Source organism: Haliotis rufescens, unplaced genomic scaffold (genome assembly GCF_023055435.1).
Source record: "Haliotis rufescens isolate VD_foot unplaced genomic scaffold, xgHalRufe1.0.p SCAF_5, whole genome shotgun sequence".
In the NCBI taxonomy this organism is placed as follows: domain Eukaryota; kingdom Metazoa; phylum Mollusca; class Gastropoda; order Lepetellida; family Haliotidae; genus Haliotis; species Haliotis rufescens.
In genome coordinates this window covers 38,469,464-38,572,235 of record NW_025964223.1, presented here as the reverse complement: position 1 = coordinate 38,572,235, position 102,772 = coordinate 38,469,464, and the positions used below count along the sequence as shown (strand labels likewise).

Sequence of the window (102,772 nt, the reverse complement as noted above, 5' to 3'; positions counted from 1 at the left end):
TTCAACATTCTTTCATTCCCTGGTAACATAATATATGTCCGGCCGTTGCCCAAACATCTTCCGTTTCCTCCCTTGCCGAACTAGGCTTGAATTCCGGAGTTACATTTTGGCTCGACTATGGTCTCTGCTATAACAAACGACTGAAAGGAGAACACACTAAAGTTGTTTTTTTGTAAATTATTTTTTTTGTTATTTCAGAGTGTAAGCATTTGTTTTTGGTGCTACGCGGTAGCTACACCGCTGGTTCGCCAACATGGACTTCAACGTGCTGATTTCGGTCGACTGCAGGATTTGCAAAGTATATGTACCGTTAACTGGGCGTCGACAGATATTTTGCAAATCTGTTCATGTTTTTAATGAAGATGCTCAAGTGTTTGGAACTTCGCGAGGTAAGACCAGTTTTATTACAATATAGATCTTGATTATCGATCAGATCGTCTTGACAGGGCGCCGCCATTTTGTTTGAAAATGCAAGTGATACGAGAGTTGGAATCTGATTGGTCAATTGGAGGGATATAGAAGGGACATAACTCATAATAGCCACAGGTGGCCTTACGATCGAACCTGGAAATTCCAGCCTAGTTCGGCAAGGGTGGAAACTGGAGTTTTATAGTCAGTTAACTCACTTGCCTAGGGAAGATGTTCTCCTAGAATCTGTCTCGCTGCCAAGCCTTAAATACATGTATCTTCAAAGGGGAACACTACGCCTGCTTTTTTAATGCAGATGTATGCATGCAGCAAATATCATAAAGTGCGTTAACTGCAAGAATATGTACTTTTATCTACGAGCCCAGTGCGTTTTTAAGTGCGTATAGTGTGTCCCCTACTGTTGTTCTGTCACAGTGGTCATTACTAGTTGTTTTGTTTTTTTGAAAAACCCACACAAATCAAACCAAGTGTTCTGACACGGTTTATTTCACTATTTTGACATTAGATTTATCTTCAAGGATATATTTGACGAAAGGTGGCGCCGGGTAGCCACTTTCCTTGTTGTAGACTGCACACTGTTTAAGGGGACAGGGCGACTCTCTCCAGGCGTAACGTAGTGCAGACACCATCATGTCTTTAGGCTGTAGACATATTTGGCTGTAGTTGAAGGTCACTGACGTGTCGTCATGTGACGCCATTAGAAGAGGGAACCACGTAATGTTTTCCGAGACTTCAACGAGAGCAGACCTTTTGTCCAAGGTAATGCATGATACCTGAATCGCAGAAGAATTAAGGCGAAATCAAAAACAATATAATAATCGATGGGTTTGTTGCATTCTTGCTGAAGACAAACGCATTTTGGAAACGTCCTAGAAATGGCTGTTCAGAAAAGGTAACATTTTCCTTCAAAATATACATACATGTAACTTAAGAGACTGATATTTTCATGAAATAATATGGAAAGCATGTGTTATACTATTCACTTCGGCTGATGTTCACGTCCATAAACTTGGTCTGACCAAAGCTGGAGAGATCCACACGCTTCTCATGCATTGTTATATGCATGCATATGTGAAAATGGACGTTCTTGAGCAGTAGTTTCTAAGACACGTACATGCCATTTGCAACATCGCTCTTAGTCGTTTTATGCAAGGATGGCTTTCCATTTAAAATGCCATTAGGAAGACGCCTTACACCGGAAGAGACCGCTGGTACCTTATGGACAGCCAATGGGCTAGTTATAGGCTTTATCATGTTAGTGCTAAAAAAACGTCTGTGCGGCCACCGCTGTTTAGTGCATCATCCAGCACGTTATCTTCAGTAATGGAGACGATTGAATGCCAAGCAGTTGCAGTTTGTTCACAGATGAGTCGCCTTCTGTTTCGTTTACGATGGTGACGGTCGTGTTTGTCATTACAGTAAGTTATCATTGGCTGTACTGCCATTTGGTAGAACATGATAGATTTAGCCGTGACCATTTATTGTTTGTGGGAGAGGTTTTAACGGATCTACGGGACTGTACATCCCAAGGAAAGGAAATTGCAAGATATGATGAGATATGAACATAGCATAGGAGCATCTTTCTAATGGCCGATTTAAAAGATAACATAGGGCCGGAATATTTGCAGAGTGTTTTGAGAGGGGAACCATACAGCACAATGACGAATGTATTCCCCGGACTGGAATTCGATGGAACATTGTTCTTTGACCGCTGCTCCAGCCACTTTGCCAGCTCTGACTCATCTGACCCGTGAAGAACCGTGTCAGAATTCGTCTTCAGAAACCCATGCTTGTCTTTAGAGGCGCCTAACGGGATCGGGTGGTCAGACTCGCTGACTTGGTTGATGCATGTCATCGTATCCTAGATGTGTAGATTGATGCTCATGATGTCAGTCACAGGCTTGTCTGGTTGGGACTTGATTATTTACAGACCGCCGTCATATAGCCGGAATATTGCTGAGTGTGGCGTTACACAACACATTTTCAGAGGGTGAATGGAGTAAATTCAAGAGACTGGTGTTAAGTTGTCAAAGTCACACCTGACGCTTAGTCGTGATCGATTTTGAAGACACTTTGGTATTGGAATTGTCGACAAGGTTATTGTCATATTACGTGCGAACATTTCCGTTAATAACCACTTCTGTCTAGTCTGATGGTTTCAGAGTCATTTCAAGGCATTTTAACATATTTCAATATCTAAAACATGTTGACTGTGATATTGTGTCAAATCAGGAAAATACCAATGAACTTTAACTCTTTAAAGTCAACTTCCAACAATTGATCGATGTCTTGGGCTCTAAATAAACATTGCTACCATTTGATTGTCTGTAAAAGAATTTGACTTGTGGCTGGTTGAATAGCTTTTAAGCTCAACTGACTGCAATTCAGTTTTCAGGTTTAATATTTTGTTGCATATCTATATTTGTACTTGTTGAAATTATTCATGATTTCTGTAAATGAAAGAGGTCTCGATTTCCTTAAATCCATTGGAATATGCCAGTTTTCTCTCCCACCAAAGGTATCTAGTCTTGAAATAAATGTTCATTGGAAATCACCTCAAATCCTGTTGTTGATCTGATGTCCAGAACAGTTTGTTTGTTATCATAGTCTATCTGTATAGTGCTGTCAGCTACCCAGATTGTGAACAAAGAAGGAATGGGGCCGTTGAATTTAGAGTACTCAATTTGGTTGTAGGCCACAGCAAGTCCAGCTGTGCACAGACGCATAGACACATCCTGCTTGTCCCGGGGGTGGATACTGAAAGTACATTCAACAGTATAAAGTGCACAACATTTTCCAAAGAATAAATCAAATTTCATGTTATCGCTTTAAAGGAACATCGTAGGCATAATGATATACCCTGTGTATGGAGAGGTAAAGTCCGGCAGGTCCATGGCCACCGCCATGAAGGTATTCTTCATCCTGTCGTTAGGGACGTAGCCATAGTCAGCTGTCTGGTGCCACCGAATGTCTGTGAAGCCGGTTGTAATGGTGTCATTGTTTCTGTATGGGGCAAGCTGCATACAAACATATAATAATTATTTCTGTTGGGGAAATGTGTCTCAAAGACGAATATCCCCATAAATAATTCAACGCTAGTTTTTGTTTGTTTGTTGTTGAACGCCGCAATCAGCAATATTCCAGGTAAATGATGGCGGTCTGTAAAAATCGAGTCTGGACCAGACAATCCAGTGTTTGATACCACGAGCATCGATCTACGCATTTGGGACTCGATGACATGCATCAACCAAGTCAGCAAGCCTGCCCACCCGATCCTGTTAGTCGCCTCTGACGACAAACATGGTCGCCTTTTACGTCAAGCATGGGTTGCTGAATACCTAATCTACCCAGGATCTTCACGGGTCTCAAACGCTAATGAAGCAAATAATACGGGAAATAATTTAAGTGTTCCATTATGAAATAGTAGAAACAAACTATGTTTCCCAGAATTTGGTCAAACGCATGTACAATAATGAATGCTTCTAACAGTTTAATCGTCTTTCCATAGAAAAAGATGTATTAACAGATTTGATTATCTTGAAAAGAAAATTGATGAAAATGTTTAAAATAACCAAGAAAACAATATAATATTGAACATTGATTGAATCTGATGACAACTCTGTGGTTGCAGAATAATAATGAGTGAATACCTTTACCTTTCAAACACTCACACCTTGTAAGGAGGGTTTGACCTTTCAACCGGGCAAATACAACACATATAGAAATAATTTCCGACTACAGTTATTATATCTTAGTGAAGGTCCCCTACACTGGCTGTCTTTTAACTAAAAGAGATTTGTAGCGGGAACAGAAGTTGTACAAACTTACGGTAGTGAGTTAGTGAATATGGCTTTACGCCGCTTTTAGCAATATTCCAGCAATATCACGGCGGGGACACCAGAAATGGGCTTCACACATTGTACCCATGTCGGGAATCCAACCCGGGTCTTCGGCATGACGAGTGAACGCCTTAACCACTAGGCTACCCGACCGCACCACATACTTACGGTAACATGAGAAATGATAACATGTTGCGGTGTTGACCCGTGTGTTGTTCCCTATGATGGATTATTGAGACTCTGAGCCTCAATCTTCTATCATAGAAAATCCTACCTGTACAAATCCAAAAGGAAAGACTGGGTCAGTTTGTCCTCCTGATCCTTGATGGAACTTGTCTCTCCAGTCCTCTATCATGGCTGGGAATGTACAGTTGTACTGGTTCATAGTTGGAGATCCGGCATTGGCTTCACCTGGTCACAGAATATTGATGCACCATATAGTGGTTCATTGCTTGGTCTACAAGTGGTTTGTGTGCCACTGAGTCATCCAGAGAAGTTGCACTGATTCATTGTTAGGTCAAATGGTGGTCTGCTCATCCTTTGAGTCATCAACCACAGTGGCTCTGGTTCATTATTTGATTCATAGGTTGTAAGACACTGGCATCAACTCTTCATAATTTGTTAAGCTCGTTTATGAAGTTATTTACACAGAAGCCCCTCTTAAATCACAAAATAGGAGTTGAGGATGCAGACTTTATTTCACGTTTCCCAAGCGTGCTGTCTAAGTAAGGACCGGATGCTCACAATGATGAATTTACTTTGATTCGATCATATATATATCATATCATACACGTGTACACTTTCAGCCTACTGGGAGTCAAACAATCATGTGAGATCAGTTTTCATTATATTTGGGCGCTATTTTCTTCTTTGTAGTTTAAGATGTATTGAGGAGTGATACTCTCGTCTACTGCCCCTACAACAACTCTTCCACACAACAAGAGCACCGGGAGCCAAGATTAATTTGTAGAGAGTTGTAATGTGAGAGGTGTAATCTGGAATTTTCCAGATGCAGACATATCTGTATCATCTTGAACTAATCTCCACATGGTCATGCTTTTAAGATACAACGGAAAGTACCCTTTTCTGTATTTTTACCTATATCCCTTTAGCTATATTAAAAAGTACTTCATTTATAATATTTTGTGAGACATTAATCCACTGAAATAGATGAATATGGCACCAGGTCTAATGTGTAACAGTTTTTACCTTGATACCAGATGGCTCCGTATATGGTCATGTTCAGGAAGGGTCGCATCATGGCATTCCACAGAACAGAAGCAGAGTTCGGGTTCACACCAGACACATCGCTTACACCACATTTCTTGAGAACATTGGGAGCTGACCACGCCTCCACTCGGGTTCCTCCGTATGATGATGCTATGAGGCCGATGGGGTATTTGAGATGTGAAGACAGGTACTTGCCATATAACCAGCAGACTCCCGAAAAGTACGACCAATCCGGACCGCCAATAGTAGCTTAGTATCATGAAGAACACTTTATATCATAAGATATTACATGAAACATATGCATGTATATGACACAATATACCTAAAGACGATGTCAGTATACTTTATGTACTGATTAAATCTGTATCACAATGACCACGTCATTATTACTGTTTAAGGAACCTAAGAACTAAAACACCCATAGCGCACTACATTTTGAATGTAGGGGACACATGCTTATTCTGTTAATGGCAGGAAGATGAAGGATGACCTAGTCCAGTTAGCCAGTGTTATCACACAAGGAGGCATAGATATCTTATGACATCTGTTGAACCAATAGTAGCCTTATGTCTGTTTTGCCATATTATTTAGAAATATGGAGAAAAATACATCTGTAAAAAGATGATGTAGAATGACATTATTCACTGATTGAGAAATCTGTATCACCCTGACTATATCACTATCACTGTACATAAGGGCGTTAAACAACCTTTATGGTCAAATGTCAGTATCAAACTACATTTTGAATGTGGGCACCAACGTGATTATTCTGTTAAAGGTAGGCAGATAAACGACACTGTTTCAATTAACCTTCAGTGAAGGGATCTCGTAACACCTGTTGCATCTGTAAGACGGCAGCAACGTTGAACTATTGAAACAATACTTTTGAAGAAAAATGTTGAAATAAGTTTACAAAGGTGCTGACATATGAAGATACACATGACTTGGCATTACTGAAGCTGCTTGTTCTACCTGCACTTGGAACAGACCAAGGTTGACTGATATTCAGCAGATCATATTCTTCGACCGGAGACCCTCCCAAGGCAACTGTAAACACCCGGATGTTGGGATAGTTGGGGACATCTGTCTCCTCTTCCGTTGCATTAAAAGCCTGCATGCGTTATACCGAATTAGGAGATAAACTACTGTGTTTTCCGTTTACATGTTTCGAACGTAGATTTAACACTTGTACATTTCATTCGAAACCGAATTGATTGTTGTTAAATGGGCTAAATTTTCAAGATGGGGTTTTCATTTCTTTATGACGCGTCTTCCTACACACTGGTGTATATGTATTGGATCGTATTTATGATGAGTGCAAACGGCTTATTTTGGTAACTTTGTCCGTTGGAAATCTAGCCAACAACAGTAAGATATGTATCAAACACATTGTCTTCTACATGGCAGGATAACCAAAAAGAGATTTTCTCATACCAAGTAAAACTGTAAAAATATAGAGACGAATTGGAATCTTTAAATTCTTCACCCAAACAAAATTTAGTAAACAATCATTGAGGACTACCAGTACTTCATGGTAAAACATTTACGAACATCCCTCCACTGATACAAAACTTACCATCGAAAGTGTAAACTGCATGTTGCTCTGACCGGAACATATCCAGACGTCCCCAAATAACACATCAGTTAAGCCAATGCTGCCCTCGCTAGATGTCGCTGTGATGTTGTAAGGCCCACCAGCACCGATGGCAGGAAGTTGAACTGACCACACAGGGGTTACTGCCATAGGTCCATTAAAGGATGTTGTATTCACCTGTCCCTTACCACTAATGCTCAATGTGATTGTCTCCCCTTCTTTTGCAGCATAGCCCCATATAGTTGTCCTTTGGGGTGCCTTTTGAAGAACCATGTGGTTACCATAGTAACTAGCAAAGGAGAAAGGTTTAGCCGCTGAGGTCCCTAAAATAGAATAATCATACAAATGTGAGGTGATAAGGCAGATAAGGCATAAGCTACCTTCACTCAATCCTCAGCATGTCAACCTATACACAGCTGACGTGCTCCCCTAGGAACTATTCCACAAATGACTTCTCATCATTTCCACAGCTTAACATCGACTCACGACACATATTAGAACTAGGATTGTTTTTTATTCGAAAATGTTATGAAGAGAAAACCTTCACGATTGTCTTGTTAGTGAGAATGAAAGCATGAAAAGAATAAAATAAATTAACGCCAGATAATAACGGGTGTCGATTATTCACTGAGATTTCAGATTTCAGTGAGTGTAAAAGGCCAAATGGTGGTGAATCTTATATGAATGGATCACTTAAAAATCCCTAAACTCTGTCAAATATTGTTCAGGCAGTTCAGGGGCAGCCTTCTGGTTTCCACAGTATTTGTATTTAATGCACTATAATGCATGTATTTAAATCGGCACTTTCCAAAAGAGAGCTGTGTTTTTAAAATGTTATTTTTTCATTGAATATGTAAAGGTTCGATATCAGCTTATAATGAGTCTTGCGGCGCTAAAGAATGTTAAAGGGGAAGTGTACAGGCAAAAATCACTTTCTTTCTTATTTTAAACAAAACACAATTTTAGAATTAGTTAGTATCATTGTTTGAAAATATACACTCATTTTTCTCGCAGTGAAAGTAGGGAGTTCACAATAAGTGTGAAAATGTCATGCCGTTATGAGGCCTTCGGTTTCCGAGCTAAACAGGCCTGGGTTATCCCCCTTAGATTATGACGTAATTGGTGCCAATTTAACTAGGTCCCTGTCTTGTCATAACGCAAAAGATATCAAGTACCAGTTTATGGTGAGACAACATGGCATCCGATACATTGCCTGGTCCGAAGAAGTTCCCTTGACACCTTCAAGAAATCGCAAAACCATACGCTTTTGAACCAAAACGAGCAAGCTTCGCGGTATGGAAACGATGAGAATCAAGTGGAAACAAGAGAAGACCCACATCACCTGTTGTATCTTGAACAGCGCGGCACCGTACAAAACAATATGCTGCGCATCTGAGAAGATAGCACCACACACCTCTACATACACCACGTGAAACGAGTCTAATAAAGTCATGACTTTATCAATTGGCACCAATGACGTCATATTGCAAGGGGCATAAGCCATGGTGTATTTATTATGGAAATAGAACTCGTGGGAAATGTAAAACATATGAACCGATTTTATGAATAAAATAAATTAGATACTTGTGATATTTTTATTGTCTGGCCTCTAAAACTACTAGGTAAATACTTTCCATGATGAAAAAATACAACTTGCCCTTTAATATGACCCACTCCCTGAGACGTGTTTTAATGTACGGATGAACCCACCTTCTCCTGCAGTATGTGCTGTTAGTGCTGATACCTTAATGACAACCAGGAGAACAATCCACCCAGTTCGTTCCATTTTTGCCGGTATTGTAGGACTGTTTGAGTATAGACAAAGACTTACACTGTTTATTTATAGAAGGCAATATCTACCTTTATCTTATCTCTAACCTAGTAAACTTTTAACTTGTGAGACTATAACTACCTAAGTGAAGGAACCATCACTATTATTCTTAACTACTAATCTTAAACATGTATCAACAAGTCGTTATTTGTCTAATGAAATATTGTTGGGGCACTACTGGATCATCGGTTTAGTGGTGTATGATGCCAGAAGTGTGTTAAACTGCTACACATGGTGTGGAATCAAAAATTCCCAATGATTCACCAATACCATATATGGGTGTCACCTAACTGTAATGTTGACATATCAAAATATAACTGAAATACTGTTCAATGTTAAACCCAGCATACTCTACCAAGGTAGATACATATGTCTAATCTTTCATTAACTTAGAAACGACAAGAAGAGATTTGCGCAACATTTATTGAAAGCAATGTCCATGTATATATAATGAAATAACGACATAAAGGAAATTAAAGGTCACCTGTCAGAAACCTTAGAATAATGTTTGTGTTTCAAATTTTTGTTCGTGTTTCCACAACATTGACCTGTAATTCAAAGCAGGTATTGTACAGTAAAAGCATCCTTTGCAAAGAATAAACATGTGATGTATTATTCCATCCCACCATACACATGTGTCAAAATGCAGTGTACACATACATTCATGTAACGATATGTAGTATATAAGGAATAAGATGACAGCCTCGTTAACCACATTTGAAGTAGTCGATCAGTGGCATTGGAAGACTCCTATTATTCATAGTCACCACATTTTAGGGCACACTGCTCTTGAATATTACGTATTATAACTAGTAAGCCCATTTAGTAAACACACAATCTTACTCAAACTTTATCAAAGCTTTGGTTCGTTTACAATATTCCATTAATGTGATCAGGAATTATTGTCTATTTGACATGTTTGGCTTTCTTAAATGATAAGGAATTGACGAAGTTCTGAAGAATAAAAAAAATCCACCCATCTTTTAGAATTGTTCACATATGCTGTGGGCATATACGAGGTATGGCTGAAAAGGTCTGAGCCTTACTATGATGGACCCTGTAAATTTGGTTGCTAGTTATTTTTCAGCATGATATCCCCAAGGACCACATACATCTGCCAATGACACTGGAGGGCCGGGACCCCACTGATGTAGAAGCTCCTGGAGCTGCTTTTGCATAATGCTTGACAGACAGTACTTTCTTCAAGTTTGAAGGGATGTAAATGGGACTGTGCTAGATCTGCTGAATGTGGAGGATAAATGATGGAGTTCAAGGCCACAGACATGTATTGCAGCCATGACGACAATAGACATGGCAACGGTGCATTGTCCTGTGGATCAACACACCTTTAGTGAATTTTCCACGTTACTCGTACGTGGTTACCTAAGCAGATTAGCATGGTTTTGGCCATTAATGGTCTGAACTTTCGGGAGGTAGTCCACCAGTAGGATTTCTTTGGAATACCAGGAAATTCCAGCTGATAGAATTGATTTGCCCTTCTTCAAAGAATTAGATGTTTCCATAGTTGTGAGTCTTCTTTGGTCTCTGACTGATAGCGATGAACCCAAATATCATCCATGATATCAAAATCGATCCACAAAACCAGCTGGATCTGCTTCAAAACGACGTATATAACATACGTTGATAGATGATGAACGTTTCTGATCAGAAGCCTTGGAACTCTGTGTGTTGAAACGTTTGTCAGTTGATTCCTTAGAATGTCCTCAACTGTATTGGCTATGTAACGTGTAGTGAGTCGTCGAGCATCCATAATGGTATCATTATTTTATCAACATTATTCTCAGTGGTGGCAGCTGATTGTGGATCACCTTCGAGTCTCTCCCACATTGATTGTGGCAAAGCAAGGCAAATGATATCATCTCCTAAACATGATTTTCAGTTGAAGATACTTGATGGCAGCGTGGTAGCCAATTTTCAAACAAGAATACGTAGTCACTTTCATACCCGCAGACATATCTTGCCTGGTTGTGTATTTGATTCTAATTCAGCTTGTAAGCATTGAAAGTATTAATCGTAATACATACAAACTGTTAAGGGTGTATTATACATCCTTCATAGTAGGCTCAGAGATTTTCAGCCACCCATTGTTTAAGTATTATTAACAAAAACATGACAACATTTCTTTCCTTGCGCATTTTATTTCACAATTTTAACATTTGACTTATTGGTGATAACACTTTCGACAAAAGGTGGCGCAGGGTAGCCACTATCCTTGTTGTAGACACCACACTTTTTAAAGGGACACGGTGACTCTCTCCAGGCATAGCGTACGGCAGACACCACCATGTTTTTAGTCTGCAGACATATTTGGCTGTAGTCGAGGGTCACTGATGTGTTGTCATGTGACACAATAGGCAAGGGGAACCACTCTGACTCATCCGAAGATGGAGCTGAACTATTGGTGCATGTCACCTGGAAGAAGTCAGTATTAAAATTAAAAGATGTTATTAATGATAAACAGAATCACTTCTCACTACAATACGTTGTAAATCACAATATCTCTGATCATAACAGCTGATCCATCTACTGATTCACGTCATATGAATATACATCTCAACTTTTTTTTGTCAACCACATGATCTTGAAGAACCTGGAAACTTCAATTCAACTCGAAAACATTGTGAATCCAACGTTCAACCGCAACTGTTTGTACTCGTATGACATTTTTTTATATTGTCGACACCATCAGCTGATGCTGGCTTGTCGAAGTGAATCATCTCGGTACAGCAAGACCGGATCATTCACTGGACTGGACCTCTCAGCATTACAGTCTTTGTTGTTGTATCACAAGATATTTCGAGGAGTGGTTACGAGTAGCACGGCCTTGTTAATAAAAAGTCAGATTGTATCCCCACTAATACTGGACCAATTGATCTTAAACTTTTCACACCCATGCCCACAATTGAGGATATGTTCGAATCCCATTTTATAAACATGGTCACTTTGTCAACCACAAGGACAAACTTATAAGTAAGCCCTTTTTTGAATTATTGCACGAATATAATTGTGCATGGCCATCATAGGTAGTCGGCATCGGGCCTTAAACATTCGTTACAGTTTTTGCAGTATTGTGATATTTGACCTTTAATTGACCTTTCAGTAGGAGTTGTGTTGTACTGACTCACATTTTTGAGAGAAACATTAGGACACATTTTGTCGCCTTTTTGGGTAGCAGTGAAGCCTGTATGCAACAGACATTACCTTCTTCTCTTACAGTGTTTAAACTTGCTGTTTGAACTAATCAATATCTATTGTGACATTACGAAAATCTTTCATAACTGCCATGTTCTCTTTTGTTTATCATTACTTAAAATGAAGCTTACTTTGCGTCAGTTCCATGCCCAGATCGCATCCTATTCGTACGCCAACATATCCAAACATCCATCTTGACACTCTGAATACCCCTATCAAATCTTTAGAATTTGAAGTTTACCGCGCGAAACCAACTTCAGTATGGAACAGACGAGCACACTGTATATCAAGAGCCTTCGTTGCTCAATCGGTCTCCGGGCTGGATTTATTGTCGTTACAGGCTTTCATGCAGGCTATGGGTTCAATGCCCGAGTCTGGTAGCTGTGGCTTGCCTGCAAAAGTTTCTGTGTCACGTGATGGACTGTCACTCCGAGATGTGCAGAAACGCCCCCTTGGCGCATTATGTGTCGCTCCACCCGTTGAATTATTGTACATGTGGCATCAAAGTACAAATGTTGCAACTTTGCAGCAATGTGTGGAAAGAGTTCAACTTAATACACCTTTGAATGTTGTACCACTGTAGCGTTTATCGACATTGTCTGTGACTAAATATATATTGAATATAAACTAAAATTTGTTGACCAACCCAATAATGAATTAGCAATGGTCACTGACCTCAAAGCCGGTTGTTGATCTAATATCAAGGTCTTTATAAAAGTTTATCTCCATGGTTCTTTCCTTGGTGTAGATTATGAACAGACCAGGAATGGGTCCGTCGAATGTAGAGAACTGAGTTTGGTTGTAGGCCACAGCAAGTCCAGCTGTACACAGACGCATAGACACATCCTGCTTGTCCCGGGGGTGGACACTGAAAGTACATTCAACTGTATAAAATGTACAACATTTTCAAATGAATAAGTTAAATTTCAAAGGATATTATTTTAATACAAGAATATAAAAAGATATAGTTATATACCCTGTGTATGGAGAGGTAAAGTCCGGCAGGTCCATGGCCACCGCCATAAAGGTGTTCTTCATCCTGTCGTTAGGGACGTAGCCATAGTCAGCCGTCTGGTGCCATCGAATGTCTGTGAAGCCAGTAGTAATGGTGTCATTGTTTCTGTATGGGGCAAGCTGCATTCAAAAAAGTAATGACCATAATTCAGTGTAATCAAGCGAGTGAATGGAAATAACTGTATATTTACAGGATGGCTTTGATAAAAAAAACATATTACCAGAACTTAGAAATAATGAATGATAAGAAAAGTGTTCTAACAGCTTAAATTTGCCTTTCCATCGAAAAAGCTGTATTGGCAGTTTTTAATATCTTGAAAATAAAAATTATGAAAGAATGTTTTTAAAATAACCAATATTATTTGAATTGTGTTTGAATTGGTAATTCTGAAGAAAAACGGTAATTCTTATACAATGATAATTTGTTGATAACTTTATGTTAGTGGGACATGTTCTTCACACATGGCGACAATAAAACTTTTAATAGCTTTGCTGACGCCTTAATGTTGTTACCTTGATAAAACAACGTTTGAGAAAGTGTGGTATGACACTTAGACGGGGCCACCCGTCTTTTTGCACAGATATAAATATGAAGAGATAAAGCTGTTTCAGATGTGTCAGTCAGTGGAAGGAAGTCATTATTGAATGATATCAGATCATTGATGGCAACATATTCAGTTATCAAATCATACTAAAGATCACATGGACTAGCTGTCTGTTGTCACACGGATAAACACAGCAACATGCTATGATTTGTCATGATATAAACACAGAGCCTCAGGCATCTGTGAGGGATAGTTTGGTATGTGTAATAGTAGGAGAGAATATTACCTGAACAAATCCGAAAGGAAAGGCTGGGTCTGTTTGTCCTTCTGATCCTTGGTGGAACCTCTCTCTCCAGTCATCTATCATGGCTGGGAAAGTACAGTTGTACTGGTTCATTGTTGAAGAACCGGCATTGGCTTCACCTTGTCACAGAACATTGATACACATATCAAACAGTACACCATATACTGGTCCATTTGTTGGTCTATAGGTGGTATGTTGCTCCTTTGAATCCTTCATTACAGTTTCTCTGCTCAATTGTTTGGTCTACAAGTGGTCTGTCAGTTCCACAACGGAACCTGTCTCTATCATGGCAAAGAACATACAGCTGTTCTGTTTGATGAAATGGTGGTGTGGTACTCGCCTTAACTTGTTGTAGAAAAATGTTCAACTTGTAATCTGTTAATTGACCTCAAAATTTGACCCTCTTAAATTCCAACGTAGGCGTTCAGAATGTAGAAATTATACCACGTTTCCCAAGCGTGCTGACTACATAAATCGGACGTTAGGAATTGGTGGGTGTCCAGATCATTTCATTCATATCAAAATATAATTGTGATGTCTATTGAAGTAAGTTCTTATTGTTATAAGTGCACATTTGCAACCGATAGTGAGACGGTCACACTAGGTAAGTTTTCTTTATATCGGTTGCCGTAAATAAAACGTGGATTCTCTTGGTATCTCCTCTTGTAACCGTGCTCACAACGACCTTTCCTAGAGCACCTAATCGTATTAATAAATACGTTTCCGAGAGAGATATCGATGTTTAACAATGGGATAAGTTGTTTGTCATACACTGTTACAAATCAGAGCACAGCATTATTCCCTTTCTGGGAAAGTAAAGAGTTTATATGAATGGTTTTCCATATTTAGACAGATTTTAGTTCAACTTGAATTAATCTCCACATTTTCATGAATGCACGATGCATGGGATGCTGAGGTCAGCATGAGCATATCCTTTTAGAAATTGCTTTTTTCTGTAAGTAAGCACTGAGCTATGAATTTTTTACCTATATTCCTTTAGCCATATTAAAAAGTACTACATGTATAATATTTTGTGAGACAATATTCCACTAAAATAGATGAATATGGCACCAGGTCTAATGTGTAACAGTTTTTACCTTGATACCAGATGGCTCCGTATATGGTCATGTTGAGGAAGGGTCGCATCATGGCATTCCACAGAACAGAAGCAGAGTTCGGGTTCACACCAGACACATCGCTTACACCACATTTCTTGAGAACATTGGGAGCTGACCACGCCTCTACTCGGGTTCCTCCGTATGATGATGCTATGAGGCCGATGGGGTTTTTGAGATGTGAAGACAGGTACTTGCCATATAACCAGCAGACTCCCGAAAAGTACGACCAATTCGGACCGCCTATAGTACCTGGATGTCAGGAAAAAAATGTTGCCGTAATATTTAGAATTTTGGAGAAAAAACCCCACTAAAATCAAAAATAACGTAAATGGACATCTGCCGATTAATATATCTGTATCACCCTGACTATATCACTATCGCAGCATAAAGGCTAAAGGAACCTTCATGGTCAAATGCCAATATAAAACTACATTTTGAATGTGGTTTGCAACCTGATTATTGTGATTATGGTAGGAAGATGAACGCGATGTATTATCATGCAAGAAGGGATGTCGTGACATATGGTGTATCTGTAAGACAGCAGCAAAGTTGAACTGTTGAAACAGACTTTGAAGCAAAATGTTGATGTTTTTACAAAAGGTGCTGACATATAACGATTGCACATGACTTGGCATCACTGAAGTTGTTGGTTCTACCTGCACTTGGAACAGACCAATGCTGGCTGATATTCAGCAGATCATATTCTTCGACCGGAGACCCTCCCAAGGCAACTGTAAACACCCGGATGTTGGGATAGTTGGGGACATCTGCCATCTCTTCCGTTGCATTTAAAGCCTGCATGGATTATACTCAATTATAAATGATGCCTTGTGGGACCTTGTTAAGAAAGATCAAGAATGTTATAAATCATCGATTAATACATGACCTTTTCAACACAAGCATATCTGCAGTTCCATAAAGAAGTTTTAGGTTAGCAGAGACACTAATCCTGTTTTACTTGTGGTTAAAGTCAGAATCTTTTGTAACATGTTTAAGATCAGATTTGCGTTTTGTTCATTGACAACCTTACCATATTTGAGTCCTATAACCACTCATTTTACCATCATAATTGAGTATGTAACCAGTTAGTTTTCATCGACCTTGACTACCAGTTATGCATGGAGAAGCGTCTATAATATCGACTAACCTATTGTCATTTTTTTTTTAAACTTACCATCGAAAGTGTAAACTGCATGTTGCTCTGACCGGAACATATCCAGACGTCACCAAATAACACATCAGTTAAGCCAATGCTGCCCTCGCTAGATGTCGCTGTAATGTTGTAAGGCCCACCAGCAGCGATTGCAGGAAGTTGAACTGACCACACAGGGGTTGTTGCCATAGGTCCATTAAAGGATGTTGTGTTCACCTCCCCTTTACCACTAATGCTCAATGTGATTGTCTCCCCTGGTTTTGCAGCATATCCCCAGATTGCAGCTTTCCTAGGCGCTTGTTGAAGAACCATGTGGTCTCCATAGTAACTAGCAAAGGCGAATGATTTTGCTTTTAAGGCCTCTGCAATATCAATGTATATGTTTTCCCTTGTTGTTCAGTAAAACCAGACATATTGTTTTCTTTTGGGCAGCATTTTGAAGAAGCATATAGTTTCCATAGAAACTTGCAAAGGAGAATGTTTTAACATCTATGTTCCCTGAAATATATTAACCCTTAGGAAATGTAATGCAGATTTCGGACGCTTCAGAACAATGTTATGAAGTCTTGTATAGTTATATCTTTAAGGAGATAACGATGATTTGGTTTGGGTCAGAGAGGTTTATCAGACAGTGTCACAGGTCGGACGTAACACGTTTCGTACTGTAACACAAGTGTGGAACAATGTAATATATTCTTGTGTAGTTATATCGACAGAACTTTACCTGTTTTAACAACTTGGACTAAAATATGACACGAAATGACAGTCAGATAGAGCTGACCCTACTTTTGTGTAAATCACGGGGTTCCAACCATATGTTAAAATTTGTTCAATCATTGAATGCACAAATACTTGGTGTCAATTTATCATGTGGTCCGTACAACTAACTTATGATCTTGAGAAAACCTACCTTCTCCTGCAGTAAGTAAGGCCACCTCAAGGGTAATCAGGAGAACTGCGCAGGCAGTTGGTCCCATTTTGCCGGAATGTTTGAGTAAAGACTAATGATTGCACAGTATATATATTTAGGACACTATCTACCTCTATGATATCTCTACCATATCTGGAAAACTACTTGCATTCTTTAAGACAATACCTAATGTAGAACACATTCCTTATGGTTGAGTATATTAGATTTAAGTGTTTATATGTTTGGTCTGGTTGGTCCAGGTTTTGGGATTTGTTGTTTGAGACAGAATGTTTGTCAGTTAATGCTTCAAAAATTACATATCTTGTATTCCGAAAGGAGCGGTGAAACAATTAGGTTTACTCATAACCCATCAGAACATCCATCATATCGTCAAGAATTTTGTTGTTGGTAAAACCTGACCACAAATAATATGATTTAGTTTTCAAACGTTTGGGACAACGGTGTATTAGACTTCCTAAATTTGTTTCTTAGTCAACAGTTCAGTAGATATGATTCAAATCTAACTTTAGGGAGTCAACATGCAGTTACAAGCTTGAGGTACTATATTTATAACAAATACTTCCATTTGCTAGCACTGAGATGGTGAGAATTGAAAACTGTATTATCAAAATAAATTCTGAGCCACGATCCGTCAGGTATGTTGGGCAATCAACCAAGTCACCAAACCTGACCACACGATTCAGTAAGTCGCCCGTCATCGTCGGTCGCCGCCATCAAGAATCATTTTGGTAAGACGTTTCCATATCATTAATTGAACATGTCTTGTATGACAAGAGAAATGACTTCAACTTTCCAATAGTTCCAGCAACTCCAGCCTTTGGTGTCTACATTCCACAACTTTTGAGGTAAGATGGAGCATGCTCTTTCTATGGCGATTTCAATTTCCCCATTTTGACTCGTACCCTATTTTTTTCAGGTGAGCAGTTGACTTTGTGCTCGTGACGGGTGCCACCGGTGGGGCAGGATACAATCACCTCGTGACACCTGGTATCATCCCCGTTTGATAGTGATTAATTCATAAACATATGCTCGTGATATAGACGGAATCGTACAATGAACTCTCAGATTTCTCATGATGATGGAAATGTTTGTGTAGCTTTTATTCGTGTTTTCATAGCCATTGTTGCCTGTCAGTAATATACCCTAGACATAATACAAAGTAAACATAGTGTTGTTACCCGTTTTTAAAGAGATGTTCATCTTCATTAACTAGATGGCCTAATGGGTGTTTATTGATTATACTCAAAATCAAACATTTCAGTTATTTTCACGGAATTTTAATATTTGACATCTTATTGCTGGTTTTAAAAGTATAGCTCATCACCATTACAGGGAGGGCCTCACGGATGTGTATTGATAATAACTAAAAACCAAACATTCTAGTTATTTTGCACGCAATTTATTTCATAATTTCAATATTTAACATCTTATTGCTTAACATGTCGAATGAAAGGTGGCCCTGGGTATCCACTGTCCTTGTTGTAGACAGCACACTGTTTGAAGGGGCAGGGCGACTCTCTCCAGGCGTACCGTATTGCAGACACCACCCTGTCTCTAGATCGCAGACATAGTTGGCTGTAGTTGAGGGTCACTGATGTGTTGTCGTGTGAAGTAATAGGCATTGGGAACCATACTGAATTATCATCTGGTCGTGATGAACTGTTGGATTTAACACATGTCACCTAAAGGAAAACAACCACAATAACTAGAGAAATCACAACTTAATGAAAGGTCTCTGATTCAAACAGTTTACTCGTCAGTTGATTCATCACTTATGAATATTTGTCTGAGTGTACTTTTCATCAACCAGCTGTCATATTAACTTTGATCAGGGGACACACCATGATGATAGTTCTCAAACGCCATCACTTAGTGATGGCACAGAACAGGGACTGCTGGTCCCACGAAGTATTCAGCAATTCTGTAGCAAGGTATTGGTGTATTTCCAGCATTGCTACAGGAACAAACGGGTTGATGCTTTTGACACGCACAATATTTGTCGCAGTAGAACTCGAATATGACGAATATGACCACCCTCGAAACCACTCAGGTTAAAAAAGGTCATATTTTGCCCTTAAAGGGTCGGCATACGTTTCGAAATTAGCAAAATGTTATCAGATATGTTCATGTGAATGAGACCTCGAGTGTTGACAGATGCTTGTTTTGGACACAACACTAAATGTGGGAAAAAGCTGATTTTAGAGGTTTTCAGTTTTCAGTTTTATTATTTGAACATGAGCCAGTCTTTGACTCAAGCTTATTTTCGTTGGAGATACAGATAAAGACTCAAACGTATGGTAACAAAATCTTCTCAGGGGACAGATGTAGTTAATTTTTCTTTTGAAGAATAATCGACCTTTTTCGCTCATACTTGAACATGCCATTTGTAAAAACCTTGCAAGGGTATATAGAAATGTGGGATAGGATACGCTTCCCCTTTTGCGAACAGCTGGTTTTATACTTATTTGATATTGATAGAGTGATATTGTCTATTTAATCATGAAGTATTGAATTATTCTGAAAATATTACATCGATATATCACTCGAATGAAATATCACTTTATCTGGAACGACTTTCAGACTGTCCTAATGATACAATTATTTTTCATGGAAAGATAGTGAAGATCATTTAGAAATTACATGTACATAATGAATAATTAACATTTGTAATGTTGTAACGTAATAATTGTAACATATTAACTATTGTGATACACGCGCCACTTATCTTTGTAAGGTCACTAGATCAGATATAGATGCTATTTGACAAGAAAATATAAGTATCCCCTATATATCGTAATAAGTCACAAGCGAATGGAACCCAGAGCCAATGATTCCGCGTCATCAGACTGTGCGCAATTTACCTACTGGCAATACACACAAACAAAATGGTCATCTCAGAGAAATATATGCAAAAACATAACAATTGTTTGGTTCACAAAAGCAAGAAAAAACACGAAGTAGCAATGGTCACTGACCTCAAAGCCTGATTTCGATCTAATTTCCAGAACTTTGTCATAAGTAATCTGCACGGTTTCTTCTTGCGCCAAGATTGTAAAATGAGACGGGTAGGGGCCATTGAGTGTAGAGAAGTGAGTTTGGTTGTAAGCCACAGCAAGTCCTGCTGTACACAGACGCATAGACACATCCTGCTTGTCCCGGGGATGGATACTGAAAGCACATCGAAAAACACACAATATCTTATCTGATTGTTACATATTATGGCCAGTGTCCAGATGACCGAGTCAAAAATGACACACATAGGGAAAGGCACCGTCAGGGACTACTTAAAATGGTGTGAGGGTTTACTGAAAAAGAAACAACATTTGTGCAACAATATGGATTACAAATTGTTAGACATTCCACCTTTTTTTAATAGCATTTATTTACTGGGTTTACATTATTTATGATACCTTTGCCAAGGAGACGAGAAGTCGGGCAGGTCCATGGCCACCGCCATGAAGGTATTCTTCATCCTGGCGTTAGGGACGTAGCCATAGTCAGCTGTCTGGTGCCACCGAATGTCTGTGAAGCCGGTCGTAGTGACGTCATTGTCTCGCCATGGAGCAAGCTGAGGAAAGAAGGAATAAAAATTGTCAATGCAAGAGAATAACTTGCCTGGATTTTCTACCGAAACAGATTCCGCTGTGGAAATTATATGAGTGGAAGGAATAAAAATGACAATGGACAACAAATTCTTCCTTTGACACAAATATTGTGCATGAATATGACGACTCAAAAGTCAAATCCAAATACTGGTCCGTAAATTGATTGGAAGACAGGTCATTGTAGTGACATAACTTCTCATAAACTGAAGTGTATGGCTGGCAATTAAGGATTATGATTTAATTGTTTTCACATTCTGACATTCTAAACTATTTGCTGGTTTGGTATTGTGAGGGTCGATGCTCGGAATAATAGTTCTACATACATTATAAGCAGAAACAATAGTGACATTCATTTTAAGTTGTACAAAGTCGTTAATAAATGCATGTTAGACAAGCACGATTACCTGTACAAATCCAAAGGGAAAAAGCGGGTTAGTTTGACCAACGGAACCGTGGTGGAATCTATCTCTCCAGTCATCAATCATGGCGGGGAACGTACAGTTGTACCGGTTCATTGATGAAGGTGGTTTGTCATTAGACTCGCCTAAAACAAAATATTGATACAAATTATTTTCGAAATGTGTGTGTGTGTGTGTGTGTGGATGTGTGTGTGTGGATGTGTGTGGATGTGTGTGTGTGTGTGGATGTGTGTGTGTGTGGATGTGTGTGTGGATGTGTGTGTGTGTGTGTGTGTGTGTGTATGTGTGTGTGTGTGTGATAAGATCAGATTTGATATATTTTTTGATATATTTTTTACCTTGATACCATATGACTCCATATATGGTCATGTTGAGAAAAGGTCGCATCATGGCATTCCACAGAACAGAAGCAGCATTTGGATTTACACCAGAAACATCACCAGCGTCATCGCTTATGTCGCTTACATCGTATACATCACATTGCTTGAGAACATTGGGAGCTGACCACGCCTCCACTCGGGTTCCTTCGTATGACGTCGCAATGAGGCCGATGGGGTATTTGAGATGCGAAGACAGGTACTTGCCATATAACCAGCAGACATCCGAAAAGTACGACCAAGCTGGACCACCAATGGTCTCTTGATGTAAGAAGATAAAGAGAGTTAAAACTAGTTGGAACGCAGGGGACATACTTGTCAGGCAGGCGTACAATAGTTACGGAACTACAGAGAGGAAATGATACATGTATTATATTGAGATTACTTGAGAATATGTTTATTTCAAAATGAATATTTTATAGAAGGATATGTTGTCAGAAAGAGCGTGTAAGTAATATTGATGTATGGATTATGACGTTGCAATGTATGACCAGGAAACTCTACAGCAAGTGTTTACCTGGACTAGGAACCGACCAAGGTTCACTGATACCCAACAGATCATATTCTTCAAAAGGAGACCCTCCCAAGGCAACTGTGAATACCCGGATGTTGGGATGGTTAAAGGCATCTAACTCCTCTTCCGTGGCATTGAAACCCTGTCGGAGACAACATGAATAACTGATTTATACAACACTTGGAACGCTAAGAGAACGAATGAAATAGTTGGATAACAGGTCACTAAGAACAGGACTTCAGGTATGTGGTGGTGTGTGTGCTTAAGCGGGATTGAAACCCAAATGACACTAGGTAGTAAACCTTTATCTCTTTGGCAAAACCCATAAGAAGTGTTTCACATTAACACTATGATTAATAATCCGAGGCATCAGTAGGAGTTAGCTGCAGTTAGAATCATCGGTTATTATTCAGCCAGGTTCTTAGGGCTAAGAGAACCTAGTGCTGTAACAACGTGTCACAAGACCCAACCAAAATAAAAATAGCTGATTCATGTTTTCAGAAATAGGTGTGTCACATCAACTATTGATCAGACACTTGCTGAGCAGTTGTAATAAATCATCGGCACAAGGGGACTACAACAGTAAAACACGTTATCAGCATGACCAGTAGACAACAATGAGGTCATCAGATGCTGTCTGCTGGTCATGTTCAATATCTGTGTATGTTACAACCTACCATTGAAACTGTAAACTGCATGTTGCTCTGACCCGAACATATCCAGACGTCACCAAATAACACATCAGTTAAGCCAATGCTGCCCTCGCTAGATGTCGCTGTAATGTTGTAAGGCCCACCAGCAGCGATTGCAGGAAGTTGAACTGACCACACAGGGGTTGTTGCCATAGGTCCATTAAAGGATGTTGTGTTCACCTCCCCTTTACCACTAATGCTCAATGTGATTGTCTCCCCTGGTTTTGCAGCATATCCCCAGATAATCGTTCTTTGGGGTGCTTTTTGAAGAACCATGTGGTTTCCATAGTAACTGGCAAAGGCAAATGGTCTTTGCGCTGTGGTCCCTAAAATAGAATAATGTTCAAGATAAGTGAAGGGATAGGTAAAATGTGGTCTTGATTATAGAGGTATAAGACAGTACTGTCTAAAAGATCCGAATGATAAATCAGGAATTCTTATCTGAAGGTAGGGGTTTGGGTGAAATGGGGTTTAAATTTGCGTTCGAGATTATTGCGCATATACAGCTCTTTCCATTAGGAACCAAACCAACAAGACACCCAAGTATTACATAATGAAATATATTTTTTGTTTCCCCAGATATTAATAACAACAAGACAATATTCGAATATATCTGCACATACACTGTTTCACTCATGTGAGCTACCAGTAATCATACATTAAATCATTTGAATTTTGTATTTGTTGATAATACGAGGGGATAAACCTTCTTGAAATGAATCCAACTTTCATCAGATATCCTGTACATGAGGCAGACGAATGTTGCAGATGATATAGATTTAACAAGATCAAACAGTAGAAAAATTTAAGACAAAGTCAAAGAATGTTCCAGAAAACATATATTACCTCTTCCAGAATATACTGCTAATGCTGCCACATTAACGGCAGTCCAAATGAATTTCCATACAACTGACTCCATTTCATCCGCCGTCTTCAAGACACACACAATCGATCCCTGCCTTATCTCCCTAAGGTTGAACTTTGTACTAACAATCTCTTATAAGTCTTACAAGGTGAAAATATCTTCGAGAAGGTTAAGAGATAAACTTAAAACGTTCTAGCATTTCTATCGACGTTTCTGTTCGATATGGCAAACGAATGGAATAAAAAGAACTTGGAGACAGAAAGTTCCAGAGTGAAAATGATAGTAAATGGCTGTAACTTGAGATAGCCAAGATACCTTAGAGAGAACTACAGCACACAGACGGGAGAGAAGGAATAGCCAGGACATCAGAACATCACTCTCACAAGGACAAAGACGGGGAGGGTCAAACATAGGTCCACAACTTCTTAGTTCTCGCTCTGAGGCCTGGGACAGGACAGCAACCCGCTAGGGGTATGATGAGACCGAGCGTGATTTAAGGACGCCTCAGGTAGATCCGACAGACCATGTCGATGATTGTAAACATGAATGTGTCAGGACTGAATTCTAAATTAACTGATCCGGACTTTACCGATTACTTAAACTCATTTGTATTTTCATGTTGTTAGGTAAAACCGTATTTGGATATAAGAGAAGATTTACTATGTTCATGTGTTTAAGTCCACCCTGAATGTTCGACTTGGTACACAAACCCTTTGAGGCAATGCTAAAAAGGCATACATATATTACAAAATGACCTACATGATATATAAGAACATTGTGATGATGTTTAATATGATAAGGGGAGGAGACTTGAATGTGAGAACTAGCACTGAATCTGATTTTGTACAGGATGATATCCTTGAATACCTCTAGGGACTTGATAACAGTGTATGGGGATTTCTGTTGGACAAATACAGCTTAAATAATTTTTTGGGGGATTTATTTTTGAATAATTTTGGTTAGAGCTTACTCGATTTATGTCGTTTACTGAATATACAAATTGTTAATGGAAGGTGCGGGTCAGACGCTGGTGTAACGCTTCAAGTAAGTGAACCTACGCCACGCAATACACATGTCAGGGATTCCTTTAAGTTTGTGTTGGTTGAAGAGACGGATGAACGGTTTAGAATATACCTAATTTCTGGGTCTGCGTATGATTTACGATACTCGTACTGGAAAAGGCTGTTATTATCGCTGCATCTGATATGAAAAAAACTAATTAGGGCTATAACTATGATCAACAATGGTTTGATAGCGAATGCCAGTTAATTAAAAAGGAATAATGTAGACGTAGACGTAAATTTAGAAAGAATAAGGACAGTAGATCATTAACAGATTATACTAGAGTAAGCAATCAGTACAATGATGTTTGTAAGAACAAAAGACTGAATATCTCGAACAAAAACAGAAACTGTTGGATAAATCTAAAACATTTTTGTCTACGTTAAAAGCCATTAAACCATTGCAAAAATGATATTGCTATTCAAGACTGGTTTGAACATTTCAAGAAATTGTTTTCAGTTCCATTTAGCCTTGACATTGATAATTTATTTGACATGGAATTCAATGAAGATAAAGCTGACAGTGTAACAACTGATGTTCCTGAATGTCCAATATTCCGAAATTATTGACAGCACCTCTCACCTTAAAGATAACAAGGCATCTGGAAATGATAACATGATAGCGGAGATTTTGAAACATTCCACAGGTATTCTAATACCATATTTGAAACTATTTTAATACCCTTTTGGAGAGATCATATTTTCCAGAGAACTTGACAGTTGACATTATTGTTCCTCTCCACAAACAGGGCGCAACCAGCGACGTTTATCATTATAGAGGCATAACTCTCCTCAGTACATTAAGTAAAATATATACTTCCAGACTTGTTTTCTAGACGCATTCTTATAATAAAATAAGTGAGTCACAAGTAAGTTTTAGAAAACGATACTCCAACACTGACAATGCCTTTATCCTATATTCTCCAATGCAGATATATCTATCAGTAAAAGGAGGGAAGTTGTATGCTGTATTTGTAGATTTTGCAAAGGCTTTTGACTCGATGAAAAGGGTTAACTTATGGTCCCTCTTTCAAAGACATGGGCTAAGTAGCAGAATTGGAAAGTTACTGTGTTCTTTGTATAAAAATGTGAAGGTGTGGCGCTTTATCTGATAATTTTATAAGTAATATGGGTGTTCGACAAAGGTGTATATTAGGAGCGTTTCTATTTTCCTTTTTCATAAACGAATAAGCATATTAAATCCAAAATAATTGCACTGATTGAATACAACTACATCCCGAAACTGTTAAAGTATTTCTGCTTCTTTTCGCTGATGATATATTAATGTTCTCGAGCACAATACCTGTTTTGCAAAAAAGACGGGTCGAAACTGACTGTAAATATGGATAAAACTAAAGTTGTAAAACCTAAAACAGAAAACGCAAGGGTATATCGTGAATGTGGAAGTTTTCCAATGTATATCTATAGTTTTTTAAAGGGTATTAAATACTGGGTCAAGTTATCAAATATGTCGTCTTCTAGTTACCCTGCAAAATGTTATACTATGATACTCTATGACAGCAATGGGAAATTAAATTGCGCACCAAAAGTAAAAAACATGTAATACGAAAGTGGATATGGTTATATTTGGTTACAGCAACTTGAAGACATGCAACAGCATTTCTACAGCCGTTTTTAGACAGACCTTTAAAGACATGTACATCCCAAAATGGCATGGTTCCTTTTCCAGATCTAGAAAAGCAAATTGCTACACTACATTTAAGACTACAATGATACCAGAACCTTATCTATTACGTGTTAATTTATGTAAGTTAAGAACAGCCCCTTCTCGATTTCGTTGTACATGTAGCTTACATGATCTATTAATTGAAATAGGCAGATATGTAGGTATTGCAAGAAAACATAGACGTTGTAGGATTATAAAAACTTATTGTATTGAAGATGAATCGCACTTTTATGAGTATGTCTAGTGTACTGATTTAAGGGCAACATACATAAATAACTAGTTTTACCTCAACTCAAAAAGTGAACTAATCTTGTAAATTAATGATAGGTGAATGGAATGAAAGAACATGGAGACAGAAAGATCAAGAATTAATCTGATAGTAAATGGCTGTAACTTGCAGTGGCGACGTTATGTGAAAGTGATAGTCGTGGGAGGGTATGGACACGCAGAACTAAGAAATTGTAAAAATCAATAGTATCGATTTAGAAGAGGTGATTGGCTAAAACGGTAAACAAGCCAAAAAACCCGGAAAAAATAAATAATAAGCAATGACAGAAACGAGGACTAGTCGAAATATGTACGTTGAGGATAGGAAACCCATAGAAGTTGTAAGTCTCAGAGCATGTGTTGAACTGTTCTGGTTAATGTGAAAAAGGACTCGTCCCATACGGAAACTTGTCGCACCCTGAAACCCCATCTAATCGAGCTGTATATCGGGACCATGCTCGTGGGATTACTGAAGAGCTGGTAGATATTTGCAGAAGAGTTGGATCCTTAATCAAGTCTAACAGAAGACACCTTCTATGTGCTCTTCAGTCTATCTATTGATCCAAGTTATTCCACTGATATTTAAACAGCCGTAAGTATTATATATAATCAGTGAGTGAGTAAGTTTTTTTTAACGCCGCTTTTAACAGTATTTTACAGTTATATCGCGGTGTGATATATAATCAGTTTACACAGAGAAGGTGTGACAATGTAGTAATTGATACTATATTTGTTTATTTATCTTGGTTTAATGTATGTATTTATCTTGTTCTTGGGTATGCATTATTTATTAAATATTCTTAACTTGTAGTGACCGCCTCCTTGATCCAGTGGTAGAGTGTCCACCGGGAGAGCGGAAGGTTCGGTGTTAAGGGGCTAAAACAAGGACTGGTCGGCTCGAAGTCAATATACTGTTTCTGAGTGGGGTATCCATGTTAACCTGGAGCATGGTATCTCAGTGGGCTAGCACCATAATATCGGCATCAATTCGGACTAGTACAAGCAGCCTCACACACACACACACACACACACACACACACACACACACACACGCACGCACGCACGCACGCACGCACGCACGCACGCGCGATATAGAAGTGCAATATTTTGAACGCGACGTTAAACACCATTTCACCTCAACTTCACTTGTGATTTCATTTTGTTTTCATGTGTCATGTCTCATAGTTCATACATATATGGCCGAGTGTTTTAACGTGTACACTGATATACAAAGTATGTACAACTTGTGACTATGTCTCACTATCGCCTTCACACACGGAGCAATACTATTCACTAGTTGTGTGTACGCTCCTCAAAAACGCGTATCTATAAAGTATTTCAAATTGTAGTTGATATACGATTGAATACAACTTGATTACTAGAACTGGTTGCCTCCTATTAATATGATTGACAGTTTATTGACAGCTTTGATTTATAGGGATAACATGCATGTAGTCACTTTCTCTAATTTATCTATAGTTAGAAATTTCAATTGTCATGTAATAGCAGTGTTACTTAAAACTGGCAGATTATTTTTCATCAGGTAAAACTAGTTGATTCGTCTAGTCTAATGAGTCTCAGACGAGTCTTACCCTATCGAATAATTGGCACCATACATTCCAGCAGAGAGTTTATTTTTTACTTTATTATCTACATGTTTTGTTAATTGTAGTAGATACTTACATCACTGTATCTCAGAACGCAGAACTGACAACATCCAAACATAGAGAATTGTTACACAGCATTTCCTGTATATTCATGCTCAAAGGAAGAGCCTACATGTAACGTCACATTTCCCTTGGTCTACTTCAGCTCTACTTCTCAAGCATAATTTAATTTCTGAAAACATTTTGAATGAAAGGAATTAAAAAGAAATTATTTTTATAATCATATTTGACAAACCTACCACATTCAAAAACTGTTACACCCTATACACACATTTCGTTCCAATGGACCTGCATCGGGCAGGTCGAATGTCGCATACGACTTTAAAGTGAATACTTTTACAGTGTACATGTATATGGATAACTTTTAACTGCATGATATATATTCATGATAATCAATTATTCCCGTTCCTATTTCGAATGAACACAGGCTTAATCTGCAAGATGACAGATAAAATCCTTCTTTGTTTCATGCAAAAAATAATAATTGAATAATCTAGGAGTACTTTGATGGTATGGCATTATGAATGAAATTGGAATATGAATAGTGAAAAACAGTCACCATATGGGATGTGCATGTATAACTTGTCTTCCAACACCACGCTTGTGCCGACGCCCGGGGTCAGAAAACAAATTCGTCCCATAAAAGGGACAATTAGTTTCGCAGATACTCCGCAGAGTGTGTGCGCAAAAGTCTAACCAACATTCTGCGTAGTCCCGTAGACTTGCGTCCTAGTGTAGTCGGAATGGACTTCTCATGATTAAGAGTGTCTTTGTGGCTTTTATTTATGTTTTCATAGCATTGTTACCTATCAAAATAACAAAAACCTGAACAGGGGACAAATGGGACAATTGCATTGATCATTCACTAATCGTGCTTGCTCCCTCTTATCCCTGGCCATCTTGGGAGTGACCTGTACTTAGGTTAGGGTAAAACTGTTAATATTCGTTTGGGTGTTGATAACAACCGCCAAACCCAAACGGTTGACGCGTGGTTTGATGATACTCCCATTATAACTGAACCCATTTTTATTCTATTTCATATCAAAAGCATCCAAAGTTGAATTCACATTTATGACATATTTACTTTGTTTATGTTATTCTGTAAGTTTCTATTGAATGTTAATAGTTTCATGGTGAAAAGCTCAATTGGAATTGATGCAAGTGACACTCGTATTGGTCAGTATGATATTCCACAGCGGTCATTTTTGGACGCAAGTCACATTCACACATCTCGCTTTTACTTATTCATTCCTCGAGTGTGCCCATACATACGGAGTAGAATTTTTTTCAAAATCAGTGTTATACAACAAAATCATTTGCAGCAAATAGAACACCCAATTGATATGATTATGTTTGGATATGGTTATACTAAAGACATAATACAAAATTAACATAGTGTAGTTTGCTGGTTTTAAAAGTATAGATCATCACCATTACAAAGATTGCCTCACGGCTGTTTATTGATTATACTCAAAACCAAACATTCTAGTTATTTTGCACGCAATTTATTTCATAATTTCAAAATTTGACATCTTATTCCTGGTTTTAAAAGTATATATCATCACCATTACTAAGACAAAACAAACATTCTAGTTATTTTGCACGCAATTTATTTCATAATTTCAATATTAGACATCTTTTTGCCTAACATGTCGAATGAAAGGTGGTCCTGGGTATCCACTGTCCTTGTTGTAGACAGCACACTGTTTGAAGGGGCAGGGCGACTCTCTCCAGGCGTACCGTATTGCAGACACCACCATGTCTCTAGATCGCAGACATAGTTGGCTGTAGTTGAGGGTCACTGATGTGTGGTCGTGTGAAGTAATAGGCATTGGAAACCATACTGAATTATCATCTGGTCGTGATGAACTGTTGGATGGAACACATGTCACCTAAAGGAAAACAACCACAATAACTAGAGAAATCACAACTTAATCAATAAAAATGAAAGGTCTCTGATTCAAACAGTTTACTCGTCAGTTGATTCATCACTTATGAATATTTGTCTGTACTTTTCATCAACCAGCTGTCATATTAACTTTGATCAGGAGACACACCATGATAATAGTTCTCAAACGCCATCACTGAGTGATGGCACAGAACAGGGACTGCTGGTCCCACCGAAGGATTCAGCAATTCTGTAGCAAGGTATTGGTGTATTTCCAGCATTGCTACAGGAACAAACGGGTTGATGCTTTTGACTCTCACTATATGTGTCGCAGTAGAACTCGAATATGACGGCCAAAGGCAACTCTTGAAATCCCTAGGATTACTGAGGGCATATTTGCTCTAAAGGGTCGACGGGGCGGTCGGGTAGCCTAGTGGTTAAAGCGTTCGCCCGTCACGCCGAAGACCCGGGTTCGATTCCCGACATGGGTACAATGTGTGGAGCCTATTTCTGGTGTCCCCCGCCGTGATATTGCTGGAATACTGTTAAAAGCGGCGTAAAACCATAGTCACTCACTCACTCACTAAAGGGTCGGCATTCGTTTAGAAATTAGCAAAATGTTATATATTTTTATATGAATGAGAACTAGCATTTGACCATGTTGATTTCAACACATGCTTGTTTTGGACTAATTGTGGGAAAAGGCTAAGGTTTTCAGTTTTAATATTTGAGCATAAGCCAGTATTTAACACAAGCTAATTGTATTTTAGGAGATACAGATAAAGACAGAACAAACGTGTCGTTACAAAATCTTCTCAGGTGACATCATAGATGTTGTTCAATTGCCACTTGAAGTTTTAACAATCGACCTTTATTCGCTCATATTCGACATACTTGAACATGCAAGTGTAAACAAGAGCTGCCACTAACGTGGCTAAATCCCCCGCCCCTGTTGCAGAATTAATGACATAATTAAATCTAAACAAGCCCTGCAAAGTTTGATGAAAAAATATTGAACGGTTTATGAGTTATGCTCCGGAAACGAACCCTACCCTAACAGAACCTAAGTCCATCTTGTTGCCATGGAAAAGTGTAAAAATAAAAAAATCTAAAATTTCTAAATAGCAAAGGGCACCAGTTCAGCATGTACCTGACAAACCTGTAAAGTTTGATGAAAAGATATTGAACGGTTTATGAGTTATGCTCCGGAAACGAACCCTACCCTCACATAACCTAAGTCCATCTTGTTGCCATGGAAACGTAAAAAATACAAATTTCTGAAATTTCTAAGTAGCAAAAGGCACCAGTTTAGCATGTGCTTGACAGACCTGCAAAGTTTCATGAAAAAATATTGAACGGTTTCTGAGTTATGCTCCGGAAACGAAACGTGACGGACGGACGGACGGACGGACGGACGGAGCCCGTTTCTATACCCCCCGCCAACTTTGTTGGGCGGAGGATAATAAGAAAAGGAAGTCCAATTGTGAACTATTTGAAGATGTTCATAACATTATTACACAGTTTTCCATAACTTTTAAATGTGAGATTCCACATATACATTGCCTTTGGAGTCAACATGTCACAACCATTCAGGTACAGCCACGCATACTCTTTCTGTGAAGGTCGGCTCACGAATCTTGCTTAAAGTTGTGTGACCGGGGTAACAACACAAAAGGCCTTAGAAAAGCTTTCGAAAGGTTTTATGGAAGAAATGGTGAGTACATTTCCAAATCTGACGCACCAGTGACAGAAACTATGTCGGATTTTGGCTTGTACTACATGTTTCAGTGTTTTGTGAGATGAACAATTGACTTGAATGTGCATGTTTTGATATGTGTGTCACAGGACAGGATACGCTCTCCCATGTGCGAACACCTAATATCATACTTATTTGATATTGATAGATTGAAAATCTGTATTTATTGATGAAATATAGTATTAATCTGAAAATATTACATTGATATCTCACTCAGGTGAAATATCACTTTATGCCGGAACTGTCTTAATGATACAATAATTTTTCAAAGAAACATTGTGAAGATCATTTAGAAAATGCATGTACATAATGCATAATTAACTTTTGTAATGTGGTAACATATGATAAATGTAATATATTAACCATTGTGATATACGTGCCACTCATCTTTGTCGGGTCACTGGATCAAATGCTTTTTGACAAGAAAATATAAGTATCCCCTATATATCGTAATACGTCACAAGCGAATGGAACCCAGAGCCAATGATTCCGTGTCATCAGGCAGTGCACAATTCTAAATCTAAGAAGAACCATCTACCCATTGGCAATACACACCAATAAAATTATCATTTCAGAGAAATATATGCAATATATAACAATTGTTTGGTTGACAAAAGAAAGAAAAAACACGAAGAAGCAATGGTCACTGACCTCAAAGCCTGATTTCGATCTAATTTCCAGAACTTTGTCATAAGTAATCTGTACGGTTTCTTCTTGCGCCAAGATTGTAAAATGAGACGGGTAGGGGCCATTGAGTGTAGAGAAGTGAGTTTGGTTGTAAGCCACAGCAAGTCCTGCTGTACACAGACGCATAGACACATCCTGCTTGTCCCGGGGATGGATACTAAAATAAAAGCACATCCAAAAACACACAATATCTTATCTGATTGTTACATATTAAGGCCAGTGTCCAGAGGACCGAGTCTAAAATGACACACATAGGGAAAGGCACCATCAGGGACTACTTGAAATGGTGTGAGGGTTTACTGAAAAAGAAATAACATTTGTACAACAATATGGCTTACAAATTGTTAGACATTCCACCTTTTTTTATGGTACTTATTGTACTGGGTTCAAATTATTTATGATACCTTTGCCAAGGAGATGAGAAGTCCGGCAGGTCCATGGCCACCGCCATAAAGGTGTTCTTCATCCTGGCGTTTGGGACGTAGCCATAGTCAGCTGTCTGGTGCCACCGAATGTCTGTGAAGCCAGTCATAGTGACGTTATTGTCTCGCCATGGAGCAAGCTTATAAAAAAGAATGAATAAATGAATACATGAATGCAAAATCACATGGACAACATGCTATTTCTTTGTTCGACACAAATTGTTTGCGTGAATATGATGACATATCTACGTCTGATTAAAGGCCAAATCCACATACTGATCTGTGAAAGTTTCGGAAGGCGAGTTATTCAACTATATTTCACAATATCTTCATGGCTTAACATATTTCAACCATCTACAGTTGGCCCATCTGATTTCTTATAAGCATGTTGGTGGTTTGTAGAGTACGGAACAACCCTGTTTTGTGTAACTTCTGGTGGGTGTTGTTATTCACAATGCCCCCAGAAAATCTTTGTCGTGATTTAAATTATTTGCCAGTTTGAAATTGCAAGGGTCGATGCTCGGAACACGCAAGTGGCATAAAGTATTCTGACATTTCAAGTTGTCACAGTCATAGAAGATGTACCTAAATACATGAGTGAGTGAGTTTGTGAGTATGGTTTTACGCCGCTTTTTGCAATACCCCAGCAATATCAGGGCGGGGGACATCAGAAATGGGTTTCACACATTGTACCCTCGTCAGGAATGGGGTCTTCGGCGTGATGCGCGAACGCTTAAACCACAAGGCTACCCTCTTAAATACATGAACGAAAAAAGGCAAACCTGAACAAAACCAAAGGGAAAAAGCGGGTTAGTTTGACCAAAGGAACTGTGGTGGAATCTATCTCTCCAGTCATCAATCATGGCGGGGAACGTACAGTTGTACCGGTTCATTGATGTAGGATGCGTGGCCTCGGACTCACCTGGAACAAAATATTGAGAAGAGAATAATGTTGGGAATTGAGTTTGCAAATTTGTACTCAATGACGTATGTGAAAAAACTCCCGTATTTTTTTGCACATATGATAGATTTATTAATACTTTGAGCGGGAGCATTATAGAGGATCAATGAAGAATTGAATAAAAGGCAGTGGTAAGAAATGGATCCATCGAATGTGTGTGTGTGTGTGTGTGTGTGTGTGTGTGTGTGTGTGTGTGTGTGCGTGTGTGCGTGTGTGCTATATAAAATCAACGCCAGTATGATCGGTTTTAATATCGTTTTGTTTTTACCTTGATACCATATGATTCCGTATATGGTCATGTTCAGGAACGGTCGCATCATGACATTCCACACAACAGAATCAGCATTTGGATCTATACCAGAAACATCACCAGCATCACTTACATCGCTTACATTACTTACATCGTATACACCACATTTCTTGAGAACATTGGGAGCTGACCACGCCTCCACTCGGGTTCCTCCGTATGGTGATGCTATGAGGCCGATGGGGTATTTGAGATGTGAAGACAGGTACTTTCCATATAACCAGCAGACATCCGAAAAGTACGACCAATAGGAACCACCAATGCTATCTTGATGTGAGAAGATGAAGAGAGTTAAAACTAGTTTGATCACTGAAGACATATTTGTCACACTGACAGAGGGGAAATCAAAATGATAAATTCTAACAACGATATTAGTTTTTAAGAATATGTTCAAGAGAACTAAGAGCTGATATTGATATATAGAGCATGGCGTTGCAATGTATGACCAGGAAACTCTATAGCAAGTGTTTACCTGGACTAGGAACAGACCAAGGTTCACTGATACCCGACAGATCCCATGCTTTAAACGGAGACGCCCCCAAGGCAACTGTAAATACCCGGATATTGGGATGGTTAAAGGCATCTAACTCCTCTTCCGTGGCATTGAAACCCTGTCGGAGACAACATGAATAACTGATTTATACAACACTTGGAACACTCAGAGAGCGAATGAGTTAGTATGATTACAGGTCACTAAGAACAGGACTTCAGGTATGTGATGGTGTGTGTGCGGAAGCGGGATTGAAAACCAAAATGACACTAGGTTGTAAACCTCTATCACTTTGGCAAACCCATAAGAACTGTTTCACATCACCACTATGACTTATAGTCTGAGGCACCAGTTACAGTTAGCTGTAGTTAGAATAATTGATTATTGTTCAGTCGGGTTCTTAGGGTTATGAGAACCTAGATCTGTAACAAATTGCCACAAGACCCAACCAATATATACCTCGTTGGTTCATGTTTCAGAACTGACACGTAGGAATATTAAAACAACAAGAGAGACACTTGCTTAGCACAAAGGGATAGCAACTGGAACTCACATTATGACTAGTAGTTTGTTTTGTTTGTTGTTTTACGCCGCACTCAGCAATATTAATATTCCAGCTATATGACGGCGGGCTGTATAGAATCGAGTCTTGACAAGACAATCCAGTGATTGATATCATGAGCATCGATCAACACATTTGGGATGGATGGCATGGTTCATCAAAGTCAGTGAGCCTGACCACCCGATACCGTTAGTCGCCTCTTACTTACAAGCATATCCGCCTTGTACGGCAAACATGGGTTGCTGAAGACCTATTGTACCCCGGATCTTCACGGGTCTTATTACTAGTAGACAGCAATGGACTCCATGTTGATATTTCGTTGAAGTAGAAAGCAGACAAACCTGAACACCACAACATGAGATTGTATACCTTTTTAATCAAGTCTACCATTGAATGTTTATATCTCTGTTTGTTACAACCTACCATGATTGAAACTGTAAACTGCATGTTGCTCTGACCCGAACATATCCAGACGTCCCCAAACAACACATCAGTTAAGCCAATGCTGCCCGCGCTAGATGTCGCTGTGATGTTGTAAGGCCCACCAGCATTGATGGCAGGAAGTTGAACTGACCACACATCAGCCGTCTACAAGACGCTAGGAAACACACAATGAGATCGATCCCTGCCTTATCTCCGCCAGCTTGAACTTTGTACTAACAATCTCGGGTAAGTGTTACAAGGTGAAACTATCTTCAAGAAAGTTAAACATACTTACAAGATAAATGTAAAACGTTCTGACACTTCTATCGACCGTTCTGTTCGATAGGGCAAATGAATTGAATAAAGAGAATATGGAGACAGAGATCCAGATTTAACCTGATAGTAAATTGCTGTAATTTGCAGTGACGACATTATGTGAAAGTGATGGTTGTGGTAGGGTATGGACACGCAGAACGAAGAAAATTTTAGAAACCAATACTTTCGATTTGGGAGTAGTGATTGGCTTAAACGGTAAAAAAGCAAAAGAACGGAATAAGATAAAATGATAAGCAATGACAGAAACAAGGACCACCGCACCATGTGGATAGAGCGTCTGTCCTGAGAGTCGGTTGTTCGATCCTTGGCCGCAGCATACTAAACGACGCTAGAGAGTGGGGTTTGTTGTATGTTAAACTTAGACATGGTAGCACTCTTAATTCGGCATAAGTCCAGATCAGTACAAGCAGACACACACACACACACACACACACACACACACACACACACACACACGTCGCTGTTGAAGTGCATTAATCTTGAATGCGACATTAAACCCCATTTTACCTCACCTCATCAGTCAGTTGTTAGTTCATTAAAAAAATGATCAACACAAAGAAGCTGCCACATTTTATTTCACAAGTTTGACATTATACATATCTGGCCTATATATACCTTTGATAAAGGGTGGGGCGGGATAGCCACTTTCCTTGTTGTAGACTGCACACTGTTTAAAGGGACACGGAGATTCACGCCATGCGTATCGTATTACAGACAAAGTCTTTGCTTTTGACCACGGACAGATCTGGGTGTAGTTAAGAGTTACTGAGGTAGCGTTATGCGACGTGATCGGAAGGGGGAACCAGCTGGTATCATCCGAGGCTCCAGATGTACGTCTTGATACGTTTGTGCACGTAATCTGAAAATGACAACCACGAAGCAATCATAAATAATAGATGGATTGTAAAAAATTATAAACCTACTGGCTGTTTGTGTAACTCGATGTGGAGTTTTTGAAATTGTGGTAACACCTCGTAGAAGGTATTACAACGATTGTAACACCTCGCAGGAGGGCTTACAATCATTGTAAACCCTTGATAGAACACAAACAACGAACAGCCTACGAGACGCACGTGCAGATCTAGATTTCGTGCCATTGCCAGACGCACGTGCAGATTTCGCACCGTTGCGAAACCCACGTGCTGATGGCACCGGTTTCATCGAACCGAGTTCACGACTGCAGGCGATATTTCATCTCCGATACAGGTTATACATTTGGGAGTTTTTATTACAGTTATTTAATTAAAAACGTTGTCTATGCGATGAGTCGGTTTATAAGTTGGACAAACCATGTCTCCTCGAGATTACTAGAGATTGTAAACCCTCACATTCGGGAACGTCCCTCATGTGAGGGTTTACAATCTCTTGTGATCCCTCGGAGACATGGTTTCTCCTACACATAACAGTTATCCAGATGCTATCTGCACAAATACTGATACTTTCATCTGTATTCTTAAGACATTTATAAGGCTGCCATGGAGGGCATATAGAAACTCCCTGACATTGATATCATCATTGTTAAGGGACAAAAACTGTTTAAGCTTCATTAGTCCAGTCGTTTCTGGGGAGAAGATGGTGACAGATGTTTACCGATGACTCCGATGAACAACCATATCATGACATGAACCCACATACAAATTGACATTAGTCAGGTGAGGTAAGCACCTGATCAGAATCAGTCGAAGGAAACCATCATTTACGTTTCAATGTTAAGTTGCCATTCCTTACAAGTTGTCACTATTACCAGGTCATGATTGTATTGGTTGTTTTAATTTGAACTAAATCAGTAAACGTGCTATCCTGTTCCTGGATTGTCTGGTCAGGACTTGGTTGTATACAGGCAGGCCGTCGTATGGCGAGAGAGGTTGGGTGCGACTTTAGGCAGCAAACAAACACTTACTTTTTCACACTAATGGTGTTTGTGGCGGGTGCTACGGGTAGACCAGGACATGCCTGCCCTTTTCGAGAACACCGGGTGTTATCACTGATTTTTCATTTGTATAATTCCATCACTATTTTACTCTTTACGCCCAATGAAATTTGTTTCGGCAGATAGTTGAGACTGTTTGTTCTCTGGAGTTGACGTTATATTTTGTTTGTTTGTTGGTATGTTGTTTAAGGTCGCACTTGCAATATTCCAGGCACATGACGGCGATCAGTAAATAATCGATCCTGGTCCAGACAATCCGGGGATTGACAAAAAGACATTATGAGCATCGCAATTGGGAAACGATTAGATGCATCAGCCAAGTCAACGAGCCTGACCACCTGATCCCGTTAGTCGCCTCTTACGACAAGCTTAGTCGCTTCTTAAGGCAAGACTTTTAACTGGTATCTTCACTGGTCAATGGTATGACATTATATGTTGATTACCTCAAAACCGCTTGTTGATCTAATTTCCAGAACTGTTGTTTTGTTGTCGTAGTCTATCTGTAGAATGCCGTCGGCCATCCAGATTGTAAACCAAGAAGGTAAAGGACCGTTGAATTTGGAGTACCGAGTTTGGTTGTAGGCCACAGCAAGTCCAGCTGTACACAGACGCATAGACACATCTTGCTTGTCCCGGGGATGAATACTGAAACGGACATGTATGGTATTCCATGATAAATATGTTCTTTTCCTCACAAATAATGTGTACATTGTGCATGCGGAATATTGGTGTGTGATACAATCTTAGAGGAAATCTACACAAGTTGGTCTTTACCCTGTATACGGAGACGAGAAGTCCGGCAGGTCCATGGCCACCGCCATGAAGGTGTTCTTCATCCTGGCGTTTGGGACGTAGCCATAGTCAGCTGTCTGATGCCAACGAATGTCTGTGAAGCCGGTAGTTAGGGTATCGTTGTCTCTCCATGGTGCCAGCTACATACACACATGTTAAATGTATTTGTAAGGGGACAATTGTCTTTTCAGTGAGGATTGAGTGAGTGAGCATGGTTTTACGCCGCTTTTAGCAATATTTCAGCAATATCACTGCGGGAGACACCAGAAATGGGCTTTACACATTTTACCAATTTCGAGAATTGAACCCGGGTCTTCGGCGTGACCAGCGAACGCTTTAACCACTAGGCTGCTCCACCGCCCCTCAGTGAGAAGTGACAAAAGATATTTTAATTGAGCTTTTATTTCTTACAAGACAAACGTTACTAACGATTTTGAAACTTGCACTTACAACAGGATGGTCTTATTAACAACGGTTTAAAAAAAATATGGTATCTTGAAAGAGAATTGTTGAGAAGTATAATAATTATGAACAATTTTAAGATACTGAAAGAATAAATTACATTGATTTGTTTTTGTTTGTTAATAATTCAAATTGTTCCAATATCTTTTGGGATTCTTTTATTTGTATTAACCAGTTTTTCTCACTTGATTTAATTTAACATTGAATAGCCAACATCTTAATAACACAAGAATAAAACAAATATTTCAACTACAATGTTTGTCGTAAGGCCAAATACCTCATATATATCCAGGGTATTTGAAGATGAGAAACGGTAATTGATAACACACTGGTCGCCAGCATGACATAAGAAATCCACACAATTTTTCACACAATCTCAACAGGGCTCAAGGCATACGCCTTTTTTAGATAATCGCTAGTTTTGAAAGTAGTAGCGAATCTAACCTGTACAAATCCAAAAGGAAAAGCTGGGTCTGTTTGTCCTCCTGATCCTTGGTGGAACTTGTCTCTCCAGTCATCTATCATGGCTGGGAACATACAGCTGTACATGTCCATTGTTGGAGATCCAGCATTGGCTTCACCTGGTCACAGAATATTGACACACATATCAAACTGGTTCTTATTCTACAACACTCTTTGGGTAACAAATCCCAGTCAGACACTATTCCCGTGAAGATCCGGGGTAGAATAGGTCTTCAGGAACCCTTGCTTTCCCTAAAAGGCGACTATGCTTGTCGTAATAGGCGACTATGCTTGTCATAAAAGGCGACTAACGGGATCGGGTGGTCAAGGCTCCTGACTTGGTTGACCTCTTCCGAGCTTGTTTGGATTGGTGTTCATGATGTCTGGTCCAGATTCAATTATTTACATGTAGCTGTAATATTGTTGAATACGGCGTTAAACAACAAACAAACAGCAATCAACAACAGTCAGACACTAGTATTATGTCCGGTAACGTACAAATTGGACTTGTTCTTTGCCTGATCTACGGGAGGTTTGTACAAAGCAGGGAGAATGGTTGGACGTGCCGGAAAGTTTGGTACGGCATTACAAATGAAATTCATCTCCGACCAATGAAAAATGCAGAAATATTTTGCCTATTTCTATTTTCATTCTCTATCGAGAACAAACGTATATGCTCCAAAGAATCCTGTTTAGACAGATCTAAAGAGCAGTGACAAACATTATACTAACCCTGATACCAAATGGCTCCATATATGGTCATATTCACGAATGGTCTGGCCATTGCGTTCCACAGAACTGAGGGTGAATTCGGGTTGACATCCCCGTTCTTATTTATCGCTGATACGCCACATTGCTTGAAAACATCGGGACCTGACCACGCCTCCACTCGGGTTCCTCCGTATGACGTCGCAATGAGGCCGATGGGGTATTTGAGATGCGACGACAGGTACTTCCCGTATAACCAGCAGACTTCCGAAAAGTACGACCAAGCCGGTCCATTGACGGATTCTTGAAATCAACTTTGATGTTATCCGTTTATTCAAACAGTTCACAGTTACAATTTATAAATGGTAAAAACATATACGTTTATACATTCCGGGTTAGGATAGGTCACCAACAATCTATGCTGGTCTTGAGAAGGGACCCCATTGGCAGGGTAATATGGCTAGGTGATTTGGTTGATTGCGAGTCATCGTACCCCGAAGATGTGGATTGGTGTTCATAATATCAATCACTGAATTATCTTAATAATGTACAGGCAGACGCCATATGACTGTACTTTTGCTGGGTGCGGCGTTAAACGACAACTCTCTCTCTCTCTCTCTCTCTCTCTCTCTCTCTCTCTCTCTCTCTCACACACACACACACACACACACACACACACACACACACACACACAATCAACCAAGATCCTCATTTTTGATGGCTCTCATGCCAAGCATGCAATAACGCACACCTATGCGTAGATACCCGTTAAACGTAGTATATTAATGTGTATACCGATTGTCAGCGTGACGATCAGATGCTTTGTGAAAATATTAATATTTCACAAACTTTTCATATCTTAAACATATTCCCTTACCATTATTAGGTACAGACCAGGTTTCATTGACATTCAAAAGATCATATTGTTCCACCGACGACCCTCCCCAAGCCACAGTAAACACCCGGATGTTGGGATGATTGACAGCATCTGCGACCTCTTCCGAACTGTTAAAGCCCTGGAAATAATTAAATACATCGCACCATCTAATGATGCATTACCAGTAGCACTTTCCAGTGACACACGGAAAACATTTCTATGAGAATACATTTTTTAAACCCACTGTCTGCACCATGCAATGTGAATTGGGCAACAAGGTTTTCAAAATCCCCAAATCAGGAACTAATTTTGGTTGCATTAATAGTCAAAGATACCAAAACACCTAGGGCATCTGTGGCCCAGCCATCTAAGGCGCCACCAATTCGCAGAGTTAATCGTCGCCAGTATCCTTTGTTCGTTGGTTCAAATCCTAAATTCGGCATGATTGTTGTCTGTAAATTTCTCCAGTGCTCCTGTGGTTCACGTCTTTAGCCTGCGTTAGTTTGAGCTTTGTTCCCTATTAAGCTGATCTTATCCGCGTTAAACTAATACTAGACCAAGCACCGACTTCCAACATCTAGACAACCATTCTGTAAAACTACTCTTGATAGATATAATTATCATATAATGGATAGGTTCCTCGGCTGGATAAAGCCAACAGATAAAAATGATTTAACCATCGGGAATCTGGAGAAACTACTGGGATAATTGCTATCGTTATCAAAAGAATAGTCTAGTATACTGAAAATTAGTGTCTAACTGTAGCGTACATGTAGCTAAAGCAATTTACAAGTTTTGTAACTGTAGATGTAAATTGCGAAACAATTTAGCGGGGACACTAGGCTGGCATTGTAGACCTCTGCAGCTTGGAACTTTTTACCCAAATTAAAACAGTTAGATTTGTCCCAAATATATATGCCCAGATTGTTACCTTGCTTCGTTTTGTCGCTGCACTTCGTAACATTGTGACAGGACAGGCAGACTCTAATCAAACGTGACGTCTCATAAACTAGGTTCAGAATAGCTTCCCTTTGATAAAGGACTGTTACTCTAGCGGACAGACCGATCAATTGCCGCGAAAGGCAAGTCGAAACAATTTGTGTCGGCAATTGTTGTTTTGCCTATATGTAGTTACGCCACTGTTTAAGAAACATGTTTCAGTTGGAGCTATATTGACTGTTGTCACTGTCCGACAGACACGTCACTTTCCTTCGGGCGTAATATATACTAAAGGGTACATTGCAGGAAAAAATGCAAGGTTTAGGTAATGTTTGTGAGAGACGCTAGAGTTAGATTTTTCGAGCACATAACTGAAGAATGACATTATATGTTAATGACGTTATCACGTTTGTATGTTTGGGGATGGTAAATATCTCTCCGATCAGACGCTCTATCCACTGGATCAAGGTGGGGTTCATAGGTTACAGTGTTGTTTCATATCATCTTGATATATAACAGATATTATAACCTTGAAAAGTATGACTTATCTTATTTAATGTCACTAGCCATACAACAATGTAGGTAGGTAAATGATCCTCATGGTGTTTACATAATGCATTGAATTATACACATGTCTGTTAGTCCAGATACCATATATCGGTGTATGATCTCTGGTTAGTCTCATACACAACTTACCATATTGAGTGTAAACTGCATGTTGCTCTGACCCGAACATATCCAGACGTCCCCAAACAACACATCAGTTAAGCCAATGCTGCCCTCGCTAGATGTCGCTGTGATGTTGTAAGGCCCACCGGCATCGATGGCAGGAAGTTGAACTGACCACACAGGGGTTGCTGCCATAGGTCCATTAAAGGATGTTGTATGCACCTGTCCCTTACCACTAATGTTCAATGTAATTGTCTCCCCTTCTTTTGAAGCATAGCCCCAGATTGCAGCTTTCTTAGGCGCTTGTTGAAGAACCATGTGGTCTCCATAGTAACTTGCGAAGGAGAATGGTTTCGCTTTCAAGGTCTCTGTAATGAAATAATACTCATCTGCGATTAACATCTTAGCTTTTATCCGTTTTGAAATTGGTATGAATATTCTGTTAAAAAACCCCGGATCTTCGCTCTCCAGGCTCACCACTAGACCACGGAGGCGGTCGGGGACTAAAGAAGTTTCAATATAATATGTATTACACCATGCTTTCAACTGGATTGTCTTTCAAAGCGTTGGACCGTGAAGATTCGAGTTAGAATTGATCTTCAGCAACTCATGTTTGTCTTAACATGCGACTATGCCTGGCGTGGTCAGGCTCGCTGACTTGCTTGATGCATGTCATCGTATCCCAATTGCAAAGATCGATGCTCGTGATGTCAATCACTGGACTGTCTGATCCAGACTCGATTATGCACAGACCGCAGTCATATAGCTGAAATATTGCTGAGTGCAAATCCAAGCGTTGTTAAACCCAACTCGTTCATTCTCTAACACGTGTTTCTGCGCATGTGCGAACCAATACGATTAGTTTCATTTACCTGTTTCCGCCTCAATAACGATTACTTGGGCCGCCAAATAGAACCATATGATACCTACACTAAACACACTCCTCCACAAAGCAACTGCCATTGTTGTCATCGATGTGAGGTGTGTTTGAACAGACGTTTACACAACATACGATAGACTGTAACACAAGTACTGCTATCTCTACTCCTGTATATTGGGCACAGATGACACTATCTCAGCCTTTGCTAAGGTGCCATGTGTTTGTTTTCGATTTGTTGCAATCTAAGTCACGTGTACGTATACCCTTCACTGACAACAGTAATGCCAAATTTTATCCCATTACGTCACATTCAATAGAACTGAAACGTGCACGAAACGCATCGAGGACATAAGAGGGAGCTAACTTTTGACGGAGAGATTACTGAAAATCACTGGCTATGCATTATGCAATTAAAATCGTTTCCAATATTGCCCAAAATGAAGAAAACTGATGTAACACTGTGTGAATTGTATTGTTATGTGGCAAAAGATGTAGTATTATGATTGTTAGTGGCAACAGATTGAAATGCTGAAAAAATGTCGTGTGTTCTGTGTTGTTTCTCGTAAATTAGAGTGACTTCCCATTGTTGTTTACAATCCAAGCTTTGTCCCAGCGCTGCACATCTTCGTCATCTCGATATAGAGAGCTCCGCTGTGAGGAGCTTGTTTACAGTTGTTGATTCACTTCCGGGAAGTACCACCTCAAGGAGCAGCTTCGCGAGGTAACTGTTACCAGATATTAACCACTGTTGGCGCTACGATCGAACTCTGAAATTCCAGCCTAGTTCGGCAAGGGTGAAAACTGGAATTTTACAGTCAGTTAACTCCCTTGCCTCGGGTTACCTATTGCATAACACCGAATTTTCTGCCTGCTGCCAACACTTTCCTGCGTTCAAGAATGGCATACGTGCCTCACTCAAGACATTCGATTGTGACAATTTCTGGACATTCATGAGTGACTTCTGCAAGAGTGCCTGATTTTTCTTGCTGCCTACACATATTGTATATATTGACCCACTGTGTTGCCATTTCAACGTTTGTGACGCTGAACATAAACCTGTGTCTCAATAATATTTGTCGATTATTCATTGATCCTGCGTGTCTTTATACTGATTTCACATTTAGTTCTGTACGTACCAATTTCAGCGTAAACCTTCGCGTTTCTACTTTTGGAATCAACTCGTTACAGTATATGCTTCAGCTAACCAGGAAAAGAATTATTCGACATGGAACACATCCAGCAATTGACCTAAACAGCACATTGTCAAGTTATGATAATACAATATTCGACAATACATACATTCATGTACACGATGAAATGATAGATTCTTATAGTTAAATATTTAGTATTGTTTTAGATTTTACCGTGTAGCAGCTATGTTGGTACTTTTGAAGAAACATTACGGTAAAAGAAAGATCGTTATCGCAAGGTCACCATGTGGCAAAAGTGTGCTATTCTGCCGACATGAAGAAATGCGTATCTTTCTTTTTGTTGGTATTTCCATGCATTGGATATACGTGTGCATGTAAGTATTAAGGTGTTGATGTTATTGATACCATGGAGAGCTGTTATGGCATATTTTGGTGATTTTTTTGTGTAAAACGCCGCTTTAAAAAGTATTGCAGTTATATCGCGGCGAGCCAGCTTATTGTGAGAGAAAAGCCTGAAGATATGCAGGCGTTTTACCACTTTGGTTGAACCAACAAGCACGGTATTGTGTTGACAAACCCAGAAATGTAATCAGGGAGAACAAAGATTCGAACCCACGAGCTAAGGTTTATGATACACCTAAGGTACTCAACTGTGTATAGCCAGGTTCCGCGCCTTACACCACAGTTCCGCCCGTGTCCTATAATTAATTGTAATTTTGTTAGTATTTTGTTTTGAAATTTACGAAACAAACGTCATAAAATAATTTTATTTATTTCCGAGGTAGCAACGCAAGGGCTTTCCCACCGAAACTTGAGTTTCGCTAGTTACTATGGTGACCACATGGTTTTACAAAAAGCCCCAAAGAGAGCCAACATCTGGGGTTATGCATCAAGAGTCTCGGAGATTGTGCGTATCTCTCTTGACGCCACACCGCTTGGCACAGCAAGGAGTAGGATGGGCCCTTCTCCAGGGACGAATGTTTGGTCATTCCAACTTCCGGAAACGGCGCCTGGAGGGCCCCACACACTCACTGCAGAAACCAGTCAAGAGAGGATAACTCTATCTGATGTAATGTTCGGCGATGTGTGGATCTGTTCCGGGCAGAGCAACATGCAGTTTACCTTGAATATGGTAAGATGGAAGCCATGGACAGCGCATCCTGGTACATTTAGCAATATGTGCCCCATATACCTGGAATGTTGGTTAATGTACACCATAATGGGGGCAGAATAGGTTATTTTCACTAAGTAAAACGACAAAGTACTTTCGATTTGATAATTTTATAAAATAAAAAGAATACATGTCTTCATGGTTCTGCTTTCAAAAAGGTGAAACATTTTGTTTCAAAGAAATGTTATTAATCCACAAACAGTTAGCCTACCAACTACATAGTAACTGAAACATACACATCAGTAACTTGTAATATGTTGTAAAAAAACTGGTGTTAAACCAAATTCACTCACTCACTCACTTATTTTTTCAAGCAGCTCAACTATATATAGATTTCAGTAATAAACATGACATTAACTTCACGTGTGTCATGTAGAGGAGATGCTATTTGACAGGCATTTAATGCTTCTGAGGAGATGGCTGATGCCGAGAACCATCCAGATATCCGGGTATTTACAGTAACACTTGGAGGCTCTAGTACCCCTCAGTACGACCTACTGTCCGTGGAGGAGACATGGTCGGTACCCTCTAATGGTAAGTGACATTGCCCACTTAACACAACTCGTAATCATCGTGTTCATTAGAAAGAAGAATACATGAGTAAAAAGCAGCACATTTTCAAGCAAATTATAGCAGCGCTTTTGTGTACTTGTTAATAGCTTCTTTTCGTTACCACAATTTCTGGTAATGCTTAATCTCCACATGGGTAGGAGCGTCGAATGGCTTTACGTTGCTTTAAATTAGGTCGTGTGTGTGTTTGCAGAAAGCCTTGGACATTCGCCATGGTCGTACTTCTCTGGTGTGTGCTGGTTGTATGGGAAATACCTCTCATCCACCCTAAAATATCCTATCGGTCTCCTGGCAACGTCTTATGGAGGGACACGTGTAGAGTTGTGGTCTTCTCTGGATGCTCTTAAGAAGTGCAACATGGACAGCAACACGCTCAGGTCGGCCATCACGTAGCAGGTGTCGTTAGACATGACATTATTGTATAATGTATTACAAATGGCTCACATAGATTGCTGTAACGATAACAACAGCATGCCTTACACCCAAGCGATACTCTAAGAACATGAACTGCTTATTAGTGTCAAGTGGGTGAGTATTGTTTTACTCCGCTTTTAGCAATATTCCAGCAATATCACGACGGGGAACGCCGGAAATTGGCTTCACATATTGACCCATGTAGGGAATCGAACCCGGGTCTTCGACGTGAAGAACGAACGCTTTAACCACAAGGCTACCCCACTGTCCTTTAAGTGTAAAGTATCACTAATAGTCACATCAGAAACTCAGTTTGATTCCATTGATGATTAAAATGGTCTTTCTAGGTCTACAGACCTTGAGAAAATAGTTCATATATATCACCATATCGCTGTATATATTAACAAGTTAATGACATTTATGCAATATAAGCATGTCATTTCAGGGTCGGAACAAATTCAAGACAGGACCATGATGCAATGGGTTTCTCGTCACTTTGGAACGCAATGGTCAGGCCGCTGGTGAATATGACAATATACGGAACCATTTGGTATCAAGGTTAGTTCACAGTTTAGAGTTATTTTAGCGCAACGTTCTGATGAATACCTGGAATGAATCTGTCATAATTATATTTCTGCATAGGAGAAGAATAAAGTCAGAAGGAATGTAGGCCTTGTTTGGCAAGTGCATTATGTGATCGGACGTGTAAAAGCCAGACCAGTATCTGAATGTCGGTATAAGACATGATTGTAGATATCATGCTAATGCAGACAAACATCACTGGGCCCGCCAGATATAAATTACCAGCCTTTAGTCCATCACACCATGTTAAGTAAATCGTAAATAAAGTAAACTCAGAATATCTTGTTCATACACAAATGTTTGGCTTGAAAGTATTTGTTAAAAAATTATATCAATGATTCCTAACCTACTGTAATTGTCAGTCATGGTCGTAAGCAAAATATGAATATTTTAGGAGAATCCAATCGCCATGCAGACACTGGTGTGTCTACCTATGACTGCACGTTCCCCGCCATGATAGACGACTGGAGAATGAAGTTCTCTCAAGGATCGGGGTCTCAAACATCAGATGTATTTCCGTTTGGCTTTGTACAGGTAGTCTTACATAGCATCAATAGCTTAATCAATATCTATCATGACACAAATGCTTCTTTATGTATAAGCGTATCGCGAGATACATGCCTTCTAATAGTTTCTTTTTCTATACATATCCAGCTTGCCCCATACAGAAACAATGACACCATTACTACCGGCTTCACAGACATTCGGTGGCACCAGACAGCTGACTATGGCTACGTCCCTAACGACAGGATGAAGAATACCTTCATGGCGGTGGCCATGGACCTGCCGGACTTCTCGTCTCCGTATACAGGGTACCCACGTGTATCTATCTGGTGTTATAACATTCAGTCTTAGTAGATGTTGCTTTGTAATTTACTATTAAATTACTGACGTAAGACGTTACTTACTTAACTTGGTAAACGTCTATATAATGTTAGTATCACTTCCGGTTTGGTTCTTACTTTGTTAACAGTTACTATGTCCATCGTCATTTCCAATTGACTTTCATACTAACGTGTATTCAATTTCTTTATTCAACGTACTGAGGAGGCCACAGGCCTATAGTACAATCATGATTACAGGAGCAATTGGTACAATCATATACGTTCCAAACTTGATTTTCTTTGTTTAAAAGCATGATATATGTACATAGAAATATTTCTTATGGTTTCGATGTTGCTAGTGGTCAGTAATAGTTTAAACTTAAATGTACAATGGTTTATATGAAAATATTTTGGTAAATATACTTTTCTTAGTTCATCATAATGCGGACATACTAGTAAAAAGTGATACTCGTCCTCAATTAATCCTAGGTCACATAGTGGACAGAGTCTATTTTCTCTCGGAATATTTTGATATCTACCTTTTTCAATTAAAAGATCGTGTGAAGAACATCGGAACCTTGCAAGTGCTACCCTAAATTTTCTAAGGCTAACACTGAAAAGGTATAACGTGTATTCAAATACAAATGAAAAATATTTTTCTGGTAGAACTCTGTTGTGCTTCCGGGGTCGGACAAGGCTCCTAGTCCCCAGTTAAAAGCGACTAAAATGGGACTCTGATCTGTGACATAGGGTCGCATCCCAGCATCTGAGGATCGTTGCTCATTCCTCGATGAGTCGATAACATGCTGGTCATTGTCAAATATCTGGAATTTTGCTGAATGCCCTGGTAATCAACATTCGCTAAGAAATGATTGAGGAAGCTTAGATAATATAATATAGATCAATATGATAATACGATTTGAATATAAACTAACTGATGGTTACGTGAACATTAATTACCTTCAAAACAGTATTCATCCCCGTGACAAGCAGGACGTGGCACAGAGGTTGTGTACAGAGGGCCTGGCTGTCGCCTACAACCGAACGGAGATGGTGAACCTGCGTGGACCTTTCCCTGCAGCGTTTCGTGTACCCTCCGTTGACAACAGAACACTTGTCGTAACCTATAATAATCAACCAATGGGAATCGAAATAAGATCGAATGATGGGTTCGAGGCAAGTGTCATGTGTTAACCACTCATTCAATTATGATCATTAATTTATTGATATAATTATATTATAATTATTGTAATATAGATAAGCCAGAGAGCGGAAAACCGGTGGTCGCACCACCGTCATGCCTAAAGACGTTAAAAGATGGTACTTGTTGTTATCACCTGACGCTCATCAGTAAGGGGTCAAAACAAAGTCAGTATATGTTTGAGTAGGGAGCCGGTATAGATCCAGACTAGTAAACTTTAACTCAAAGCTTTTGTGTATTTAGTAGAAAAAATGTAATTAAATCTAAATTGTTGGTCTAATCAAATATTTCTATTTTTACTCTTCCTTTGGGATCTAGTGATAGTTTGACTCCAAAGCAATTGGGTAAGGTTAGGTTCTGATCTTGTCAGCAGTTAGGCAGTGAAGGCAACGGAGATTTCTCCAGACAGTTGATTGATGGCTGTTGTTGTGATTATGAAAGGGTTACAATTATCAATTTGCGTGATAAGAAAAATAAGCAGTAAAATATATATTTAATTATTTTTTGATAATTAAATGTTTCTGATTAAAGATGATTTGTAGATATTAATAAACAGATTCTAACAATAAAATCCGTTTCAAGACACGTTCATTTTTTATGCCAGGTCTGCTGTATTCAAACTCCGACAACTGATGTGTCGACCTACTGTGCTCTGTCTGACGATGTGTGGCGCCCCGCACCCATACAGAAGTCAGATACTACGTCTGTGACGCTCTACTACGGGCAGGCATGCAACTCTCAGGAGAAGCCCTCCATTGGGGCTATACGTTATGCATGGAGGGAGTCGCCATGTCAGTTCAAGAAGTGTGCTGTGTATAACAAACTCAGTGGTTATCCCGCTCCTCCATTCCTCAGATATATTGTGTAGTGGTTTTATAAAACTCCAAGTCTTCAGAGCATTATATTTTAGGATACGCATCTGTACACACCATTTATAAATGAATTAACCTTCAATGTATGAGTTGTCTCTTTTCAAATCATGTTACCTCCGGATCCACAACATTACATCACAAGTGTATTTTCAGTGCAACGAATACCCATTCAAAACATGTTGAAATAAATAGTGTATATCTATCATAAAAGCTCTTTATATATTTACAATACGCGAGATTCCGGGTTAGAACTGGTCCCCAGGAACATCGCATGCTTATAGCTGGGTAATGAAACATGTAGGGAGTCTCTTAACACGTGTGTCCGTTTACAAACGTTCATATATTCCTAATGAATATAATCTCATATCAATTTCAAGTAGGATATGTACAAATTTTGTTTATCAGTGATAACGTAATATACAGCACTGTTCAAATCTGTTAAAGCGAGACTAATTGTTTGATTGTGGTATTTTTTGTATTTATAAGGAAAATACAAAATTATTGCATGTTCAATTTGGTAAAATATTGAATAGTGATTATGAACATGATAACCATTTCTTCTTATTTTACAGGGGCAATTTTGTCAAATCATTTCGATTCAAAACCAAGATGTCAAAATGCAATAAACTTCTGTGTTTGGACTATTTTTAAAAATAGTTAAAAAGTTTTAATGTCAAAGCAATAAGTGGCCTCCGAAACGATAATACTCCTATATCAGTCATTATTCTTGACAATATGCACACTCATTTGACAGAATGTAAGTTTCATTGAATCAAACTAAGCGAATCAGGAGTCCAGAAGTAGACTGCGAGCGAATGCCTGCCTTCCCGTGGCCCTCGTGTTATCAACCCTCGATTACACTTACTACCACTAAAGTATATACCGCCCGTCAGCTACCCTTGCATATTATTAACTACAGACAATCCTGTTGTATTTTCGAGCAAGGACAACTTACCTTTTGTTTCAATATTAAAATTGAGAGTAGACCCAAAGTTCCCTTTCACGTCCTTCAACCTGGAAGATAAATTGCTGTGATATTGCTTGCAGGTAGAAAACTGTAAGTCCTTACAATGACTCAACTGCTACATTTTGACACCAGTTCTTGCTGACACGTTGGAGTTGTATAGTTCTTGGTCAGTTTAAATTTGTACAGCTGGGTACTGAAGTAACAGGGCGGTCGGGTTGCCTAGTGGTTAAAGCGTTCGCTCGTCACGCCGAAGACCCGGGTTCGATTCCCTACATGGGTCAATATGTGAAGCCCATTTCTGGTGTCCCCCGCCGTGATATTGCTGGAATATTGCTAAAAGCGGCGTAAAACCACACTCACTCACTCACTGAAGTAACATATTTGGTAGGGGTGACTAATGAGGCGTTTTTGACCATTGCGATACTTTTGCGATAGTTAAAACAACTATTGCGATACTATTGTGATAGTGGCCCTACTATTGCGATACTATTGCGATAGTTTTCACTTGCAATTATAGCAGGCTTTAGCAACATATATTTCTGCATTTTGACTGACACCATCAAAATAATTATAACTTTCTGATACTATTTGTAAAGAAAACAAGAAATGAAAAGAAAACAAGTTCAAATTGACCTCTCAAAAACATTTTAATACCAAATTCCACTTAATGTAGATTCTAACTGGTAAAATCTTAGGTTACTGCAGTGTTTTAGCACCAATGTGAATGAATGTGATTGAATGACTAGTAGTTGACTATACAAACTGTCAAATTCTTTAATTGTCACATTGGCATTCACTGAATGACTAAATGCGATTCAACATATCAATTAGGAAACAAAGTTGACAAAAGTTGCATAAAAGTAGACAGACTCATCTGGCTTCTGACTCCTAACAGCAATAGTGTGCTTGAATAAAACATTATAAAATACTAAAATAGGACATGATATCACATGAAAAGATGATTGATTGCACACGTTTTGGCGTCGAGGTACTGGTACTACCACTGACTGAAGACCGGGATCCCCCTTTTTCACTTGGACGAATATCTTGGTGCCGTCTTGTCAAGTGGTCGGTCAGATTAGTAGTATTTCCAGAATACTTTAGAATTATCCGACAGATTCTACAACTTACTTTTTGCTTGTCTGTCTCGTTTTGCGTTTTGACAAAGCTAAAATGGTCCCATACCCACGATTTGCCTGCCTTATTGGCGACAATTTCAAACTGACATGTGGCGTCCGCCATCTTGTCAATGTTGCCTAGCGACGAGTAGCTAAAGGGCGTAACTCTAAATCAAGCAGACAAAGTAGTGCAATCCAAACGAAAGCACGACAGAGGTTAGATGATCATAGGAGTTGTTTCTAGTTTTTAAGAAAGTAAATGTACCAAACAAATTAACTATCGAAACTATCGATAGTTAGACAAACTATCGCCAATAGTATCGATTGTTTCAAGTTGCAATCGATAGTGTACTATCGTGAGACAAGCAATCGCAATCAATCGATGGTTCGATGTATCATTACACCACTAATATTCGGAGAGCTTCTTTATAGAACACGGTCGCATAGGTTGTCGATTCGTAACACTCGGTAACGCGGTCTGTCCACGACCTGGAGGAGGAAGGCTGCAGGGACGTGTCAAGTTTGTTGTATAGGACAGCGACGAGAGTGAAGTTTAACACTACTATGGTCTGAAACATGGTCTGTAGAAGCAATGTTAGGTTAGATGTTAATATGTGTGATAATAATCATAAAATGTTTGGAACATTAGGCATTGAACCTTTATGAACCTGTATGTCTGTTGATATATGTGTAACAATGTCCAATGTCCATCAAGAAAGATCAAGGTATCTGTGTTCCAATTATATTTAAGGGATGACGTGGGACTTTTGTGAATTCATCTTGTAAGACCCGAGCCCTGTCGATTATTTCACGCGGGATAAATAATCCATAAGTCTGCGTTGCGAGTAGGTTACACACTAACTTACCCATAAATGTCGAAATATTTCTTGATTTATCTCACTTAGTCTTTTGGAACTATGACGTCTTGAACAATGGATGACACATTCCATTTCTTTATACAACGTCATATACGTGACTTGGAAGGGTGAGTGAGTTGGGTTTAACGCCGCATTTAACAGTATATCAGTTACATGTATATCGCGTCGTGTCAGCTTAATGTGGGAGGAAAGCCTGAAGTGATACAGGTCTTAGACGTTTACCACTTCGGTGAAACCCACGAGCACGGTTATGGTGCTGATAAACCTAGAAACATAATCGGGTCAAAACGGGATTCGAACCCACAATCATAGGTTTCGGGCGTGCCCAAGGGACGCAACTTTGCACAGCGATTCGCGGCGCCTTAGACGACTGGGTCACCCGTGCCCCGATTATGATAGAAGGGATTTCTACTCTACAACATAGGACAACATATTCACCATGTTCTGACACAAACATTAAAACCAGAATGTGCCTTTGAAAGTTTGAAAAGTGTTGCTTTTACAAATCATACTCTGTGTGATACAAATGAACACAAATGTTTCCTGTTTTGGTTGGTGAGCCTCATATTTTTAATGTAAGAACTGATGGAAGTTGATGTCACTTCATGATATTTGTGGTGAGAAGGACCGTTGCAATCATCAGGGTGATATATGTAAACAACTGTGACTGTACGTGTACCCCTTGTATGTGTAATGGAATTACAGTACAATTTATTACTGCGGGTGTAATTAAGATGTGATCATATGTATCAGCCGCCAGTTATGTGCATTCCATCTTAATGTTATGCATTGATGTTGTCATTAGAGTTAATATTTAAGGTATTTCTTCATTTCTGAGAACTAATCCTTGTCGAAATACAATGTAATTAACTTCTACTGAATCTTAAAAAAACCCTAATGCAATACAGGTATAATCATTGTTTAACTTTAATTTACACTGTCATATAACAGTGTCATATGTGCATTAGAGGATCTTATCAATAAGGTAAGTGTTTCAAGTATTATTGAAACACCCGCGTTATGTGCATTCCAACTTATTGGTATTGTTACTCACCGGAGGAAATCGTACGCGTTTATATTTGAGGACAGGTACATGTATTAGCATTATATCTTGATTGATAAGTATTGTTGTGAGCTGTCGTTATAGAAGCTAATCACGTTACCTTATACCGCCATATTATGTATGCATTATAACAGAGCGTTAGATCTATTGACATCACCCAGTCCTATTACCTAGTTATTTGGACGGCCAGTTTTATGTCTCCCCACTACAGAACCGGCCTGTACCAATGTCTGTCAATAGATTAACGTTTGAATAGCGACCAAATTGAAATGCCACTACTTCGAAAAGGGCACGTAATAGAGCGTGGGAAAAAACGACAAACAACACTGATTGAATTCACATAAAACATGACTGAGAAACAACTTGCTTCTGGTTGCTCAAGAACGCAATGTTTCACATGGTCATAACCAAATGAACTATAATTAATTAGAATTACTTCTATGGTTCGATGCATTGAAGTCAGTCTCTTTGTGATGGTATTCATTTCACTGGCTCTTAATCTTATCAATGTGTTTATTTTTACAGGCGCTTCACTGTGGCATGCTTTTATTTGTGTAGAATGAACGTATGATGTCATTTTCGATAGGGAAACGTTTTTGTCATTTGTCGTCTTTCCATCTTGGTTCAGCCGTCTCCGTGGTCCAGTGAATCAAGCGTCTGCCCGGAGAGCGTAAGGTCAATGGTTCCATCCCCGGCCGCGTGATTTTAAGAGAAGGGACTTGTTTTTATCCTGCCTGGAGCTCGACATTCAAGGGATCAAACAAGGACTTTTCAGCTCTGAGCCAGTTATACTGAGTCTGAGGGGGTTTAACTGTGGCATTGTATCTCAGTGGGGCTTCACTATAAAACCGGGACTAGTCGCACGCATCAATATGAGTGGAATAATCTAGAAAGCAACGATAAACCCCATTTGACACAACCTCGTCATCTTGGGTCATTAACCTCAGTCCAATGTTTGCGCATGGCTGCACTTCACAAAAGAGAGATAAGTTTGGTTGACTTCTATTCATTCAACCATTAAATGGCAAAAAGTACGGTCAATTTAACAGTTGCATTATTTTAATCGTATAAATTATTTTTTTATATTCCACGGAACATCAAATATGAAAGTTGTCTGTTATGCAAATACTGTAAACATGAGATATCATATGCTCGTTTCGTTTTGATTATGTATTTTATTTACTAGGTATGTATAATGTTACAATTGTTTACACTATGTGTGTCTGGATCAAGAGGTACATTAAAAGGTCATTGTTTCAGTGACATGTGATTAGTTATACCCATGGAAATTGTTATATGGCAGTGTATTTCGTTGTATGACATTTTTTCTGTTGATATACAGTGGAAGTTCATTGCATGTTGTTTTGACAATGGTTAGTTGTGACGAATGATCTACTTTCTAGTGTAAGTAATGGTGTGGAATTTACTATATTCAGATGATTTGGAGTCAGCTTTTACCTGGAACAACAGACTAATCCAACATTGAACAGAACCTTCCAGAAGTGACTATATAAGGGGGCAGGAGCATGCCTCTCCCATCTCACGTCACATCAAGACCAGCCAGCGTGAGTAGATAGAAAGTAATACCTTCCGGACAAAAGCATTCCTGTGGAGCGTGGAGTACCAACAAAAGAATTCCTGTGGAGCATAGAATTTTCAACAAATTCCTGTGGAGCATAGAATTTCCAACAAAAGCATTCCCGGGGAGCATAGAATTTCCAACAAATGCATTCCTGGGGAGCATAGAATTTCCAACAAAAGCATTCCTGTTACCTTCCGGACAAAAGCAGTCCTGTGGAGCGTGGAATTTCCAACAAAAGCATTCCTGTGGAGCAAGGAATTTCCAACAAAAGCATTCCTTTGAAGCGTGGAATTTCCAACAAAAGCATTCCTGTGGAGCGTAGAATTTCCAACAAAAGCATTCCTGTGGTGCGTGGAATTTCCAACAAAAGCATTCCTGTGAAGCGTGGAATTTCCAACAAAAAAAATCCTGTGGAGCGTCGAATTTCCAACAAAAGCATTCCTGTGTAGCGTCGAATTTCCAACCAAAGCATTCCTCTGGAGCGTCGAATTTCCAACAAAAGCATTCCTGTGAAGCAGCATTCCTGTGGAGCGTCGAATTTCCAACAAAAGCATTCCTGTGAAGCAGCATTCCTATTGAGCGTCGAATTTCCAACTAAAGCATTCCTGTGAAGCAGCATTCCTGTGAAGCAGCATTCCTGTGGAGCGTCGAATTTCCAACAAAAGCATTCATGTGGAGCGTCGAATTTCCAACAAAAGCATTCCTGTGGAGCAGCATTCCTATGGAGCGTAGAGTAAAGAAACAAACAAAAGCATTCTTGTGAAGCATACCACAGAGGCCAGTCAATACCTTTCACACAATAGAAGTTACTAATAAAAATTCCAGGATCAACGTTTCAACCACTAATAGAATGTATGGTGCGATGAATACTCAGTAACCAATGAAACGCTAAAGGAAGTCAAAGTACACTAATGAAATTCAACTTTATAGAAGTTAAGCAGTGTTTAACTGTTGAAGCTTTCATTCGAGCTTAAACAGCGATCTTGTCAACAAGACGAAATCTTCACGCCAGTATACATCTTGAATCTGATCATGGGAACCCGAACAACTGACAAGTATGTATTTTTTTACACCAGAACTTCAGTGTTTAGTCAACATTTTTCTACTGAGATTGTTATCGAAGGAACAGCATTTAACTGTGCAGAGCAGTATTACATGTATAAAAAGCTTGTATGTTCAGAGATTGGGAAACTGCGCATAAGATTTTAAAGTGTGTTTCTGCCACCGAACAAAAACGTTTAGGTAGAAGTGTGAGATGTTTTAATCAACGCCAATGGGATGCTGTGAGTTCCAATGTGGTGTATGCAGCTAAATTCATACAGTCTGTTTTTTCTGAAGAAACAACTGTAAGACACTTTTCCCAAGATCTTGGTAGAAGCGAGTCCGTATGATCGTGTGTGGGGTGTGGGTCTATCACTGCATGACCCTAATATTCTTAATCCATCTAAATGGAAAGGCAGTAATAGACTTGGTCAGATCTTAATGATGGTTAGAAATGAAATAATGAACACAGAGCCAAGTGAAAACTTATGACTTTAAATGTGTTACATTGATGTAACTTGCTATTTTGAACAGAGGCAAGAAAACTACATTCTACTCGTGGAAGCAGGTCATGAGGATGCCACACACTCTAAATGAGCCAGTCATAACAAGATCGCCTGAGTGGTTTCAAGATAGGGAAGAATGCGCGAAAGATGCAAAGAGAAAATTTAAAGACGAATGCAAGACAACAAAGAGAGTCATTATCAAGAAGATGAAAACCTTACCACTCAACGCTGATGAAGTGGATATGGCTACAAAACTGAAACATGCAGAGGATCTTCTCACGTTGAGTTACTCTTTAGAAGTGAGTAAAACGATCAGCCAGCTCGTGTGAGAAATGTGTATTCCTTGTCTGTTTAATGAAGAAGGTGATCCAATCTTTTTGGGAGAACATTCTTGTCGCATGACGGAGCAGGAGCAGGTGGATAAATGCTTCAATGCGGCACTTGAGGATGCGGACAATGAACTGGTAATAGGAAAATGGATGAAACTTGTGACTGATGATCCAGATCTGTGCACAATGCCTGCTTTCCATTTAGTACCTTACCAGTGTAAGGACTATCGTGACAATACATTCAAATCACACGAATGGGTGAATGGTTTGAAGCAATGCGTTGTAAAAATGTTGAAGTTGCAAAAACGCTTGTAGACTGTTTCCATGTCATATTATTCTATCAGTACCAAATGAAATGTGTGTGTGTACTTTAGCAATGTCCATACTATGAATAAAACATAAATTATGCTTACATCTTTGTTTGTCTTCTTTTGATAGTTATCAAATGGTTGTTCTTTAATAGATGTCTGTTGTCAGAGCTTCTCTCATTTCAACATGAAGCCACAACAGAGAAAGGTGGTAACAAAGAAACAGGAGAAGATGTAAGAAAGTTACTATTTTAACCCGCTTGAACCGGGGGCTTTTTATGGTCCTGAGAAACTTCATAGCGTTCTGAAATTAGCTTGTCAACCAGATCTCAGACTGAGCACTGTCAAACGTTTTCTGAACAAACAGGACGCCTACAGTTTACACAAGCCACCCAAACAGAGATTCAAAAGGCTGAGAGTTCGGGTGAATTCTATAAATGAAATGTTTCATGTAGATTTGACCGACATGACTCGTTACAGCAAGGAGAATAATGGCGTGCGTTATTTACTGGTGGCTATTGACATACTGAGTAGGTTTGCTTTCGCGCTCCCTTTAACAAATAAGAGACCAGAGACAGTACTGAAAGCTTTCAAAGAAATAATTCAGGAACGAAATTTAATGAAAGTGCGTGTGGATGGTGGTTCAGAGTTTAAAGGAGTATTTAAAGATTTTTTAGAAAAAACACAATATCACTCTGACTGTTGCACATAACGAAAATATCAAAAGTAATTATGTGGAACGATTCAACAGAACACTAAATCACTTATTACGCGTTACTTGACCCATAATAACACCAAGTATTATTTAGATGCACTGCCCAAGATGATGGACAATTATAACAACACCTTACATTCTTCTTTGCCCAACCTTTCTCCAGTTCAAGTCAAGAAGAAGAATGAAAGTATGGGAACATTTGTATGTGAAGCCGTTGTTACTTAAAAAAAGCTTCAAACACAACAGGTCAAAGTCATTTGTATTTAAAGTAGGGGATCTTGTTCGCATTCCATACCTCCGGAGACCTTTCAGTAAGGAACTTGATCTGAAGTGGACTCAGGAGCTGTTTAAGGTGGCTAGGCGATACAAGAGACAAGAGATAGCACAGTATAAGATCAAAGACTTTCACGATAAACTGATAGAAGGTACGTTTTATGCCAACGAGCTACAAAAGGTGGAGAAAAAGGAAAATGTCTTGTGGCAGGTAGAGATTTTAAAGAGAAAACGTGTGAAAGGGAAGACCTACCTGTTAGTGAGGTGGTTGGGCTGGCCGAGTTGCTTCGATTCTTATGTGGAGGAAAGTGAACTGAAAGATATCTGATGGAAAGGTACATATTTCCCAAAAGCTCAGACTCCAAACAATCTTATTTTAACGAGAATACCCCTTATCATTTTCGTGTCAAACTAAATCAAAGGTTGAATTTTGATGGATTCTGGGTTGTGTCTTTAACGGAGATTAATTTTGGTAAACTTGACATCACCCACATGAATGATCCATATGTGGACATGTTATGCAATCTGTGTGATAGTTCTTTGGCAGGTGAACAGCAGTTGCCTTTATTGAGACGGCTTGATCTCAGACAAGGTCCTTACTATAGCTTTGCCTATGAATACAATATTCCGGTTAAAGTCAAAGAATCTCCACACATAGAGGTGCGTATAAAGGCCAGTAACGGCATGTCACCCTCATTTCTAAAGGATGTGACATATGTGACACTGCACTTGAGACGGTATCCCTTCGTTGATTAACCATGGAGTCCACACCTTTGTATGTTCCCGATTATGTCAAATGGACCCACTATTTCAAGAAACACATGAAAGGAACATCTGCCTTAGTGAATGGTAAACCACAGGTGAAAGTGATCCCGACACTACTTCAAGTGAAGACCAAAGAACCCAAGATCAAACTGGAAGTGACATCAGAGACGCAGAATATTGTTGAGAGAGCCAATGCCAAAGAAAAGAGACGGAAATCTTTAAAACGAGCTGCAGGTGATCGAATCACCACTTCAAAGAAGATCCGTCAGACAGATAACATTCCATCCAAGACCGTTAAGGTTCTCCAGTGTACCCCTGTTCGAGAAAACGACGTTTTCAGTTAATCATGTCACTATTGAATGATAAAGACTTTGAGGAACTGATACCGCCCTCTCTCAATCTTTTTATTTTACCACCATACCAGACCAGCATCCATCAACATTATTTTGATGAAGTGCGACCACTCAGCCAAATCAATGATTCTTCACCGTTGGAATTTCAAGTAATGAATGCTGGAAGTGATTACATTGACCTGAACCGTACCCGCCTACATGTGAAGCTGAAGGTGAAACATGCAGATGGCACTGATCTTGTTGACAAGGAACATATTGTCCCTGTCAACTTGTTTCTGCAGGTCCTCTTTTCCCAGGTGTCAGTGTACCTGCAGAATCAGTTGGTATCTTCTACAAACAACCATTATGCTTACAAGAGCATGATGAAAAGTCTACTCAACTATGGAACAGAAGCTAAAACTTCACAGCTGTCATCTCAACTCTTCTACAAAGATGTGTCTGAATCCAACAATGATGTCGAATCGACTGATCCCTACACTGGTCTCAATACAGGAGTGCAATCTCGTGGCGGTTTCATTAATACTAGTAAAGTCTTGACCATGTAGGGGCCATTGTATGAAGATATCTTTCACATGAACAGATATTTGGTCAATGGAGTGGATTTGACAGTGAAGCTGTACCGCTCCTCGCCCCAGTTCTGTTTGATGAGTGGCAAAACAGGTCAAGATTACAAGGTGGAAATTCCGGATACCTACCTGAAGGTGTGTAAACTGAAAGTCAATCCAGCTCTTATTTTGGCACACAACACCTTGTTTCAAGACAGCAATGCTTTGTATCCTTACACCAAAAGTGAGGTCACGGTGACAAGCATCCCCACCACTCAACTGACACATACCATTGACAATCTGTCGAATCCTATTGCTTATCGTTACATCGTAGGCTTTGTACTCAGCAACAGCTTGAATGGATCTTACACTGGTAACCCCTACAACTTCCAATCTAGTAAGGTGAAAAACATCAGCCTGTACATCAATGGTGCCAGTGTCCCCGGACGTCCCATGCAGGCAGATGACGTTGAGTCCTATGTGCAGATGTTCGATGGGATGTGTCTGTGGAAAGAAAATACAGGAAACGGAATCACTCGGAGTGACTTTTTGCTCAGGAGTGCCCTGTTCGTCTTCGACATTGATAAAGTATGCAGTGAATCCGACTATCTGAATCTGTTGAAATCCGGTAGCACCCGACTAGAAATCGAGTTCAAATCCGCTCTCACCGAAACACTCAGTTGTGTTGTTCTGAGTGAAAGAAATTCCCTCATCGAAATTGACAAGACCAGGCACGTGTTTGTGAAGTAAAAAACATGAAAGCCTCTGACCTTGCATGTGCTATTCAAAGCGACTCCATCTTAAAGTACCATGTCTTAGGTGTGTTTGCCAAAGATACTTTACCTGTGCTAACTAGAGTCATGCTTGCACGTGGAGTGGGTCTCATTGTCAATACTGAACCATCTGGAAGACCGGGTCGTCACTGGGTGGCTATGTACTTCAAAGGAAATACAGGGGAACTGTTTGACAGTCTGGGTGAGCCAGTGAATTCCGTTTTTGACTTGTACTTAAAAACCTATGTCAATCAATACCAGCACAACAGAAGACAGTTACAGTCCTCATCATCCAACCTTTGTGGTCATTATTGTTTATATTATTTGTTGTATAAATGCAAAACAGAACTTACCCTTCAAACCCTTGTGCAGATATTTGATGTGCAAGTCCGTTTTAACAATGATGAGCATGTGTCAAAGTTTATCTGTAATTATTTTAGATATTGTTTTTTTATCTTGTCATACCTGTGTCATGTAACATACTACTGTACTTGTGTAACCCATTAAAAAAATGAAATAAAAAAATTAGTGTAGTCATTCGAGTTTGTTCTATAAATATAAGTAACTCAGCTGTATTGTCACAGTTGAATTATTGTGCTCAGAGTGAGATCATGGAACGTAAGTGTCTCTTACCAATACAAACACCTACCACCATATCTGTGATTGGTGGATCTTCCTCAGGGAAAACAGTTTGGGTGAAAAGGTTGTAAGAGCAAACTAATCTGATGTTTGACAAACTTCCCAACCTTATTGTGTACTGCTATGCCGTATGGCAAGACATCTACAGTGACATGCAGCAAAACATTTCTAACATTCTTTTTATGGATTCCCTTCCAACTGAGAATGATTTGAAAATGTGGTCTGAGCAATCTGAAAAGAACATGGTGTTGGTCATGGATGACATGATGATGGATATATGTAAAAGTCCACTGATGTTAAATCTCTACACTACATTGTCTCATCATTGGGGAATCAGTGTTATAAATATTCAACAGTCTGCTTATCCTAAGGGGGATTGTAACCGAACTATTTCCTTGAATACACACTACTTCATTTTGCTATCTAACCCACGTTCTGCACATGAATATAAAATCTTGGCATCTCAAATATTTCCGGGACAAGCCAAATATTTTACTGAATCATTTCGTGACGCAGTGGAGGGAAAAAAAATTCAATATTTAATGATTGACGTATCACCCTATTCCGATCCTCAGTATGGGCGTCTGCGCAGTGGTGTCTTTCCAGATGAAGTATGTATTGTGTACCAACCCAAATAAAAGCTACTGCTGAAAGTTATACCCACCAGTTGCCCGTCTTACCAATGAACAGATCAGTTGCTTACTGAGGTCATCATGGATGTTTGCGGACGATTTGAAGATATTGCTAATGATTGTTCAGTGATTTCAACCAATGCTGAAGTGTATGGGCATAGCTTTTGTGAGAGATTAAAGTCCTTCGCCAGTTGGCCCGTGCAAATGAAACAGTCTCTGAAGACTATGGCACAAGCAGGTTTCATTTACACGGGTCAATCAGATAAAGTCTACTGTTTCATGTGTCGATTGCGTGTACATAAATGGATGCCAGAAGATGAACCACTAACTGAACATTTCAGGTTATCACCTCAGTGTAGTTACATAAGCATGATAGCTTCTAATACCGAATGAGAGACATCGGCTATGGTGTATGAGGAATATTAGGGTCTAAGCATACATATATAAAAGTCACAAGAACCTAGTTGGATCATTTCACATCGTGATCTCTTCACATCATTATGGGTGATTTACTGGAAAAACATCTGTCTTTTCTTCAGACACTACTGCAGGCTAATGTGAAGCAGAGAAAAGCTTTACTTCAATATGTGTCATGTGAACAAATGTATGCTATTAATAGCATGATGTTAAACATTTTGAAAGGGAATATTCCCCTCTCACTGATGGATAAAACTCGCTTGCACCGTCATAGGTTTCACATTAGAACATTGGCTGCCAAAGAAGGTTTTCCCAATCGGATTAAAAAGGAGGTGTTGATAAGACATCATTCGATCTTGCCTATTTGCACTGCTGCACTGTTAGATTACCTACATCATAAGCAGACCTATGGTTCTCCTGAACAGGAACACATACCAACGCCTGATAGACAACCAGGAAAAGGAGAAGACAGTGACTCAGGAACAACAACAACTACAGATAATGACAGTGACTCCGGATCGGGAGACGAGTCCTCTGAGACTGAATGAGACCCCTGAAGAAATCACCCATGATGAAGCACAGATTAAAGGGAATACGAACTTGATTCTGGATCTACTTCTTAAGGATGTGTCATTAACTAAAACGATTGGCAAACTCACCAAACTATGGTACTTTATCAGGGATCAGATCAGAAACGCTCACTTCAGACTGAATGATCAGTTAGAAATTGTGTTAGATAATGAGAATGTGTGGATCGGAACTAACGTTATTGACCTCATTCGTTTTACTGTGATGCGTCGTGGGGCTGTTCCTACAGGCTACCATGACTTTCTCAAACTTTTAAAAATGCTCCATGTACCAAAGCGGCTTTTGTATAAGCCAGATGCAAAGAAAAAGAACGACAAAAGAAAGAAGGCAAAATCATCTTTATATCTAAAACGACAAGCACAACATGGTGTGCCCGGTGCGAACACTAATACAAAATTAAGAAAACTAGAGTCTTTCTAACTGTACATGCACTTTGAATTCATGACATGTATTCTATGTAACTTTCTGATTGTAAAGCAATAAAATAATGCTAACACATGCGTCTTTAATTATTACTATCTTCCATGTTCATGAGGACTCTGAGCTGCATCTCAAGTCTTTCTTTTCTGTCATCACAGAAGAAATGCCTATGCATATAATCAGAGTCATTGTAACGCACAGTGTGCTGGTCCTGAAACTCTAGCCCAAGGCTTACCCTCTGTTGCTTGGCTTTTTCCAAGATGGTATGAAGGGGCAGCTCATTCACTGCACGATCAAAGTATTGAGTAATACACTCGTCACTGTTCATCATGAGACACTGGTGATGTACTTGCGATGGATGATTAACTTCACATCCATAACAATTATCACAACATAACTTCCGAACAAGTCTCTGGAGTTCATTGAGATAGTGAGACTCCAAGACGCCTACGAAAAGTCGTCTGTTTCGACGCAGCTGTAAGCAATTGGTTATTTGTCTCCTGTTGATGTGAATTTCACGCACAGTTACTGAATAGTTGGCTGTTTGACGATTCTCCACTTGTTGGAACATTCTTCTTGCACGCTGTAAACCTGCCTGCATGGCACCCTCATGGCTTCTTCGGAAGCTTCTGCCTTCATAATACACTATGTCATTGCTGCCGTTTTGTCTTAACTGGTAAATGAATCCGGTGGTACTCATGTTGCTGTAATCATAAAGATAATTAAATGAGTGAAACACTTTAAGTGTGATGATAACAGCAATTATTACTATTGTTATTAGAATTATTATTGTTAAATTAAAATGGATAACATTCAGCAAAAAAGGAGGAGGGTACCTGTATCAATCACCCATCTCTGAAATGTGGAACTTGAACAGCATTACCACATACTCTTAGACTGGTGAATACCCATAGGGTAAACTATGTATGCCATCCTCTAGTACATAACGTTTATCATCTAAGGGGGATAATGCTATTTTGCTCAATGACTCAGTGTATAAAGTGTTATTGTGAGAGCGAATGAGTGAATAGGAACAATAAAAAGGTTTCCTCTCCAGGAGACTGTCTTTGTATTTCTTATGGGTCAATTGCTTGGCAATGACAGATTTCTTTATTCCTTTAGCTGTCTTTTGGTTTGATACAGTGTTCACATCTGACTAGATGGGGTATGATCTGAATACTTCTCTCTCCAAATTCCCGCGCTGCTTCAAGAATAAGATGCGTATCGTAATGCTCTGAATTGTGCAACATAAGATACACTTTCTTTTGCAACTGGAAATTTAGGTTACACTTGTTGTGTAATACTTGCACCGCTGAGATGGTCATGATCTAACACCCTGTCTTTCCCTAACTCTTTTCCACATAATCCACACTGAGTTGTGTTTGCTATGGTTGCCCTATCCTGATGAGATAATTGCATGGGAACAACATTGGCAAAGATCTCCTTAATTTCATCATATTCTCTTAAAATGTCTTGAATAAAGTGTTCTGCTGCATCTGAACCTACATAGGTTTGAACAGATTTCGAATACCGCTCCTCCGTACAAACAACTTTGTAAGCATAGGCACAAGGAACATGTCTGTTCAAACGTGAAGCATGATTTTCGACTGGCAACAGCAAACTTTCAAAATCGGCCACAATAAGAAATTTAGCTCTTTCTGTTTTAGCTTCTGATCGTAAACCAAACTGATAGACTGCTTTCTCGGGTTTAGGCATATTGACACGTTGGGCCTTAACAAAACAATACCCCTTGTGCTTATTCAACCTTTCTTGTGAGCTGTATGTCCACAAACATTTTCTACAAATATGATACTGGTTACTACGTTTTTTCTCAGGGTTTTTGACAAAAAAAATCAACTTAGTGATCAAACAAAAATGGGTGTCTGCTTTCGTTTCTACATCCATAAGTTCATGACCCTCTAAGCCTAAGAATCCTTCGAAATCTTCGGCCTCGTTCTCTTGTGAAAGCATCAACAAATCAATTTGTCTGTCTGGTTCTATGTTGGATACGTTGCTGATGTAAAGTGGATGGAGAGTTTTATCTTTGAAGTCATACACATTGATACTCAACTGATTGACTTGTTCAAACCGTGGGATTTGTTTGAGTGTCATCGGAAAAGTAAACCCATCCAAATTCAATCTGTTCACAAAAGGTTGATAATGCTTCACTCGTGTTGGATGATGCGGAGTGGGAAACAGTTTGGCTAAAATGCTATAGACAAAACACATCTCATCTTTGTTTTCTACATTCACAACGCTTGTAGTTTTGTATGCAATTTCTTTGGGAAGAGGGATGTATGTACCGCCTTTAAAAGGCTTAAATTTAACGATGATCACTTTCATCATTGCAATGTCTACCACGTTTAAATTAGAATGTTCACCCTGATAATTATCTAGTGAACGCAATATCTTGTGCATGGCTTCAAGGTATTGATCAGCCAAATTGGTTCCTTGTGTAGCTATGACCATTGTGCTTCGAAAGTAGGCCTCATGAATATTAGCTGTTTCATCTTCAGTAGGTTTAACCATTCTGATGTGAAGGCACAATCCCCATTTCACTGACTGTTTCTCTCTGAGTTCTGCCTTGATCACATCAATAATGACAGCTTGTTGATTCACCATAAAATGTAAAGCATCTGTAGCACCCTGCCCTTTAAACTCATACTCTCTCACATCTCCTCCTAAAGATTCGCTGGTACATGGGCGAGCATGATCAGAAGTGTCACCAACAGGTTCAGGATTGGAAGGAGTACCCGGTGGGAAGGGAATGGGAGGCAATGAAGGGTTGGATGGTTGTACAGATACTGTAGCCGTTTTTTTCCTACTTAACTTGCCTTTGCTACCACCCCCCATATCATTTCCTGTTCTATTCTTATGCAGTCGCAATGCTTTTGAAGTTGGAAACATTGTCTGACAAGTCTGACAGGATACATCATTTTGTGAAATCACGTTTATGAAGTAAGGTTCGGGATAAGAAGGAGAAACATCAGGGGCGGGGATTGGCGGTGGTGGGGGGTAGGGGGAAGGAATGGCAGGTGGTGATGTGGTAGAAGGAGGTATGGATACTGTAGCCATGTTTTTCCTACTTTGCTGCGACTCCCAATATCATGTCCTGTTCTAGTCTCATGCAACTGCAATGCTTTTGAATTTGGGAAAACTCCATGACAAATCTGACAAGAAAAATCATATTGTGAAGTCCTGTTTAGGCAATGTGGTAAGTGTGATTGAAAAGCAAGTTCATGGGTAAAGTGTTGAAAGCACAGTGAACATTGGCAAACCAAAGGATTGTCTACTTTTTGACAGCTTTTCACATGACGTTTTAAACTATCTTTTCTGGAAAAATATTTTCGACAATACTGACATGAAAATTGCCCCCCAACTTTTCCACATATTTGCTGATGCCTTGTTAAATTTCTTTTATAACCAAAACAAGTGTGACAATTTTCACAGTAGGAGTCTCTACTCGTGGTGTACATAGTCATAATAGGTATTCACCAACTAAGTGTGTATGTGTTGGTAGTTACCTGAAAACAAACAAACGAACATCAACTAAGCATTAGACTAAAATGGTTACAAACAGTTTTAAATATTATGTCGTGATATTAAGTTTTAAATAATCTAACAAATGTATAAGTGTAAGTATGCAGTAAAAGTGGAGTACTTGCTCTTTTGCTGAAGATTCCTATCCTAAGGATGCACGTTAATGGTTAACGTTTCCTGTACACTTTTGGTTGATGTTGCCTTGGCAATTCCTCAGTCGGAAATGGTGAAAAAAATAAAGTGGACGGACTTCTTATTCCAAAACTAAACATTTTGGAGCTCTATAGAAATATAAGTTCAAATTTAAGTGCAAACAGCTACACACAATGAACATGATTGGTTTGGCTGCTATTCAAAACAGTTTCAGATTGCTTCAAGACAGATGTATCAAGCGGGTGTATAATAGGGTAGTACTAAGAACTGCTGAATCACCTTGACCGAGTACACAAGCTATACAATATTTTTGAGAAAATGTTTACCATGGGATGGTACTGAAAACGTGACACTTTAAAAGCACAGGTGTTCCATTATGAAAGACAACATAAAAGGGATACACTTAATGAAAGAGCCGTATAGAGAGTGTGTTACTAAAAACTCGATATTGATTAAAAATGAGAGAGTAACAAGTGGTGGCTTTGTGGATTCGTTCTTGTTAAGTCAATAGGGCTGCTGTCTGGTCAAACAGGGGAGTATCTAGAAAACGTACTAATTAAAAATCGTATACTATCACTCACAAGCAAAGTATAGTGAGTCAGAAGTATATGTATACACCATTTGTATGCGAGGTGTACCAGTTGATACCATTTGAAAAGAACAAGGCAACATAATGAAGTAGTTTTTCCCGTGAGAAAGTGACAACATGCTGAATCACCTTACTTGCAGAGTGAGTATAAATATAACGTGTTAGTGGTTCATTTCGGGAGAAGACACTTTACTCGAAAACGTCTGACAATCACATCCACACTACGTTTGAGTGGGCTGCTGGCCATTGGCTGTCTATCAAGTTGTTCCGTGATGATGCTTGGGTGCATCTTTCAAACTACAACAGCAAAAAGGAAAGGAAAACCATTTCCTTGAAAAGCAGTGTATTTAGAAAACTGATTGAAGATCGCGAACAAATTCTATCTGCTTTGGAGGACTATTTTAAGTGCTTTGGCTATTATTATTATTATTATTATTATTATTATTAATTTACCCTTCCTTTTCAGCCATCGTGGGATACAATGCTCAGTGAGACGAGAAAGGAAAAGACTGCTTCGGCGTAGATTGCATCGCGGGTATTATCGACACATACGCGAGCATCTCACTGTGTTTTCTCAAATAAAAGCATATTTTTAATCAGAATGTGTGTATGTTTTATGTTTCAATTCGCAGTTATTCGCTCTCTTGGTCTATCAATGTGATATGAGCCACTAGTGTGATACGAGTTACCTCCCTTGGATCACGAGGGCAGGCCGCTCGCTTCATCCGTCTTTCGGTGTATGTATTCATGCCAGCCAGCGTTCATTGTTTCTTCACTGTCAATAGTGTATTACCTCCCTTACACCGGTAAGCCGTTCGTCTACAGGTATCTGGTGTAGCCGAACGGTTTGACCGTTGTTTTTCCAGCTAAGTTTACTACATGATGATATATAAGAAGAAATTAAATCCAGCCATGTACAATTGATGGAATAAATATGATTAAACCAAATATGAACTGAGCGAATGGTTAATTCAAACGGAATATATGGAGGAATGATTAATGAAACAGTGTTGTACAGTCATAAGGTAAGTTCACTTATTTTCATTATTACTATTACATCAATTAGTTATATGTCATAAAGCAGAAAACATACGAATTACACATCTGCAGATGGGTATAATGTATACTTTCTACTCAAGTTCTAACATAATGGCGAAAACAAGTAACAGCGATATTATCTAGTTGGTGATCGTCTAAAAGCAACATTTAACCCTTAGTGTTACGTTAGCACACTGAAACAGATAAAAAGTTAAAGAGTGATAGAAATGTTAATAGATAAAGGTTAATAGATAAAGGTTAATGAATACCGCTATGAACAATAACATAATATTTTAACACTTAGTGAAACGTGATTGAAGTAGAGAAAAATGAATTGACATCGGTGAAAGGGTTAACAGGTTCAGCGGCTAAAACCCACACACGAATAGATTCACTCTTGCGTGTAAAGAGTGGGTGAGCGAGAGCTACCCCTAGTGTATTGATACTAATGTGCGGTGACATAGTTACATGTTTGAACAGAGCGAATATATACAGAGCCAGCCTTACTGCTAGTCTCCTTTAGCAAAATTTGCTTCTATTGTGTGATTTGACTGGCCTCTGTGGTATGCTCCACAAGAATGCTTTTGTTTGTTTCTTTACTCTACGCTCCATAGGAATATAATGCTTTTGTTTGTTTCTTTACTCTACGCTCCACAGGAATGCTTTTGTTAGAAATTCCATGCTCCACAGGAATGCTTTTGTTTGTTTCTTTACTCTACGCTCCACAGAAATGCTTTTGTTAGAAATTCCATGCTCCACAGGAATACTTTTGATGGAAATTCCATGCTCCACAGGAATTTGTTGAAATTCTATGCTCCACAGGAATGCTTTTGTTGGTACTCCACGCTCCACAGGAATGCTTTTGTCCGGAAGGTATTACTTTCTATCTACTAGCGTGTGTGGTATGATCATTGTTATGATCAGTGATATCCAGACTTTTTTGAAAGTTTGATCACTGTTGGTGCTAGGTAAATTTTATTCCTATGCTAGTATATTTTAAATTTTTTATATGCCATTGTCAGTGTTCTGCCATTGAATTTTGTACTACAATGTAGCACTTTATTGTGTACATGTACTGCCATTGAATTTTGTACTACAATGTACCACTTTATTGTGTACATGTACTGCCATTGTATTTTGTACTACAATGTAGCACTTTATTGTGTACATGTACTGCCATTGTATTTTGTACTACAATGTACCACTTTATTGTGTACATGTACTGCCATTGTATTTTGTACTACAATGTACCACTTTATTGTGTACATGTACTGCCATTGTATTTTGTACTACAATGTACCACTTTATTGTGTACATGTACTGCCATTGTATTTTGTACTACAATGTACCACTTTATTGTGTACATGTACTGCCATTGTATTTTGTACTACAATGTAGCACTTTATTGTGTACATGTACTGCCATTGTATTTTGTACTACAATGTAGCACTTTATTGTGTACATGTACTGCCATTGTATTTTGTACAACAATGTACCACTTTATTGTGTACATGTACTGCCATTGTATTTTGTACTACAATGTACCACTTTATTGTGTACATGTACTGCCATTGTATTTTGTACTACAATGTAGCACTTTATTGTGTACATGTACTGCCATTGTATTTTGTACTACAATGTACCACTTTATTGTGTACATGTACTGCCATTGTATTTTGTACTACAATGTACCACTTTATTGTGTACATGTACTGCCATTGTATTTTGTACTACAATGTACCACTTTATTGTGTACATGTACTGCCATTGTATTTTGTACTACAATGTACCACTTTATTGTGTACATGTACTGCCATTGTATTTTGTACTACAATGTACCACTTTATTGTGTACATGTACTGCCATTGTATTTTGTACTACAATGTACCACTTTATTGTGTACATGTACTGCCATTGTATTTTGTACTACAATGTACCACTTTATTGTGTACATGTACTGCCATTGAATTTTGTACTACAATGTAGCACTTTATTGTGTACATGTACTGCCATTGAATTTTGTACTACAATGTACCACTTTATTGTGTACATGTACTGCCATTGTATTTTGTACTACAATGTACCACTTTATTGTGTACATGTACTGCCATTGAATTTTGTACTACAATGTACCACTTTATTGTGTACATGTACTGCCATTGAATTTTGTACTACAATGTAGCACTTTATTGTGTACATGTACTGCCATTGAATTTTGTACTACAATGTAGCACTTTATTGTGTACATGTACTGCCATTGTATTTTGTACTACAATGTACCACTTTATTGTGTACATGTACTGCCATTGTATTTTGTACTACAATGTACCACTTTATTGTGTACATGTACTGCCATTGTATTTCTCGCTTTCTGTATTTCTAACTTATTGTTTCAGGTTGAAAGACGACACGTAATAAAATACCCCAAACAGTCACATAAGTTATTGCATCATTGAAACGTATGAACGTTGTGTATCAAATACACTGACGAATAAATAATGGAACACAGAGAAACACAATTTAAGATTAACGTTTACTGCTTAGCTGAGCTAGTAACAAAATAAGCACCTGAGTGACATGTAGGTAGCTGGTGTGATCTCTACATGTCCGGCACACCTGGTTTTCAGCATAACACATACATAGTGTATACCCTGCACTCAGTTATCCTGTGACACGGAATCTTCTTAAAGCATATCTTTCTGATTAAGTTTGTCAGGAATTGAAACCTTAAATTATGTAATGAACCCATGTCCTCGTTCACTTCTAGGCAACCTGGATGACCTCCCAGACGTAATCGTCAAGTTGAAGGTCACCGCCAGTGTAAATCAAGATATCTCGCTCTGACCCAGCTTCTTTAACGTCGGTTTTTGGTAGCTCCACCTTGATTGCCCAGGCCGCTCTCACCAGCATCCCCTTGGTTGGGTCGACACGACCATCCCAATTGTTATAGATTATTTTCTTGAGTCCTGAAGACGGAGAAAGGGTTGTTCCGTACACACCTGTAAACAGACATTTACGCTGAAATGAGCATAAAGGTAGAAAGATGAAAATTAGAAAAGAGAAGCGCGCGCATATTTACTATTTGCAAGAATAATGTAAATATTACAGCCACATAGTGAAAGTTTGATGAATTCCTTCCCACATTCCTTGCATTATTATGTCCGAGGTTCCTTAGATTGCGAGGGAAGATGATAGGGCGCTCAGAAAGTAGCTCTGATTTGCTGGTCAACAGCGTTTTTCAACCAGTCTGATTGCAGCTCACACTCCACTCACATTTGTAAGGTAAATGATTATCAGAATATTTTATCTTACTGCATCCATCGAAAATGTCGATAAACGTGCTACACGCACAGCGAGGATGTTAACTATTGAACCAGATACTTTTACTTTTAGATGTTTCACAATCGAGCTTTTGACAATGAATCTGTCGCCATCTGTCACCCAGCCCATCTATACTTGACCAATGAGAAAGTTCTAATTGGAACAGTTAAAGCCATTTAGTTTTTACAATGTTAGTTGACATTATTCAGATTAATAGTTTTACTAAAATTGATATATATTCTATACTCTACGATCATTAAACATATATACACATTATGATATTAGAAATATACAGTTTAAACAAAATGTTGAACAACATGTTTCTCCTGATCGATAGTTGAATCAACTATCATTAAGAAACAACTCTTTGTTTAGCGATCCCAGCCAATGTTCTATGTGACCCATGATTATCTCCATTTACAATATTCCTTATCTTAATCTGAACGGATTGTGAGGTAAAATATGTAGATATATAGTTTTGTTGTTTTGTGACACACCTCTTCCAAACACTGCATCCTTGGCCCCATCACTTGCGCGTATTCGTTTCTGACGGACGATAGCGTCCTTCCCAGCCTTGTTGGTGTAGTGGTAAAAGGTAATAGTTGCCATGTTTTGACTTCTAAAACACAGAAAATATTACTGTTTCATTCAGTCATTTCCTCAACACAGAGACTAAAATCATGTATTCAAAAGACATGCCTGTTTAGATAAATTCTAAAAGAATGACAGATGTATTTCAACATACCCGGAACGCGCCCTTTCTTGTCGGTCAGGAAATGAGTTTACATGTAGTTATGTTGTAGTCGCTAGGTTAGAGGCTTTATATTGATAAACAGAAAGTGATGCCTTACGTTTCCTCGAAACGCATTTAGGCAATAAACAAACATGAGTCATACAAGTCATAAACGCCCAAAACACGTGATAGGATAATGTGTCTGCTGGACTGAATAGGACGTTATATAGAATTTTGTACTTTCAATTTCGTTTTTCCCTTCGCCGAATGAATAAAATGTCACCCTGACACTGTTAGTGTAGCTGCCTTCGCCAGCGACCCTAGATCCTCTTTCACTGTACATATGTTGCCATACTTAAAGCCCCATCTGCGGTAGTAACTACCGCACTCTAGTGGGCGGAGCTTATACAAGTGATCTGACAGGTCAATATGACGTCATGCTAACACATACATTTCATTGGTTAATGCGTAAACGGGTGACGTCATGTAAACACCCACCCACGTGGGCCGTTTGACAACAAGGACGTAAGTTTTAATGGTAATATAAATATCTACCAAACGATTCCAAGACTTTTCAACAAGACTTTTCAAAACCTACCTGCCATGTCGTCTTCACACCTTCATAAAATGATACCGTGGAATTTCCACGAATTATCCAACACAGTCCAACACACAAATTATAGTTCTAGATCTCTGGACGAGAACGAAATACGTTCGTCGTGATACAAAAGAGCAGTGTAAATGAACAAGAAACATACTATGTGTTGGGACACCAATCGTTTTCCTGTGGTGTACGGTATATCTGCAGTTTATAAATAGCATTTCTCACAATATATACGGCAATCGGTGATTTCAACAATGTTTTTTTTCGTTGTGTTCGTCTTGCCTCATCTGGAATCTGGATGACAACGATCGTGTAAAAAACCCTGGTAATGGTCAAAAATATTTTCAAGTGTCGTTTTTTCATTGCCCAGTAGCAATGTATTTTGGCAAAGTCTCACTTGTCCGATGAAGCTCCTCATACCGAAGTAACTCGATCCGTGAAACTTGGCGGGTCCCAGTGACCCAGATCCCTGTTGATTGGCACATTGCTTCTGGACTGAGCTAAATAAACGAAGTGTTTGGAGAGATCGTAGATACTTGGCCTTGAAGAAACGGAATTAAACGTTGCAGCAGCTGAAGGATTGGTGTGGACAAAACGGGAAACGGATCCCAGATTGTATTTTAAAACATGTGCGCGAAGTGTACCCAAATACCCCGAACAAAAAATACATGGGACAAGTGTGCATCTAATGATCAAACTCAGTTTTGTGTGTGAAAATTCTGTGAAAGAAAAGGAAATTCATAATTAAAGTTTTCTTGGAATATGTGTATTTGAGTTTTCGTTTAAGTACAATATTATCTGGATACGCCTTCTGTAGGTCAAAACATCTAGTATATTTCGTTACTTATTTACCAGTTGCTTATGTGCATTGTTATGTTGATACACGTGACATATTCATCTAATGTAGTCAAGCAGAGAAATATTGGCGCAACTTCTGGTGCTTCAAATTAGGCCCCTCCCTAAGCACTAGTTGAAAAATCTGTGTAATAATTTAAGTTTTATGAATATAAACTGATTATTGTGTGGCACAAATCTAACTGTTGAATGCAAATGACCAAAACTAAACAAATATCTGTAATTTTCGGATTGAACTGATAGAATCGCGTCGTCAATTTCGTATTTAAGTATCGTTACTGTTACATTAACCGAAACTGATGTTCTGCTGCTGTTCTGCCGTACAAATATACAACACAATACACTTTGACCACAAATGCATTGAATGTGTCACATGTATACATGACCATGTGCTTTGCTATTTATAGCGCAACCGTAAATAAGCTCCGCCCACTGTGATTGATGCAGACGCCAAACACGATCGATTCGATTTTTTATGATAAAACTACAGAAAATTTATTGACTTATATCTTGATATGGATCCATTTGTTGTATCCATTCACTTACATCTTCCTTTATCAGGCATTACGTATACGTTCAAGTAACTTAACACTTATCGCCTTCGCTGTTCCTGTATATATCATACTAACAAAATAGTAACTGTGCTTCACATAAAGTTACTGTAAATATATTTATTAAGAAATTAAATAATGCATCTTTCTGTACATGAAAGACATCATTCATGAAGACATCTCCTCGACTCTAAGGTCGTGATTCACAATTTGCAGTGCATGTTCATGCACGGAGCACAATTTCAATGTTTGCGTGTTTGTTGGAGGCATGATATACACACGTGATTTGTTAATGTGAATAGCACACAATGATTGTATCAGGTGCTCATTGTCAGGTGTGGGGTGAGGGTTATGAAGCATAAATATTTTTACCCCACCTCATTTGGAACAACATCCCCGAGGCTGTTTTCAATCATCTGGTGTCGGCATTGCGCCACCGCTACCTCCCCTGTATCCCCACAAATGGTGGTAACACCCGATATTAACATTGTTATAAGTTGTTAGACAAACACTATTTTAGATCTCCTGTTTTCATGTATGGGTTTTGTCAAAGTATGACTCCCATCCTTAACCTAGAACTGAGCCTAATCCTAAACAGAGAACTGACCCTAATCCTAAACAGAGAGCTGGCCCTAATCCTAAACCTGGAGCTGACCCTAATCTTAAACCTGGAGCTGACCCTAATCTTAAACCTGGAGCTGACCCTAATCCTAAACCTGGAGCTGACCCTAATCCTAAACCTAGAGCTGACCCTAATCCTAAACCTAGAGCTGACCCTAATCCTAAACATGGAGCTGACCCTAATCCTAAACAGAGAGCTGGCCCTAATCCTAAACAGAGAACTGACCCTAATCCTAACCTAGAATTGACCCTTATCTTAAACCTAGAGCTGACCCTAATCTTAAACCTAGAACTGACCCTAATCCTAAAACCTAGAACTGACCCTAATCCTAAACAGAGAGCTGACCCTAATCATAAACATAGAGCTGACCCTAAACGTAAACAGAGAACTGACCCTAATCATAAACATAGAGCTGACCCTTATCCTAAACCTGGAACTGACCCCAATCCTAAACCGAGAACTGACCCCAATCCTTAACCTAGAGCTGACCCTAATCCTAAACAGGGAGCTGACCCTAATCATAAACCAGGAGCTGACCCTAATCTTAAACCTAGAGCTGACCAAAATCTTAAACCTAGAACTAACCCTAATCCTAAACAGAGAACTGACCCTAATCCTAAAGAGAGAGCTGACCCTAATCCTAAAACTGGAGCTGACCCTTATCCTAAACAGAGAGCTGACCAAAATCTTAAACCTAGAACTGACCCTAATCCTAAACAGAGAACTGACCCTAATCCTAAACAGAGAGCTGACCCTAATCTTAAACCTAGAGCTGATCAAAATCTTAAACCTAGAACTGACCCTAATCCTAAACAGAGAACTGACCCTAATCCTAAAGAGAGAGCTGACCCTAATCCTAAACCTGGAGCTGACCCTAATCCTAAACCTAGAGCTGACCAAAATCTTAAACTTAGAACTGACCCTAATCCTAAACAGTGAGCTGACTCCAATCCTAAACAGAGAGCTGACCCTAATCTTAAACCTAGAGCTAACCAAAATCTTAAACCTAGAACTGACCCTAATCCTAAACACAGAGCTGACCCTAATCCTAAAACAGAGAGCTGACCCTTATCCTTATACTAGAGCTGACCCTTATAATTTTTATCTATATTCCTCCATAGGAAAGTTACAGCTACTGACCATGCCATGTGTGGTTGGGTGCTGAGTTGGATCTCGTCGAAGTGACATAGATCCAGGTCTGTCTTCAGACGATGGGTCCAGGATGATGTCTGGTGCTCTGCGATCATCTTCTTCACTGTTCGTTTCCACTCTGTTGCTTTGCTACATGCATGTTCCATCCGAAGTCTATTATCAGTCAATGTTGATATACGCCTGCCTTCATTCCCAAGATTAAGTGTATAAGGGTTATATGCTAATCGTTAAGACTACATGTCCGGCGAGAGAAGTAAACATTATTTTGTGATAACATTCTCTCCGAGAAAACTTATGTCATTTTAGTCATTTCTGCAAACCCATGTCCTTCAAAACTTTGAGGTAACCTCTAAATTCAGACAGTCAGCACATTAGATTAGCAACATTGTGTAGGTATTGTTTAAGTTAGTGATAATTGAACATGCGACCATGACCTAAGAGCATCTGTGGTATAATTAACAGTCTTTATTCAGGGTACCTCACTGATGAGATATACCGAATAAAGACATGCCACTAATAGATGCTTCTCTTTGTTGTCGTAAGGTGTGCGGTTCCAAGCTAATTCCCCGACATCAAATTCTAGGTATTATAATCAGCCTAGACCAAACGTAAACCTTAAAGGTATTATACAGGTCATAAGGTTTATTATAAATGGTGGAGAATCCGGGTAGTGTGAGTTTGCTGTGACTCATGCACGACCCCCCTACCAACCTACCGCAGCAAAGCAAATGGTAGTTCAGAGGTGATGGGTGAAAAAAGCAGCGTAGACGCCATCTTGACAGACGACAGGCAGACAGCCCAGCCTACCTGAATGTCAGCAGCCTGAACCAGCAATCGTGATAATTATTGACAATAACATCCAGACAATATTCATGTAATCATGCGAGTACATCAACTTCCAACCATGCTACAACACTCAAGACTCTTCAGCATGTGCCTGCCGATATTTGTGTGTGACAATACATACACAAAGAAAAAAGTTAAGCACACCCCTATTTCTGAACCATGACAAATGGCAAAAATCATGGCATGGGATAACTGATCACAGGAGCTGGGCCATACCAATGTCATCGGATAGAACATACATTTGACATCAAATAAAGAAGATATTGGTAAGTTGTGATTGAAATTTACTGACAAAAACATCATTGTAACACAAGTACTGTTTTTGACTTTAGCCAATACCTAAAAAAAGTATGGAGCTACAGGATTAAGTAAACGAGTTACATTTGATGTTTCATGTGAAAATGTTCCTTCAAGTCTCTACTTGACATGACACGTGAAACAGATCAGTAGCGGGTGTAACTGCCACGTGCCCGGATGACGCATTCCACCCTACGTCTCATGCCTCCAGTCAGACTTGGATCTGTTGATGGGTCAACAACAACCACTCCTGATGCAATGCTGCTTCCAATTGGCGTAAATCTTGTACAGGAGGATCTCGTGCCTGTATGCGCCGCCCCAGAATATCCCAAACATGTTCAAGGGGGTTCAAATCTGGGCTCATTGCTGGCGAGGGTAGAGTCGTTATTGCATTTGCCCTCATGTAATCCACGACTGTATGCAAACGATGAGGCCTGGCATTGTCATCCATGTACTGAGGTCGAGTAGCAAGATGGTGTTTGTCAAAATGAGTAACAACGACTTGCCTCAAAACGTCCCGGATGTACTGAGCCCCTGTTCAGTTGCCCCTGATGGTGACCAAATCCAACCTGCAATCATGAGAGGTACACGCCCAAACCATTACCGAGCTCCCGTCATTTATTCCTTTTTTAGTATGTAAGCACTGAAATTATTTGTACCCATTATGAAAACAGATAAAATGGTTCCATGTAGTAGCAGCGATTGTAGAAGTATAATAAGTTAGGGATCCTCCTTGATTATCAAGCTTATTAAGTGGAGGCTGTGTATACGGGCTGTATCCTAACTCTTTGTTTTGTCAGCGTGATTTTGTGCTTCATAATGATAGCAGCGAAATTGATGTACATTCGTGCGATCAAACCTTTAATGGTCTCGGGCACAAAAAAATATGATTCGTTCAAATATCATTACATTCCAGTTTAGACTTAAGAAGTTGGTTAGGTTTTGCATGCACATTCTACTTTTTAGCGCAGGTCACACCTCACACCTGCTAGCCTTGCCGAGTCTGGACTCTTACTGTTATCATGAAAATATTACTTTCATATGCAAACGACAATGCTTTACGCACATTATGTTTTTGTTTCTACGTCTTCAGTGTATCTTATGTTTATTGTCTGTTTCAACGTGATACCTGTGATACTAAATGCAACCAGCAGTCTTGTATTTCGACTGCAAGGGCGACCGCAGACAGGATGTGCCGCTCGGTGGAAACTCTTCCAGTGTTCTTTGTGTATGAGCCGGAATCTCCGCTCACCTGTATTTTGTGTGTACGAGCCGTAACCTCCTCAACTTGTTGATGTCATGAATAGTTGTTTCACGGATATTGACAATGCTGTTATTCACTTGTTTACTTGTACAAGCATGTATATCTTATCTAATGTCATTTTATTCATCTGAGTCACGACCAGTGCTTGGAACAACTACTTGTCAACCTGTTGATGTCACATGCATTTTACTGTATACTTGTACTAAATATTGTCACTATTTTTAAAACGCCCTTGAGGACAAAATCTCCATGACGTTCAGGGGTATTGTTATAGTGCAAACCATTTCAATACTTTTTCTTAATTTATCCAAAATACCTAATTGTTTCAATATGTTTCTAAAATGCACCGAAATTCTATTCCCATTGTATACAGCAGACAATCTTACTTACTTGAATTGGGAATTTAACGTGCGCTTTCCGACATATGCTTATTTCGCGCACGGGCCCGCAAGGCCATTTAGTGTTTGGTGGAAAAAGGTATGTCCGAAAAGGCGAGGCAACCTAGGTGGGGCTTTTACGGTTGCTTACTTAATTTGGGGGGGGGCTTAGGTGCAGTTTGTGTGTTTTTATAGGTTTAGAATTTTAGGGTTTATTGGCAGTTTGTTTGCTGTACTTTTTTTAAAATGTGGCCAAGTAGGCCTGTTTTGATTAGATATATGCCTAGTGCTTTGATTGTTGCAATTTTGTGTGGATTGGGGTGTTGTTTCTGTGTTGCTGGTAATGTGTGCAATATAGCATTACGTGTTCAGGCGTTTCTTTTAAGTTGCAGTGGAGGCATTTACCGGTTTGGTGTTTTGAAATTTGGTGAAGGTGTGAGTTTAACTTAGCAAACACTCGGCGTATCTCCTCCAATTATAAGCAGGACCTTTAATGCACCTCCAGGCGGGACGTTTAATCCGTAGCGCTATCTATTAATGTCTATTAATGCCAGAGAATACACAGAAGCGGGTCCCCGCACCGGGAACATTGACCACTCGGTCCCGATGTGCGTTACATTATTATCAACCTGTACCCTATCGATTTATACCAACCCATCAACAATAAACATGTCTGCTGTCGTCTTAAACTTCACCCCTGAGTTTTGTCTTCAGTCATCGCCCTGAGCTACCATCCGAGGGCCGAAACGTACGCCCTTAGACACTTACATAAATAGAACATTTGGTATCCATTAAAATTATTCATATCAAACAATCAACATTCAAGTTGGCAATTTTAGTAAAAAATATAAATTTACTTTACAACAACATCTCATACTATAGATTATCATCAACAGCGTGGGGCGCATCTTGCAGTTAACAAACGGAGTGAGAGTTTGGTGTTGGATCATTTACAACAACCCTTATTGAGTTATTGACTCAAACCGCAACTCGGTGTGTATGACATTGTAATATTGTTTGGTTTTTATATACATTTTTGGGGCGGTGATTATCTATGGTTAAAACGTTCGCTTGTCACGCCGAAGACTTGGATTCGATTGCCCATACGGGAACAGTGTGTGAAGCCCATTTCTGGTGTTGACATTGCTGGAATATTGCTTATAGCATAAAAAACCCAACCAAATCAGCATGTAGTGGAGCACAATAGGTACCCATGGGTACACCTACCTCTTGTTGAAATGTTCTAGTCCCAAATGTCACATAGATTGCACCTAGGAGGAAGTCCAGCATCTCACGTACATCGCCAGTCAGGTATGCTGGGATTTCAATAAATTTGGCTGTAGCAGGGTCAACTGTAAGTACACTCACAAATGCGGTAAGTGTGGCAAACATTCCCATAGCTCTAGGACCTGCTTTCGAGGGAATGGGGTCCAACCGACCCCATACAAGCCCAATCAGCCTTTTGCCTAACAGAAAACCAGCCGTCAAGGCAGGTAAATTCAATGGCCCCTTCCCCCGTGGATCTCAATGAAATGGCACCCTGGTTACGCCAATATGCTAGGGTCAATTACAGAGATGCAAATTATTTATGGGTAGGTTTTAGCTCTGGCTTTAAGCTCGAGTTCCAGGGAAGCCGCACGGGTCGCCTGGCACGAAACTTGCGTTCAGCCACGCACCAAGACACGGCAGGCTACGTGAAACAAAAACTACAAAAGGAAGTCGACCTTGGCAGGATGGCGGGCCCCTTCAAGGACACCCCCCTAGACAACCTCCAAGTATCCCCAATAGGCCTGGTGCCCAAGAAGCAGCCAGGATATGGTCAGCACCTGGGTAAGCATGCGGAGGAATTCCGTCTAATTCACCATCTATCCTATCCCAGGGGTAAATCTATAAATAACTTCATAGACACAGAGGCCTGCTCCGTTGTGTACGCCAGATTTGATGAAGCTACCCATATGGTTCAACAACTGGGAAAGGGAGCACTACTAGCAAAATTCGACATTCAGTCGGCCTTTAGAATTATACCAGTCCACCCATCCGATTTCGAGCTGCTAGGCATCAGATTCGAAGGTGAGTTCTATTTCGATAAATGCCTACCATTTGGCTGCTCCATATCTTGCGCCATATTTGAAACGTTTAGTACCTTCTTGAAATGGTGCATGCAATCGCATCTTCCAACGTGTCAGATCATGCATTACCTGGATGACTTCCTAACGGGGGGCACAGCAGGCACCAGCCACTGCTCAGACAACCTCAACGGATGCGTGAATACACTAGAACAGCTTGGGGTTCCTACTGCGCACGACAAGACGGTGGGCCCCACAACCAAACTGACATTCCTAGGGCTGGAAATCGACACCATTGCAATGCAGATCAGAATCCCAGAGTCCAAGATCAAGGAGGCAACAAGGGAAATCCAAGACATCCTGTCAACAGGTAACATCAAGGTCACAAAAAAGGGCCCTTCAGTCCCTCATAGGCAAGCTTAACTTTATGTGCAGGGCTATACCAATGGCAAGGGCATTCAGCCGCAGGCTAACCGATCTGCTTAGCAAAGGTAAGCAACCATTTCACCACATTAGGATTACCAGCTGGGTCAAGGAAGACCTAAAATGTGGTTAACATTTCTTACGAGTTATAAAGGCATTTCAGTGTTTCAGGACCAACTATGGGTGGACAGCGATTTCCTCCAGCTGTTTTCAGACGCAGCGGGTGGCGCCGGCTTTGGGGCCTACATGCAGGGCAAATGGTTTAACGGCGCATGGCCACCCCAGTGGGTGACGGATGGAACTACACGGGACTTGACGCTACCTTGACATGGTGGCATCAATCCTTCGGATACAACCCCAGCTTCCTGACACCAAGATCATCGTATCCTCAATGCTGCACAGGCGCTACTGGCACGATGCCAGGGACCCACTAAAGATCGAGGGGATGCGGAAGAATATCAACCGTCGACTGGCCAACCGAGTCAAAGAGCTCGGCGGTACAATGGTGCCACATCCCCAGATCCTGGCATCAGACAAGACATGGAACGCCTGGGAGGGCGTCCACCTCAGTAACAAAGGACTGTGTGTGTTTACGGACAATTTATTGCAAGCCCGGGCGCTTGTTATCTCCACAGGTTTGTGTTTCCTTTCAGTACATAGGCAAGCCGGGCAACAATGCTATCTCCGCGTATCGCGTGGCCGTGGGTGTGGGGTAGCACTCTGGTGCTTTGTGGCGGGGTTCTTGTGGGCTACACTGCTAGTAACAAATTAACTTGCTTCCAAAATAATACTCGTGCTTAAGGCTACCTGCTTTTCAGCGGGAACCTTTTCGGGGTTACCTGCTTCTCAGTGGGAACCTTGTCTTTCCCGACTTTTCAGCCGGGGAATCGTAAAATAACATACGTTGGGGCAAACAATTGCCACGTATATGGGCCCGGCGGCGGAAGTCGTCTTGTCAAGCGGTAGCTGACAGTTGGGTCCGCGGCGCGGGAGCCGCACAATGGTTTTGCTAATGGGGCCGGGCAGTGGGATCTGCTTTGGCCGGCTACCTGGGGCCGGGCAGCGGTAGTCTGACTTAGGCCAGCAGCGTGGAGCTGCTTTTGGCAGCGTGGGAGTTTCCAAGCAATGGTAGCGGTTAAATATGCTACCGTGGGGGCCGGACAGCGGAAGCAGTCTCAGGCCAGCAGCGCTAGCTGCAATCGCCGTTGGCCACGCGCGTGGCCATGGCAACGGTAGCATTTTGGTATACACAATTAGCAGCTAAGTAGCCCACTAGTACCTGCACACCCTCGGCCATTTAACCCAATCTCATCTTCTGTTTTTATTATAGGCACGGGCATCCACGGCTCGGTGGCCCGTGCCTCTCCTTGGCATATCGCGGGATAATGCTTATAGCATATAAAACCCAACCAAATCAGCTCGTAGTGGAGCACAATAGGTACCCATGGGTACACCTACCTCTTGTTGAAATGTTCTAGTCCCAAATGTCACATAGATTGCACCTAGGAGGAAGTCCAGCATCTCACGTATTTATTTCTCGGTAACTTCAGACACTTGATTTCATATTTGACAAATTATCCGGAAAATAGAGACACCGCAACGTTTATTGAAAATGGCCCAAGGATTACAGAATAAAGGTTTTCCTTTGGTTTGTCGTTTGGAACAGTGGAGTACAAAGTGAAAATCAAATGTTTTGACATAATTGAACTTGTGTCTTTATTGAGACATCAAGCAAATCAAGCAAATCCTTTGAGATTTTGAGAATCTACACATACTACTTCCACTTGTCAAAAATACTTTCTGTGAACAGAAGAAAGGCCTTCCCTGGTCGTACCAATGATTATGGTAATCTTTGAGACATTTGCTAGACCCAGCAATATTTGTCTCTGTGTATGGATATTTTCGGAGCTTTGAAATCCAGTACAAAAGAGGAATTGACACGTCTTCGGGTTTTAGTGTCAAGCCAAAGGCTTATAGTACATATGTTTTGATGTGGCAGATTGTTTCCTCAGTTAACAAACTGGGCTTTTATGTGGCATTATTTCATCTGTCATTTATACCAAGTTCTTGATCAAACAATTAATGTAGTGATGCTAACATGTAATGTTTATGATATGGTGAGGCACTGTCAGTGGGAACACCTGGAAGCTTTTTACTTTGGGCAGCCAAAATTTGGTTAACAGCTGTATGGGGCAGAATGGGTTCATTCGAATTATGTTTCCACATTTTCAGTTTGTGCATAATACCAATGATAACATCATACACAGATTTAACCCTCTCTGCAAGACATTCAACAGGTGCCTATCTCTATCGGTCCAATGTTGGGCAAAATATCGACAGCACCCATAATGAATTTAAAGTTGTGATCCCAGTTGGTATCAAATGATTTTGTGAAATACTTCGATTTGCTCACAGAATTGGGATGAATCTCAGATTCTCCCAAATTATAATTAATGCTTTATGGTTACATTAGTCGTGTGGTTGGGATTCACCAAGGTGTAAGCGTCAATAGAACCTCCATTACGTTAGGCCGTTCTTCTCCGTGAAGATGGAACGCCTAGGATTGAATAACTGTTAGGCTGTTCACGTTCACACACTCATTCACTCCTAAGTCTCACACAAGCCATCTTGGTAAAACTTCTCTGAACATTGAACTGAAACATTTTCTCCACTGCGCCATGAATACATCTCTTGAGGGGGAAAAGAGTTATTTTTTATATTTGTATTTAAAGTAGTTCCGCCCGGGATTTAGCTTGGATTAGTGTAAGTCCGAACAATGTCAAACGCACCATAGTCCTGATAATTCACAAGTAAAATCTATAAACATTAATAATAAAGGAATACATATATACAGTTTCTGGTCATCTGAAGCTCGTAAGTTTGTGTGAAAAGCCCAAAAGGTTTGACAAACAAACTGTATTGTGAACATCTACGGGCTAAATGCCCTTATTTAACTATTTACAAAAATTAATTCTTGAAATTGAATTCTTAATTTTAATCAGAATTACTTGAACACTGCATATGAAATTGGTTCCTTTTCTCATTGTCTATTTACTAATAGGAACTTGCTGTGCTGTTGGTAATTCAGCTTCACCTACATCTATCCTTACTTGAATACTACAACATACTACTACAACCTCGCAAGTGTATCATTGGTCATTGGTGCTGAAGAATCATCTTGTCAATCTTCTAAAATATTTATCATGCCTAAAGATATACTGGCAATATTTCCCTAAAACGATGTCATAATATCTGTTAATTGAAATGTGTTGAACGCAGATTGTGTTTCTGAAACGTACATATTTGTCAACCTTTCCCTGAAACTATTTTTTCCACAAATACAAAATACACTTTTCGTTATCTGTGGTAGAAGACCAAAGTACAAACAACAAGTGTTAATAAGTGTTGACTATTTATTTAACAATATCGATATTCATTTTTTATTCAGTTAATGTGTTTGACATTATATTGTACTTAACGTTTCTTCTTGTTCAAAATTACCATGATTTTGGTGACAATCCAAGAGCAATGGGAAATGCGATTATCAAAGAACGCTCTGTTGCCACGAAGGATATCAACGACACTGTGAATTTCACGCGTACACTTTATAGGGGTTGTCCTTGAGAATGAGATCACCTTTGTACAGGAGAATGTCACGATCCTTTGATACCCGATTCACTTTATAACTGGGCAAGTCGAACCTGAATGCATAATCTACTCGCCCTCTTCTCAAGTTAGCCTCCCATCCGCCTTGGTAGTTGTTTTTAGCAATTGCCGCCTTGCCCGAGGCAGGACCCATTCCAGTGCCATACACTCCTGAAATCATTAGAGATTGTCAGTAAGGCGCTGATACAAACAGTTCTCGGTGACGCTTCCTTGATCCAAAAATTGTGTACGTCATTAAAGCCAAAATATGAAGTGTTGTTATGATGAAAGTCTAATACTCGTTCACAGCTTTCATACAAAATAACGTTTATTTTTAACATTTTGAAATTTCTGATAGCATGCAGACCCCGTTGGAAAAGGGCCCATCTGATACCCCCTCTTTCCTTGACAGGATATTTAAATGTTTATCATTTTGACATAAAGGTAACGTTTACCAATGATATAGTACAAAAGACGTTAAAAGATTATACTTGTTCTTGCGCTCGTCGATAAGGGGGTAAAACAAGGACTGTTCAGTATACTGTGTCTGAGTGGGGTATCCATGTTGAACTACGGTATGGTATCTCAGTGGGCTGGCACTATAAAAGCGGCATTAGTGTGGAATCACACACACACACACACACACACACAGGTACATGCGTGTCCCTATAAATATGCATGTAATCCTGAACCTCGCGTTTGTAATATGATTTGCATTATACATACCTTTTCCAAAATGAGCGTATCTCGGATTTGTGCTCTGTCGTATGTAGCCACTCTTTTCTATAGCGTCCGCGCCAGCTTCGTCCGTGTAGTGATAGAAGACTGTGGCATACCCAGGGGTGACTGAAAATATAATTGTTCATGAACAATTGATGACGGCAATTAATTAGAAGTATTGGCTCATGTAGAACTATTGCAGCCACTGTAAATGTCGATACGATTATCGGTATTATGATCTGTCAGCAGTTGTCATAATACCAGCTGAAACAAATACCACAAACACAGTGGTCTTCTTGGCCTTTTCACCGAAATTACAACAAATTGTTATCATACTCACGGGATATCAGCAAAAACACGATCTGGAGACAGATACACTGCGTCTTCAATTCCATCTTGGTACTGTGCAAACATATTGACAATATATCATTTGCACTCAGCAATATGACAGCACTCCAGTTATATGACGGCGATCTGCGAATAATCGAGTTTGGACCAGGTAATCCAGTGATCGGTATCATGAGCATCTGTCCACGCAATTGGGATACAATGCCATGCTATCATCCATGTGGTCGATGCATTTAGTCGCCTCTTATGACAAGCTGGGTTGCTGGTAGACAATTTTTAAGGTGGACCTGTTAGATATGCAAGGATATTCCCTGGGAATAGAAGGGTGTATTTCCATTCGGACTTCCAATCCATTGTACAAGTTGACAATATTTCAAGGACCAAGGAATGTCCTTGCATATCTATACTGTCCAGTCCACTTGGCTGTATATATGCCTAAGGACCTTAGGCCAGGTAGTCACCCCTACTGTTGTTTCTAAACTAGCCTGTTGTGTAACGTTGTTCCCTTCCTTTTTAGTTTCAAAATGATTTCTACCGAAACTTAAATATTTGTAAAAACGTAATTCATTGAAAATAGGGCGACAATAAGAATAACGTACTCACATCAATCAACAGATAATGTGACTTATATCGATGGTATATCTTACAGGGTCGCCAGGACACGTCTTCAGTAACCCTTGCCGTAAAAGGCGACTAAGGTTGTCGTAAGAGGCGATTAACGGGATCGGGAGGTCAGGCTCGCTGACTTGGTTGATGCATGCATCGTATCCCAATGCTCATAATGCCAATCAATGGATTGTCTGGTCCAGACTCGATTATTTACAGATCGCCGTCACATAGCTGGAATATTGCGTGAGGCGTGAAGAAACAAACAAATAAAACAGGGTCACCAGTTTGCGACTATTTTAAGAGCTGATATCGAGCTGGTGTGGATCTAGTGATTCAAGATAGTTATTTAAACGGTTTCCATAATAATTTCAATACCTTTTTTCTGCTTGTATTTCTATCCCTTTTCCTGTCAGCTGTCTTAATTATATTTGCTGTATAGGTGCAGTGGAAGCCGTTAATCCCAATGTATATATTTCCTGATTTACAAATTATTGGTTAGTAGTAATGCAACATTTATTATATGAAGACTTCCGGCCTGGAGGTGTTTCACTGTATGAAGAGAATGGTTGGAAGTGATTTTACATAATGTCATAATGCAATAAAAATGCAACAACAATGAAAATGCAAAGATACATTTGCCGTGTTTATGCCAGGTGTTTTGGGCGAGATATCTTTTCTGTATGCATCACTGACTTCTGTCCCATCAAGGCTGATGCAACCACTAGTTTCTGCATGGATAAATTGCATGCCTTCTGATCTAGTTTTGATATCACATCTATGAGATAATGATTGCTGTTGTACTGTCCTTCGTTTTTCATCACCCTTTAGCCATGGCCCTTTGATGGAGATGAACCTAGGGTGGATGTGTGACTGGTGAGTATAGTAAATTATGCAAGTTATGTGAGTGGCTGGTGCTACCAGTAGGCCAGGAGGTAGGCTTACCTTTCGTAAACACTTGGTGTCACTACTGATTTTCAGTGATCCATTCATATTGTCAGCGCTATTTCGCCTCTCACGCCCAATTGAATCCGTTTCGGCAGATAACCGAGTATGATGTTTTATATTGACATGTATCTAGTATCACACTTTGAGTTGGGTGATCTAGACGATGTTTGCCATAAATAACACAAGATCGGCCACAACAAATTATTTAGACCATACGTTTGACGTGTATCCGGTGCAGGCCAAGTCTAACCTACCAGGTCTCTTCAGCGGATTGGGTAAAATGTCCTGCTCTATATCGGTGTTACAACCTACACCGGAACGTCGCTTCTTATATAGAAATGTCCAACCACGTTCCTTATCGTCAGAAAATATTTGTTGTTTCAATGAAGACATACCTCAGCCACTTACATCAAACAATGCAAGAGAAATCAGAACAGAAGCAGTTCTTACCTTGTTACTCAGAACAACAAGCACTGTAGTGTTCGACTGAATCAACATATTTATATGTTTATTATGAATACATAAATTGAACATATGGTATCAATTAAATTCTTCCTCACACAAAATAAAAATTCGTAATGACAAAATTTCAATATGTTTAAATCAACTGCACTACAATAACACATACTAAAGATTATACATATTTGTCATGAAGGGACGGAGACACGCCGAGCAATTAACAAACGGAGTGAGTGGTAGTTTGGGATTTATTGTCATTAATAACAAATCCAATAACGTCAGAATAAAATCCGTCTAAATGTGTTTCCCAGCAAAATGGCATTATCACAGGGGTACCAGCTGCTGAAAGATTTCTGCGTTATTTGAGGCGCCATCATGCTTGCTATGGTCATTGTAATTCTTATCCATTCAATTCTGATGCACTAGTTTGCCGTTTGTCAATGTTATTGCACTTTAACATTATGCAATGCTTGTCATGTCTAATTGGTGATAACCGAAACCTGTGTCTGGTAATATGGTTATCAGGTTGAGAATGTTGAGATAAATATAAATCACTGTATATGTGTGGATGTCGGCCCTTTAATATGTGTCCCCATGTTGGTTGCGCGTTCGAATCCCCAAACACGCAATTGTATTCATATTTTATACTGGTGTCGGAAGTGAAGTCAAGGTAGCTACATGGTTAATCGGCTGTTATTTCATTATCTGCGCAGTGTTATACTCACGTTGCTGAATTATCCTTCCTGTGTGTAGTGTTGAAAACGATCCTTGTTGAATCCTTTCATTGTTGGCCCAGTCGTCTCAATTCGCTGTGCACAGTTGCGCCCCTTGTGAGTGCCAGGAACATATGGTCGCGGAAAATCCAAGATTCGCCCTGAGAGAACGCGAAGGCCCATATAACTGTACACTGAGAACAACTCCAGAATGTGCCTGTGTCAACCCCATACAGAGCCCCAGCACCGGGTCTAACACAACATGTAACTCCAGACCATACGGACATGTTGTGCCTGTGTCACCCCAATACAGAGCCCCAGCACCGGGTCTAACACCACACTTAACTCTAGACATGTTGTGCCTGTGTCATCCCCATACAGAGCCCCAGCACCGGGTCTAACACAACATCTAACTCCAGACCATACGGACATGTTGTGCCTGTGTCACCCCAATACAGAGCCCCAGCACCGGGTCTAACACCACACTTAACTCTAGACATGTTGTGCCTCTGTCATCCCCATACAGAGCCCCAGCACCGGGTCTAACACTACATCTTACTCCAGACCATACGGCCATGTTGTGCCTGTGTCACCCCAATACAGAGCCCCAGCACCAGGTCTAACACCACACTTAACTCTAGACATGTTGTGCCTGTGTCATCCCCATACAGAGCCCCAGCACCGGGTCTAACACCGCATCTAACACCAGACCATACGGACATGTTGTGCCTGTGTCACCCCAATACAGAGCCCCAGCACCGGGTCTAACACCACACTTAACTCTAGACATGTTGTGCCTGTGTCATCCCCATACAGAGCCCCAGCACCGGGTCTAACACTGCATCTAACACCAGACCATACGGCCATGTTGTGCCTGTGTAACCCCCATACAGAGCCCCAGCACCGGGTCTAACACCCCATCTAACTCCAGACCATAGGGACATGTTGTGCCTGTGTCAACCCCATACAGAGCCCCAGCACCGGGACTAACACAACATCTAACTCCAGATTATACGGACATGTTGTGCCTGTGTCACCCCAATACAGAGCCCCAGCACCGGGTCTAACACCACACTTAACTCTAGACATGTTGTGCCTGTGTCATCCCCATACAGAGCCCCAGCACCGGGTCTAACACTGCATCTAACACTAGACCATACGGCCATGTTGTGCCTGTGTAACCCCCATACAGAGCCCCAGCACCGGGTCTAACACCCCATCTAACTCCAGACCATAGGGACATGTTGTGCCTGTGTCAACCCCATACAGAGCCCCAGCACCGGGACTAACACAACATCTAACTCCAGACCATAGGGACATATTGTGCATGTTTTGTGTTGTTTTTTTCTGTTTTAAGTTTATCTTGGAATTTTTGGCTAAAGTTGGTGTTACTGCTAAGGGCCGAAAAGTGGTTGGCGAGATTATTTACTTTTTGGGCGGGGTTGGTTGAGTTTTTAATGTTGGGGGCTTTTAGAGCTGCTTACTTAATTTGGAGAAGCCGTCACTAGTCAATTAAGTAATTAACGGACAATTGCGAGTGATAATACCCACTCGACACTAATTGCCCTGTTAATCCCTAATCCACAATGAGTTGACATTGAGTTCGTCTTGCTGATGAGCTGTTGTGATCGTAGCGAGATGATTTACACCAAAGGTGGGGCAGGCATTGATCATATGTTCTGTAGAAGAGATGAGGTCACTTGTTTAATGTTTATTTAGGATTAGCTACATCCTTGATGCTACCAAGGCCGCCTTTGAGATTATCAGACAGTTTGTCTGGACACAACCTGTACTTAATGGATTCTCCCTTGTAGCAAACTACATGTCAGGCAAGGACATTGGCCACTCTATGCAGATGCATAACAATGCATAGCAATGCATAAAGAACTTGGGGTATGATTTAATTATGTCACGCAAGTCAAAGTTGGATTCCACTGTATTTAGAAACAGACGATAGATCCAATACTGTTTAACTTTATAACACTCAAATGAGTATTCGAATAGGAAATATACACATTTATTTACAATTACCATTGAAAAGTTCCAAAACCGAACAGAACTACTTAATTGTGATTACACTTTGCCAGAACAATATATTTGGCAGTTTTTCGTGTAATTGTTAATCTTCATATTAAATTAATTTTCAAAAACGATAGGGTAAATGATAAAAATATGATAATGACTTTACTCATGAATATTGCCAGTAGCCGAATTAAGGTCAGAACAAACAGGGAAGGCCACCCAAATATATGACAGTCTCTAGGGAAGGTTTATGAAAAATGGATAATAAAATATAAAGTGGTTTGCATTTTTCCTTTTCTGGGAGAGTCGTGTAAAAATGTATAAGAACATACCAGTACATGACCGGTCCCTAAAATGTTATATACATAGTTTTTAGTTGATGGTTCAGGTAGTTCTTTTCAGTTGAATTTTTTTATCAGTGTCTATTCTGGCCTACCAATTAATGGTAGATATAAAATATCAATAATAAGTGAGATTATTATTTCCAATGTGGCTCCCATTGCAACTAAAGCAAGGAACGATTCAAATTTAGCCTGATTCAGCTGCTTCATTGAAATGTATTTGCTCCTCTAATTCAATCAGTTGTATAATGACTTGATATTTGGCGAAAATATCTGTTGTATGATATCCTAATGTTACTTTCTTTTGTATTTGGGATGATAGGGTAGCCTAGTGGGTAAAGCGCTCTCTGAAGCCCCGGGTTCTATTCCCCACATCGGTACTGTGTGAAAACCCATTTCTGGTGTCCCCGTCGAGATATTGCTAGAATATTGCTAAAAGCCGTGTGAAACTATACAAACTTGCTCACTCATTATATAGTATTTTGAGATGACTTACATGACTTGTGTGATTGACAATTTTGATAGTTATGAATGGTTCTGTTTTTATGTATAAGAACCTATTTTATGCAATTTTGCATTGCCTTGTTTACCCTTCCTTGTTCATGTAATGCAAACATTCCAGAAAAACTTCAGGTGAGCCTTGTGGCACTACAGGAATTGTTTTTAGAAGATCAGATACAATTTTGTATTTTCTGTAAAATTTACGGTTTGCTATGGCTTATTTAGATGTTCTAAGATTGGTTACCATGGTTAAATATCAGTTGCTTGATAAATTGTCATGACCTTACTGATCGAGAAAACAACTTTTTACCCTTTGTCAAAACATGTGTGTTTCTTATAGTTTTAATAACAAGCTTTTAAAGATGTTATAACTTGTTTCAGGTACCTGGATTTCACAGTGACACCAGCTCAGATAAGTCATACAAAGGACTCAACGGATGATGAATAATCCTCCCCAGAACAACCAACAGGTTCACCTCAGAAAGTGATTATTCTGAATGAAAAATGCCACATCAGTGTGATTCTGTGGGTTGTTTTATTACGACGCTAATCAAATCTGAAGGAATTGATACCACAGCAGTGTGACTATGTTTATGTGGTGTACACCGACACTGACTATACAAATCTGAATGACTTTTGTGGTTTACTGCACAAACATAATTGACTTCTACTTTGAAATTCTTCTGACACTTGACTCATGTGTTTATTTAGAAAATGGCATTGAAGCATCTGTTTCTGTTTTTGAAAGTTCTTGCAAACGCCTCTGGTTACTGAACCAATGAACTGTCATAATAAAATCAATAAATATGATTTTTTATCTAAGCAAATTCTTTGTTTTGCTTCATTAGCATAAAGGAATATAATATTGATCAGCCATAACATAGGTGCTGAACATTTATCAAATATACTAATGCCCTGAATGTTTTCCTACAATTAATACATCTCACCGAACAAAGTTTTTAGTTCCATGTCAGTAGAAAAATGACATTGATATTTTTATGTACCGATACTTTATTAGGTGTTTTCTGTGGATGCCACAAGTCTTATGCATCTACTTGGGGCAATTATATTCTGTTGCAAACTTCAATGAAACTCGTCTGTCTAGATGTACCAAGTACTGATACCGTTCCAAAATAATCTTTTAATCTCACCAGGAACAAAGGCCCAAGTGAGCACACAGCCAATGACTTTTTGTTTTTTGTTTCAGAGTGAGTATGGTGTTATGTCATTTTGAGCAATATTCCAACAATATCATGATGGGTGACACCAAGCAATGGGCTTCACTCATTGTACCGATGTGGTGAATCGAACGCTTCAACCACTAGGCTAGACAAAACTGGGAATATGAAGATGAAATTTAAGGATATCATCACACCAGGACAGATAGTTTTTCATTCAATACTCTGAACATCTAAAATGAAATATATATGAAATTGAAGATGTTTTCACCAAAAGAACATGCCCATTGATCTCAAATGTAAGGGGATATTTTCAACTAAAGTAACACAGAATATTACAACAGCTACCTGATATGCCCAGGCTAACATTATTTACTAGAAAAAAGACATCTCGAAAAAAAAGTGCATCCGGATACCTGCCGGATACCTTCAGCAATGTTCAGTTTTCTTGGTTAGTTTCAAATATATTTTTAGGTGTTTCACACTTAATGAAACTCAGAATGAGGTATCTGCTGCCGGATCCTTGGACACCCAGATTGAGGTATCCAGTGAGGTATCCGGTGCCGGATACCCGGATTCCAGGAGGCATGCTTTCCGGTGAGGTGTCCAATGACGATTACCACGGATCTGGTATCCGGCAAGGCATTTGCCACCGGATACCCTGATGCGTTTTGAATAAGTGAAGGCATCCGGATACCGGAAACTGCATTTTTTGCCGTGAGTTGGCAAGCTATATAAAACCGGCATTACTACTCACTAGTGCACACACGCACACGCACGCGCACGCGCACGCGCACGCGCACAAACAGCCTCACACACGCGCACACGCGCACACGCGCACACACAACCGCTTACACTAACCCTAAAAATAACACTACATGTACATGCAGGTCGCTATATGAGTGCAGTAATCTTGAGCGCAACGTACGTTAAAGCCAATTTCATCTTGGTTCATTAGAATTAGTCCAGTCTTCACGTTAGGCTGCACTAAAAGAGGGGTAATTTGGGCTGTCTTTTGTGATATTAAACCATTAAATGGCAGTAAATGCATTAAGTTAATGTTACACATAATATGTATATGTTAATTAAATACATATTAATATGAATCAGAACATAAAATATGCAAGTAATTATAATAAGCATGCAACGTGCAAGAAAAACTTTAAACATGAGATCCCAAATACTCTATATACAATACTGGATTATGTATGTTGTCTGTGATGTATTTTGTATTGTTTCAATTGTTTGCAGCATGTTCGAGTGGATGAAGAAGTACATTTATTATGTCAATGTGTCAGTGACATATTGTTTATCGTGTGAGCGTTGTGATAAACACACTGACGAGTACATAAGGAACACGGAGTACAATTGTTCAGCTGTATGTTAAGAATTACGCAACACTGTCACGTAAATCATTATATCACTGAAACATGTGAGAGTTGTGATAAATACACTGACGAATAAATAAGGAACACGGAGTACAATTGAAGGTCAATATTTACTGCTGAGCTGAGTTAGTAACAAACTAAGCCACTGAGTGTCATGTTGGTAACTGGTCTGTTCTCTACATTGCCGACACCTCTGCTTTTCAGAATAATACATACATTGTGTACATCCTGCACTCATCTTATGTTGTAGCACGTAATATTCTTAATCTATCTTTCTGATTCAGTTTGTAAAGTAATAAAACTTTTAATAATGCAAATGCGACCATATCCTCGTTCACTTCTAGGCAACCTGGATGACCTCCCAGACGTAGTCGTCAAGTTGAAGGTCACCGCCAGTGTAAATCAAGATATCCCGCTTTGACCCAACTTCTTTAACCTGGGACTTTGGTAGCTTCACCTCGATTGCCCATGCCGCTCTCATGAGCATCCCCTTGTTTAGGTTGACAATACCATCCCAATTGTTCCAGGCTATTTTCTTGAGTCCTTCAGACGGAGATAGGCTTGTTCCGTACACACCTGTAAACAATTACACTGGAATGAATGAGCAGTTAGAAATCAGTGAGTACTGGAACACCGAGGCACATTTCTTACTGCAGTAGGCTTGCAATAGTTATTACGGTACGTGTTCAGGCATGATATAAATAGGTTTGAAATTGTTAATACGATACTTGTGCAAACATCATATAAATATTACAGCAGTATGGCGAAAATATGAAGAATTCCTTCCCACATTCCTTGCATTATTTGATAAGTTCAAGATTCCTTTGGAAGATGATAGGAGACGGTTTTGTAGGAGATAAACATTATATTTTCAGATTTTCTGGTCTCCTTGAGTATTCTATGCACGGGATCAAATTAAACGAAACGCTCAAAATATTTATTTTTCAATGTTTGATAAAATCGTTTTGAATGGATACACTGAAATAAGGTGCAGTTTGGTTACAAATCGATTTAAGAAGTTAATGATTATCATAATAGTTAATCTAATTACATCTGTCGAAACTATCGATAGTGTATCGCACCAAAGATGCTAACTATTGAATCGGATACTTTACTTTAAATCGATGTATCACCATTGATTATTGACAATTAACCTATCGCCATCCGTCTATCAACTCGTGTTTTTGTGAAATCAGAAAGTTCTAAAGTCGAACAGAACGCGCCATGTTGCCCTACAACTTCAAACTTGTCCGACCGTTATCAATGTTATTTGACGTCATTCAGGTCAATCCCAGTGAGTGATCAATGTGACAAAAGTTTAGCTTCATTTACAGGATTGTTTGTCTTAAACCGGATTGTGAGGTAAAATATGTAGAATAATACTTTTGTTGTTTTGTGACCCACCTGTCCCATACCGTGCATCGTTGGCCCCATCACTTTGGCGGATTCGTTTCTGACGGACGATAGCGTCCTTCCCAGCCTTGTCAGTGTAGTGGTAAAAGGTAATAGTTGCCATGTTTTGACTTCTAAAACACAGAAAATATTACTCCTTCATTCAGTCTTTTCCCTCAACATCGAGACTGAAATCATGTATTGTAAAGGCATAATTTTTTTAGATATTTTCTAAAATAAATGAGAAAAAGAAAATGATAGTAGTGTTTCAACATACCCAGGACGTGTCCTTCCTTGTCGATCAGGAAATGTGTTGTGCTGTAGTCGCTATCTTAGATGCTTTAGGATAGGTAAACAGAAAGTGAAAATAAGCACAATCCCTTACATTTCCAAGAAGCGCAATCAATAAAGCATGCGTCATACCAGCACGCGGTGGCTGTAGGGTTGAATAAGACGTATTGTGATACTTTGTACTTTCAGTTTCGGTTTATCCTTCCCGAACGAATAAATTGTCACCCTGACCCTGTTAGAGTAGCTGGCCTCGCCAAAGAGCGTAGATCATCTTTCACTGTATGTCGCAATACTTAAATTATTATATAATACTTTAAGATGAATACGCACATCCTCCTGTATCAGGTGTTAAGTTCAATTAACTCAAACGCTTATCGCCTTTGCTATCTCTGTATGTATTACATGTTTTAACGTACCTGTGTGTTTTACATTATGTCCATATTTAACTATGATTCCCGCCATAAAGTAACTTAGAACAAACGTTTATCCGGGTTAACATCACTGAATCCCCCAAATACCATTCCTTAACACTGAATACCGAATACCATCTAATTTTTCACAGTGAGTCTCATTTGCTCACCACTGAATCCCGAATACAACCTATGATCACAAATCTCAAAAGAATTGAGAACTGGGTGCGGTTTCAAGTAAAATTACCGAACAATATCGAATATACATATACTACGAGACATAGATGCTAGAAGACGTTATCACGTTTTCCTGGAGAGGGAAAACTCTAAATTTCTAAGAGTCCAATCCAAATGGAACTTACACTTTCCGTGGAGTGGCGCATCTGTTACATTAGAGAGCACTCTCCTATCAGGGGTTCCAAGCCCCCAGCATTGTACCTCTGCCCCAGACCAGCGCCATGTGACTATTTTTCACACCTTAACAGTCCATTTAAGATATTTATTTTTTTAATTATTTTTTTGATTGGTCAGTGAACGGGATGTTTTATTGTTATACAGGCGGTGTGGTCATTGCACAGGCTGTGTTATTGTACTATCAGTCGTGTGGTCATTGTACAGACTGTGATATTGTAATATAGGTCGGATGGTTATTGTACAGACTGTGTTATTGTACTATAGGCCGTATTGTCATGACTGGCTGTGTTATTGTAATATAGGCCGTGTGGGCATTGTACAGGCTGTGTTATTGTTATATAGGCGGTGTGGTCATTGTACAGGCTGTGTTATTGTTATATAGGCCGTGTGGTCATTGTACAGGCTGTGTTATTGTTATATAGGCGGTGTGGTCATTGTACATGATGTGTTATTGTTATATAGGCGGTGTGGTCATTGTACAGGATGTGTTATTGTCATACAGGCGGTGTGGGCATTGTACAGGCTGTGTTATTGTAATATAGACCGTGTGGTCATTGTACAGGCTGTGTTATTGTAATATAGACTGTGTGGTCATTGTACAGGCTGTGTTATTGTAATATAGACTGTGTGGTCATTGTACAGGCTGTGTTATTGTAATATAGACTGTGTGGTCATTGTACAGGATGTGTTGTTGTAATATAGGCCGTGTGGTCATTGTACAGGATGTGTTATTGTAATATAGGCCGTGTGGTCATTGTACAGGATGTGTTATTGTAATATAGACTGTGTGGTCATTGTACAGGATGTGTTGTTGTAATATAGACCGTGTGGGCATTGTACAGGCTGTGGTATTGTAATATAGACTGTGTTGTCATTGTACAGGATGTGTTGTTGTAATATAGGCCGTGTGGTCATTGTACAGGATGTGGTGTTGTAATATAGACCGTGTGGGCATTGTACAGGATGTGTTATTGTAATATAGACTGTGTGGTCATTGTACAGGATGTGTTATTGTAATATAGACTGTGTGGTCATTGTACAGGCTGTGTTATTGTAATATAGACTGTGTGGTCATTGTACAGGATGTGTTATTGTAATATAGACTGTGTGGTCATTGTACAGGATGTGTTATTGTAATATAGACTGTGTGATCATTGTACAGGATGTGTTGTTGTAATATAGACCGTGTGGTCATTGTACAGGATGTGTTATTGTAATATAGACCGTGTGGTCATTGTACAGGATGTGTTGTTGTAATATAGGTCGTGTGGTCATTGTACAGGATGTGTTATTGTAATATAGACTGTGTGGTCATTGTACAGGCTGTGTTATTGTAATATAGACTGTGTGGGCATTGTACAGGATGTGTTGTTGTAATATAGACCGTGTGGTCATTGTACAGGATGTGTTATTGTAATATAGACCGTGTGGTCATTGTACAGGATGTGCTGTTGTAATATAGGTCGTGTGGTCATTGTACAGGCTGTGTTATTGTAATATAGACCGTGTGGTCATTGTACAGGCTGTGTTATTGTAATATAGACCGTGTGGTCATTGTACAGGCTGTGTTATTGTAATATAGACTGTGTGGTCATTGTACAGGATGTGTTATTTTAATTTTGACCGTGTGGTCATTGTACAGGATGTGTTATTGTTATAAAGGCGGTGTGGTCATTGTACAGGCTGTGTTATTGTACTATCAATTGTATGGCCATTGTACAGGTTGTGTTATTGTAATATAGACCGTGTGGTCATTGAATAGTCTGTGTTATTGTAATATAGGCCGTGTGATCATTGTACAGGATGTGTTATTGTTATAAAGGCGGTGTGGTCATTGTACAGGCTGTGTTATTGTACTATCAATTGTATGGCCATTGTACAGGTTGTGTTATTGTAATATAGACTGTGTGGTTATTGGAGAGGCTTGTTATTGTAATATAGGACGTGTGGTTATTGGACAGGTTGTGTTATTGTACTATCAGTCGTATGGCCTTTGTACAGGCTGTGTTAACTTTTTCATTTTTTTTATTTTCCCTCTTTATTCATCTCAGCAGGTACAACATTTATATATACATGTCTTGTTCAATACAATTGTGGTACATGGTTTTCAAAAAATGTACATCTTTCTATACAATAAATTCTTGCCTGTAAAGTCCACGTACTGTATCAGTGTATCACTGTTCAGTTTTTATAAAAGTGTGGAAGGAAGACCAAAAACTAAAAAAGTTTGCATAGTTACAATTTGTGAATGACAAATTACCTTTGTAGCATTGCAATAACTTTTTATCTCATGCTGTATGTGTTCAAAATGTGGCCTTGATCTTTACTTACATTGCCTGTATATAACTTGTTTTGCTATTAAAAGTACAATATTCAATGGGTTTGTTGTGTTTGCCTTGAAATCCAAACAAAACATTTTCTCTGTTTAAATCAATCGTTCCTTCCACAACGGATTTTAACCAGATATACAGTCTCTCCCAACTCTTTCTTACATCTTCACAATCATACAACATATGGATCATAGTTTCAGGTTGATTTGTACAGAAAGTACACATAGGAGAATCAACACATCCAATTTTATATAAATATTTGTTAGTTGTAAGAATGTAGTGAATAATCTTAAACTGAAACCATCTAATATCCTCACTTTGAGTGCACCTTTTTGCCATCACTATATGTTCTTGCCAATTTGTTTCACTAAATGTCTTATTTAACACACTTTCCCATTTTTCAATGACATGGAATTTAACAAACTCCTGTGCTGATAAAGACTTGTAAAAATTTTTGCTACCCATATTTTGGTTTAGAAGATGTGATATGTTGAGTGGCATGCTTGGTTGAAGAGATATAGAATTGAAAATATTGTATTCCTTTGCCTTACAAAATTGTTTGACTGCATTTACAACTCCATAATATTCTATATAATTTGTTTGGATTCCATATATATGCACAAAAGCATCAAATACATAAATTTTACCTTTGTCATCCACTAAATCCCCAATGAAAGCTACACCTCTGCTTGACCAATGTTTATAAAAGATTGGACTATTTCCTATTTGTATTTCATTATTAAACCATATAGACTGTCTCATAATACCTTGATCCGTTTCAGTTTCTTTTTGGACAATTATGTTGCCCAAGCTTCCATTTAAGATATTATATATGTCCTTCATCTGTTTCATTTTTTACAAGTCTACACGTCAAGATAAACATATGTGATAGAACGGTTTTAGAAAATATCCTAAAAGTGAAAAAGCTATTTCCATTTGCTTAGTTCTCATTTGTTTACATTGGTTGTACGGTTCCGGCCGTGCTGTCATCGAAGCCGCCGGAGACCTAGCCATATGGTCACTTTGATGTATAAATATATATTTTCATGTACTTCACTGTCACAGTGGGCGGCCGAGTAGCCTAGTGGTTAAAGCGTTCGCTCGTCACGCCGAAGACCCGGGTTCGATTCCCGACATGGGTACAATATGTGAAACCCATTTCTGGTGTCCCCCGCCGTGATATTGCTGAAATATTGCTAAAAGCGGCGTAAAACCATACTCACTCACTTACTTATTGTCACAGTTGTAGTAAAATGTAGCATACCTATATAACACTTGCATTAGGCAAATCTGTTCTGATTTCTGTTCTGTTCTGAGAAAAGTCAGGTCACGTGATATGCAAATTAGCCTGCGGCAGTGGTGTTATGCTAAGTTATCACTGCGCCGGGGTGTGGTAAGGGAGTTTTCAAGAGCCAATCAGAGCTATCGACTCATCAAGCTATGACATTTCTCTTGTTGGATCTGTTCCAAAAAAGTTTTCAACCATTGTCTGCGTGGCAGATAATGAAATCTTGTACAATGGAACACACAGCCACCACAGCAGCAACCACTCTGGGCCGCATGTATTGCCTGTCATGAAATGAAAATTGTCTGTCACTTTTCTGTTAAATTTTGTGAAAATTAACTATTTAAAATTTAATTTCAATATGACCAAGCGAGGAGTCATGGTGGACATCATGCATGCGTCATCATGTTAACGACAATAAACGTCACTTAATTACCACAAGTTGTTCCCACTCAGTGGTTATCTTTAATATATGTTTCCGAAAATGCTCGTAAAATATAACACAAAAATCACGGTCTGCTCAAATGATTGTTAGGAGTTTGACAATATGTGATGCCTGTTTAAGTGATAAAGTAATTTGACCATCTTCCCGAGGCAATTGCGTTAACTGACTCTCAAAGTCCAGTTTCCACCTTTGCGGAACAAAATTGGAATTATGGTTGGACTGACGAGCATATTCATTTTCCAATTAAAAGTGCGTAATGAAATCGACATTCGGCTCATAAACAACGTGGTGATTGCCTTGCA

The 102,772-nt window shown here is 39.5% G+C and overlaps 11 protein-coding genes across 15 annotated transcripts; 4 read left to right on the top strand and 7 right to left on the bottom strand.

Moving 5' to 3' along the window:
* Window positions 1-894: 894 nt before the first annotated feature.
* Window positions 895-17,316, bottom strand: LOC124125325 (sialate O-acetylesterase-like). 4 transcript variants are annotated; one of them, XM_048383980.1, is made up of 8 exons: window positions 17,181-17,316; window positions 16,292-16,632; window positions 15,774-15,912; window positions 15,097-15,366; window positions 4,543-4,679; window positions 3,289-3,446; window positions 2,985-3,186; window positions 895-1,202 (listed from the first exon to the last, which is right to left on the bottom strand). In XM_048383980.1, exons 1-8 carry the CDS (start codon window positions 17,245-17,247, stop codon window positions 912-914), a joined length of 1,605 nt encoding a protein of 534 aa, XP_048239937.1. In that variant the 5' UTR covers window positions 17,248-17,316; the 3' UTR covers window positions 895-911. The 4 variants fall into 4 exon arrangements, with proteins under 4 accessions (XP_048239937.1, XP_048239938.1, XP_046344563.2 ...); XM_048383981.1 differs by lacking the exon at window positions 15,097-15,366 and adding an exon at window positions 5,478-5,747; XM_046488607.2 differs by lacking the exons at window positions 15,097-15,366; window positions 15,774-15,912; window positions 16,292-16,632; window positions 17,181-17,316 and adding exons at window positions 5,478-5,747; window positions 6,471-6,609; window positions 7,075-7,415; window positions 8,803-8,928.
* Window positions 17,317-18,584: 1,268 nt separating this feature from the next.
* On the bottom strand, window positions 18,585-23,776 carry LOC125373116 (sialate O-acetylesterase-like). Its single transcript, XM_048383982.1, has 8 exons — window positions 23,655-23,776; window positions 22,794-23,134; window positions 22,120-22,258; window positions 21,564-21,863; window positions 21,211-21,350; window positions 20,612-20,769; window positions 20,177-20,369; window positions 18,585-18,883 (listed from the first exon to the last, which is right to left on the bottom strand). Exons 1-8 carry the CDS (start codon window positions 23,725-23,727, stop codon window positions 18,629-18,631), a joined length of 1,599 nt encoding a protein of 532 aa, XP_048239939.1. The 5' UTR covers window positions 23,728-23,776; the 3' UTR covers window positions 18,585-18,628.
* A 6,207-nt stretch (window positions 23,777-29,983) lies between these two features.
* Window positions 29,984-36,283, bottom strand: LOC125373285 (sialate O-acetylesterase-like). The gene is made up of 8 exons (XM_048384284.1): window positions 36,248-36,283; window positions 35,852-36,016; window positions 34,849-34,987; window positions 34,338-34,643; window positions 33,891-34,030; window positions 33,091-33,248; window positions 32,651-32,843; window positions 29,984-30,247 (listed from the first exon to the last, which is right to left on the bottom strand). The coding sequence occupies exons 1-8, from the start codon at window positions 36,281-36,283 to the stop codon at window positions 29,984-29,986; spliced, it is 1,401 nt and encodes a 466-aa protein (XP_048240241.1).
* A 461-nt stretch (window positions 36,284-36,744) lies between these two features.
* Window positions 36,745-44,076, bottom strand: LOC124125319 (sialate O-acetylesterase-like). Its single transcript, XM_048383979.1, has 8 exons — window positions 43,899-44,076; window positions 43,054-43,394; window positions 41,419-41,557; window positions 40,566-40,844; window positions 39,816-39,952; window positions 38,892-39,049; window positions 38,561-38,762; window positions 36,745-37,046 (listed from the first exon to the last, which is right to left on the bottom strand). The coding sequence occupies exons 1-8, from the start codon at window positions 43,996-43,998 to the stop codon at window positions 36,759-36,761; spliced, it is 1,644 nt and encodes a 547-aa protein (XP_048239936.1). The 5' UTR covers window positions 43,999-44,076; the 3' UTR covers window positions 36,745-36,758.
* Window positions 44,077-45,342: 1,266 nt separating this feature from the next.
* Window positions 45,343-50,901, top strand: LOC124125322 (sialate O-acetylesterase-like). 2 transcript variants are annotated; one of them, XM_048384668.1, is made up of 10 exons: window positions 45,343-45,431; window positions 45,843-46,189; window positions 46,624-46,762; window positions 46,992-47,175; window positions 47,658-47,770; window positions 48,189-48,328; window positions 48,449-48,606; window positions 49,174-49,239; window positions 49,590-49,794; window positions 50,424-50,901. In XM_048384668.1, exons 1-10 carry the CDS (start codon window positions 45,371-45,373, stop codon window positions 50,685-50,687), a joined length of 1,677 nt encoding a protein of 558 aa, XP_048240625.1. In that variant the 5' UTR covers window positions 45,343-45,370; the 3' UTR covers window positions 50,688-50,901. The 2 variants fall into 2 exon arrangements, with proteins under 2 accessions (XP_048240625.1, XP_046344561.2); XM_046488605.2 differs by lacking the exon at window positions 49,174-49,239.
* Window positions 50,902-61,161: 10,260 nt separating this feature from the next.
* Window positions 61,162-61,884, top strand: LOC124125328 (uncharacterized protein F54H12.2-like). The gene has a single exon (XM_046488611.2). It carries the CDS (start codon window positions 61,162-61,164, stop codon window positions 61,882-61,884), a length of 723 nt encoding a protein of 240 aa, XP_046344567.2.
* A 10,553-nt stretch (window positions 61,885-72,437) lies between these two features.
* Window positions 72,438-74,149, bottom strand: LOC124125321. Its single transcript, XM_046488604.2, has 3 exons — window positions 73,990-74,149; window positions 73,742-73,863; window positions 72,438-72,922 (listed from the first exon to the last, which is right to left on the bottom strand). The coding sequence occupies exons 2-3, from the start codon at window positions 73,851-73,853 to the stop codon at window positions 72,687-72,689; spliced, it is 348 nt and encodes a 115-aa protein (XP_046344560.2). The 5' UTR covers window positions 73,854-73,863; window positions 73,990-74,149; the 3' UTR covers window positions 72,438-72,686.
* Window positions 74,150-74,985: 836 nt separating this feature from the next.
* On the top strand, window positions 74,986-77,548 carry LOC125373283 (circumsporozoite protein-like). The gene is made up of 3 exons (XM_048384283.1): window positions 74,986-75,005; window positions 76,564-76,985; window positions 77,139-77,548. Exons 1-3 carry the CDS (start codon window positions 74,986-74,988, stop codon window positions 77,546-77,548), a joined length of 852 nt encoding a protein of 283 aa, XP_048240240.1.
* Window positions 77,549-82,209: 4,661 nt separating this feature from the next.
* On the top strand, window positions 82,210-94,114 carry LOC125373081. Its single transcript, XM_048383919.1, has 2 exons — window positions 82,210-83,669; window positions 93,719-94,114. Exon 1 carries the CDS (start codon window positions 82,279-82,281, stop codon window positions 83,032-83,034), a length of 756 nt encoding a protein of 251 aa, XP_048239876.1. The 5' UTR covers window positions 82,210-82,278; the 3' UTR covers window positions 83,035-83,669; window positions 93,719-94,114.
* On the bottom strand, window positions 86,434-89,776 carry LOC124125320. Its single transcript, XM_046488603.2, has 4 exons — window positions 89,752-89,776; window positions 87,740-87,801; window positions 87,406-87,525; window positions 86,434-86,850 (listed from the first exon to the last, which is right to left on the bottom strand). The coding sequence occupies exons 2-4, from the start codon at window positions 87,792-87,794 to the stop codon at window positions 86,627-86,629; spliced, it is 399 nt and encodes a 132-aa protein (XP_046344559.1). The 5' UTR covers window positions 87,795-87,801; window positions 89,752-89,776; the 3' UTR covers window positions 86,434-86,626.
* Window positions 94,115-95,994: 1,880 nt separating the features above from the next.
* Window positions 95,995-97,733, bottom strand: LOC124125330. Its single transcript, XM_046488613.2, has 3 exons — window positions 97,573-97,733; window positions 97,308-97,429; window positions 95,995-96,479 (listed from the first exon to the last, which is right to left on the bottom strand). Exons 2-3 carry the CDS (start codon window positions 97,417-97,419, stop codon window positions 96,244-96,246), a joined length of 348 nt encoding a protein of 115 aa, XP_046344569.1. The 5' UTR covers window positions 97,420-97,429; window positions 97,573-97,733; the 3' UTR covers window positions 95,995-96,243.
* Window positions 97,734-102,772: the final 5,039 nt, after the last annotated feature.

Bases quoted from the DNA above. Each gene is read 5' to 3' on its own strand.
- LOC124125330 (XM_046488613.2), bottom strand. From the start codon at position 97,419: ATGGCAACTATTACCTTTTACCACTACACTGACAAGGCTGGGAAGGAC. The intron at 96,480-97,307 runs GTGGGTCACAAA...AATTGTTTACAG, and splicing joins CGATGCACGGTATGGGACAG to GTGTGTACGGAACAAGCCTA.
- LOC125373081 (XM_048383919.1), top strand. From the start codon at position 82,279: ATGGCGGGCCCCTTCAAGGACACCCCCCTAGACAACCTCCAAGTATCC.
- LOC124125328 (XM_046488611.2), top strand. From the start codon at position 61,162: ATGAACAGATATTTGGTCAATGGAGTGGATTTGACAGTGAAGCTGTAC.
- LOC125373283 (XM_048384283.1), top strand. From the start codon at position 74,986: ATGAAGCTCCTCATACCGAA. The intron at 75,006-76,563 runs GTAACTCGATCC...TCCTTAACCTAG, and splicing joins ATGAAGCTCCTCATACCGAA to AACTGAGCCTAATCCTAAAC. The intron at 76,986-77,138 runs GTAAACAGAGAA...ATCATAAACCAG, and splicing joins ACATAGAGCTGACCCTAAAC to GAGCTGACCCTAATCTTAAA.
- LOC124125319 (XM_048383979.1), bottom strand. From the start codon at position 43,998: ATGACAACAATGGCAGTTGCTTTGTGGAGGAGTGTGTTTAGTGTAGGT. The intron at 43,395-43,898 runs GTAAATGAAACT...ATTTCATTACAG, and splicing joins CGTTATTGAGGCGGAAACAG to AGACCTTGAAAGCGAAACCA. The intron at 39,050-39,815 runs GTTAGATTCGCT...GTGTGTATGTAG, and splicing joins TTCCTTTTGGATTTGTACAG to CTGGCACCATGGAGAGACAA.
- LOC124125322 (XM_048384668.1), top strand. From the start codon at position 45,371: ATGAAGAAATGCGTATCTTTCTTTTTGTTGGTATTTCCATGCATTGGA. The intron at 46,763-46,991 runs GTAAGTGACATT...GTGTGTTTGCAG, and splicing joins ATGGTCGGTACCCTCTAATG to AAAGCCTTGGACATTCGCCA. The intron at 49,240-49,589 runs GTATAACGTGTA...CCTTCAAAACAG, and splicing joins CTAAGGCTAACACTGAAAAG to TATTCATCCCCGTGACAAGC.
- LOC124125325 (XM_046488607.2), bottom strand. From the start codon at position 8,878: ATGGAACGAACTGGGTGGATTGTTCTCCTGGTTGTCATTAAGGTATCA. The intron at 5,748-6,470 runs GTAGAACAAGCA...CATGATACTAAG, and splicing joins TTGGTCTGTTCCAAGTGCAG to CTACTATTGGCGGTCCGGAT. The intron at 1,203-2,984 runs GTGATTTCCAAT...TCTGCGATTCAG, and splicing joins GATCAACAACAGGATTTGAG to GTATCATGCATTACCTTGGA.
- LOC125373116 (XM_048383982.1), bottom strand. From the start codon at position 23,727: ATGGAGTCAGTTGTATGGAAATTCATTTGGACTGCCGTTAATGTGGCA. The intron at 20,770-21,210 runs GTAATCGTGCTT...TTCTTTCCTCAG, and splicing joins TTCCCTTTGGATTTGTACAG to CTTGCTCCATGGCGAGACAA. The intron at 20,370-20,611 runs GTATCATAAATA...ATGTGCTTTCAG, and splicing joins TTCTCGTCTCCTTGGCAAAG to TATCCATCCCCGGGACAAGC.
- LOC124125320 (XM_046488603.2), bottom strand. From the start codon at position 87,794: ATGGAATTGAAGACGCAGTGTATCTGTCTCCAGATCGTGTTTTTGCTG. The intron at 87,526-87,739 runs GTGAGTATGATA...TTATATTTTCAG, and splicing joins CGTGTTTTTGCTGATATCCC to TCACCCCTGGGTATGCCACA. The intron at 86,851-87,405 runs GTATGTATAATG...TAATGATTTCAG, and splicing joins ATACGCTCATTTTGGAAAAG to GAGTGTATGGCACTGGAATG.
- LOC124125321 (XM_046488604.2), bottom strand. From the start codon at position 73,853: ATGGCAACTATTACCTTTTACCACTACACCAACAAGGCTGGGAAGGAC. The intron at 72,923-73,741 runs GTGTGTCACAAA...GTCTGTTTACAG, and splicing joins GGATGCAGTGTTTGGAAGAG to GTGTGTACGGAACAACCCTT.
- LOC125373285 (XM_048384284.1), bottom strand. From the start codon at position 36,283: ATGTCGTCACTGCAAATTACAGCAATTTACTATCAG. The intron at 34,644-34,848 runs GTAAACACTTGC...TCTCACATCAAG, and splicing joins TTGGTCTGTTCCTAGTCCAG to ATAGCATTGGTGGTTCCTAT. The intron at 34,031-34,337 runs GTAAAAACAAAA...ATTTTGTTCCAG, and splicing joins CGGAATCATATGGTATCAAG to GTGAGTCCGAGGCCACGCAT.